A 143,642-nucleotide genomic window follows, 5' to 3' on the forward strand; every position below is an offset into this window, starting at 1 on the left:
CAGGATACTGGTTACAACATTTGAAACATATTTGTAATCATATGGAAAACGGATATTCCACAACGGTCAACAAATTCATGTTACATGATTTCAACTCCACTACTTGGAACTTTTGGTTTAATAGTTTCTTTTAGAGCAGCAACCCTTTTTCAAATAAATGATCAAAATACAAGTCCCCGAATATCTTCTCAACTGGGGGTACATATACAGGGGATGATGGGATGTTGCTACGTAGACTTAGAAAGTTCACAATTGGGAAGCTGGGTTCATCTTTTTTGTCGTAAAGCATTTGTTTATAACCAACCTCATTGTAAATTGATAGATGTAAGTCAAGACATGAGGCTCACCCAACTGTTTCTGTTGTATCCTTTATCTCTAGTTCTATGGGATCGATGCGTTCATCATATAGTCACCAAAATTTGAACTTTTTATTGATAGAACATCTATATAGCAGAAAGATTTTGGCTTTTTATTCAAAAACAATATTGCAAATGCTGTTAACAGATTTCTTCACTGGTACAGCTATTTCAATGGACATCCCAGAATTGAAAGTAAAATAAACCCCACACTATTTTTTTCTTTCTTCCTTATCTTTCCAGATGTTTTTTCATACGCATTTTCAGTTTGGCAGCCTAGTAAAATGATTTTCCATTGGTTTAAGCCTCTCTTCTTGATATTTCAATTTTGCACTTTTTGTCCTGTTCGTCATTCTAGTTTTCAATAAGTTTTTTTGGTTTTCAAATCTTTCAACCTCGAGCATCACTGAAGAGACATGATTCTCGAAATGCGCATTTGGTGCATGATTGTTTTTGTCGTTTTTGAGTTTATAAACACTTTATTCTGTGGATGTTTAATACACGTTTTTTCACATATTTTAACCTCTAGCATCACTGAAGAGACATTATATAATATTTTACATTATTTCCTTGTTTTTGTTAATTTCGCCCTTTTAATTGTACCTCAAAACCCTCAGTCTGATTGCCTGTGAAAACAAAAGAAAAGATTAAAAAAAAAAAATGAAAACTGATACAAAAAAAAATTAAATTAAAAATAACGTGTAAGGTTTTTGTTTAATAAATGCATCTAACATTTTAGTTATATCTTTTATCTTAACGTCAAAATGGTATATAATCAAATATAAAGTGAAGTTTTACTGCCACATTAACCTATCATATCTGTTTGGTTGCTTGCCTAATTTTGTAAATATAATTGAACTATAAATTACTAACATGCATAAATGAGATTTAGCTAGTCATAAACCTATATTTTTACAGTTTTAATTGCAATCATACCATATCTTCTTTTTTTTATATTTACTGCATGGTTTGTTACTCGTGATGTGTGGAATCAGCAAAATGTGCCCGCGTGCCTTTAGTGTATGCCCTTATATTCTTACAGTTTAAGCTTATTTGAGTGTGAGAGAGCTGTCTACTTGTTCTGTCTCTTATGGAGAGTTATCTCATTGGCAATCATACCACATCTTCCTTTTTATATTTACTGCAGGGTTTGTTACTCGTGGTGTGTGGATTCAGTAAAATATGCCCCGTGCCTGTAGTGTATGCCCTTACATATTTACAGTTTGGGGTTTTTTTGCTTGTAAGAGAGCTGTATACTTATTCTGTTTCTCAGGGAGAGTTTTCTCATTGGCAATCATACCACATTTTCTTTTTTTATAGCAACTACCTTCATGCGTTAAAAACATTTGATAGCATAACATAATGTAGGAATACCAAAACTTATGATCAATTTCAAATATTTGCACAATAGGAAATAAAGCGACAAACATACTACGAACGTTATGCCTAGATTGCAACACTTAAATAACGCAGATCAAATAAAAATATGCAGATACCAATACTGAATTTGAAAATGAATCAAATAAATATAAAATTTGAATAACAACACAAAAACTTTTAATCTATCTTTTCAGCAATTACTACTGAGCATCCATCGCAAGACGAAACCAGTGAACATGGAAGCATGGGCAAGTATTTAAGTCAATTTCAAATTAGGGGACGTGATAAGAATAGACAAAAAAAATCTTAATAACACTTATGATGAGCGCTGACGCCAAATATTTCAAAGCAATTGATGTATAAACACCGAAACAGTTGAATAACTATATGACAAAAAGGACTTAAAAATTAGCAAAAGCAATCGAAGATAAAGTTTGTATGTGGGAGTATAAAGTGTAGTTTTACTGTCACATAAACCTATTATAGCTGTTTGGGTTGCTCGCCAAATTTACAAAGACGTTCGGTATTTTTGTTCATTCTTTCATTGTATCATATGCAGATTCCAATACCAATTGGGAAATGAATCAAAGAAATATCAAATTTAAATAACAACACGCAAACTTTAAATATATTTTACAGCAATTACTACTCCATTGCAAGATGAAACCAGTGTACAGGGTAGAATTGGCAAGTATTTCTGTCTTCTGTTTTTTTAAGGATTTACCTTCATCAGGAACGCTCAAGGCCGAAAAATTGAAAGTCAAGAGAGCTCTATGACCAAACCTCTTCTCCCTTAGAAAAAAGCAAAATTTATCAAAAGGCAACCGTGCCTGATAGAGCTGAAACCAAAATTTTCAGGCGGAACATTTTAAAAGGTTTTTTGTAAACCATGTCAGTACCGGAGAATTTACTTAGATTATACCTCTATTTGAGATAAATATAAACTTTGCACAATGTTTATAAAAGTATCAAAGTATCAAAGACTAAAAAGAGAAATACAATCGCGGTATTACTCCTTAAAAATAAAAAAAACCAGATAATTTTAAAAAGTACATTTTATCCATCGATAACGTAATTTTGTGTTAAGCTTACGACATTATCTTTAAAATATTAAAAAATGAATGAATTATATTTTTTTATTTTAAAACTTCAAACATTATTTCGAAATCATCAAGTTCATTTAAAATATATGAATATTTGACAGATAAATTGATTTTTATCCAATTTAAACCCCAGATTATATCCACTATAAGTTCTTTTATCAGTAGAATACAAACAAAAACTAGTTATAAATAATTCGCTATGGATACGATTTTTGGTACAAAAAAGATTTTGTCAAACGTTTATAAAATTCCATAAAGGTTTGAAAAAGGAACGAATAATTTAAAACGTTACCCAAATGAAGAAAACGCATACAACATCGCTGACAAAAGAATCAAAGATCGGCATGTCATGCTTTTGTGACTTGAATTCGTAGGTGAGACAAAACTATATTCATACCTATATTGAAGTAGAGAATATGGCATACATTATTAATTCTTGAATACTAATTTATTGACTTGTACTGTATTTTTTCAGCATTGTCTACTGTCCTACCATTGCAAGAGGAAAGAAGTATAGAAGATAGCATAGGCAAGTATTTATATCAAAATAAATATAGCATACTAAAAACTGAAAATCGGTCTTCGCAAATTTCCTCCGCCTGAAACGGTTTTCTGGTTTTACCTTCATTTGTAACAATCAAAGCCAAATATTTAAAAGCCAGTGATGTATAAAAACGTAACAAGTGTTGAGAGCTATATGAGAAACTGGTCTTACAAAAGCAGTAAAAACAACATAGGGTCAACTTTGCCTGATAATATTAAAACCTTAGTTTCGTTATGATGTATAAACGGAAAATCTAACCTAGAAAGATTAGCAATGAGACAACTATCAATCATAGTTAAAACAATGCTAATATAAAAAGTTCATTTCAACGAATCGAGATCATCCATTGTAAAGTAAAAGTTTTGTACTTTTGTATTGTTCATATCAATGTATCTGTACCGAAATCGTATTGCAGCTGTTTTGACTTGCCTTCTATATCTTACCTATACAGTCAAGCCAATTGAAACTAGAGAATATATTGTAGAGAATATATTATATCACAATAAGATATCAAATAAAAGATATTTTATTACATATTATGTAGGTGTTGCTGTGGGTGTCATTGTTGGACTAATTGTAATTGTTGGAGTCGTGGTACTGTATTTACTCTTTGTTAGAAGGTAAAGTCAAATGTTATTAATCTTCAATGTACTTAAAATTTGTAAGCATTAACAATATCTTAGAGGAGAAAATAGAGACAAACACATTGTAACATTAACAAAGTGGAACAGATTTGGTTAATATGATCGTGATGGGCAAACCTATTCGTTTTTTGATGTACTATTTTCCATTTTTCAAATTTGGTCCAGTTTTCACCAAGTCCAATCCAAATTCTGATTGTTTATCATGATACATTTCGTACTTTCTTTCAGTGGGTAGTATATGATTAGGTTGAATTCTTGTTGCATAACGTCGAGTGGCAAACTATTATATCCTTTTTAACACATACACTAATCAAATAATAAAAGGAGTATTTAGCCCCCAGATTGTTTGTTTTATAATCAAGCAAACATACTAAATATTTTTCATCGATGTATGTGCTATATAAGTAAGGACTGTATTTTTTTCTGTCTTTGATGAAATAACATTACAAATATGGTGCTTACTAAATAACCCGCGTAACTGCTTATTTTTGATGTTATTTCGAACAGTCAGAAAAAATAATACAGTTATTTCTTATATTCCAAATTAAACCTGTGTAAGTCATGAAAAAACGTTAATGGCGTCACGGCCACATGGAAAAAAATATGTCTATGAGCTGATAAACAAAATACTTTCAGCCAATCAGAAGCCACCTCACATTCGAAATTAAATTATTCTTATTATAAAGTTTAAATTCAAGATAATATTCTGCGAAGATTGAACGTTGTAAAAAAATCGAAATATCACACTTATTCTCAAGTACCCACTAGCGCCTTATTTTTTACAAACGACTTGCTAGTTCCAAAAAGTTAATACAGACGGAAAATCAAATAATATTAATTTCTATATTTCTATTTGTGCAGAAAAAATACAGATGACAAACATGATATAGCTAGCAACTACGAAAACGCTGATTATGTTGGAAATCAAAACATAGCTCTTCCTGCTAACTGTAATTCTGAGATTTCCACAAATCTTGAATTGAAAATAAATGATTCTAAACAAACAAATAAAAGCGAAACGATCTTAGAAACCAGATGTATAAATGACACCGACAACCAATATTATAATTCAGCCATATTTTCTACAGCTCTTGAACCTAACAGAACAGATATTCCAGTTCAGCATTCAAACGCCAATGACTATGAAATGGCAAAACCAATAAATGATTCTAAATATGATAAAAATACACCAACATTGGAAAAAGATAATTATACATTTAATGAAGATCAGTATGACGTTTCAGGGAAACATGACGGCTCTGATCATCAGCAGGGCATATATAGTAGAGCTGTAGATACTGTGTATGACAGTGCTTCTCATAGTAGACAGAATAATATAACCGATCAGACGTACGACCATGCATTTGGTCCGACAACAGATGATGATTATGATATAGCAAAACAATGAATATATACAATGCATGGTATTTGAGGATTTTCACACAGTTATTTCTAGGCTTCGAAATTTAAATTAGGTTAAACTGAAGTAAAACCGCCATACACTATCATATCGTTGGTTGTAAGATTTGACCTAGTATCGACGGGAAACTATACAGTAAGACGCCATCATGTGCAAACCCAATTGAAAATTGACAGAATTACAAAAAAGATATCAAACAATTAAGATTTGTTTCAAAATATCAAAAAAAGCGAAAAGATAATTACCTCTTAAAATATATGACACAAATAGTCTACAAAAATATTAGACATCAACAATCTACAAATTTTATTGATAAGCTGGGTTCGAAAATGATTTAGTAGTATAACCTTATCAGGTGTAATCTTTGTATTATCTTTAGGTCAAATCACGCTTCCACAATAACTCACTATATTTGTGTTCTAGACCTTGGTGACAAACTAGTTTACGAAGTTCATTAACAATGATCATTAAAAAGGTAACAGTAATATTCCGGTGTTCAAATGTCATCAATCGATTGAGCAAAAAAAAATCCAAGATTACAAACTAATACCGAGGGAAACACGTACACTCTGAAAAGGAAAACAAAAGGTCAACAAGAACAATATGGTTCTTCTATAATATTATGATAGACAATTCACATATAGAGACATCTAACACAATTCTATATTCATCTAATTCCCAAATAAAGAATGATAGCTAGTGAAAGCTATTGGAAAACATTAACTGTAATAAAGTATGGCGTCATATATTCTGTTATCTGCAGCTTTATTAAGAGAAAGGTGCATTAAGACAATAAAAGAATACACAGTGCAACGTAAAAAGTATGAAATAAACACTGGAATGCTATAATAGAAAAAAAGATTATGGGATATCCATCTTTCACACAAAATCATTACATGCACAACCAAAAAAAAAACACACAAAAAGCAAAGGAACAGTTGGTGAGAATAGTTTATCAAATTTTGATAGTGGTTTATTGGAAATTGCACAAAATATGGATAACATATAAGGCAAAAAAATGCTTTTTAATCTCAATGTTAAATGTACACTTTATACGAGAAAACTACAAAAAAAAAACAGCCGTACAATTGAAAATGAAAAGTTTACTCATTAAACTATACATGGAAATAATCATGACAAAAACTTCCTTAGGCAACGAATTGTGGAGTATTTTTTTCAAATTATGATGGTTTAAGACAAGAACAGTTTGTATACTCAGTCAGGTTGGTATATTCTATCAATTGGCTGACTTGGGTTGCTTTTTACAGGTAAAATAAGGACAAGTGAATCTTAATTTATTTTTTGGCACGTAAAGCTAAACACACATTACCATTTTAAACTACTAAGTATAGGATACATGGTAAATTGTATGCAATATAAATAAGATGTGGTATAAGGGAAAATGTCACAACATCTTATCCAAGTTACAATACATGTATATAATAGTTTAAATTTATAGGTTAAAGAACAGCCTTCAACAATGCTTATCAATAACACACGTTTAATAAATTGTTTGTGCAACCATTAGGTACGAATATTAAAGATAAATAACAAGGACAGAAAACATCGCAATACAGAATACGTCCTACGTTTCTTACACTGAATATTTAAAAAATAAAATCCAGTTCATCTGTATAATTGGCCCCTTAAATTTAATAATTGGCAATAAAAATCAAAATGTGTTCAAAACATGACACCCATTCAAAAAGATATAAAAGAGGAATTATTTCATTTGTTTGTTGCCTGTTTCAACATCAATTAGACGACGCAGCAGATATTTCACATTCTATTGTTAATGATCCATTTTTATATGATGCCTTGTCACAGTCTTATGTTGTTTTTATATCTCAACTTACTAAAACGATTCGCTCGTATTTGTGAAACGTATTTGATTTTAACGAAAGAAATCTCTGTATTACTAAAAAAAATTACACCAGGGACTTTGATAGATAACGTTCGTAAAAATAATTTAACATGCAGACATCTTACACTTTCAGATATTTCAGATTTAATATTTTATGGTAATATTTAGTATAAAAGAACAAAAATGTCGGCATTCTTCTGAAAAGCTAACCAAAGTTTGAATAGATGTATTCAGATATAGGTACGATACTGTTTTCATGTCATTCAAGATGCCATTTTGGTATTAATATTGACTCACTCATAGAGTCTTTGCATTGGAAATCAACACATTTATTTCTAAAACCAGTTGTTGACATGATACGCCTTCTGTGCTTTTCAAATGTTTTATGATGGTGATACTAAACACCTTATAGGACGGATTGTGCTTGATTTTCATATTATTAAGACGTTTTCTTTCAATCAGTTTAATTAAGCTGTGGATCTGGCAGTCCTCTGTTAATATTTATGTATCAATTTCATTTTGCCCTGTTTCTTTTGTTATCTATTATGACATCGGACTCGGACTTTTTTTACTGAGTTTTACTGCGCGTTTTGGTGTGTTAACCTATATTGGCTAGAGGTAAATGGGGAGGGTTGATATCTCAGAAACTTTGTAAACTCCGCTGCATGTTTGCGCCTGTCCCAAGTCAGGAGCCTCTGGCCTTTATTATTCTTGTATGTTTCCGTTTTCAATTTAAGTTCATACATATGCTTTGGAGGTAAGTGTGACGTCCAATTTCAATGTATTGGTAAACAACCGGGCTCGGGATTTTCTCCCTGTGTTGAAGAATCTGTTTTTCTGTCATTTGGTCGGATTTTTATCTTTTTGACACATTCCCCATTTTCATTTTTACATTAGCAGATAGATTCATAAGATATATGAAAAAGTTAATCTTTCTAGGAAATGATATGGTCAATACATTTATTGAAGTTTTCAGAAAGAAGAAAATATTGTAATAATGAATTGGACAGTGTTTAATCGCAAGAACACATGAGTAACCACTCCGAAATGTTCACCGCTTTAAACACATAGCAGCAATCAATCAATGTTTCTATCCTAAAAAAAGAAACCGCCCAGAAAAGGATCAGGGTAATTTGAACTGCCAATGGAATAATAGGGCATATTGGAAAGGGATAACAATTTTGCTGTGCAAAAGCCGGCATATGAACCCACCAAAAAGGGTTCATTACATGCATAGAGCGTGGTACTTTCTTTACACAAGACACATAATGTAACGTCTCTATGACGGACGTGGCTGATTACTTACACATCTTTCACAGCCGTCACACTTTAAAAAAGGTTTACTATCGGTCGGAAGAAGATCAAAGTCAACTATTTGTTAAGGGGCCAGCGGAAGGACGCCTCCGGGTGCGAAGATTCTCGCTATATTGAAGACCCATTGGTGGCTTTCGGCTGTTGTCTGCTCTATGTTTGGGTTGTTGTCGCTTTGACACATTCCCCATTTCCATTCTCAATTTTATAAATTATTAAAATAAAGTTGAATCGACAACAGGTGTAAATTCCTAAGCATAAAAAAACTTAGCACTTTTACCGATTCAAAATGTTATGAACAGTAACTACAGAAAACACCGTTTTTTTATGAAATTGCATGAAAACATAGTAATATTAGCCTATGATTTCCTCGGAAACTATAAGCTTGCAAAAACTCATCTAGATGCATGTCGTATAGAATGGTATAACAGTTTTTACATATTTAATACTATTTGAGAATAATTTGAAATGGAAACATCTCATAAAAGTATAATAAACTCAATTTAGTGGTGTAATAAATAGACAATCCGGGTTTTATTTTCGATATCGAACGTAAAATGTATGAAATCAAACATATCGTTATCTAAAGTTTTCATGTAAGAAAAGTATAAGTAGATCTCTCTCTGTATTCTAGCTACTAAAGTTACCAAGATGGAGTAAGAAAGGGAAATTGATATTTATTTATGATTGTGTTTAGGATGTACTTAGGTGAGGTTTTGGAATTCATGTCAAAAGTTCGGACTCCTTGACGTTTTTCCATACAATACAAGGTAAAATATTTTGCCCCATAACATCCATTTATTTTTTCATATAAGACATAATAGCTCATGAAAGGTCATTTACCAAAATTTAAGACGATTCAGGATTTTTTTTCTTTTGTTTTGAGACTGAAATAATACCAATGCAAATATAAGGTAAAAGTCGGAGTCAGCCTTTTCTCGCCTTATTTTAATCTCAAATATCTGGAAAAGGAGTTCCATGACCTATCAATATTTTTAGCTTATTTTTATCCTTAAAGAATGCTCTATCAGCCCAAAGTATTAATTTCAAATTCTTGAATTATTAATTTTCACCTAACCTCACCTAAGTACATCCTTAAGTTTACTACTGATATAATTATAATATATGTCATAAATAATTAACCATTTACTTCCTTGTAAAGGAAATAGTTCAATATACGCCGTTGAAATGGAGGATATTACATTTAACATTTTAAGACTGTCTCTTGCATTATTATCATTTGCAGAAAAATCACACGGTAAGGACTTATTTTTTCTTATCTGTAATTCATCTGTTAAAAATCTTCGTGGCAACGGAGTGGTATTCAATATATAAATCACTAACATCATGCTCACACAATATTGTTTTACTTCTCCGTACATATCAATTGTGTAATATACTATGCAAATGAGTAATAAAGAGCCTTTAAAATTTAAATACGAGTTGTTGTCATAGAATCCAATCTTTTGTGTAGGGAAAGACATTTTCACAATTATCTGTTAAAACATTCAAAGATCACCAAAGTTACCTTAGTTATTGGTTCAGTAATGCAGCTTATCATTTCCTTGTTTTAATAGTGAAGACATTTCTTTTTTTGTCAATTTTGAGACAGCATAGATAAAATTATACGGTCTAGTAAACTAACTACCTTTAAAAAAAATATTACAAGACTGGGACATATTGATCTTTTAAATAAACGATTCTTATTGAAATCAAGTGTCCACTAATTCAATAATATTCAAATTATCAATTCTGACACAACGGAGGATAGCGTTTCAAAGTATTAAATGGCTGTTTTGATGTTTCTTAAGAAAACATTTGCGACTCATGAGATTAATTAATTTAAGTTATATTTTTTTAGGTGAGGGGTGGGTTGATTACAATTCTAAGTTTAAAATACTTGACTTAACCATTTTACATTTTAATCTCATTTTACATCAGTGGGAAACCTAGTGTTACAATATAACTACCCTGTACACACTTAAAACTAGATCTTTTTAATCAAGGAAGCTATCAATTATAAATTCACGGGAAAACGTTCGAGTAAATTATAAAAATAGAAATAAGTGAAATAGAAATTAAATTAATATATGTTCTACCCTGCACACACAGAATTGTTTTATTCACGAAAAGACAACATTTCTTTTTCAAACGTTCAGATGACAAGAACATCTGTTGTTGTCGAAAACGTAGATGTGACAAACATGTATGTTTTGGAAATTATAACATGCCACAGACTTGTGAAACAGAATTGATGACATGGAATATCTTTAGAGTTTGTATTACATCGATATCATTTTGACAATATATAGTAAAGAAACACGTTTTTCAGATTTCAGATTTCAGTTTCACATGCTTCTAATCCAACTATCTCGATAAATACTGTTCATAAAAGTTCAAGTTTTTGCATGTATATTTCTAATAACACAGTTAAATGAATAGTTCCTTTAAAATGTAAAATTGTTTTTAGAAATAACGTTTGATTAGTATCGTCACCGGCATAGTTTTAATATTGAATTTCTCGACCCAGTCGTAAGTAGAGGGAATTTCCTTTTGTTCTCATTCATTAGATTTCTCACCGAGATCATCTTATAGAAATAAGTCAATACAAATATACAAGACACAAAGTAATAATAATCTAACGACACAATTAACAACTACATATTACGTAGTCTCAAGCTAAAATGTAACATAATATTTTCTGCAGATCATAAGTTCAAACATCGATCAGATCAAAACATAATATGTTGAAATTGGAGTCTAAATGACCGTTTTTAAGTTAATCTGCTTTAGTCATCATGACGGTTCTCTGTTATATAATTTTGCTAATGGATTGATAGCGTCTTGGCGGATTATTTAAATTCGCCCTGCTCTCAACACTGAATTCGGCTACTTTCTAAAGCATTTGCACACGTGAAACCTGCTATTAATAAATGGAAATGAATTGTTTTTAACTTACATAAATTCTCAGTCAATTGTTTAAGATTTACTCTAATATGGTTTTCATATGAGAATTATATGCATTTATATAATATTGAATACCAATTTTAAATCATTCAAGAAAGCTTCTGAATCATAAAGTATGGTTGTGAAGAGACACTCTCTTTTTGACAGTTTAACAGACGCTATCGGAACTCGGTTTTGTGGTTCGTGCTGTCTCTTCTATATGACCGCATAAACTTTGTCTGATTTGTCATAGTCATAATTTTTTTACCCTCCAACTTCGTCGATGATTAGGCCCCAAACGAAAACTACCGATGGATTTTATAAAGACGTAATCTCTCTAAAAAAAAGATTTCCTGTTTGTCAGAGAAATTGTCCGTAAACTTGTTATTTAAAGCCTAACGCTTTGCTTATAATAGCTTACATCCACATCACATACACATTGGTGGATAGTTGTCTTATTGTCAATCTCCTACTTTGTCTAAACAGATAGAGCAAAAAAATGCATTGTAACACCTGCCATTTGTTTACTTTGGTCCTTTACTTTTCTGATTAGATAAATTTGCAAATGTAAGGAATATTTAAAAATATGACAGACATATTCTTGAAGGAAAACCTTTAATTGTGTTAGAAAAAATAAATGATGCAGCTATCTTAAGTTTAATAGATTGGAAATATTAATTGTTCATAACCGGTCAGTGTAAACATGCAAATTGTATGATTCAGAGTAATCTAAACACTTCTCCTGTCAATGAAAAAATCATGAAAATTTATATTAAGCGGTGTGTATTAACAAAAAATCCAGGGTGTGTTTTATTTGGAATGCTTGAAAAGTGTTATATGAAAACTCATAGAAATATCAGGTTAATAATTTGGTATGCCAGATGTGCATTTTGCTTACACTCGAATCAAAACAGTTACATGTAGTATGTCAAAGTCATTACGAAGTTAAAATAAATTTAAAAAAAAGACGTTGTCCGATATACGGTTCAGGCAATCTATGTTTTAACATGTATACTAGGCTTTTAAGACGAACATGGGTCCTTTCAAATGGTCTCGTCGGGTAATAGGCATGTTTGGTTACAACAACACATTCGAATGTAGGTATCACTACAAACCATTAAAAGTCTGAAATGGCCTATATCTGTACTCGACTGTACTGAATTTTACTCGACCAGTCTGAATTCGTCTGAGATTTACTTGATAATACTCGACTGAAGTCTGAACCATACTTAACAGTCTAAATGTGTACTTGACCAGTACTTAACCGTTTTATACGAGTCTGAACCGTACTCGACCTAGTCTGAACCATACTCGACCTAGTCTGAACCGTACTCGACATAGTCTGAACCATACTCGACCTAGTCTGAACCATACTCGACCAAGTCGTAACCAAACTAGACCTATTCTTTGTATCTATCAACTTTTATCAATTTAGGAATTGTTTTTAATAAAAATGATATTTGAACAACAACTTGAAATTAAAAATGTATTCAATACAGTATTGAAATTAAAATTTCACAATAATCAATCATAATATAACTTGACCTCAATATTAATCAGCACTTATATAATAATATACATCAACTTTTAAAATATAAATAAAACAAGCTAATCAAATAATCTAACAAAATGAATTGTGACTAATATTTTCAATATTATTCAAAATTTAATTAATATTTCGAAAGTATTTTATGGTAACTGAACTACTTTCACCATTAACTTAAGCCTAGTATAGATTTATGGTGTCGGTTGAGTTCAGGTAATAATGCACTGTTTTTTATTAAGATATATATAAAATAGTATATAAAACAACTTAATAAATTTAAAAAAATGAGAGCTTAATTGTTTTGTTTTATTAAACCAGAAATTTAATATAATCATTATAATAGAATTTCCATAGCAATCCTTGATAACCTTTTTAAAAAAGGAAATGTTTTCCAAAGTAACAGTAAAAAAAATTTTCAATTAATTTAAGCATTTTTTTGTCAAATTTTAAAACATGGCATACATAAAGCACTTTAATATGTTCTAATTGTCTCAGTACATGTGTGTTTTACAGGTAAAAAGAAAGCCCTATTTTCTTAAATTCGTGTATTACTTATCTAGTACATACATGTATATTCGAAAGGCCTTGTTATTTAATTTAAACAGGATGTTGCAATTTTGAATCAATGTTATTTAGAATTTAATACCTCTGAACAGGTGTGATCTTATTTATGAGTTTGCCCCCAAGCAGAGGTTATACTTTATATTTCACCACTAATCAGAAAAACAATTTCATTTATTTATTTAGTTTTGTCCCTTTTTGATATAAGTTATATATAATATATATTTTTTATCCTTAATATAATCAGAGATATATTTCTTTTATAAGATTAAAATCTTTTATAAATTTTGTTGGCTGTTGTTATATATGTCAGTTAAAAAGAAATTTATTTTAACAGCTAAAAAAGTTAAGTTTTTTTTGGTCTAGTATGGTTCAGACTGGTCGAGTATTGTTCAGACCTTTGGTTAAGTATGGTTTAGACTAGAAAAATAGGTCGAGTACATGTTAAGAATGAGTTAAGACTGTTTCAGACTGGTCGAGTAATAGTTCAGACTATTTTCAACGACAAAGATAAGGGTCAAGTACGATTCAGTACAGTCGAGTAAGGTTCAGACTGGGGTCGAGTAATGTCAAGTAACAGTCAGACCAATTCAGACTGGTCGAGTAAAAATCTGTACAGTCGAGTACAGATATAGGCCATTTCAGACTTTAATGGTTTGTAGTGTATAAACTACAACATTCATTGTTAATTGGGATTGAAATCAAGTATCATGTACGGAATGCTTTCATTTAGATGTCCATGTAGCAAAGCACAATTGTAACAGTTAATTGTTTATTGTTTGGATACATTTCCTTAAATTAAGTCAGTATATGTAGACATCATTTGTTAAAGATATCATGAAGATTAATTCATTTTTTTTTAACAAAACCAACGTTAATATAATTTTTATCATTTCTTTTCTTTTTTTTTTGGTCATCTTATAAACATAAATAAAATTTACCAAAATTGCATAGATCTTCATAGATAAACATATAACTAATATGCAGATTAGTTAAAGTTGTGTTTAATGGACGTCATTATCATATTGTATTAAAATGTTCCAATTTCATGAATTTCAAATATTCAGATCATCTTCATAATTAGTATAACTAACATAAAATTGAAAAATGAAGCATTTAAATTTATTTACTTCTATGAACCTTAATAATAACTGTGTCATACGTTTTAGTCTACCATAATAACCATCTTGCTTTTCTTGTCGAGATAAAAAGGCAAACAATTCAAATACATATCTTGTTTCATTTAAAGGGTTATACTTTGAACACTTGGTATGTGAAAATCGTCAAACAAAACTCAACTGCTCTGTTGGAAACTCAATAGACGATATTAACATTACATTTCATGGCGTACAAGATGCCTGCAGTACCACAGATAACATTCAAAAAGAAAATGTGATAACTCTGAACTCAATTTCTTACCAATTTTGTATTGGTAACAACTCATGTGTATTAGAGGATGAAATGTTTAATGTTTCGCATTCAGCTTTGGACACAACGTTAAAATGGCAACTATTTGTAACATTTGACTGTGTCCGTAAGTAAAATTTTATAGGTTTGTTACCTATGCTTGAATATTTCACAGGCGAATATACAACAACAAAAAAGACTATTTTTGGTCTAGTGATGTCTGTTTATTATGCCTCAACAGCACAAAGAGCTTAGTCGTCAAAAACAAAAAAGGAGTAAGAGTAAATCCTATGTCAAGTTAAAATTCAAATGTAAATAGTTGTAAAGATATAAACTTTAAAAAAAGAATGTATTTGTCTTTCTATGTTTTTTAATGTAAAAATAAACAAATTGTATTCAAAACATATATATAACAATGATCAAGTTATCTTAATGAATTAAGTCATCAATAGAAGAAAACATATTTGATATGCACATTCCATCTGATTTATAATCTTGAAAGTTACATTTTTTTTACAGATATAAGTGCTCATGACCACTATAGGAAGCCCACACTAGCATTATCTCCTTTCAATATGAATGCAGTAAATTGTACTGAAAAGAAAAGAAAAATAGAAATTCAGTCAATAAAAGTAGAACACTATTTATCGTTTTGCAACAAACAAAACTATAATGACAGTTTAACAAAATGTATTCAAAAGAAGGTAAATGAATCCTGCAATGGAAAACAATTGTGTGAACAACCTACTTGGAACGAACCTAAGTTTGTTAATATCTCATTCAGCTGTAAAGGTAAGTCTGTATTATGTTAGTATTTTGTATATTACATAACTTCTATTATTGCTATCAAATACTTTCTCTTTTGCCATTACAGAAACAAATAAAAGGGAATTTAATGCATGTGTGAGCTTTCCCTGTCCCTTTTTAGGTCCTTTTTGTCAATCAATTAACAAAAATTGCACTAAACCTTTTCACAATATTTTTCTATATTTCTTTCATTTTTAATATTGCATATCAAGAACCTTTATTAGCAAGTGTTTTTTTTTTTTTAAATAAACAGAATGTGATACAGTTTAGGATATAATCACAATACAATTTTGCCAGTAGTTAAAAAAGAACTAATAGTTACTAAACAATGATTAAGAATTACATAGTTTCCGTACTTTATTCAAAATGAGATACTTCGAAAGACAAGTGTCTCTGGCTTAACCTTCCTTGTTTACGCCATACTTAAATGTTTAGGAAACACAACCAAAACAGAACATGAACATTACTACGTAACTTCAGCAATTACTTTAATTAAGATGATGATATATTTACTTAAACATGTTTTGCTCTCATAGAACATGCTCTCAGGCATAGATTACCTTAGCTGTATTTGGCAACACTTTTAGGAATTTTGGTCTAATGCTCTTCAACTTCGTACTTTATTTGGCCTTTTTAACTTTTTTGAATTCGAGCGTCACTGATGAGTCTTTTGTAGACGAAACGCGTCTGGCGTATATACTAAATTTAGTCCTGGTATCTATGATGAGTTTATATAGAACTCTTTTTAGCTGAATCTTCTTATTGAGAACATGATAATTATTGTTTGTATCACTTACTTTTGTGCCCCTCTTCTTGCCGACTGGTTTCTTTATTATTATGAAGCTGACTTCATACAGGAACTTCTTAGTTAGAAAGATAAGAAGTTAGCAATATCCGTTAACTCTACTTTCCGCTATATAGATGATGTTCTTTCACAAAATAATTCAAAATTTGGTGACTATGTTGAACGCATCTATCCCATCGAATAAGAGATAAAGGACACTACAGATACAGTTAAGTCGGCCTCATATCTTGACTTACATCTAGAAATTGAAAATAAGGGTCGGTTGAAAACAAAACTTTACGACAAAAGAGATGATTTCAGCTTTCCAATTGTGAACTTTCCATATCTAAGTAGCAACATTCCAGCAGCACCTGCATACGGGGTATATCTCCCAATTGATACGATATTCCCGTGCTAGCATTTCCTATCATGATATTCTTGATAGAGGATTGTTGCTCACAAGGAAGCTATTAGACCAAGAGTTCCAAATAGTAAGTTGAAATCATCCCTTCGTAAATCTTACGGACGCCATCACGAGTTGGTTGACCGTTATGGAATAACCGTTGCACAAATGATATCGGATATGTTCCTTACGTCGTAACAACAATCCCCTTCCCTTTCATGAATGTGACCTACCGAATTAGACTATATACCGGATTGTTTATGACTTACGCAACACGATGGGTGCCACATGTGGAGCAGGATCTGCTTACCCTTCCGGAGCACCTGAGATCTCCCCTAGTATTGGTGAGGTTCGTGTTGCTTATTCTTTAGTTTTCTATGTTGTGTCATGTGTACTATCGTTTGTTTGTTTGTCTTCTCATTTTTAGCCATGGCGTTGTCAGTTTATTTCCGATTTATGAGTTTGACTGTCCCTCTGGTATCTTTCGTCCCTCTTTTACTAATACATTGTCTTACCCGTTGTTAAATCTAGTATTCATTGCTGAAAATATAATACTTTATTTATAAGCAGTAAATAGACATCTATGTATTTCGAAAGAATTAATTAAAATTATACTCCAATTTATAAGCCTAAACTACTTGACCACTCTTGGTCTTTTCACACACAAATACACATTTTAATAAATATTTCCTTTAAAGATAAAAAAAAAAAAAAAAGAAGACCTGTTTTGAATTAAAAAAAAAAAGGAAATACATGTAAATATCTATTTATAATTTTTGGCCTGTTAATTTATTTGTTTAGCAAATTCCAATGTACTACCACTGCAGGCGAAGAATTATGTAGAAGGTATGTATAAGCAACTGTTTCTTTTAAGTTTATTTCAAACGAAACAGCATTATCAACAGTACAATCATATCTGATGCAAGTAGAAATAAAATGGAATAGTGTTAAACTGTTATTGTATAGAGTTGATTTCAATTGAAACTTCATCGTATATTAGATTATTATACTTAGATCTATGTCTTGTCTACTTGATTTGAAGCAACCTGACAAATACTATCCATTAACATAAGATAATACTGGGATTTGTTTAGAATATCATACATGTATTTTCTGTTATGTAGGTGTTGCTGTCGGTGTCGCAGTTGGACTAATTATTATTGTTGGAGGCGTCGTAGTGTTTATATGGTTTGTTAGAAGGTAAATGCTTTATATACTCAAGCGTTACCATTGAGAGAAGAGAAAAATAGAGATTAATTATTTCAAGTATTGACAACCTCCAGATTTACTTCATTAAGGTTACAGAAGTATACAAATCTATATACATGTATCTCACAAATTGAAGAGACAAATTAAAGCCAAAATGTGATAAACTAGGTGAATCGAATGTACCACAGAAATGAGGCCGCATAAGTGGGTGTACAAAGATCACACAATCACAATTGTTTGGCAAATATAATCACACATTCATTTGTTAATGTTTTCAACTAGATAATTAAATAATAAGAAGTACAGTCCTAGATTATCAAATAATCATGAAATATTTGGTCTGATAATCAAATAATCCCTATACAAACGGCCATGTAAAAACCCATGATGTGGTTCAGAAATAGCAAGACCAGGTACACAAACACGGCGAGTATCTCCTGCTATGAATGTACATGTATCAACCATCATCGAAATCCAAATTAGTTCAAATTGTGACCACCGAGACTTGAACACAACGGGTTAAGTTACAGTTCAGACGAACTCATTTTAAAACCTACTGTTTGAACAATGTATCATGGAACTAGCTTGTAGTAGTAACCTATGATTGATTTATGGTTTCGTAACGTCAATTGACAAATTATTCAACCATATTTAGAACAAGAACAAATAAAGCAATTTGGAATTAATATAAGTGTTTTTCTCGAAAATGTGGATACACAGAGATGATGGTAAGAAAGTTAGACTAGGGGTTGCAGATTTTAGTGTTGACATTTCAAAGTTCGATATAAAATAGAACAAGAACGCACAATTTCATTAAAGATATCAAACTAATTAGTATGGACGCGAACGAGCATGTAGTGTAGAAAATATTTACCAAATGCGTTAAAATCAAGTAAGTCGAAAGATTAGTTCATAATTCATACATTTTTTTTATTACAGAAAAAAAACAGATGACAAACAATATATGGCTCATCATAACGAAAACACCGACATGTCTGATAACATTGGAAATCAAAATATAGCACTTTCTGCTAACTGCAATTCTGAGATTCTCTCAAACCTTGAATTAAGCAATGTTAATTCTAAACAAAATAACTACGAAATGGCAAAACCTATGAACGAGTCTGAAAAAGACAATTATGTATTTCATGAAAACCAGTATGACGTTTCAAAGGGAAATAACTGCTCTGAACCTCAGCAGGGCATATATAGTAGAGCTGTAGACACTGTTTATGACAGTGCTTCTCATAGTAGACAGAATAATGTTAGCGATCAGACTTATGACCATGCCTTTGGTCCGACAACAGAGGACAATTACGATATAGCAAACAACTGATACAATTCATAGTTACATTGCAAATGCATTTTTCAATAATTATCATTATATCCCATACACGAAAACGACTGATTGTAATATGTTGCAATTTTATTTATTTTCATAGATATCTTTTGTGCAAAATGTTGTTACCATACTACAAGTTCTTTACTAGAGAGAGATATAATATTTAAAAATAAGAACACTAACATAATATAGTAATAATCAGTTTTTGGTGGGTTTCGTGTTTCATAGTCTTTAGTTTTCTATGTTGTGTCTTGTGTACTATTGTTTGTCTGTTTGTCTTTTTCTTTGTTTAGCCTTGGTGTTGTCACTTTATTTTTGATCGATGAGTTTGACTGTCCCTTTGGTATCTTTCACCCCTCTTTGATAAGATGTAGTATCCTTGTTGAAATCAAAGCTATCATTGTCAACACGTGCATGCTTACCCATCCGGATCACCCGAGATCACTCCCAGTTTTGTGGGGATCTTGTTGCTTAGTCTTCAGTTTTCTATGTTGTGTCTTGTGTATTATTATTTGTCTGCTTGTCTTTTTTTTTTTAGCCATGGCGTTGTTAGTTTATTTTCGATCTATGAGTTTAAAAAACATTGAAAACAACACTTTTAATAATTTCTTGCGTCCGAAGCGCTTTTCTGGATTTACCTTCATCAGGAACGCTCAAAGCCAAACATTTGAAAGCCGAAGATATAACAAAGTTTATTTTCGTCCATCTCAATACCACTATAAATATATAATTTGGTTGATTATTTAAAAAAATCGAAGTTAGTTTATTGTAGTGAAACGTGAGTGAGCTTTTTCTCCAGACGGTTGTGCTGTTGAATGAAGAAGAGCAATTATGTCACAGAACGGGTTTAAAGAAAAAAGATTTTAAGTTACGGATCCGCATTGTCGCGGGTGTGTTCAAGTACTATTTGAACATCAAGTTTGAAAAGGATTAGACAATTTTAGATTTTGAGCCTGTGATCGAAATGTCTCTTTTGTAGTGCTTCGTTTTTTTCAAAGGACATTCATTTCAAACGTGTTGCATACAATCGTAGTCCTAAGCCATCAAACAATCAATCGATAAGTCCTTAGTTCAGTCAACCATCAGATAGTATTTAGCAATTCTTTTTGTTGTGTATACCTATAAAAAGAGTGTGACAAGGCCATCTTAAACTTACATAAACTACTCTTAGTTGAACCATTAACCGTCCTAACACTTATAAATCAACTTCCTTTACGGAAACAAACATGGACGATAGTAAAGTAATACTTTTCTTAGTTGTGATGTTAATATTTATCCGTTTATATAGTTCTGAAGGTAGGAATACTTCACTTTTCTTGCATGCTTGAAATGAATGCATTCATGAGATACATTAAATTTAATTAGATTGAGAACATAATGTATGTGTTCCCGACCATATGAGAATTTGGACCATACGCGTATGGTCATGACCATATGGGTATATACTCATATGGTCCGGGTAATTAACACTCTGTTATAGTTTACTTTGAATACTTCTCAACTCTTCATATGGTATGACCGTTTCATAAAAATACGCTATCATATAGGCATTTTATTATTATATTATAATAAAGAGATTAACTGTCAGAATAAAATAATCAATCACATTTTATACCGATGTCCATTACCGATTTTTTATTACGAATGAATAGCAATATGTCAACTTGAAAAGATAACTTTCAAAAATTTCGCAATAAATTGTTACACAAGAAGTCAATGGCAAGGAACACATCTTATCTAAGTTGTTATTGTGAATATGGTGTACTGTAGTCATATCACGATATTTAAAATCTAGAGCTCCATAAACACCGTAGACACATTGGAATAACCCAAAACCTTGGCATCACTGCACGCAGCTGCAAAGAAGGCTATCTGTTCACTTGCAAACAAAGGGTATAACTGAAAAGGATCGTGCACAACCATGACGTTCAAATGCGAAAACAGTTATGTTACCGCGTGGATGTAAATGTGACCATAAATGAGCCTACATGCAAGAATGTAATAAGCGATAAAAATTAACTTTAGTATCAATATTTAATTTTAACGTAACTTTAAATTAATATATTGTCATGTCACCATCGTTGTTTTTTTTTAGATAAAGTTTATTGTATTATTGAAACGTTTTTATCATATACTTAGCATTGATATGATAGCTTTTGCATATGTGTAATAAGCGGAATTACACCCATATCAGGTGCATCTCCTGCACAAAACCCATAATAGTGCCTCTCATGCAAGTTACTTCCTGTGTTTCCGGTATCGGTTGTTAACTTTTCCATTGTGACGTCAGACATTTTTTATGACGACGTCAAATTTTTAAAAGGGAACTTTTGTTGGGTTGAGTACTTGCTAGCAAATGACATTGACAATTATTAATCATTTAATAGTACAACAAACATGGAGTAATAATGATCATAAAACTCTTCCAAATTTTCAATGTTTCAAAATGCCTCTTAAGGAAATGTTGCCATACATATACATGTATATGGAGGTAGTGATGCTGTTGTTGGGACAATTATACTATATTTGATTCATAATTTAACTTCTTTATAAAGTTTTTGACTGTTTTAGTCATTGCATTTGTTTATTTGCCTTACATAAAACTATTGTCGGAAGTATATGATAAAGCGATAAATACATGGCCTTTTCCATATCAGCCTGGATATCATCCCTCGACCCATAGCAGCACCTCGACTCCGGCTGATATGGAAAAGGCCATGTATTAATCTCTATGTAATGCATATTTGAAAAAAAAATACCTATATGGTCAAAATACTCATTTGGTCCGGCCCGTTAATAACCATAGAAGTATATACTGGTATGGTTGGACCATATGAGTATAGTAATTACGCAAAAAGCCATATGGTTATGACCATACGCGCATGGTCCAAATACTCATAAGGTCTGAAACATATGCATAAATGTATTGTTTTTTAAAAAATAGATAAAAATAGATAAAAAAAGTAAATTGTATTTATATAAAAGTTTAAAGCAAAATTTAGAAATGGAAAACTACTTAAACTGTAAATCTTTTGAAAAGAGAAGTAACATTAGCGATCATAATTTAATGATAGAAAAAGGAAGACATTTAAAAATACCTAGAGAAAAAAAACTATGCACACCCTGTAATACAATGGAGGATGAAGCCCATTTTATTTTATACTGCAAAAAAATTGCTAAACTAAGAGATAACTTTATAGGAAATGTAATTAAACATATGCCAGATTTTATGTCCTGGCAAGAAAATGAAAAATTAAATATCTTCTTTGTCCATCAACCTCAAAAGAAGTAGAAAGCTTAGGGTCCTATTTTAAACAGGCATTAGAACTGAGGACAGGGGACTCTTGATTTATTTATAAAATATATTTATATATCATATAGATAGATCATTGTAGATTGTTTTGCTTTTTTGCTTTTTTTGTTTTCATGGTTTTGTTTGTTAAATGTATTTTGTGTATGTTTATATTATTTGTCACAAACTTATTGTTCAGAGTTTATATGACAATAAATATTTGAATTTGAATTTGAATTTGAATAAAGATATTGTTTTTTAAACATCGGCGTCATAGTTTTTTTTTATTTTAACAAATGACTTGCTCAACTTAGAATATATATTTCGATAGGTTTCTAATTTTCTAAATTTACTAGCTAGTATGTTACAAAATGATGATATGAATAAAAGTAACTTCGATAACCTGTCGTACAATGTACATGTATATACAATTAACAAGACCTAATCTGTTCGGTCATAGCAACCCGTTTACAAAATCTGTTATCCACACCTGCTTGCCGTTTAAATGTTCTTCGTATATTCTTAATCGGTTCTTTGTCTCTGTTATTTTCAAGTTATTTGTCCCAGGCTAGAAAAGATTTCCTAAATCAGTCGTTGCTATCTGTCATGTTTGTTTTCTGTTAATTGTGTTGTCATACAGTTTGGACTCATGGTATGCTATGCTGTTTGCTTAACGTAGACTGGCAAATATTGTATGCATTGATCAGGACGAGAACAAATTACAAACTAATACAATAAGTTAAGGGCCTGTAATAGGGGGTCAGCCAGGATGAAGGACAGCATTTGGAATTCCAGCAGAAAAGAAGAGTATATTAGTTATGAACAAAAATTAAGCCAAGCAAGAACCCCCACAAAGTTAATGCAATATTAGTGTTGTATTTTCTCTTCACGTGGCAATGGGTTTATTATCCCCATTCTGATCGGATGCAGCTTCATATTAATATACATACCGCACAGCCTAACGAACACACCAATACGACCAGTGTTCAATAGCCGGTTGGAAGTTGACCAATGCAAAGGATGACCATATTTCTATACTCCCGTCAACATTTGGGATTGCTCATTGTGAAAGGTTGAGCTGTGGCCGTTAGTTGCTAACATAAGCTTCATTTTGACTATGGTGGAGAGTTGTCCCATTTTCTGTCTCCTGTCTATACAGCTAGGTACTGATTTTTCTTTCATTCATTCAACAAAGTTTGAATATTTTGTTAAAATGTAAAAAAAAAAAATACGTAAAAATGATGCCTATCTTCTTATCTGTAGAGTGTCTATATTTGTTTTTAACTGATGACGTTTAATAGTTGTGTGTGTTTCGTGTTAATTGGTTTTAGTTTCTCTAATGTTTGCAGAAACATTCATAATTTCTAATGTTTTTTTTTGTGGCAATATAAGTTATGTTAAGAACGGATGAGCCCAGGAAAATATAAAAATTGTGTGGTTTGAAACTTTTCATAATTTATACATGTAAACAACTAAGATATGTTGTACAAAGCGATACAACTCTGGCCTAAATGTTAATATTTTAAAATCTTATAGACTAGCCGGTGTGCTCTTATGTCATAACCTAAGATTGATCGAACAAACAATTATTGCAGATTTAATTATATGTATTCCAATTCACAAAATGGGAAGCGAATAATGCCGATAGCTATTTAAATTTCATTTTCCTCTCACTTTCGTATTTGTGTAACAGGTCTCTGTGAAAATCCATATTTATTCAAAAGTTTTTTTTAAATTTTAATTTCCAATTACCAACTCCTTTCTTTCCCCTTCAATGTAGATGCATGGATAGTTTTACTAGCAATAAACATTGTTGCCCTTTAATATCTTTCTTTTTATTCTAGAAATTTTATCACTGGTAATTTCTTAAATCTGATTTATTAACAAGCCGTTTCGGAACAAAATTTAACTACTTTTGACACTTTTCAAAACCATAAACCCATAAGGACCTGGTACAACTCTGGTGTTTCTTCATGGTTGATGACAAGTTTTGTAATAATTAAACGTAATATTCAGTCTGTTAAAGATATTTGACTGCTTTAAGCCAGTGATATTTATAAAGACAAGGTTTTTGCTTAGCCTCTTATGTTTAAATAAGGAAATTGGTTATGCTTATTTTCACTGATATTTTTTTTTGTTATAGTCCAATGTTAACCGAAAATCAACGTGAGAGACTTTGAGTTTGGAAGTATCGACATAGATTTTCTTGAACAGAGAAACATCAGCATGCAAACACTTGGTTTTCCCGTTTGAATGGTTTTACACTAGTAATTTTGGGGCCAATTATAGCTTGTTGTTCGGTGTGAGCCATTGCTCCGTGTTCAAGGCCGTACATAGACCTGTAATGGTTTACTTTTATAAATTGTTATTTGGATGGAGAGTTGTCTCATTGGCACTTATACCACATCTTCCTATATCTACTTATTTGTCATTAGTGCCTTAGTTCTTGTGGACGTCTTACAACAATAGCCTCATCAAAAGCAACAATAAATAATGTGAAAAGAAGTAATTCTCCCTTCGATAACAATCATATTCACTTAGGAATACATTATTTCGATTTTATTTCTTCCGCCACATTTTGTTCTTGCTCAGTATTGGGGTTTCGGTTTTTATACCTTCAACTTCCTATTTGACTTGGCCTTTAAGCTTCTAGTATTTTGATTCTAGCGTCACTGATGAGACTCATGTAAATGAAACGCGTATCTGAAGTACCACAGCTGGCATTTTTATGAATTCTTTCACGATGGTTTTAGTTTTCAATTGCCCTTTGTATTGCACATGAAATTTAATATAATTAACAGTACCTTCTAAAAAATTGAAATATTTTCCACTGGACGTTAAGCAACCAACAATCAATCAATCTAAAAATATGATTATGCTTTTGTGTCTTTACAGAAAACGTAATATATGAAAGACTGTTATGCGAAAATTCAACGGTAAAACTACAATGCCCTGGGGATACACTAGTAGAAGATATCAATATAACTGCCTTTTCTGATGTAGACGAAGATAGCTGTATCCTACCTAAAGAAACAACAGAAGAAACCAATTCATTGAACCAGGAACCTACATTATCTTGTATTGGTCAAAACTCGTGTCAATTAACAGACAAAATGATAAACACGTCAAAATATGCTGATTTGGAAAGAACTCGGAAGTTACATGTTAAATACAACTGTGTTCGTAAGTTATACAATTTAACATAACATTGGACAGTCCAACTTAATGTTATAAAAACAATCACACAGAGACGATACCAAAATTAGACCGCAACTAATTAATATAACAAATAGAGGTTGCTGAATAAGTATGGTAAAGTAGAAATGCTGGTCTTTACTCCCAAAAAGAAGCCACACTTTTCATTCACAAATACTTCAAAGACTAAAATGACCCCCCCCCCCCCCCCGCCCCCAAAAAAAGTAACAGAATTATTATGCTTCAAATTGGACAATATCCTACAAATCTGCATAATGCTTTTGTGTTACGAAATCAATTGAACACATCGAACGAATGAATAATAACTGTCATATTCCCGACATATTCTAGACATTTTATGACGTAGAAAGTTGTAGTTTAAATCTGGTTAACCCATCACTTGTATGATTTTGGCAATCCAATAAAACAACGTTTTTTTTCCAGTTGAAAACCGTGTAAATGTTTCCAGACCTGATCAGACTGTGTGCCCATCTGATATGTCCTCTGTATTATGTAATCTTCGGACTAGACAAGTTTTAGTTCTAGCTGTTAATCTTACACACGAGACATTTGTTTGTTCAACACCAGACCTGTATAATACTTGCAGAAGGCGAATAAAAGAAAGTGTTAAAATATCCTGTAATAAAAAACGAAGATGCGAATCCGTTTGGAACACTTCTTTATCCACTTTAGATGAATGTATAAAGATACCGAAGCGTTTTAAAATTGTGTTTACTTGCAAAGGTAACTATAAATCTCACTAAGGACTGCACAATTAAAATTTACCATAACGGCTTCTTCCACAAATGTGCATCTTGCATATACAGTACATTGTATATCAGTTCATTGACAATTAATTGATTTAACATAATTTACAGTGAAATCAACACTAAGTCGTACGAGTATCGCATTTTGTGGGCAAATATCGAGTTTTTACGATTGAGTTGCGATTATCTGTAGAAATTTTTATCTATGAGTTGAACTGGGTTAAAAATATTGAATAGACTATACATGGAAGATCGCGTTTAAACAACTCTTTACACAAAAACAAATAGCGTAGAAATTATCAACTATTGGTCACTGTACGACCTCCAACAATGAGCAAAACTTAAAAGGCCCAGAAATGACAAATGTAAATTAATTCAAACGAAAAAATAACAGCCTGATTTTTCATGTTCAAAACAATAAATGAAAACAATTATGATGTGTTTTATGATGTTAAGCCATACACTGTGATTTATTAGAATTTACTTTGCAAGTTAAACAATAATGTAGTTTGGATTTTAATTCTTAAATTTAAATTTAAAATGAATACAACCGAAAAAGCTGCAGTTTAATTTGTTAATACCATATATTCTCCAAAAAATGTGTGTATCATAGAATTATTCTTAGTATAGAGAACAGGAAAAGAAAAAAATGTACCAATAAGGGAGCGAATCACATGTAAGCTCAATAAATTTTCCGCTTATTTCGTTCGTTATGAATTATGTGGAGTTCTTGACACCTTTATAGCAAGTATAAAAAATTACCATATCATTTTTTGATATAATATGTATTTATGTTAAGTGTATAAAATTCAGTTAAGTCACATGTACTAATTATTCAGTTACTGTATTTACAGAGAGTCGAAATGCCAATTCAATGGAAAGTGAATATAATGTTGCAGGTACTGTAATTGTTTTTTTAATTATCCAGTCAAACGAGTCCTTTAGTATTCAATCCTCTTTTTCTATTTAAGTTAAAAATTCCAAACCTAACTAATCTAAAATAACTAATTACTGATTATTTTTCTGCTGTAGTTCTTCCTCTTCTTTAGGAGTATGGAAATCGCTGTTTGAAAGCCAATGATACAACTAAGATGGGAAAAATGACAGGTTACCGCATAACATTTATGATGTGTTGGAACTTGGCATATTTGTAAAAGAAAGTTAGTTGACGTCTAATGTTGCGATAGGCCGTGGGTTGCAATCCCTGCTCATGTCAATGTCTTTAGAACTGATATCAACGTCACTTTAGATAAGGAGCAAAAATAATCGGTGAAGTGTCGGAAAATGTCCTGTTAGAGTGAGATCTCTTTCTGGAGAAAGAGTAAGCTACACTAGTACTATACGTTCAGGTAAAGACTTGACGATTGGGTCTTGAACTAAGTTGGTATATGAAGTTTGTATTACTTTGATCTGAAAGTCAGCCGGTAACTGCTAGTAGTCATGTGTTTGTCTATGTATCATTGTAATTTTGCTTAGTTTCTCATCTTACCTTTTTAAACTTCGGACCAGAGCTATTTCTGAACTAAGCGTTCTTGCTGTGTGTTTGTGACTTCTACATTGGGTGTAGGGTTGGGATGAGATCTAACAAAACATGTTTAAATCCACCGCATTTGTGCGCGTGTCCCAATGCAGGAGACTCTTGCCTTTGCTAGTCTTGTATGTGTTTTTCTTTTAATTTACCTTGTTCATTTATATGTTTCCGTCTTTGTATAACGTTTATTTTTGCTGATCTAGTAAACGTTTTAATCAAGTGGCCAGCTAAAACTCCCCTCCTGGTGTGTGATTTTCTTGCTGTATTGAAGACTCATTGGTGGCCTTGGGTAGCTTTCTGCTCTATGTGGTTGGATTGTCTTTAACACATTCCCCGTTTTCGTTCTCAATTCTATCGTGCTAAACATGCATGTCTTAATTTGAGGATCATAATAAAGAAGATGGCAATCATTTAAATCATTAACATTACAAATGCATTTTTTATTCCAAAAAGGCGTTTCTGTTGGAGTCACGACAGGAGTTGTCGTAATTCTTGGTGCTGTCGTAGTAATGTTCTGGTTTGCCAAAAGGTAATTATATATTTTCCAGTTATTTTGAGTGTATAAATAAAATGACTTGAGTGGCATATTTCATTGAGATTTGAGATTTCAACAAAACGCATCATGTCACATACACCTGCTTACTCAATTTGACAACTTTCTACATGTCTTCAATTTCAATTTAAATAGACTACGATAAGATATGTTTCTTGAAAGATATGGTACGATATTGCCAATGAGAAAAGTCTCCACCATATACCACATGAATTGATGTTATCTTCAATAGGTCACCATGCCTTCAACCGTTGACAATAGCCTACCACATCGCAAGATAATCAAGGTCCCATATGCCTAATGATTTAAACAAGAGAATGATCTATATACAAAACAAAAACCCAGAAGCAAATATGATATACAGGAATGACCGACAACTACTGAACTACGCGAGGATCGATTTGGAACAGGCATATACAGAATGTGTCATGTTAAACATGTTTGGACGCGCCGAACCCTCCCTTTCTTCGAGTAAAAACATTACTGCCGTGGCTTATCATTTTTAAATGACACTGCTCGGGATACGAAGGTCAAATTGTCATATTGATTTTCGAAGATTGTCGACGTGACTCACAAATACTTTTGTTATTAACCATTTCGAGCATTAAATCTGTCACAAATATAAAATCAAATATGAATTTTATCATAATGATTGTAAGTGGTAAAGTAATTAGTAATTATGGTTATTTCAGAAAAGCCCGTGACAATATCCTAAGTCGGTCACTCTATACGGATGCAGACGCTTCACATCCTCGAACGCCATACGACAAGTTGAATTGCAAAACTGTGACAAATAAAACATACGAGAATCCCGATGCTGTCATTCCATGTGTATCACATCGACAAGATACTCCACAGAAGCACAATGGTAGTACTCCTGGTCATTCAGTTTTCGGAACAGCGGATAAAAATACAGAGCTATCTCCGGATCCATATTCCTATGTGAATAACTGTAATACTTCTCCGACTGCTTTGATGGAATATGATACTGTCAATCACTATGAGATACCTATAGCAAAAGAGGATTCCGACACAGCTTCACATGTTACTGATGATGACGAGTACTCATATGATATTTCAAGACATGCGGATCTTCCCGATCAACATCAAGGCTTATACAATAGAAATGCTGATTCTATGTATGATAAAACTTTTACCAACAGTCAAGAAAACATCACCAATCAAACATATGACCACTGTCGTAGTGATACAAACACGTGATACAAACACATGACTCCGTTACATCAATGGAACCTTAATTTAGCAAAAAAACTAACTGTCCGTTATAGTAGTTTTACTAACAAAAAGGCGTGATATTATTAATTACTGCGTGATAGATTTCTATGTCAGTTATATAATACTACTTATAAAATACTTATTTAATCTTAATTTTCAACTTACATAAACATCAGCACTAACAGTGCATGTTATCTGGCCATGCTTAGAAATGGTTGTCTGACTTTATCATGTTGGTAGTTAGATGTAGATGTTTTGTCGACGAATTTAACATAAAACAGTGGGTTGCTTGGTGTGTGAACCAAAATGAGAAGAAAAAATTCATTTAACCCAAAGAGAATGCAAACAAACTAATAGAAATAAGGCAACAGTTTCCATTATCATACAGTGTAGTACAAAATGTTAAAATGACCACTTAAAATGTTCAAATATTTGTTTCGTCTTGTAGATTGGTACTATAAGTACCTAGTGACATACATAAAAAACAAACATAAAAGTCGTTTTATGATCGTCGACTTCAAATAAAATACATATGCAGCTATTGAAATTAGAAACTTGTGTATAAGATATATAAGATAAGAAATTTTATTTCAAGTCGGGTTACATTAAATACAAACATAAGCTCTGTAGAGCTTTTTGCCGACATTAATAACAATAACAACACACATATTAAGATACATAAAACACACATATGAGACATACAAATTATGATAGCTATATTGCAAGTAAAAAGTTCATAAATAAAAAGCATAGCACATGCAAGCAAAGCACTAAAAACTGAAACATAAGCACATGCAAAGCAGAATGAAATAAATAAAGCAAACTAATTTCTATAAGCTACATGGAACAAACATTTAACACAATAAAATAAAGGTATTAAGATCTGCAGGAGCCACACCTGCATGAGTTGCCATTCCAGTTGTTGATCATACTTTTAAACTGGTTTAGGTTTGTCTGTGCACGGATCGTGTCAGGCAACTCATTCCATAAGGTAGCTCCAGCATATCTTAATGAATGAAGGCCAAAATGTGTGGTTCTCACCTGTGGAATTTCAACAGTTTGTTGTTTTCTAAAAGTATAAGATACATTTTTAAAATTAATGATATCATGGAGATACACCGGTGATTCTTTATGTAATATTTTAAAAGTTTCTATTGCCATCATTCTTAGGCGTCTTATTTTTAAAGATGGTAAACCAGATTTTAACAACAGAGTTTCATAATCACTATCAAAATCTTCATATATGAACCTCAAGGCACGTTCTTGTATTTTTTCCATCTTTTTAGTATTACCCTCCCCACAAAAATGCCAAACCACAGGACAATAATTGAAATTAGACATGATATATGAATGATAAATAGTTAATCTTCCCAATTTAGATAGATGTTTTCCAATTCTTTTAAGAACATTTAACTGCCTTGATGCTTTTTTACAAATATCAGAGATATGAGTTTTAAACTTGAGTTGATAATCTATTGTCACCCCCAGGAGCTTTACCTCAGTGTCACATTAAATTTAATTCCCATCCAAATTGAATTTAATATTCCCACTTTTTGATTTATTCCCAACAGCAATAGCCTGAAATTTATCTGGATTAGCTTTCATTTTGTTATTAGCAAACCAATCAATTAAAACAGCACTTTCCTTTTCCAAAGATTTAACTAATCCATTTAGGTCTGGTCCTGAGTGTGACAATGTATTATCGTCTGCATAATTATACAGTTCATTTTCTTTCACAAAATTGAAAATGTCGTTTAGAAAAATATTAAAAAGCACAGGACCCAAAATCGAGCCCTGCGGTACACCTTTATAGATATTTTGCCAGGTACTAAAATATGCACCGACTTTTAACCAGGCAGAAGCTAGCGAACAATAGCTAGCGAACAATAAGCCAGCGAACAATAAGGCGATATATCGAGAAACCAAAAAACAGAATAAGACAACAACGGCCGTTAAATAAAAAAATATTTAAAAAGGCAGAAAATCAGTTAAAATATAGCAATTTAAACTCAATTTTGAAATGGTTTTTATCCAATCTATTGATTTAACAAGTCGCATAACTTTTTAGGCTAATATTCAGTACCACAATAACTATGCATCTATCAACGGATTATTTGTAGGTGTAGGGCCACCTATGCACCCTCTTCAATTTAGAACGTATGTAAAAGTAGTCCTACCCTGTAAAATATAGCACCTTTTATGTCATTGTTTAATCTAGAGCTCAAAATTTGAAAAAAATGTAAAAAAATAAGAAGGGTCGGCCTATTCCAGGGCTTCTAGAGAAAAATAATGAGGGGTGTCACGGGGAATGACTATATGGGTCTTGTAGAGGAGAAACGGGCGCTTCTTTTGCGCTAGGTATCGAAGGGCGCTATGTTCAAAAATCTGAAACTAGAGCTCAAAATTTGAAAAAAATGTCAAAAAATTAGGGGGGTCGGCCTATTCTAGGACTTCTAGAGAAAAATAATGAGGGGTGTCACGGGGAATGACTATATAGGTCTTGTAGAGGAGAAACAGGCGCTTCTTTTGCGCTAGGTATCGAAGGGCGCTATGTTCAAAAATCTGAAACTAGAGCTCAAAATTTGAAAAAAATGTCAAAAAATAAGAAGGGTCGGCCTATTCCAGGGCTTCTAGAGAAAAATAATGAGGGGTGTCACGGGGAATGACTATATAGGTCTTGTAGAGGAGAAACAGGCGCTTCATTTGCGCTAGGTATCGAAGGGCGCTATGTTCAAAAATCTGAAACTAGAGCTCAAAATTTGAAAAAAATGTCAAAAAATTAGGGGGGTCGGCCTATTCTAGGACTTCTAGAGAAAAATAATGAGGGGTGTCACGGGGAATGACTATATAGGTCTTGTAGAGGAGAAACAGGCGCTTCATTTGCGCTAGGTATCGAAGGGCGCTATGTTAAAAAATCTGAAACTAGAGCTCAAAATTTGAAAAAAATGTCAAAAAATAAGAAGGGTCGGCCTATTCCAGGCTTCTAGAGAAAAATAATGAGGGGTGTCACGGGGAATGACTATATAGGTCTTGTAGAGGAGAAACAGGCGCTTCATTTGCGCTAGGTATCGAAGGGCGCTATGTTCAAAAATCAGAAACTAGAGCTCAAAATTTGAAAAAAATGTCAAAAAATTAGGGGGGTCGGCCTATTCTAGGACTTCTAGAGAAAAATAATGAGGGGTGTCACGGGGAATGACTATATAGGTCTTGTAGAGGAGAAACAGGCGCTTCATTTGCACTAGGTATCGAAGGGCGTTATGTTCAAAAATCTGAAACTAGAGCTCAAAATTTGAAAAAAATGTCAAAAAATTAGGGGGGTCGGCCTATTCTAGGACTTCTAGAGAAAAATAATGAGGGGTGTCACGGGGAATGACTACATAGGTCTTGTAGAGGAGAAACAGGCGCTTCTTTTGCGCAAAGTATCGAAGGGCGCTATGTTCAAAAATCTGAAACTAGAGCTCAAAATTTGAAAACAATGTCAAAAAATTAGGGAGGTCGGCCTATTCCAGGGCTTCTAGAGAAAAATAATGAGGGGTGTCACGGGGTATGACTATATAGGTCTTGTAGAGGAGAAACAGGCGCTTCTTTTGCGCTAGGTATCGAAGGGCGCTATGTTCAAAAATCTGAAACTAGAGCTCAAAATTTGAAAAAATGTCAAAATATTAGGGGGGTCGGCCTATTCTAGGACTTCTAGAGAAGAATAATGAGGGGTGTCACGGGGTATGACAATATAGGTCTTGTAGAAGAAAAACAGGCGCTTCTTTTGCACTAGGTATCGAAGGGCGCTATGTTCAAAAATCTGAAACTAGAGCTCAAAATTCGAAAAAAATGTCCAAAAAATGGGGGTAGGGTCGGCCTATTCCAGGAGTTCTAGAGAAAAATAATGAGGGGTGTCACGGGGTATGACTATATAGGTCTTGTAGAAAAGAAACAGGCGCTTCTTTTGCGCTAGGTATCGAAGGGCGCTATGTTCAAAAATCTGAAACTAGAGCTCAAAATTTGAAAACAATGTAAAAAAATTAGGAGGGTCGGCCTATTCCAGGGCTTCTAGAGAAAAATAATGAGGCGTGTCACGGGGAATGACTTTATAGGTCTTGTAGAGGAGAAACAGGCGCTTCTTTTGCGCTAGATATCGAAGGGCGCTATGTTCAAAAATCAGAAACTAGAGCTCAAAATTTGAAAAAAATGTCAAAAAATTAGGGGGGTCGGCCTATTCTAGGGCTTCTAGAGAAAAATAATGAGGCGTGTCACGGGGAATGACTTTATAGGTCTTGTAGAGGAGAAACAGGCGCTTCTTTTGCGCTAGATATCGAAGGGCGCTATGTTCAAAAATCTGAAACTGGAGCTCAAAATTTGAAAAAAATGTCAAAAAATTAGGGGGGTCGGCCTATTCTAGGACTTCTAGAGAAAAATAATGAGGGGTGTCACGGGGAATGACTACATAGGTCTTGTAGAGGAGAAACAGGCGCTTCTTTTGCGCAAAGTATCGAAGGGCGCTATGTTCAAAAATCTGAAACTAGAGCTCAAAATTTGAAAACAATGTCAAAAAATTAGGGAGGTCGGCCTATTCCAGGGCTTCTAGAGAAAAATAATGAGGGGTGTCACGGGGTATGACTATATAGGTCTTGTAGAGGAGAAACAGGCGCTTCTTTTGCGCTAGGTATCGAAGGGCGCTATGTTCAAAAATCTGAAACTAGAGCTCAAAATTTGAAAAAATGTCAAAATATTAGGGGGGTCGGCCTATTCTAGGACTTCTAGAGAAGAATAATGAGGGGTGTCACGGGGTATGACAATATAGGTCTTGTAGAAGAAAAACAGGCGCTTCTTTTGCACTAGGTATCGAAGGGCGCTATGTTCAAAAATCTGAAACTAGAGCTCAAAATTCGAAAAAAATGTCCAAAAAATGGGGGTAGGGTCGGCCTATTCCAGGAGTTCTAGAGAAAAATAATGAGGGGTGTCACGGGGTATGACTATATAGGTCTTGTAGAAAAGAAACAGGCGCTTCTTTTGCGCTAGGTATCGAAGGGCGCTATGTTCAAAAATCTGAAACTAGAGCTCAAAATTTGAAAACAATGTAAAAAAATTAGGAGGGTCGGCCTATTCCAGGGCTTCTAGAGAAAAATAATGAGGCGTGTCACGGGGAATGACTTTATAGGTCTTGTAGAGGAGAAACAGGCGCTTCTTTTGCGCTAGATATCGAAGGGCGCTATGTTCAAAAATCTGAAACTGGAGCTCAAAATTTGAAAAAAATGTCAAAAAATTAGGGGGGTCGGCCTATTCTAGGACTTCTAGAGAAAAATAATGAGGGGTGTCACGGGGAATAACTATATAGGTCTTGTAGAGGAGAAACAGGCGCTTCTTTTGTGCTAGGTATCGAAGGGCGCTATGTTCAAAAATCTGAAACTAGAGCTCAAAATTTGAAAAAAAATGTCAAAAAATTAGGGGGTCGGCCTATTATAGGACTTCTAGAGAAAAATAATGAGGGGTGTCACGGGGTATGACTATATAGGTCTTGTAGAGGAGAAACAGGCGCTTCTTTTGCACTAGGTATCGAAGGGCGCTATGTTCAAAAATCTGAAACTAGAGCTCAAAATTCAAAAAAAATGTCCAAAAAATGGGGGTAGGGACGGCCTATTCCAGGGCTTCTAGAGAAAAATAATGAGGGGTGTCACGGGGTATGACTATATAGGTCTTGTAGAAGAGAAACAGGCGCTTCTTTTGCGCTAGGTATCGAAGGGCGCTATGTTCAAAAATCTGAAACTAGAGCTCAAAATTTGAAAACAATGTCAAAAAATTAGGGGGGTCGGCCTATTCTAGGACTTCTAGAGAAAAATAATGAGGGGTGTCACGGGGAATGACTATATAGGTCTTGCAGAGGAGAAACAGGCGCTTCTTTTGCGTTAGGTATCGAAGGGCGCTATGTTCAAAAATCTGAAACTGGAGCTCAAAATTTGAAAACAATGTCCAAAAATTAGGGGGGTCGGCCTATTCCAGGGCTTCTAGAGAAAAGTAATGAGGGGTGTCACGGGGTATGACTATATAGGTCTTGTAGAGGAGAAACAGTTGCTTCTTTTGCGCTAGGTATTGAAGGGCGCTATGTTCAAAAATCTGAAACTAGAGCTCAAAATTTGAAAACAATGTCAAAAAATTAGGGGGGTCGGCCTATTCCAGGGCTTCTAGAGAAAAATAATGAGGGGTGTCACGGGGAATGACTATATAGGTCTTATAGAGGAGAAACAGGCGCTTCTTTTGCGCTAGGTATCAAAGGGCGCTATGTTCAAAAATCTGAAACTAGAGCTCAAAATTTGAAAAAAATGTGAAAAAATTAAGGGGGTCGGTCTATTCTAGGACTTCTAGAGAAAAATAATGAGGGGTGTCACGGGGAATGACTATATAGGTCTTGTAGAAGAGAAACAGGCGCTTCTTTTGCGCTAGGTATCGAAGGGCGCTATGTTCAAAAATCTGAAACTAGAGCTCAAAATTTGAAAACAATGTCAAAAAATTAGGGGGGTCGGCCTTTTCCAGGGCTTCTAGAGAAAAGTAATGAGGGGTGTCACGGGGTATGACTATATAGGTCTTGTAGAGGAGAAACAGGCGCTTCTTTTGCGCTAGGTATCGAAGGGCGCTATGTTCAAAAATCTGAAACTAGAGCTCAAAATTTGAAAACAATGTCAAAAAATTAGGGGGGGTCGACCTATTCCAGGGCTTCTAGAGAAAAATAATGAGGGGTGTCACGGAGTATGACTATATAGGTCTTGTAGAGGAGAAACAGGCGCTTCTTTTGCGCTAGGTATCGAAGGGCGCGATGTTCAAAAATCTGAAACTAGAGCTCAAAATTTGAAAAAATGTCAAAATATTAGGGGGGTCGGCCTATTCTAGGACTTCTAGAGAAGAATAATGAGGGGTGTCACGGGGTATGACAATAGAGGTCTTGTAGAGGAAAAACAGGCGCTTCTTTTGCACTAGGTATCGAAGGGCGCTATGTTCAAAAATCTGAAACTAGAGCTCAAAATTCGAAAAAAATGTCCAAAAAATGGGGGTAGGGTCGGCCTATTCCAGGAGTTCTAGAGAAAAATAATGAGGGGTGTCACGGGGTATGACTATATAGGTCTTGTAGAAAAGAAACAGGCGCTTCTTTTGCGCTAGGTATCGAAGGGCGCTATGTTCAAAAATCTGAAACTAGAGCTCAAAATTTGAAAACAATGTAAAAAAATTAGGGGGGTCGGCCTATTCCAGGGCTTCTAGAGAAAAATAATGAGGAGTGTCACGGGGTATGACTATATAAGTCTTGTAGAGAAGAAACAGGCGCTTCTTTTGCACTAGGTATCGAAGGGCGCTATGTTCAAAAATCTGAAACTAGAGCTCAAAATTAAAAAAAAATGTCCAAAAAATGGGGGTAGGGTCGGCCTATTCCAGGAGTTCTAGAGAAAAATAATGAGGGGTGTCACGGGGTATTACTGTATAGGTCTTGTAGAAGAGAAACAGGCGCTTCTTTTGCGCTAGGTATCGAAGGGCGCTATGTTCAAAAATCTGAAACTAGAGCTCAAAATTTGAAAACAATGTCAAAAAATTAGGGGGGTCGGCCTATTCTAGGACTTCTAGAGAAAAATAATGAGGGGTGTCACGGGGAATGACTATATAGGTCTTGTAGAGGAGAAACAGGCGCTTCTTTTGCGCTAGGTATCGAAGGGTGCTATGTTCAAAAATCTGAAACTAGAGCTCAAAATTTGGAAAAAATGTCAAAAAATTAGGGGGGTCGGCCTATTCTAGGACTTCTAGAGAAAAATAATGAGGGGTGTCACGGGGAATGACTATATAGGTCTTGTAGAGGAGAAACAGGCGCTTCTTTTGCGCTAGATATCGAAGGGCGCTATGTTCAAAAATCTGAAACTGGAGCTCAAAATTTGAAAACAATGTCAAAAAATTAGGGGGGTCGGCCTATTCTAGGACTTCTAGAGAAAAATAATGAGGGGTGTCACGGGGAATGACTATATAGGTCTTGTAGAGGAGAAACAGGCGCTTCTTTTGCGTTAGGTATCGAAGGGCGCTATGTTCAAAAATCTGAAACTGGAGCTCAAAATTTGAAAACAATGTCCAAAAATTAGGGGGGTCGGCCTATTCCAGGGCTTCTAGAGAAAAGTAATGAGGGGTGTCACGGGGTATGACTATATAGGTCTTGTAGAGGAGAAACAGTTGCTTCTTTTGCGCTAGGTATTGAAGGGCGCTATGTTCAAAAATCTGAAACTAGAGCTCAAAATTTGAAAACAATGTCAAAAAATTAGGGGGGTCGGCCTATTCCAGGGCTTCTAGAGAAAAATAATGAGGGGTGTCACGGAGAATGACTATATAGGTCTTATAGAGGAGAAACAGGCGCTTCTTTTGCGCTAGGTATCGAAGGGCGCTATGTTCAAAAATCTGAAACTAGAGCTCAAAATTTGAAAAAAATGTGAAAAAATTAAGGGGGTCGGTCTATTCTAGGACTTCTAGAGAAAAATAATGAGGGGTGTCACGGGGAATGACTATATAGGTCTTATAGAGGAGAAACAGGCGCTTCTTTTGCGCTAGGTATCAAAGGGCGCTATGTTCAAAAATCTGAAACTAGAGCTCAAAATTTGAAAAAAATGTGAAAAAATTAAGGGGGTCGGTCTATTCTAGGACTTCTAGAGAAAAATAATGAGGGGTGTCACGGGGAATGACTATATAGGTCTTGTAGAAGAGAAACAGGCGCTTCTTTTGCGCTAGGTATCGAAGGGCGCTATGTTCAAAAATCTGAAACTAGAGCTCAAAATTTGAAAACAATGTCAAAAAATTAGGGGGGTCGGCCTTTTCCAGGGCTTCTAGAGAAAAGTAATGAGGGGTGTCACGGGGTATGACTATATAGGTCTTGTAGAGGAGAAACAGGCGCTTCTTTTGCGCTAGGTATCGAAGGGCGCTATGTTCAAAAATCTGAAACTAGAGCTCAAAATTTGAAAACAATGTCAAAAAATTAGGGGGGGTCGGCCTATTCCAGGGCTTCTAGAGAAAAATAATGAGGGGTGTCACGGAGTATGAATATATAGGTCTTGTAGAGGAGAAACAGGCGCTTCTTTTGCGCTAGGTATCGAAGGGCGCGATGTTCAAAAATCTGAAACTAGAGCTCAAAATTTGAAAAAATGTCAAAATATTAGGGGGGTCGGCCTATTCTAGGACTTCTAGAGAAGAATAATGAGGGGTGTCACGGGATATGACAATAGAGGTCTTGTAGAGGAAAAACAGGCGCTTCTTTTGCACTAGGTATCGAAGGGCGCTATGTTCAAAAATCTGAAACTAGAGCTCAAAATTCGAAAAAAATGTCCAAAAAATGGGGGTAGGGTCGGCCTATTCCAGGAGTTCTAGAGAAAAATAATGAGGGGTGTCACGGGGTATGACTATATAGGTCTTGTAGAAAAGAAACAGGCGCTTCTTTTGCGCTAGGTATCGAAGGGCGCTATGTTCAAAAATCTGAAACTAGAGCTCAAAATTTGAAAACAATGTAAAAAAATTAGGGGGGTCGGCCTATTCCAGGGCTTCTAGAGAAAAATAATGAGGAGTGTCACGGGGTATGACTATATAAGTCTTGTAGAGAAGAAACAGGCGCTTCTTTTGCACTAGGTATCGAAGGGCGCTATGTTCAAAAATCTGAAACTAGAGCTCAAAATTAAAAAAAAATGTCCAAAAAATGGGGGTAGGGTCGGCCTATTCCAGGAGTTCTAGAGAAAAATAATGAGGGGTGTCATGGGGTATTACTGTATAGGTCTTGTAGAAGAGAAACAGGCGCTTCTTTTGCGCTAGGTATCGAAGGGCGCTATGTTCAAAAATCTGAAACTAGAGCTCAAAATTTGAAAACAATGTCAAAAAATTAGGGGGGTCGGCCTATTCTAGGACTTCTAGAGAAAAATAATGAGGGGTGTCACGGGGAATGACTATATAGGTCTTGTAGAGGAGAAACAGGCGCTTCTTTTGCGCTAGGTATCGAAGGGTGCTATGTTCAAAAATCTGAAACTAGAGCTCAAAATTTGGAAAAAATGTCAAAAAATTAGGGGGGTCAGCCTATTCTAGGACTTCTAGAGAAAAATAATGAGGGGTGTCACGGGGAATGACTATATAGGTCTTGTAGAGGAGAAACAGGCGCTTCTTTTGCGCTAGGTATCGAAGGGCGCTATGTTCAAAAATCTGAAACTAGAGCTCAAAATTTGAAAAAAATGTCAAAAAATTAGGGGGGTCGGCCTATTCTAGGACTTCTAGAGAAAAATAATGAGGGGTGTCACGGGGAATGACTATATAGGTCTTGTAGAGGAGAAACAGGCGCTTCTTTTGCGCTAGGTATCGAAGGGCGCTATGTTCAAAAATCTGAAAGTAGAGCTCAAAATTTGAAAACAATGTCAAAAAATTAGGGGGGTCGGCCTATTCTAGGACTTCTAGAGAAAAATAATGAGGGGTGTCACGGGGAATGACTATATAGGTCTTGTAGAGGAGAAACAGGCGCTTCTTTTGCGCTAGGTATCGAAGGGCGCTATGTTCAAAAATCTGAAACTAGAGCTCAAAATTTGAAAACAATGTCAAAAAATTAGGGGGGGTCGGCCTATTCCAGGACTTCTAGAGAAAAATAATGAGGGGTGTCATGGCAAATGACTATATAGGTCTTGTAGAGGAGAAACAGGCGCTTCTTTTGCGCTAGGTATCGAAGGGCGCTATGTTCAAAAATCTGAAACTGGAGCTCAAAATTAAAAAAAAATGTCCAAAAAATGGGGGTAGGGTCGGCCTATTCCAGGAGTTCTAGAGAAAAATAATGAGGGGTGTCACGGGGTATGACTGTATAGGTCTTGTAGAAGAGAAACAGGCGCTTCTTTTGCGCTAGGTATCGAAGGGCGCTATGTTCAAAAATCTGAAACTAGAGCTCAAAATTTGAAAACAATGTCAAAAAATTAGGGGGGTCGGCCTATTCTAGGACTTCTAGAGAAAAATAATGAGGGGTGTCACGGGGAATGACTATATAGGTCTTGTAGAGGAGAAACAGGCGCTTCTTTTGCGCTAGGTATCGAAGGGCGCTATGTTCAAAAATCTGAAACTAGAGCTCAAAATTTGAAAACAATGTCAAAAAATTAGGGGGGGTCGGCCTATTCCAGGGCTTCTAGAGAAAAATAATGAGGGGTGTCATGGCAAATGACTATATAGGTCTTGTAGAGGAGAAACAGGCGCTTCTTTTGCACTAGGTATCGAAGGGCGCTATGTTCAAAAATCTGAAACTGGAGCTCAAAATTTGAAAACAATGTCCAAAAAATGGGGGTATGGTCGGTCTATTCCAGGGCTTCTAGAGAAAATTAATGAGGGGTGTCACGGGGAATGACTATATAGGTCTTGTAGAAGAGAAACAGGCGCTTCTTTTGCGCTAGGTATCGAAGGGCGCTATGTTCAAAAATCTGAAACTAGAGCTCAAAATTTGAAAACAATGTAAAAAAATTAGGGGGGTCGGCCTATTCCAGGGCTTCTAGAGAAAATTAATGAGGAGTGTCACTAAGAATGACTATATAGGTCTTGTAGAGGAGAAACAGGCGCTTCTTTTGCGCTAGATATCGAAGGGCGCTCTGTTCAAAAATCTGAAACTGGAGCTCAAAATTTGAAAACAATGTCCAAAAAATGGGGGTAGGGTCGGCCTATTCCAGGAGTTCTAGAGAAAAATAATGAGGGGTGTCACGGGGTATGACTATATAGGTCTTGTAGAAGAGAAACAGGCGCTTCTTTTGCGCTAGGTATCGAAGGGCGCTATGTTCAAAAATCTGAAACTAGAGCTCAAAATTTGAAAACAATGTCAAAAAATTAGGGGGGTCGGCCTATTCTAGGACTTCTAGAGAAAAATAATGAGGGGTGTCACGGGAAATGACTATATAGGTCTTGTAGAGGAAAAACAGGCGCTTCTTTTGCGCTAGGTATCGAAGGGCGCTATGTTCAAAAATCTGAAACTAGAGCTCAAAATTTGAAAAAAATGTCAAAAAATTAGGGGGGTCAGCCTATTCTAGGACTTCTAGAGAAAAATAATGAGGGGTGTCACGGGGTATGACTATATAGGTCTTGCAGAAGAGAAACAGGCGCTTCTTTTGCGCTAGGTATCGAAGGGCGCTATGTTCAAAAATCTGAAACTAGAGCTCAAAATTTGAAGAAAATGTCAAAAATTTAGGGGGGTCGGCCTATTCAAGGGCTTCTAGAGAAAAATAATGAGGAGTGTCACGGGGTATGACTATAAAGGTCTTGTAGAGGAGAAACATGCGCTTCTTTCCCGCTAGGTATCGAAGGGCACTATGTTCATAAATCTGAAACTAGACCTCAAAATTTGAACAAAATGTCAAAAAATTAGGGGGGTCACCCAGCAGCGGCATAACAAAAAAAAACTCATCATAAATACCAGACGCGCGTTTCGTCTACAAAAGACTAATTAGTGACGCTCGAATCAAAATAATGGTTGAAAGGCCAAAATAAAGGACGAAGTTGAACATCATTGAGAACCAAACATTCCTAGCAGTTTTGCCAAATACAGGTAAGACAGTTTATTCCTGCTGTAGAAAAACCTTAGTTTTTTTTCAAAAATTCAAAGCGGTGTTAATTTATAAGATTATATTAATGATAAGCCAAGTCAACACACAAGTGCTAACTACTGGGATGGTGATACCCTCGGGGAAATAAATCTTTACCAGCAGTGGCATCGACTCAGAGGTTGCATTTTAAGTTTTAACTCGTCATAGATACCAGTATTTCAATTTTATATTTACGCCAGACGCGCGTTTCGTCTACAATATATCAGCGAATGTCCTGTGAAGGGAAAACAGGCGCATCGTTTGCGTAAGACTTCAAAAGGTGCTATGTTCAATTTTGTCGAAAGGAACTAAAAAAAATAAAAACTCAACTGTCAGACAAGAACGCGAAAACCAAAAAACAAATCAACATATCAGAGTCAGTAAAAACTAATTTTCAAAATCTTGTCATATAAAGTCATAATTTCCCCATCCGAATAACATGATAAAAGAGTTTGTAAAATGTGTTATGTAAATACTGATAAAAAGAATGCTGATTACTGGCTGATTTTCTTTTTCAAGGGTATGTCGAAAAGAAAACGACGAAGATGAAAGAACTTTAGTGCGAATACCAGCTGGTATATAACCTAAAGTTCTATATACACTTACATACTTAATAGACAGTCTACTTTTTATTCTTTCAAAAGTTTTTTTTATATCAGAGGTTTTGTACCAGATAACCAAAATCAGCAAAGAATACTGCATTGTTAAAAAAGTATGATAGTAAAACTACATACAGACCAGTTAACTTTATCAATGACAATACAAGCGCCACAACCTTAAAGACGGTATAAGTACCCTCGTCCACGTGCGGGTGTTGTCTGATAAAAATAGATGTACATGTATACACATGGAAAAAAGTATTTTGTAAAATGTGTTATGTAAATACTGATAAAAAAATGCTGATTACTGGCTGATTTTCTTTTTCAAGGGTATGTCGAAAAGAAAACGACGAAGATAAAAAAAACTTTAGTGCGATTGCCAACTGGTATATAACCAAATTGGAATTAAAATTAAAAAAACACTCTTTATTTTTTTATGATATAATTTGTTAAAATAGAACTAGTTAAACACTATTTAAATATCACCTGAGTTTGATCAATAATTATCGACTCGATAAGTTCTTATCTGCACATGCAGCTACTGTACCCGTACACAGCAAAACATGTGTTTTTATCCTCATTGTTTTCAACACTTTAAATAACCAAGTTTATAAAGTTATGTGATTGACACCTTGAAATAGGTCCTCCACAACTCTTAACCGCAGCAAGATGGTAGATTATCAGCATGAGAGAGGCAGGAATGTCGCTGTGACAACTGTACGTATTGTCGGTCATCACTTTTCCACTATTAGTCGTTTAGAGAATAAAAATTAGGCAATACACGATATAAAAGACTATCCGAGACCAAAAAGACCCCCTATGCCACCTGCTAGGAAAAATCAAGCATGATGAAGCTTAGTCAGAAAGAAACCCATTGCATACAATACAATCCTGAAAAGAGAGGGGTGGGCATACAGGAGCCTTTTAACAATAATTGTTCGAGATTGAATCATCCCTTCTGGTTATTGTGCGATAAGACCATTTCAGAGACGTTTGCTTACGAACAGACACACAGTTATCCGTATTCAATGTAGTGCAGAGCTCGCCAAAATTGGAAATAAGCATCGTGGAGGAAGATCCATTGTTCAAATGGAATTCTGTTTATCTTCCTTGGTCCAATCATAGCCCGGATTTGAACCATATCAAGGATGTATGGGACACTATTGGGCGTAATTTGCACAAAAGGACACCCCAGTCCAAACACGTGATGAAATAAACAATGCCCTTCATCAGAAATGGTTGCTGCTACCTAAGCAACAACTTAGTCGATTTATGACAGAAATCATAAGACGTTAAGTGGCGGTTGACCGTTTAAATGGAGACTGCGCACAAAGTGCTATTTCTTTGGCGTATAACGATTAACCATGATGTGAACAATCATCTTAAGATTAATTTTGAAATGTCTGACATTGTAAAGTTCGACTACAGTAAAAGTTGTAAAATGCAGTTTTTTGTACAAAAAAACACCTCATTTTGTTTTTAGAATTGTGGTTAGATAAAATTTTTTTTTTTCAAACATTTTTTGTTCGTTAAAATGCCAATGTTTTCATAAACTATGTTTCAATATTATTTTACAAATATTTTATCATATTCCATCCAAAATAAAGGCTGATTATTCAAGTTTTAAAAAATCAATATTTTGCAATACTTTTTTCCATGTGTATATATAAAAAAAGAAACATTACTTTGCTTTTTAAGTAAAATATATTTAATATATTAGTTTGTAATATTTTCACGATTAAAACTAATGACCTGAATAATCTATTCATGATCATTTAGTATTTTCTTTTAAATTCGAAGATAACTTTACGCCATTTTCCGATTTCAAACAAATACGCATTTTTTCAACCATTTACCTTTAGAGAGATGGAAGTGAGTTGCCCTTTTGATCATTAAATGTATCGAGCACTATTCAATGTCTCTAGAATGACTTTGAAAAGCGCTAAAGACTCGTCTTAGAGATACTGGTACAACATTTTAACGTCCCCGAGGTTGCAACTCACGTGAAACGAAGTTATTTGAAGATTGGCAAATCCGCATTATTTATCTCCTTAATCGATTTGGAGAAACTCATGGAAGAAACAAAAATAGGCTATATGCGCAAACAGTTTGTAACCGACTTCATCTGGGCAGCCTAAGAGCTCTTCGTTCGTTGAAGTGATCTATCCTTACGCAGAATCGAAGGATGTCGCGAGTTGAATGGAGAGGGTACGGATTCGATGACATAGACTAACATGGAGACTAATCCTTTTTACCGCTGAATCGAAATTTAACTTGACATTTATCGATGGCAGAGACATGGTCTGCCGCAGGTACAAGGCATGCTTTTTGATGCGTGCGTACAGGAAACAAATTGGCTTTAGGGTGGCGAATTAATGGTATGGGATGGATAACCTACCAGGAACGCCCCGATTTGACAATTAGTGAAGGAAACCTAAATGCAAAAGGGTATAGGAACGAAATTCTGGCTCCACTAGTTCTCCCGTTTCTCCGAAGGCATCGTTAAACTACATTTTAAACAGAAAACGCCCGTTGTAAACACATTTTAATGAATTTTGGAGAATAATCGCATTCGAGTGTTGCCGTGGCCAGTATTGTCTTCAGATTATCGCCAATGGGACATCTTTGGGACGAACTTGGACGACTCACCAAAAAGAGCTCAAATCCATAGGTCATCCAACTTGAATAATACTTTTCAGGGAAAGTAACAACAGAAAGGGTCATTGATAAAAAGGACGATCAAGAATAGTTTCTTCAGATACTGGAACATGAATTACCACAATATCACCATCCTGAAACCTCTGAGGGCCATTTCGGATTCTGTAATGAAATGTTGGTTCATTCAAAAGCACGTATGAAACGGATATAAAATGGATGCAAATAAAATATGATGCAGCAATAAAAGAACGTGAAAATAAAATAATGAACAAGCTGGACAAGTATGACCACAAATTCAAACATGCAGAACCATTGATTTGTTAACTTCACGAAAATAAAACGGCAGCTGAGATCCAGGTGATGAATGTTTGGTAAGCAAAACAAGAAGAACAAGAAAGAGAAATTGAATAGATTCACGGAGTGAGATGTGTTGAGACAAACTAGAGTAGATATTGAAACCTTAAAAATTGAGGGTAATACGTTGCATCATACTCATACCTCTCGTAAATACCACACACATGGCGTTTACTATGTGCCGCACTCAATGTAATGTCACGTCACTTTGACATCTTTCTATGATTAATACATCTCTCACATAGATAAGAAGTCCTTTTTTTCTATTTTAAGAAAGGAAAAGTAATACAAAGCTAAAAGCCATTTGTTCCGGAAATGAACGAGCACTTACAAGACTTTAGAAGAATTTTGGATACATCATGTAAATAACTGGATAGTTTCGATATAAAAAATTGAGAAATTTTAGATTCATACTCACAAAAAATGACATTTATATAGGTCATTATGATAAAATTGCAGAAGATTCCTCTTATAAAAAGGTGGTGGAAGAGATTTAGCAAACAAATCCGTAAATGTTCGTTAAGATTAAGAAATCCGTCAAATTATATTTTTTTTATTCAATCCTCACAATCATCTAGTTATAACTTACCCGTCAATACTATCGTTTTTTTAAGATAGCCATGTTACTGCCTCTATATATTTGATATTTATTACGAAATCATAAAGTCCCAGTTTTTAATGATTTTTCGCTAAAATACTAACATTTTCACCCAAAATTTTTACTTCCTATACTTTAAAATTTGTCATAGTTTAAAAAAATTCATTACTGTTATAAGATCTATTGACTTGATCAAAAATTATGTACGTTGCTATTTTCGTTTATTAGTCACAACAAATTTCCAGTTTTCAGCGATTTCTTTCATCAAAATCCAAGTCTTTCACCCAAAATTTTCGATTTCCAGAACTTTGCAGTTCATCAAACTTTAAAAAAAAAGATAACTGTTACAAGATCTATTGACTTGCTTAAAAATTGTGTACATTGCTGTTTTAATGTTTTAGTCACGGCAAATCTCCAGTTTTCGGCGATTTTTCATCAAAATCCAAGGTTTTCACCCAAAATTTTCAACTTCCTGTACTTTGAAGTTCATCATAGTTTTAAAAATGCATTACTGTTTTAAGATCTATCGACTTGATTAAAAATTATGCAAATTGCTATTTTTGCTTTTGAGTCACGGCAAATTACCAGTTTTGAGCGATTTTTCACCAAAAATCCAGGTTTTCACCCAAAATTAACAATTTCCCTTTATCAAACCATTTTCGATTTTTTTTATGTTCAACAGTAGACCTAAAGCAGCTAGAAAAACTAGAAGAACATTCTGTTGCAATTAGTTTGAGGTTTGGTCATATTTTGGCTAGAATGACTGGACTATAATACACCAATACATATCATAATTTCACCTACAGACAATGCGTACCCGCAAGTCACTCAATAGCACCGGCACGCAAATTAAATTGATGCACGTCGACATCTCTTGTTTAATAGAATGCAGCATATATTCATAGTAGTTACTCTGATTTATCAGAGAAAACCGCTGAATCATTGGTTACAAGTAGTAACCTTTACATTCTCATAACCTTTACAGTCTTGGAGAATCATCAAGAATATAGACCTTCTAGAGATGTTAGTTTAATCATAGTTATTCCGGAAACAAGTTATTATGAGTTAAATTACTAGTAATCATACCCCTTTCTACTTTTATTGTGCGAGTGCTGCTCTTTTTTTGAAGCTAACAAGTTGTCTTTTATGTGCAAGTGGTATGGCTCTCTTTTAACACGTGATCAGTGGCGTATCCTTCCGACAGACTATCGTTGTTCCAGAAGATAATACTCGCAAATGGTGTGAATGAAGAGCCGAAAATTTGGTCCCTGAAATTGTCTCCCAGAAACGGAGATGGAACCACGAACCTTTGTGTTTGAAAATAGAGGTTGTGACTCCATGTCTTATTGTTTGAACCAAGAAATAAATGACTGAGAATACCTTTCCATTCCTCCAAGAGATCATTTACATCACCCCAATTATACGATTATAGATGCGATACGCGGTATTCAGAAGTTCGGGAACCCTGTTTTTCCTCATTGTTAAAATTCTGGAATTGGTAATCACGCGGAACTGACCCTGCTGTATAATTAGTATGTCTGCATACAAGTTACACTTCACCTTATTATCTTTCATATTTCTTATAAGTTGCGGCCACATGTCCTAAGTCGGTCTCTGTTTGGTGGTGTTTTTGTTGGTTATGAGATCATCTAAAGTACCAATCACGCAAGTGCGAATATATTTGGCTTTAAAGTATTAGTTCATCTTCCCCATCATGGTATGATCTCAGTGATCGAGAAAAACTCGAGTTTCCTCAAATCTTACGGGATCGATAGAGTAGACATCAACGCAGTGTATTATACATAGTACTTTGATCTCTTTGTTGTTGAATTCGGTAATCTTTTCCGTCCATAGTTTTATGAAAATGCTTGACTTGAATATGGAATGAAAAGCAACCTGGATCATCACAGCTTCTTGGTCTTGGGCGGCACTTAGTCATATTGGCAAGTAAAACATAAATGATGCGAAGAATAAACGTGAATTCTTTATTCTGTTGAAACAGAACTGTAATCCAAGTTTCACTCAAACGAACAACGATCAAGCATCGTTTCTCGAATTTACGTCGAAATATTTTATCCGTTTAACAAACTTTTCTATAGAGACACCTAGACCGATTTGTACTTTTGTGAAGATGAGGTTTGTTAAACGGCTGACTAGATGAAGTCGGTTATATAGTGCATAGTTAACAACCTATGTTCTTTAACTCACATAGTTGCGAGTCGTTGTATTCTTATGTTGATCATCGACTGCTTATTTGCAATAGGCGAGTGACTTATTTCAAAAAGACGCTTAGTTAACAACCCTAATGGACCCATCTTACGCACGGCTGTATTATATATACACATGGAAAAAAGTACTGCAGCACCTTGATTTTTTAAAACTTGAAAAATCAGCCTCTTTTTTTGGATGAAATATAATAAAATATGTGTAGGATATTATTGAAACATAGTTTATGATAACATTGGCAACCACAATTTTAATAACAAAATGTAGTGTTTTTTGTACAAAAAATGCATTTTTCAACTTTTACTGTAGTCGAACTTTACAATGTCAGGTATTTCAAAATTAATCTTCAGATGACTGTTCGCATCATGGTTGGTCGTTATACGCCAAAGAATTAGTACTTTGTGCGCAGCCTCCAATCAAACGAATTACCGCATCTCAACGTCTTTTGATTCCTGCCATGAATCGGATAATATGTTGTTAAGGTAGCAGCAACCATTTCTGATGAAGGGCATTGTTTATTTCATGATGTGTTTGAACTGGTGTGTCCTTTTGTGCACTTTCCGCCCAATAGTGTCCCAAATATGCTCGATATGGTTCAAATCCGGCTACGATCTGGCCAAGGAAGATGAACCGAATTCCATTTGAACATTGGATCTTCCTCCACGATGCTAATTTCCAATTTTGGCGAGCTCTGCACTACATTTGATACGGATAACTGTGTGTCTGTTCGTAAGCAAACGTCCCTGAAATGGTCTTATCGCACAATAACCAGTAGAGATGATTCAATCTCGAACAATTATTGTTAAAAGGCTCCTGTATGCCCACCTCTCTCTTTTCAGGATTGTATTGTATGCAATGGGTTTCTTTCTGACTAAGCTTCATCATGCTTGATTTTCCCTAGCAGGTGGCATAGGGGGTCTTTTTGATCTCGGATAGTCTTTTATATCGTGTATTGCCTAATTTTTATTCTCTAAACGACTTATAGTGGAAAAGTGATGAACGACAATACGTGCAATTGTTACAGCGACATTCCTGCCTCTCTCATGCTGATAATCGGCCATCTTGCTGCTGTTATGAGTTGTGGAGGACCTATTTCAAGGTGTCAATCACATAACTTTATAAACTTGGTTATTTAAAGTGTTGAAAACAATGAGGATGAAACACATGTTTTGCTGTGTACGGGTACAGGAGCTGCATGTGCAGATAAGAACTTATCGAGTCGATAATTATTGATCAAACTCAGGTGATATTTAAATAGTGTTTAACTAGTTCTATTTTAACAAATTATATCATAAAAAAATAAAGAGTGTGTTTTAATTTCAATTCCAATTTGGTTATATACCAGCTGCCATTCGCACTAAAGTTCTTTTTATCTTCGTCTTTTTCTTTTCGACATACCCTTGAAAAAGAAAATCAGCCAGTAATCAGCATTTTTTTTATCAGTATTTACATAACACATTTTACAAACTCTTTTATCATGTTATTCGGATGGGGAAATTATGACTTTATATGACAAGAAATTGCAAATTAGTCTTTGCTGCCTATGATATATTTTTTTTTGGTTTTCGCGTTCTTGTCTGACAGTTGAGTTTTTCATTAAAAGTTTTTAGTTCCTTTCGACAAAATTGAACATAGCATTATTCTTACTACAATTGTATAAACTTCAAGATTATAATTTTTTTTTTAAAACCGGTTTTTTTCTAAAGTGAATATTGATCAATATTTTCGAAGGGTTAAATATTTGTCAGTGATGTCCTGCCATGGCTTTGTTTAAATTTGTTTGTTAGCTTTTTGTTCATGAATTTTTGTCTCTAATATTTAATTAACTATGCATTTGTATTCAGATATTGCAGATCAAATATATTCGTTCATTGTGTTATCATACGTTTTTTTATTGAGTTAAGTCTACCAATTGATATTTTATCGTGTGTTTTTCTATGTTGTGATGTTATGCTATTGTTTCAGAAAAAGGGAGAAGGTTTGGATCCATTAAAATGTTTAATCCCGCTGCAAATGTTTGCATCTGTCCTAAGTCAGGAATCTGATGTACAGTAGTTGTCGTTTGTTTATGTAATATATACGTGTTTCTCGTTTCTCGTTTTGCTTATATAGATTAGACCGTTGGTTTTCCCGTTTGAATGGTTTTACACTAGTAATGATGGGGCTCTTTATAGTTTGTTGTTCGGTGTGAGCCAAGGCTCCGTGTTGAAGGCCGTACTTTAACCTATAATGGTTTACTTTTTAAATTGTTATTTGGATGGAGAGTTGTCTCATTGGCACTTACACCACATCTTCCTTTTTCTATAGCACCCTTTAAAGTCTTACGCAAACGATGCGCCTGTTTTCCCTTCACAGGACATTCACTGATATATTGTAGACGAAATGCGCGTCTGGCGTAAATATAAAATTTAAATACTGGTATCTATGATGAGTTAAAACTTAAAATGCAACCACTGAGTCGACGCCATTGCTGGTAGAGATTTATTTCCCCGAGGGTATCACCAGCCCAGTACTCAGCACTTGTGTTGATTTGGCTTATCATTGATATAATCTTATAAATTAACACCGTTTTGAATTTTTGAAAAAACTAAGGTTTTTCTACACCAGGAATAGACTGCCTTACCTGTATTTTGCAAAACTACTAGGAATGTTATGTATTCAATGTTCTTCAACTTCGTTCTTTATTTTGGCCTTTCAATCAATATATTTATTCGAGCGTCACTAATGAGTCTTTGTAGATGAAACGCGCGTCTGGTATTTATGATGAGTTTTTTTGTGTTATGCCGCTACTGGATGACCCCCCTAATTTTTTGCCTTTTTTTTTTTTTTTTTTAATTTTGAGCTCTAGTTTCAGATTTTTGAAAATAGCGCCCTTCGATACCTAGTGCAAAAGAAGCGCCTGCTTCATCTCTACAAGACCTATATAGTCATACCCCATGACACCCCTCATTATTTTTCTCTAGAAGTCCTGGAATAGGCCGACCCCCCTAATTTTTTGACATTTTTTTCAAATTTTGAGCTCTAGTTTCAGATTTTTGAACATAGCGCCCTTCGATACCTAGCGCAAAAGAAGCGCCTGTTTCTCTTCTACAAGACCTATATAGTCATACCCCGTGACACTCCTCATTATTTTTCTCTAGAACTCCTGGAATAGGCCGACCCTACCCCCATTTTTTGGACATTTTTTTCGAATTTTTAGCTCTAGTTTCAGATTTTTGAACATAGCGCCCTTCGATGCCTAGTACAAAAGAAGGGCCTGTTTCTCTTCTACAAGACCTATATAGTCATACCCCGTGACACCCCTCATTATTTTTCTCTAGAAGTCCTAGAATAGGCCGACCCCCCTAATTTTTTGACATTTTTTTCAAATTTTGAGCTCTAGTTTCAGATTTTTGAACATAGCGCCCTTCAATACCTAGCGCAAATGAAGCGCCTGTTTCTCCTCTACAAGACCTATATAGTCATTCTCCGTGACACCCCTCATTATTTTTCTCTAGAAGCCCTGGAATAGGCCGACCCCCCTAATTTTTTGACATTTTTTTCAAATTTTGAGCTCTAGTTTCAGATTTTTGAACATAGCGCCCTTCGATACCTAGCGCAAAAGAAGCGCCTGTTTCTCTTCTACAAGACCTATATAGTCATACCCCGTGACACTCCTCATTATTTTTCTCTAGAACTCCTGGAATAGGCCGACCCTACCCCCATTTTTTGGACATTTTTTTCGAATTTTTAGCTCTAGTTTCAGATTTTTGAACATAGCGCCCTTCGATGCCTAGTGCAAAAGAAGTGCCTGTTTCTCTTCTACAAGACCTATATAGTCATACCCCGTGACACCCCTCATTATTTTTCTCTAGAAGTCCTAGAATAGGCCGACCCCCCTAATTTTTTGACATTTTTTTCAAATTTTGAGCTCTAGTTTCAGATTTTTGAACATAGCGCCCTTCGATACCTAGCGCAAAAGAAGCGCCTGTTTCTCCTCTACAAGACCTATATAGTCATACCCCGTGACACCCCTCATTATTTTTCTCTAGAAGCCCTGGAATAGGCCGACCTCCGTAATTTTTTGACATTGTTTTCAAATTTTGAGCTCTAGTTTCAGATTTTTGAACATAGCGCCCTTCGATACCTAGCGCAAAAGAAGCGCCTGTTTCTCTTCTACAAGACCTATATAGTCATACCCCGTGACACTCCTCATTATTTTTCTCTAGAACTCCTGGAATAGGCCGACCCTACCCCCATTTTTTGGACATTTTTTTCGAATTTTTAGCTCTAGTTTCAGATTTTTGAACACAGCGCCCTTTGATGCCTAGTGCAAAAGAAGCGCCTGTTTCTCTTCTACAAGACCTATATAGTCATACCCCGTGACACCCCTCATTATTTTTCTCTAGAAGTCCTAGAATAGGCCGACCCCCTAATTTTTTGACATTTTTTTCAAATTTTGAGCTCTAGTTTCAGATTTTTGAACATAGCGCCCTTCAATACCTAGCGCAAATGAAGCGCCTGTTTCTCCTCTACAAGACCTATATAGTCATTCCCCGTGACACCCCTCATTATTTTTCTCTAGAAGTCCTAGAATAGGCCGACCCCCCTAATTTTTTGACATTTTTTTCAAATTTTGAGCTCTAGTTTCAGATTTTTGAACATAGCGCCCTTCAATACCTAGCGCAAATGAAGCGCCTGTTTCTCCTCTACAAGACCTATATAGTCATTCTCCGTGACACCCCTCATTATTTTTCTCTAGAAGTCCTAGAATAGGCCGACCCCCCTAATTTTTTGACATTTTTTTCAAATTTTGAGCTCTAGTTTCAGATTTTTGAACATAGCGCCCTTCGATACCTAGCGCAAAAGAAGCGCCTGTTTCTCTTCTACAAGACCTATATAGTCATTCTCCGTGACACCCCTCATTATTTTTCTCTAGAAGCCCTGGAATAGGCCGACCCCCCTAATTTTTTGACATTTTTTTCAAATTTTGAGCTCTAGTTTCAGATTTTTGAACATAGCGCCCTTCGATACCTAGCGCAAAAGAAGCGCCTGTTTCTCTTCTACAAGACCTATATAGTCATACCCCGTGACACTCCTCATTATTTTTCTCTAGAACTCCTAGAATAGGCCGACCCTACCCCCATTTTTTGGACATTTTTTTCGAATTTTTAGCTCTAGTTTCAGATTTTTGAACATAGCGCCCTTCGATACCTAGCGCAAAAGAAGCGCCTGTTTCTCCTCTACAAGACCTATATAGTCATACCCCGTGACACCCCTCATTATTTTTCTCTAGAAGCCCTGGAATAGGCCGACCTCCGTAATTTTTTGACATTGTTTTCAAATTTTGAGCTCTAGTTTCAGATTTTTGAACATAGCGCCCTTCGATACCTAGCGCAAAAGAAGCGCCTGTTTCTCTTCTACAAGACCTATATAGTCATACCCCGTGACACTCCTCATTATTTTTCTCTAGAACTCCTGGAATAGGCCGACCCTACCCCCATTTTTTGGACATTTTTTTCGAATTTTTAGCTCTAGTTTCAGATTTTTGAACACAGCGCCCTTTGATGCCTAGTGCAAAAGAAGCGCCTGTTTCTCTTCTACAAGACCTATATAGTCATACCCCGTGACACCCCTCATTATTTTTCTCTAGAAGTCCTAGAATAGGCCGACCCCCTAATTTTTTGACATTTTTTTCAAATTTTGAGCTCTAGTTTCAGATTTTTGAACATAGCGCCCTTCAATACCTAGCGCAAATGAAGCGCCTGTTTCTCCTCTACAAGACCTATATAGTCATTCCCCGTGACACCCCTCATTATTTTTCTCTAGAAGTCCTAGAATAGGCCGACCCCCCTAATTTTTTGACATTTTTTTCAAATTTTGAGCTCTAGTTTCAGATTTTTGAACATAGCGCCCTTCAATACCTAGCGCAAATGAAGCGCCTGTTTCTCCTCTACAAGACCTATATAGTCATTCTCCGTGACACCCCTCATTATTTTTCTCTAGAAGCCCTGGAATAGGCCGACCCCCCTAATTTTTTGACATTTTTTTCAAATTTTGAGCTCTAGTTTCAGATTTTTGAACATAGCGCCCTTCGATACCTAGCGCAAAAAAAAGCGCCTGTTTCTCTTCTACAAGACCTATATAGTCATTCTCCGTGACACCCCTCATTATTTTTCTCTAGAAGCCCTGGAATAGGCCGACCCTTCTTATTTTTTGACATTTTTTTCAAATTTTGAGCTCTATTTTCAGATTTTTGAACATAGCGCCCTTCGATACCTAGCGCAAAAGAAGCGCCTGTTTCTCCTCTACAAGACCTATAGAGTCATTCCCCGTGACACCCCTCATTATTTTTCTCTAGAAGTCCTAGAATAGGCCGACCCCCCTAATTTTTTGACATTTTTTTCAAATTTTGAGCTCTAGTTTCAGATTTTTGAACATAGCGCCCTTCAATACCTAGCGCAAATGAAGCGCCTGTTTCTCCTCTACAAGACCTATATAGTCATTCCCCGTGACACCCCTCATTATTTTTCTCTAGAAGCCCTGGAATAGGCCGACCCTTCTTATTTTTTGACATTTTTTTCAAATTTTGAGCTCTAGATTAAACAATGACATAAAAGGTGCTATATTTTACAGGGTAGGACTACTTTTACATACGTTCTAAATTGAAGAGGGTGCATAGGTGGCCCTACACCTACAAATAATCCGTTGATAGATGCATAGTTATTGTGGTACTGAATATTAGCCTAAAAAGTTATGCGACTTGTTAAATCAATAGGTTGGATAAAAACCATTTCAAAATTGAGTTTAAATTGCTATATTTTAACTGATTTTCTGCCTTTTTAAATATTTTTTTATTTAACGGCCGTTGTTGTCTTATTCTGTTTTTTGGTTTCTCGATATATCGCCTTATTGTTCGCTGGCTTATTGTTCGCTAGCTATTGTTCGCTAGCTTCTGCCTGGTCCACATGGGTCGAGATGATACCCGGGCCGATATGGAAAAGGCCATGTATTAATCTCTTTATCATATACTTCCGACAATTGTTTTATGTAAGGCAAATAAACAAATGAAATAATTTAAACAGAAAAAAAACGTTACAAAGAAGTCATATTATATATAGATTAGACCGTTGGTTTTCCCGTTGAATGGTTTTACACTAGTAATTTTGGGGCCCTTTATAGCTTGTTGTTCGGTGTGAGCCAAGGCTCCGTGTTGAAGGCCGTACTTTAACCTATAATGGTTTACTTTTTAAATTGTTATTTGTATGGAGAGTTGTCTCATTGGCACTCACACCACATCTTCCTATATCTATATATTATGTATCCAACATAATATACACTATATTTGTCTAACTATAACATCACTACCTCCATATATATATATATGGTAACATAGATCCTGTAAATTACGGAGCCCCGCTAGGGACATGCAAAGAAAAAAAAATATATTGTGCGCACATTATAAATATATTGTGCGCACAACTTAAACATATTGTGCGCACAATTAAATATATTGTGCGCACAACATAATATAGTGTGCGTTAAATTCTTTGACCTTACACATGGTACGGGGCTTCAATGTCTCCTTTTTTAAAGTGACAGAATGGAGAAATGCATAAGGTTTTCTATTGAAAGAGGGCTAGATTACATGGAAATACTTTAGCAAAAAATCATCAGTGCATTTGTATCGACTCCTGACATGAATACTGAAAAAATTACGTTTATTTCGTCTGAAACAGATGCGTCGGGAGCCTCCACTTTATATCAGAGTTTATTGGAACTGTTTGAAACAGACTTGGCAATAGAGCGAGAACACTATCGAACATATTTAGACTTTCTTGTAACAAATATGCAACTACTATTTGCACTTATTCATTATACTTTATTTATGAAAATCTCAAGATTTTGTTTTGATTGACACAAGACTGACATGTTTCTCATTCACGACTTTGTTATGCTCCGTGGACGATAGAGATGGCCATTATATTTAAAAGTCTTTACGTACGTTCATCCGTCCGTCTCTGTTTATGGTAAATGATTTGGTTATAGTTTATGATGACGTTTTAGTGTCATCAACTTAAATGAATAATGCGGTTTCTCTAAACATATCACATTGTAAAAGTGTAGAGTAAGCCAAATCCACTGAAAACTGAATACACGTACACTAGTCTTTTTTTATCATTAAAGATGACTATGTTTATTTAGGTTTTGACCCAAAATGTACTGCTCGTTATTGAAATGTGACGGTGTGTTCAGTCTAAGAAATTCACCACGAAGTTGTGATCAAATAGAGATAAAACTGAGTACATATATAAATCAAAAGATGCAATATGAGTGCCACTGAGACAGCTCTCCATCCAAATCATAATTTATTAAAAGTTAACAATTATTGGTTATAGTACGGTCTTCATTACGGCGCGTTGGCTCACACCTAACAGCAAACTATAAAAGGCCCAAAGTGACTGTAACAAAACGATAAACATATATGAACCACACCAATAAACGACTACCGCTGAATAAAAAGTTTCCGACATAGAACAGTATGCTAATTATGATTTAGAATTTTTTTTTAGAGTTGTGTACAAATGTTTCAGGTCAAGTTATTACGGAAGCCGATAAGGGCCATTCAAAAAAAAAAATTATGTCGTAATTACGACATAGCATGTCGTAATTTCGACATAACATGTCGTTATAACGACATCGCTATGTCGTAATTTCGACATAACATGTCGTTATAACGACATCGCTATGTCGTAATTTCGACATAATATGTCGTTACAACGACATCGCTATGTCGTAATTTCGACATAACATGTCGTAATAACGACATAGCTATGTCGTAATAACGACATCACTATATATATTAAAGAATATGTATTATGATTGCCAAGACACTAAATGACACAGAAATTAACAACTATAGGTCATATCATAATGCCCCCAATAACTAGAAAAGCCCCGCATAATCAGCTATAAAAGAGGGACGAAAGATACCAGAGGGAGAGCCCCCGAAATGCTGTGTGGCAGACAGTGTTATAAATTAATTATTAGCTCCCTTGGTAAAACTCCAAATTTCATATTTAATGTATTTCATTGTTAAATAATTTACATGAATCTGAATAAGTATATATCTGTTAATTGCATAGCTTTTGCTATTTGAATTCATTGATTAAAGATATTTATTTATATTGTAAAGTTTAATATTTGTATCGTCGCAAAATCTTTGGTCACCTTCTTTGGTTACCTTCTGTGAGAAACTTATATATTTTATAGATCCTGATTGGACGTATTAAGTAACCAACCTGGGACTATGAGGACTGACCTCAAGTCCTATCAAGGCAAACAAAGCTTTTAAAGAAGTGTAGAACTCCATGGTTTGTTGTCATGAGGTTGAATGGACGTATCGATTGCTCTGTATTTACTGTCGAACGATGGGCACGATGTTCCTAAAACACGACATTACACATAAAAAGCGGCGTCGAAGAGGGTTTTTGATTAATTTTTGCAAGTTTTATTTGTTTTTTTTTTTTTTATATGTTGGTTGATTTATTTATTATATTACAAAATTCTGGTTCTGTTCGTTTTGTGATGTCATTTTATCATAAATTACCTCAAGTTGTGGAAATCTATTTAATAATGTTTACCCTTTAAGTTATTTCAACTAAAAATGCATTACTGTCGCAAGTAATGTGGGAAAGAAAGATGGGACGGAAGTAGATATAGAAAGATGTGGTACAGTTTTCCATAAGAAAGATATTTTTTTTTAGATGTACGAAACTTTTATCATATGATGTTTAACTTTCAAGGTGCATATCATCTAGCTATCTGTCATTGTAAAATTTAACTCAACCCCAATACAAATATATCTGACACTCTGCAAGTAAATCGAACAATTTTACCCTTGGTTAAATTTGAATAGAATTGTATTTTCCCTGGTACATAAGTTGTCGAAATACACCCCTTCAATTACTTGAACCTTGGCTTGAGAATTATTTCCGCGCAAGTCATCTATAGTGTTTAATTTCTGATATACATTTTAAAATATAGTAATCTACTCCTGGATCGTCCGCGAAAACGGCTTAAATAATCCCGGGTTTTTAAAATTCGATGAAACGGTTTTCGTCGCTGTTTGGGATTTGTCTTTCAATTACTAGTACCTCCATTTCATGCACAAGTTTATATTGACGAAAAGTTCCGGTTTCGCTAGTACAGGAATTAATTTCATCACGACAGTTATAACATGAATAGCAGGACAAATCGCGAAGTAAAACACTCCGTGAACTAGTATAAGTCTTTTAATATTGGTGATTGCACCTTACTGAAGTGACGACTTTAAATGATCTATGGAGTACTTCCACAATATAAATTTCAATTCGAATTTTACATTTAGAGGACTGTCTTGTTGTCTAAAATTTGTCTTTGCAAAAGTTGGACGAAGTGTTTTTCCCCATTTCACCATTCTTTTAAATAAATCGTTAAAAGCTATAAACGATTAATAAAAATTACAAAATTTAACCTGTGTCGAACCTATGTCCCCGGGTGGAGTCTATAGCAACATGCGCTATTCTTTTTTTTCGGCAGCAATCATCAACCTGTTTTTCCAAATTTCATAACACGATTTGTTTTAATTATCATAAACATTTAATTGAAACTTTAGCACATGTAACGACGGAAATAAGCGTCTTTCGAACTTTCGACGTTTGGACAAATTGGCTACTGTTTTGTAATGTGTGGAAGCATTTTATTCCTTTAAGACCCAAACATGTAGTTAATAAGAAAAGAATCTTGGCATTTTTTACTCTTCGTGTATCTAACTTTTGTTTTGATTAATTATAAAAAATACGCGTTAACTGCTTTGAAAAATGAAATATCAACTTGGACGAAATGGCTACCGTTTGAAAAACGACTGTGTAGAGAAGATTTTATTGAATCAGCAATATTTGAACTCACGAACAATAAGGCAAATATTTGTACTTTTGTTAGATATTATTATTGTCTTACTCTTTTTATTCATTTTCTGCTACTTACAAAATTCACTTTCAGTCGTTGAGATAACGAAAAACGTCGTTGGACATTTTTCTTATTCCCGCTTAATATGAAACCACCGAGTCAAATAAAATTTGGCAAAAATAACGGCTTTAACGCCACAAAGAACCGACACCTGTCGTTGTTCCTGTCAAGTATCAAGAAGATCAGAGAATAAGAAATAGGATCACTATACATAAGATTTAAAACAGTTTTTCATAAATGTAACGTTGGACATCCGGTTTTTTTCACATAGCTTTGCTAATCTAATCATCAAATATACTAGATATTACTTAGTATATGGTCAAGAGCTGTAAAAACATAATTTGAAACATATATTGAATTTGTTTTAATATTGGTTCGTGTTTTCTAACATTTTTATTTTGTTTTGCGGATGAAATTTCGAAGATTCTGTTTTAAATCCTAAAGGTTGTAGGAACATCGTGTCCAACGTTTGAAAGTCGAAAGAGAGCAATCAATATTTCAATTCACCCTTATTACACGAAGGCATGTAGTAAGAGCTTGTTTATAGGTAGGACTATATGTCAGTCCTCATATAATTCCACACATATTTGTTCGAACAAGTAGAAGGTTTATAAGACCTTGACTGACTCTGCATCACTTCCACAATAGGATCTATAAATTATATAAGTTTCTCACAGAAGGTAACCAAAGAAGTTGACCAACGATACAAATATTAAACTTTACAATATGAATAAATATCTTTAACCAATGAACTCAAATAGCAAAAGATATGCAATTAACAAATATATACTTATTAAGCATCATGTAAATTAATCAACAATGAAATACTTTAAATATGAAATTTGGAGTTTTACCAAGGGAGCTAATAATTAATTAAGGTTAACACTGTATGCCACACAGCATTCCGGGGCCTCTCCCTCTGGTATCTTTCGTCCCTCTTTTATAGCTGACTATGCGGGGGCTTTTCTAACTATTGGGGGCATTATGATAACATATAGTTGTTAATTTCTGTGTCATTTAGTGTCTTGGCAATCATAATACACATTCTTTTATATACATAGCGATGTCGTTATTACGACATAGCTATGTCGTTAAAACGACATGTTATGTCGAAATAACGACATAGCGATGTCGTTATAACGACATGTTATGTCGAAATTACGACATAGCGATGTCGTAATAACGACATGTTATGTCGAAATTACGACATGCTATGTCGTAATTACGACGTATTTTTTTTTTTTTTGAATGGCCCTTATCGGCTTCCGTAAGTTATAGATTCATTCTGATTAAAAAAAGAGAGAGCAAGAGGTCACTGATAGTATCTATTTTTGATCGATTTTATTATACAATTTTACAGAATATTGTTCGTATTCATTATGAAACTGAAATGTTACGAAGCAATTTAGGAATAGTCAATGAAAAAGTATTCCTCAGTGGTATATTTTGAAAACAAACGAAACAATTATGATTCAACTAGTAGTCCTTTGTTAATATATGTATCATTGTCATTTTGTTAAGTTTCATTTGTTACCTATTCTGACATCGGACACGGACTTCTTTTAAACTGAGTTTTACTGCTGTTTTTTTTTATCTGCATTGGCTAGAGGTACAAAAGGAGGGTTGAGATCTCACAAAACATGTTTAACTCCGCCGCATTTTTGTGTCCGTCCAAGGTCAGGAGCCTCTGGCCTTTGTGTTGGTCTTCTATGAATTTTAATTTTAGTTTCTTTTATATATTTTGGATAGATAAAGGAAGATATGGTATGATTGCCAATAAGACAACTCTCCATCCAAGTCCCAATTTATTAGAGTAAACCATTATAGGTCAAGGTACGGTCTTTAACATGTAGCTTAGGCTCACAATAAACAGCAAGCTATAAAGGTTCCCAAAAATTACTAGTGTAAAACCATTCAAACCGGAAAACCAACGGCCTAATCTATATAAAAAACGAGAAACGAGAAACACTTAAGGAGTTTAGTATGACGTCCATTATCGCTGAACTAGTACATATTTTTGTTTATGGGCCAGCTGAAGCGCACATTTGGGTGGGAGATTTTCTTGCTGTATTGAAGAACCAAATGTATCTGAGAAACAAACCTTATAAAACATGCGCGCCTTATAATTATGTTGTACATTAAATCAAGTTAAATTATACCTTTATTATCGTATCTAAAAAATATACCAATTCTGAGATATTTAAAATTGACCAATTAACTATGAAAATAAAGTCAAGGTCAGACAAATATATATACATTACAATCATTCCATTAAACAAATAAAGTTTACTTATTCCTTATAGTATCTGAAAAACAGACAAAACAAGAATCAAATAACACGAACCATGAATATAAAACCAAGGTCAGATCAATATTACTGCAAGATAGACTATTACACCATAATTCCGTACATCAAATATATCTAGCTAAATGCTTACAGTATCCGAGAAATACACCAAAAAACACAAAAAATACTTTGCCGGACCACTTATCCCTGAAAATGGGGTCAAGGTCAGATGACACCTGTCAAGTTGACATTTAGACACTAAAATCGTTTCATACAACCAAATATAGAAGAACTCTAATTGCATTTGGTATCTGAGATTTCGTCTAAATCACGAACATTTAACCTTGTTGAATGATCAATAAAATGAGTTCATGGTCAAGTGAAAACTGTTTTCCTAATTTTGGGCGTACACCATATCATATTGTGCGCACAATATGTTTAAGTTGTGCGCACAATATATTTAAATTGTGCGGACAATATATTATTTTGTGCGCACAATATATTATTTTGTGCGCACAATATATTATTTTGTGCACACAATATAATTAAGTTGTGCGCACAATATATTATTTTGTGCGCACAATATATTTTTTTTTCTTTGCATGTCCCTAGCGGGGCTCCGTAGTAAATACATGATAAACAATCATCATTTTAAAAATCTATATCATTGGATTTTAATAGCCATGTTTACATCTGGTTTTTTTTAATAACAGCTGGTTCTGTACAAGCAGATTTACCACTGGATCCAATACACCTTATCGCTATTTGTCCGCCATTAATGGACTTCACAAAAGTTCCCGTAAAACGTTGACGTCATAATAAAACAAACGGTACCGGAAATACCGGAATAACTTGCACGAGAGGCACTGTTATGAGTTTTGTGCACGAGATGCCCCTGATATGGGTTATCAGACCGGGTGGGAAATTATGGCTTGTGTACTTCCACTCATTACACATATGCATATAAGCTATCATATCAATGCTAAGTATATGATAAATGTTGATATAAGATGGCCACATAAAACTGGATCCCTTTACCACAATTACAAGGTGTTTTTTTTTTCTCACTGGTACTGCTGGCCTTGGTTGATGCTGACTACGAGGTTGTTTTTATTGATGTTGGCGGATACAGTTCTAAATATACAATGCATCCGAGCTGAAGGAATATTTAGAAGATGGGACAATTGGATTTCCAGAACCGGATCCATTGTCTAGTGATGATCAGAAAATGCCACACTTTCTATTAGGATCCGAAGCATTTGGGTTGAGGACGTATTTCATAAAGCCCTATTTCATACATGAAATGTCAAAAGAACAAGAACAAGCGATAACAAACTACATAATTTCCAGAGGGAGACGAGTAGAGGATAATGAATTCGATGTTTTGGCACACAGATGGCAAATATTTCTTTCCACTATAATGTAAGTACGTGTGCCGTTAGATTTTAGTGGCATGACTTGTTTCTGAGAAATCTACGCATTAATGAAAAATAGAATGAATGGAACAGTAACTATATGGAACACGATATTGACGTTATTGCTGAGAGCGTAATAAGATCGTGATATGAACGTGGTATGATCGTAGTATGATCGTGGTAGTTATTTGGTTTTTAATGACTTTTTTTTCTCATGTCTTCAATCTAATAGGAACCTAATTTAAACCAATGGAATTCTTAATTTTAAAATGAAAGACATCCCTTTTCTAATTATGGAGTTTTTTTTTGTTTAACGAATAGATAGAAACTTTAAAAAGCTAAAATGATCAGCAAGATCTGCTGTATGTTATAAGTCTAATGGCATAATTCTTCAAGTTACTCTTATAAAAGTAATACTCTTTATAAATGACTAATTTTACCGATTTTTAGTGTTTTGTCTATTATCTTGAAAACTATAAGGGTATAAACAAATCGACAGCTCGACAAGATCTACAAATAAGTCAACATGGCCAAAATTATCAGTTGACTCCTTATTATTCGTCTTGACCCTTAGTGTCAATTTTTACATTTCTTCATATGTGTGCCTATTTTCTTGAAACTATAAAAGACAAAAAAAAAATTATGAGCTGAGTTTTATTCTAGTCTACGATTGGTAAGAGTGACCCTTGTCGAAGATGCACAAAGTTGATCGAAACAGGCTCTTAAGAACCTAATGTTTTAAGTTGGTATTTTTTCTTTTCTTGGACTGATGGTTTTTATTGCGAGCGTTGTGTCTTTTTCTCTAAATTTATAATATTATTAACGCTATGTTTGATTATCCTGACTGCAATCAGTACTCCAGCAGTATGTGGTATCCTTCTTCTGTGTTAACGTCATTTGAATAGATATAAAATGTTTTAAACTTATAAATATATATATTCTACTTTTTACATATTACACAATCAACCATGTATTTTAGTTTATAATACAATAACCAAATCTACTTTATTTCCACAACTATTTTTCCAAGACTCTTCCCAGTGTATAAATACTGAAATTAAAAAACAATAGAAACTTAGTAAACAGTAGGCAAATACAGACTGCATATACGTCAGTTGTATAATTTTAATTCTTGTTCCTAATAGGTTTATCTGTGATCTGGAATCACAGCCACAATAAAAGAAATATGTAAATAAGAAAGATATTAACACAATATTAACCCCGCTGCGTGTATATGTGGTAGTTCAAAGTTATTATTTTGAAAGTTTTATTTATGATTTTGTGAAGATTGTAGAATGATTTGTTTACAGTCTCTGTTTAAATTATTTCAATTTTCACTCGCGGCTAAATAGAGATAAACAGATTGTACAGACACGCATCTTTTTTGAAATCCGTTTTAGATTTCTTTTTGGTTAAATGTTTCGCAAAGTAGCTGTCTTGGTGACAGATCTGTTATTTCCATATAATTATGCTAAACTATTTAAACCAAGGATTTTTAATTGTTAAGTTGTAAGTCGTCTCTTTTTCTTACTCTCACTGACATATAACTCTGGATATCCTAATTACATTGTTATACGTTCTGATAATTTTAAAAAGTATAAACCAGAATTCCAATTTCTACTACTAGATATTAAAATTCTGATTTAGAGGTTTCTATACTAGTATTCTACTCAATTTTCATTTGCACTGTTTCCTATATTTTAAAATTGCTAAATTAGTGAGTTGGTTTACAGTAATTATAAACTATTAATAAACTTCTAATATAACATTTGTTATACCTCAACAGCATCGGCTACTTTATCAATACCAACAAAGGGTCCATTTGGTAATTTTTTACCGGTGTCCACCAAACTTTTTATTTGACCATTGTTGTACATCTCAGCAATTTTTCCCGGAAACGTGAACATTTCAACAGGATAATGAGGAAGGAAAAATCCTAGAATACTTAAAGACTTTGTCAGCACCTTCAAATTGAATATTTAGAATATGATATTATTTCAAATCGAAAATACAAGTTGTCAAAACTATTTAATATAATACTAATACATGAAACCAACTTTTTACTTTCTATTTTTTCACTTTTCATAAAACAAATGTTCCTTAAATTTACGCACTGTATATTGTTCCGGCTAGCCGGAAGAAAGAAAGAAATCTCTATTTTCCCAGCCATCCGTTTTCGCACGCACAAACAACTGTGTCATGTGACGTGGAAAATGTGACTTGGATGAGATTTCGGATTGCAAACGCGCGAATGCAATGGACGCTAGAGCCCGTTTTATATCAATAGATTTGCTAAAGATAACAGAGAATGTGATTGCTTTAAAAAATAATTCAATAAGACAGGCTCCAGAACAACTGCATGTGCACATAAAAGGGCTGAAATTGCTGAATTACATCATAACCTTTGCTTGTATCACTGGAGTCAAAACGTATAAGAACAATTCGCTTGAAAAAGACGAAATCAAATATACTTGGTTCCATGATTTGTAAGTTCTGCCAAGGAAATATATATATAGTATACTATATTAATCATTGGTTCACTTACGGATATCTATGAACATACACTGATATTGTTTAGGTATAAACCCCTTTTCAACTAGTTTATTGTATTTATTTCTCAATAAAAAGATAATGTGTTTTAGACAATCTTGCTTTAGAGGGCAGTTTATATTTCCGTACCATTTTTCTCTAATTTAAAAAAAAAAATTATCTCTTTTTGTTAACCTGTTTAATTTTTCGGAAAATCGGCACAATCCAACAAACAGCCAGTTGAAAATAGCATAATATAAAGAAAAGCTACTCCTGATGGTCGGAAGAAAAGACATTTTTTTACTACTTTGGGGCTAGCCGGAAAAATATCAACTACCTTAAATATATACATTTATATAATTCTAATTTCAATAATAGTTACATCTATTACTATTAAACGAGAAGACCTCATTTTGTGTGTCGCTTCTCTTCCTTCCACAATAAATTAATCATCATGCCTCTATGTTCTTTAGGTAACATGCATAGTCGCATTTGTCATCCATTCTTATGATTATTCAGATTGAGTTATTTTGGGAGAAAAACGACAAAATAGGTGTCCGGATATTGTTTCCGTTATCAGACTGACTTTTAGTCATAGATAAGACTTCCGGTTTGAAACATGCACAAGAACAACAAATCGTATTATCGTATGATAGATTACAAAAATAAATAAGCCAATCAGAGCGTTCTCCATATCATGGTTTTTAGATCGCAAGAACCACAACTATTATACCTCCTTAATTAGAGACAATTATGTTTTCACGTTTATCCACCTGTAAACTACGAGTATACAACTATAATATACCAGCAGAGTATTTAATGACAATGAACTGAAAATGCTTAAACGGGGTTTAAAATGTCAACTTTGTTTTGAAATATTCACTATCTAAGGGGTCATACCAGTTGCATATATATTGAAATAAGTAAAACATGTGGAAACAAGAATGTGTCCATAGTATACGGATGCCACATCGGCACTATCGTTTACTATGTTTAGTGGACCGTGAAATGGGGTAAAATCTCTAATTTGGTTTTAAATTAATAGAAGGATCATATCATAGGGAACATATTTACTAAGTTTCGAGTTGGTTGGACTTCAACTTCATCAAAAACTACCTCGACAAAAACTTTAACACGAAGCGGGACAGACGGACGGACGAACGAACGAACAGACGAACAGACTAGAAAACATAATTCCCATAAATGGGACATAAAAATTTATTTTTGAATTTGAAAGTAGCGATTTGGCCAAAATGAAAGTGGGGTAGACATTAGAGGAAGGCAGGACTTATTCGGGACGTCGGGATCGGGTGTTTTTAAGCTCGGGATTTCGGGATATGAATTTCGTTAAAATACGCACCTCGGGATTTCATGTTTTTAAGCCCGGGATTTCGGGATCAGGGCCCTTCAGACCTACCCTCAAATAAGCCTTAGCCATTTATGCGAGATTCAAATCCTACCATTGGCATGTTAATAGGGCTCTCAAAAGGAAAAGAACTGATGGATTGTCCTAGAAGCACATTTTATTAAAATAATAATGGTCTATAAGCAGTTTCATTTATTTCATGTTTGAAGCGATGCAAATTTTTAATTTAATTTGACTTTTACCAAAAAAATGCATTGTAGCAAAGGGGAAAAATAATTGTGGTATAAGGGCAAAACACGAAAAATAATTGAATTTAACAGTAAGGAAACACATATAACGGACTTTGGGAAGAAAGGGAGAGGGCTTTTGATACCTTATATGAAATTCTCCAGTCATAATATCTTTTACAACAGTTTACAAGCTGTATATGCCCGCGGGTGTGTTCTAGTTTAGTTATTAAAAGAAGAAAACAATTCACTATTCCAAAGTTCAAATGACATGGATACCAGCAGAGATACACCTTCGTCAATGGACAAATCCCATACCGTATAGCAAGTTATGGCCCTTACATGACACAGTTTGAAACAATTCAAATGACAAAACAATAACGGAAACAAATATGACATACAACAGAATAACATATATATGTGTTGGTCCTAAACATGTTTGTAAGCGTCCTTTTTAAGCTATCTATACATCCATTATGTATTCGTTCGTACCGACAAATCTAGAGGTAATGTTCTACATGGAATATTTTCAAAGCTTCAAAACTGTTATTATTACATAATACTTAAAATTTCCAAAGTCCAATATGAATTATTAATTTGAATATACGATCATGATAAAAAGAAGGAAAAGTTTTTGGTACAAATAGCATAATGAAAGGCAAGTTAATTCCCCTTAAACATATAGAGCCTACTAAAGAAACTGATAGTCATGGTACATTTTGAGCGACAAACAATACACCTTAGACAACTGTAAACATTTACTTTTCGATGAGTAAAAGATGTACAATGTATTAAACGTATCAATGTCTATGGTGATGCCTACCTTTTGTGGTAATGATGCCAAGAAAGGCATAACTTGTGACGATGTGTCTGTTCCATACTTGCTTATGTAACCAATAATCACCAACCGACCTCTCACTTTCAAACTTAAATAAAAATCAATAAATGTATCTACTGTATGTGTATCCAACATATTTACCTCTCTATTATTGTATCATGCTAAAATAATATGTTTCGTATATGTAGAAAATAAACGTGTCGGTTTCAATTCAGGAGCAGCTGCAGTCAGACCAAATAAATGCATACATTGATTTCAATATCACGTTAGATGCATTCTTACGATAGGTGAATTCTAAAATTCATTCTGGTGTATTAGCAATTTAATTCATGTTAAAATGACTTTTAAATCCCGCCACATGCTGTATGTATGTGCCGGTCTCAAGTCAGGAGACTGTAATTCAGTAGTACTAGTTGTCGTTTTTTGCTGTGATACATATTTGTTATTATGCCCCATTTATGGGCATTATGTTTTCTGGTCTGTGCGTCCGTCCGTCCGTTCGTCTATTCGTCCGTCCGTTCGTTCGTCCGTTCGTCTGGTCGTCCGTCTGTCCCGCTTTAGGTTAAAGTTTTTGGTCGAGGTAGTTTTTTGATGAAGTTGATGTCCAATCAACTTGAAACTTAGTAAACATGTTTCCTATGATATGATCTTTCTAATTTTAATGCCAAATTAGAGATTTTTAGACCCATTTTCACGGTCCACTAAACATGGAAAATGATAGTGCGGATTGGGCATCCGTGTACTTGGGACACATTCTTGTTTGTTCATGTTTTGTATATAATAAGGCCGTTAGTTTTTCAGTTGTCATTTCTGGGCCTTTTATAGCTGACTACTAATATACAGTATGGGCTTAGTTCATTGTTGAAGGCCGTACAGTGACCCATTGTTGTTAATTTCTGTTTCATTTGGTCTCTTATGAATAGTATCTCATTGGTAATCCCACCACATCTTTTTTATATATTTATACCGGGCATTTTTATGAACAATTAAAAGAAACTAGCATTATTCTTTAACTTCACATGACCTTTCGCTAAATAATTTAAGGTATAGTGACTTTGTTGGACGCATCTCTGCATCTAACTTGAAATGAAGGATACGACAGATAAATCTAAGTCCCTTACATCATTTAATAATGAGGGTCGGTTGAGAATAAAACTTAACAACGAAAAAGAGACGATTTCAGCTTTCTAATTGTAAATTAACCATTCATATGTAAATACATTTCAGCATCGCCTGTATTTCGAATATTATAATAAAAATAGTATATTTTCAAGTTGATACGATATTACATTGCTTGCATTTACTATCACAATTTTCGTGATAGTATGTTGCTGCTAATAAGGAAGATATTCAACCAAGAGTTCCAAGTGGTTAAGTTAAAATAATCCCTTCCATATGTTTACGGACGCCATCACGCGTTGGTTAAACGTTATGGAATATCTGTTTCACAGATGACGACAGATATGATACAATTGTCGTTTCCATAGGTAAAGTTAGACTTATCACTGGGTTTGTACTTATATGAGCAACACTACGGGTGTCACATATAGAAAATAACCTGCTTACCGGGTTTGTGATGTTCGGTCTTTAGTTTGTAATGTTGTGGTTTGTGTATACTATTGTTTTTTTTATTTTCGTCGGTTTTCATGACACTGTAAGTTTTTTTTCCTGCGTTTTGATTGGATTTCCCTTCGGTATCTTTTCCCTTTCATTTCTGACATCTCAGATAAATACCACAAATATATTAAATGATGTATTTTTTAAATTGTTCTCAAACTATATACCAATGGAATATATGGATTTCACTGGAGTAAGCAAACAACAATTATAATTAAACCAATCTACCTGTCTTTACTATTAATTTTCAACTGAATAATGTGTATTTCACAGTGGGTATTTCCCAAATTTAACATATTTTTTAATAAGTTTATTTGCTAGTAATCCTTTTATGTTAGAAATCATTTTCAAATGTATCTCGTCTTCTTATTTATATGTTACATGATTTCATGTGAGCGCAAAGATATTTTAAAATAATCAGTACTTATTAAAACAGGTTTCAAACATTTCTCCCCCAACTGATTCGTATACAACGTCCAAACCATTCTACAAAACATAAAATACAATACATTATGTTGCGTTTTTCTTTTTTTTCAATTAGAGACCTGCACTTGCAGGTACAAAAATGTATAATACATTTTCAATAATAAATTTCAAAACAATCTATGTACAAGGGTTCATTGTTTTAGTTCTTCATGTTGTGTGGTATAACATGTATTTATTCCTAAATCATATAGTTCCACATTGTTATGGTTTTGGTGTATCTGAATGAAATCATGTAACTCCCACATTATTATGGTTTTAGTAAAGGGCGTCCTTGTGATATGTATTAATGCTAAAAATTTGTAAATACCTGTCCAAATTGCAGTTTTGGGTCATCTTAGGCATCCATAATTCGATCACTTGCACAAAATACAGCTACATGTTGTAATAACCATAAAATCCAAATTTTAATGTACTAACTGTTTTCTAGAAAAGATTGGAGAACTTTTGAAAATAGTCCTGGTGTGAAATAAACTCCGGGAAAATTGGCCTATAAGTTACCTCTTTTCTTTACTCTTCGCTGAGGGCCTTATGGGTACTTTAAGGAGTGATCATCTTCGTTTGCTGTTCTTACTTATTATCATTATTATCATCATTAACATAACTTTAATATTGGGCTCTTTATCACTTTTCTAAATGACAAAAAGTAATAAAATACATACCGGATACTCAGCTTTCAGAACTTCGTTTATATTTTCTGTTTTGTAGTTAATTGTTCTATCACATCCTAGAGTCTAAAAGAGGAAAGAAACGAGTGTATACCTTACAATTGTATTAAGGATGTTCCCTATCAAAATAACATGATTAATAAAAGACTGTTATAAATTGAAAGATCACGAATAAAGGAACTAAAAAAGAAGAAAAAATAAAGAGTGCGTGAGCTTGTGTTTAAGATATATGCCTTTACACATTTGACAGGAAGTGATTCTCTCTAGATATGTATTTAAACAAAAATAACATTGGCTCATTTTTTCTTTCAAAAACTATGAAAAAAGTACAAGGATTACATAACATTTTCAAATATGGCTTTTAAACTATCATATGTAATAACAAGAGGAGCGAACATTCTTAAGAAAATTGTGCTTGTTGTAAAATCATACCGAATTTTTATTATGCATAATTTGAATATTACATCTGCCTTATTATCTAACACTTTGCGTTTCCATTTAGATTTTTTGGATTTAGTTAAAATCATTCACACGGGAACTTGTTAGCCGATAAGAAACAGTTTTTCGCTCAAGTAAGACTGTATTTTTGGTCCGTATACATTTGTTTACTCGAAATAAATGACAGAATCGTATCAGTCAAATTTGCTTTACTGTTTGTTTATATCAATTAATGTTGGTATTGCAATAATTTTTCTATTGGAGATGTTTAGAGGGTCAACTAACTTTTAAAAAATTCGCCTTTTCTGGTGAGGAACAAGTACCTATAACGTGACAACCAGCTTTTTTGGCCCACTGTACCTACAAATAAAACGAATTTCTTTTATTTTACTAATAAATATAACTGTTAAACATAGCAATATGCATGTGTTGAAGCGTGAAATACCTTTCAGAATTATACCTACCTTCAAGAAAAAAATGGTCTTCTAAACTCCAACCTATGCATTTCATATCAAGTTCTTATGTAATCTGATGTAATCAGTGAATGAATCTGAAAATGGCACCTGATCCGAATTTTCATAAAGAAGTAACAAAAGAAATTGAAATAAAATAAAATTTGAAAATAAAGTGTCGGTATAAAACGAATGTTGATGTTAGATTATAATTGGAAGTCACAGTAAACTCCAATGATCTTATAAACAATAAACGTTACCACCATCATTCCAAAACTATAAAAATACGTCATAAACTTAGTTTGCTACGGAAGCGTATTAGCGCCACACATTTTATTTTTTTATTTTTCTTCCTATGTTTGCGTTATAACGCTAACGCAAACCTTTGCGAAATAACGCAAACCTTTGCGATATAACGCAAACCTTTGCGTTATAACGCAAACATTTGTTTTATCTTATTTCTTATTTAAGATTCAAAGGAAACAGTAGTTATTAATGGAGGAGGCTGTATATATTAAAATTTATCACCTTTGTAGTCATTGCAAAGTAAAATGCTTGAATAATTAGATCATATCAATGATAATCAATATAATAATGAGCAGAATTATTTAAGAAGATGTGGTATGAGTGCCAATAAGAAAACTCTCCATCTAAGTCACTATTCGTAAAAGTAAACCTTATAGGCCGAATTACGGTCTTCAACACGGAGCATTGGCTCACACTGAACAACAAACTACAAAGGTCCCCAGAAACGATATCCATATTACTATACTAGTATATATATTACAAAGAAAATTGAGTAAATTGAGGTTATACCTAAGAAAAAAATCAACCCTGCTAATATAGCTATAACCGAATATAAATATACTTCCAAAGTAAGCTCTCGTTTGAGAACTGTGTAAAGTAGGTTAGATCCAAACAAGCTACCCTTTGGCAATAAATGTATAGAATGAAGATGTTTTATTAATAAAATTATGTTCTCTCTATTCAAATTGCTATACCCAAGCATCTTAAAAATACTTCATTATATTGAAAGGAAAATTCAATGACTTTCTATCGAAGAATCTTGATCATATTCTGAGATTTAAAAAAAATGTTTCCTTATTAATAATTCATTTTAAAGCAGAAAGATCATTTTGTCTATTTGACTTGGAGGTTTCACAATTGTATGACATTATTTTTAATCTTTCAATTTAAATATGACTATATACTAAACTATATCTATTTTCTTGTTAAATTATATACTTTTCTGATGCACAAATCAGTCTTAATTTATGTATAATTGCCATTATTCCTATGCATATTTATCACTGGGGTAAAGCTGATGACCGTAACTGCATTCACGGTCATCCCAAGATGTCGGATGAAAAAATAGGTCAGTATCTGTATTGTCTGTTACAGTGTTTCTATATCATTTTCTTTACAAAGGAGACATTGACACGATGTAAATTTATAAAAGATTCACACAGAAATCACAAATTACTTCCGAGAAATGTGCTTGAAACAGGAAATTCGATTTAAAAAAATCGCTAAGATGACCGTAAATCACAATCGAGATGACCGTAACAAAATCAGCAATTCATAACAAGGGTGACCGTATTGGTTAAAAGATGACCGTGATTTGTAAAGGGTGACCGTAATTTGTAAAGGATGACCGTAATTTCTAAATGATGACCGTAACTTTTAAAGGATGATCGTCAATTCTAAGAAATATCCGTATTTGTACGATCAATTCTAAGAAATATCCGTATTTGTATAACTACCTTTTTTTGTATCAAATGATTAATGGTGTTGCTATAAAACGTATTTATATGAGAGTATTATCCTATAGGTATAGTGCCTAACAAGATTTTGTGAGGTAGACGAAATTGACTTTAAAACGATCGTATTGACTTTTGATGTGCAGAAATAGGCAGATCGGACATATTTTGACTTTAGTTACTTACTTCTTAAGTTTGGGATTACTTGTAATCAACATATTCCAATGAGACTGAAAAATGCTTTTTTTTATTATGATAAATAATAATTTTACCTGCCGTAGTCGTGCGTAAAATATATTTCGGTATTTCTCTTACGAAAATGACTTGTTTAATGGAACAAAACGTATTATTTGTAAACTTTCTCTTTACTCTTCACAATAGGCTTTTAAAAAATAACCTTTCAACTGTATATTACGAAAATTTTGTGAAAATCGAATAAGTGGCAATACTTACCTTTCATACCTTAACTTTCATTGATAAAACATAATATTGACTCGTCCAGTGTCCAGTTTGAAGGTCATTTTAGTTACCGTACACATTCATGCACGTTCTAATTAATCAATTGTCATGTATGAAAAGCATAAACAAGTTTAAAGGTAAACAAATAACAACTTAATCCAATCAAATTGCCTACGATTCAATAACAATGACCAGTCCACATCATAAAAATGTATAGGGGTAAACTGGGTAGGGAGAAAATGTCAGATATATTAAGTTCATTATTTTGCAATAACGAGTAAAAATTTGTTAACCAATAGATTTGTTATAATTTCATAAACATGTCGTTATGTATTGGTATAGTTTTTGGATCTTTCATTAGCGTATTTAAGGCTGTAGAAAGTTTGGCCTTCAAAAGTCAACATAATCATTGACTTTATAAAGAAAATTCGCCTTTTTAAAACATTGAATGTTTCACAAATAATACGCGACAACAAAGCAAAATCATTTCTTAAAACACTGCAAAAAAATTAATTCTGATTGATGCAGTGGTATTGTCATAAATTGCACTGGAGTGAACAGTGGTACATCAAACGTCGAATTCCCTCACACAATGTTATCACACACTTTATAGGAGAAAATAATACGTGCTTTAAATACATAGTTCACCATATTTATATCTTTTTTTACGGAAGAGGGTATAATTTTTAAAATGAACATACAACAAGACATGCACATGAAAAAGTGGGGACGTGCTTTAAATACATAGTTCACCATATATATCTTTTTTTACGGTGTAATTTTTAAAATGAACATACAACAAGACATGCACATGAAAAAGTGGGGGAAACATGCAACAAAAGCGCGATTAAATGACACCTTACAAGTAAATAAAAAAAAATTGTGCTGCACAGCCTCCAACTAAAAGCCAAAAGATTTTTTTTAATTTCTGGAATTCCTTGTAATGACATATAATAAATGCACTTTTTTAAAAATGCCAATGTATGTACACCCATTGATATTATATCGTCTTTAATTTGTCTTCTATTTTGTCTTGCAAGTAAAATAACAGAACCTGTTTTTAAAATACTACGATCAAACTAGTGAAGTCTTGTGCGTATACTGTGCGTATCACAAGGGGCAGGGGCGGATTAAGCAATTTAAAAAAAGGGGTCCCAACCCAGGGTAAAGGGGGTTCAAACTATATGTCCCCATTCAAATGCACTGATCGGTAAGTAAAAAGGAGGTTCCAACCCCCGGACCCCCCTTGGATCCACCACTGAGGGAACCTTGTCAATTTGTATATACAGCATTATTATTAATATATAAAGACAACCTCTGATTTTAATCTGCTTCCTCTGGAACCATATACACAGGCTCGATTACCGGATATTCATATGTTTGATTAGTGTTATTTATGTTCCGTTCATGGGCATTATGTTTCCTGGTCTGTGCGTCCGTTCGTCTGTCCCACCTCAGGTTAAAGTTTTTGGACGAGGAGGTTTTTGATGACGTTGAAGTCCATTCAACTTGAAACTTAGTACACATGTTTTCTATGATATGATCTTTCTAATCATAATGCCAAATTACAGTTTTTTTTCCATTTTAACGGTCCACTGAACATAGAAAATTATAGTGTAGATGAGGCATGTACTAGAGACACATTCTTGTTTCTTCAACTTTTCGTCGTATCTCTGTCAATTTGTATTAAAATTTTAAAGTCGTAATCAATAAATATTTCATTGTTTACGAGAAATTTGCAATTTACTATAATTGTCATGAACTCAAAATACGGCAAATAGTTAAAAATAAATGATGAAACATGTTTGTATTCGCTAACTGAGCCCCTATTGAGACAAACAAAACAAAAAGCTATGAATAGAAATACGGATATTCTTAGAATTGAGGGTCGTCATTTAAAAGTTACGATCATCCTTTATTAACTACAGTCATTTTTTACAAATAACGGTCATCTTTTACAAGTTACGGTCATCTGTTTACCAATCACGGTCATCCTTGTTTTATGTTACGGTCATCTTGAAAATATTTTGATAATGATTTACGGACATCTTAGCGGTTTTTTCAAATTGAATTTCCCGTTTGCTGAACATTTATCGGTAGTAATTTGTAATTACTGTGTGAATCTTTTATAAATTTACATCGTGTCAATGTCTCCTTTGTAAAGAAAATGATATAGAAACACTGTAACAGACAATACAGATACTGACCTAATTTTTCATCCGACATCTTGGGATGACCGTGAATGCAGTTACGGTCATCAGCTTTACCCCAGTGATTTATTATAATGATTTGGCTTTGTATGTATGTTTCTTTTTTTATCTACTAGTACACGGCCGACACTCGGCTAACCGAGAGATTGGTCGGTTAATCTATATTGAGTATGCGGCTATATCGGCGGCTGGTCTGTTAATCGGGTTGGCTAAAGTCTGTTAATCAGGTGTTATCGAGAAAATCATTGAAAGTTCAGCATGTTTCATTGTATAACTTTCTAAATATATTTTCATCATAAAAAGTATTCATGTCTAACAAAACAATTCAATGTACTGAATTCAGTGGTGTAATTATTATTTGTCTAGCTTCGTTGCACGATCTAAAAATGAAAAGGCGGGTTACTCATCAATAAATTTATACACATTTTACACACATAAAATGTACACAAAATGACACATTGGTTAAATTAACTTGCATTCAATATTTTGAACATCGAAAAAAGAAAGGCATTATGTTTATTAACCATATTGATATCATTGTGTGAAAAATCTACACGAAAATCTGTATTTTGGGGACATAAATCAATCTTTATTTAAAACCTGGTCTGTTAATGGGTCGGATGTATAAAACCCGGTCTGTTAATTGGTCTGTTAAGAGTAATGAATGGCATTTTATTGCTATATGGGGTGTTATCGGATCAATTGAGTAGGCTCAAGACGAGCGGCTAAAATATACGAAAACAACACATGAGCAATGAAACATAACATATACGGAAACAACACATGAAATTGAAAATTGATAAAAATGGTTTCAAAAAGTGTAATATTAAAGTAATATTAATTTCATTCAAGAATGATTGCAAATATCATGTTGATTCTGTTTAATTGTCATGAATGACACATGCAAATTTGTCATCTACATTGGTACAAAATGTAACAGTATATAAATCAGAGATAAACGTCGTAATGTAACTTAACTTAAAATAAAGACAGAATAATGAGTAAGATAAATAAAATGTAGATAAAAATGACATAACAATTTAAAGAATACAGAAATAAACAATACCCCCAATCCGGACCCTCATGGTATACACGAGAATATGGATGGAAACCGAATATAGAATAATATATAAGGACAATAGAGAGTGATAAATTGCTAAAAACGAAAGAAAAATAATACTTGTTTAAGAATACAACAGTCTCACATGAATCACCGATGGCTGTTGAAACAGTAACGGACTGCGATGTACTTATATTGGTGACAAATTCTAGAAGTTTACATGCGGACAACTATAGTGGCAGGTTAATGCCATTTTGCGTTTTAGCGCTAAAGCGTTTTCGCCTTACATATTCTATAGGGCGAAAACGCGAAATTGCGAAGTCGAAAACGCGAAACTGCGAAACCGATTTCTCGTTTTCGACTTCGCGGTTTCGCCTTTTCGCGATTTCGCGTTTTCGCCCTATAGAATATGAAAGGCGAAATCGCGAAAACGCGAAATGGACTTCACCGACCACCATAGACAGCTGTAGTTCACCTCTGCACTTATGTAGAAAGGAACTAAACGGAATAAAATGAATTGAAACTTTAAGTAACCAAATGTAGCTGCATTCGCTCCTTTCCGTTTACTTCTTTAGAGTGATTTAATTTGTAAACAACATATGATTAAGTAATAGAAGAAAAGAACCAATTGGATGATGCTGACGAATTAGGGTTTAACGTCCAGTGACAAATATCATGTTCATATGTGAACGAGAACACGTTATGTGTACCCTGTGTTGTATTAGAAAGACACTCTCAGTCGGAATTGAGAACGTGCTACTTCGAACAGACACAAAAATTAAGGCTGATTGAAAACGTCAGTAAAAAATTCATGTATATTCCAGAGGCCAATCCATATCACGCTATATTGAAGTGACACGCACTTCAATAAAATGCAAAGAAAGTCAAAATAAAAATGCTCTTTCTAGGATACTGTGGCACCGTCTTGTCATTTTTGTTTACTCAAGAACATCTCATTCTTAAATTTTTCAAGGGGAAAATATAAAGGTAGCAAAATTATTGTCGTGGCTAAATAACTCTTAACTGACACAATTTCAATTGTCCAACCCATTAACAGACTTTGTTCCCAAAATTTTCACTAAAACGTGGTATTACTCACGTTATTTTAAAATTATGAAATATTTACTAATGTCAATTTATTTTTTAGAACCACAGTACTATTTTTTTGTCCTTTAAATGATATCTAAATTTGTATGTTTCGCCTTTTATTAAACAAATTGCTATGCGTAAAGGCATAAATACTACATACTTGCGCGACGCCTTTTAGTTTTACTGAAAACTGCGCAGACTAAGAAATGTTTTTTCAAGTGCAAAATGTTCTATGATAGATATCATTTTGTCAGACACTTTTATTTTTTTTATTTGGTTCATTTAACATGCCAAAAATCTGTATATCTAATAGAATTTAACATTAAATTAAGCGTTTTACTCTTAACAGACGTATAACCAACCCGATTAACAGACCAATAGCCCATATAGCCGCATACTCAATATAGATTAACGGACCAATCTCTCGGTTAGCCGAGTGTCGGCCGTGTAGTAAATCACATCCGAAATGAATGACAGACGGACATATATAAAAAAACTTAATGAATAATTGAAATCAAGATATTTGCGTTATAACGCAAAGGTTTGCGTTTTAACGCAAACATAGGAAGAAAAATTTAAAAAAAAAATGTGTGGCGCTAATACGCTTCCGTAGTTTGCTACAAGCCCTACTAATTTTAAGTTACCATTTGAAAATACGGATTTGTTAACTCATTGCATTAATTTTCTAAGCAAAGTTTCTTAAATAAAATCGATGTGTGTAAATCTATTTGTTTAAAGTAATACGAAAAGGAGATGAAGCATTCATGTTCATATTGATTATATATCACAAGAACAAATGTGCTGATGAATAATATTTATAAATCTAGATTTTAGAGGAAAATGAAATGTATGAGTTTCAATGTTTAAACCCATCAGTTATATCATTGTATTCATTTGAAAAAAAGTAACCACAATGTATCGTCCAGCAGTTGAACCATAATTGTTAAAGAGTAAGGTCTGTTGGTTGTGCTCACGTAACTCTTTAACAATGGTTCAACTTCACCCTTAACAGAAACTACCATAATATTTTTATTCAATTTTATATATTTCAACTAAATAAGAATGTTTTTAGGCATACATAATGCTGTTAGAGTCAATATTTAACTACGGTACCTTAATTTGTTGTCGTCCTTTTTTCTGCCGAAAGTCGGCGTTTTTTCTCCGGGAATACAATACATCAATATAAGCTGCACGCCATGATATAACCAATAAGTTTGTTAAAAGTGGGATAACATACCAACTATCTATCAATCATTGCATAGGGTAGCTGGTTAATTGTTTAATGCATAGCCAACTAAAAATCCAGAAAGTGTACAAAATATTCAGGCAGAGTCGAAAACGTGAGTAGCAAGAATTATTCTTGCATGCACGAAAATTGCAGAAAAAAGTCACAGGGAAAGAAATAGAAGCATATGGTATATATGATAGCATAATACATACAGCAAATTGTCCAGTTCCACCTGCCGCAGCTGTAAGTCGGGGAAATTGTAGGATTAAAATTCATCAGCTCTATATACCTTACAGGAATTTCAAAAGAAATAAATATTCTTCTTGTTCATTTTTCTTTGAAATAAAAAAATGTGTTTATATTTAATTTATATGACACGCTTTTTAGTTAAACAGCCGATGACACTTTGCTCTACCCATGGAAGTATTATATTGACATAATACTTCCATGCTCTACCAAAGATAGTATGTGTTTGATCTTCACACTGTCCGAAATGTTATTTAATTTGCTCATATTAAAGTCAGGTACTTATGATTCGTTAGTTCATAATGCACGAAGTCTTACAGAACAGACTGAGAAATGGAACCAACCCTTAGAAGTTGCTATCCCTTAATATTGACGTTGGTTGTTGCTAAAGAAAGCACTCCTTATTATTGTTGCAGCTCGCTATTTTTCCGAATGACAATTTCTTGGTTATATAGCAACATATGAATAAAACACGCCGCGTGTTTCGTTTTTACATGATAAGAATTTTATATTAACTAATTATCGATATTTAGAAAAATATACTTACCAGAAACAAACACAGTTTCTCCACTCTTTAAATCAGCCAGCTGTAATGATATGTGTGTAGGTTAAATGCTTTTTTATAATAACAAATAATGAAATATAATATTATGAAACAAACAAGTTTTACACACCTGTATGTAGCCATTTCGATAAACTTGTTTGTGTATCAGATTTTGGTAAATTTGTTGGTTGAAAAGTAACCTATCCTGTTCATCACAATTAAGGAGGTAGACCTAGGTTAAGGGAAATAACTCTTAAAATCATCAATATAGTACTGTGGAGATGGATTACTTATTTGAAAATAATACTGTGGAGATGGATTACTTATTTGAAAATGCAGTTCAAGTTATAAATTAAGTCTTTTTAATCATCAATTAGGCCAACCATGAACTCAGAGTTTATGTTGTATATTCTTATTTTACATGTGAAAAAAATTGAAGAGAAGTTCCAGGTATTATTCATTACAAACCAGCAATTACTGCTCGTTCATGAAATTGTATACAAATACAAGTGCACAAAAATAATAAGAATTGTTGAGTGGAATACAGCATATATGATATATAATATAAAAGCATGAAGATATGGTATGATTACCAACTGACCATAAGAGACCAAATAATAAGACTAGTATTGACAAGAAATTCTTTACAGTCTAGTCAACCATGAGACAACCATCCACGATATTTTAAATGATTTGGACGTAAACAATTATAATTAATAAATTTCTAAAGGCCTTTATTAATGAGAAAAATCAATATTTAAAGTGAGCTATAAAACATGAAAATGTGAATTAATACAAATGAGACAAAATAACGGCATAATTTAATATAACAGTTCAGTTTGCGAAAATGACAATAGGACAGATATGGAATTTCAAATACGACAACAACTGAATTAAAGGTTCCTGACGAAGGCATAAATAAAAAGAATGTACCGGGGTCGACATAGTTGTGAGCGCTCAAACCTCACATAACCTGGGACAGTGGTTTAACAGCATGACATCAGAACAAACTGTTAAAACCAATGGAAATGTATGGAACGCCATCACTGCTTTGTAAGAAGAAACTACTATGACATGATGCAAATGTGGCTTACATGATGTGAATTCTTCTTTATATGATGTGAATTATTCATTACATGATGTGAATTCTTCTTTACATGATGTGAACTCTTCTTTACACGATGTGAACTCTTCATTACATGATGTGACTTCTACTTTACATGATGTGACTTCTTCATTACATGATGTGACTTCTTCATTACATGATGTGAATTCTTCTTTACATGATGTGAACTCTTCATTACATGATGTGAACTCTTCATTACATGATGTGAATTCTTCATTACATGATGTGAACTCTTCATTACATGATGTGAAAACTTCATTACATTACATGATGTGAAAACTTTTTTACATTATGTAACAGATTCATTACATGATGTGAAAACGTCTTTACGTGATGTGGTTGTTTCATTACATGATGCGAAACTTTCCTTATGTGCTGTTAAAATAAAAACCCTTGTAAATGATGCGAATACTTTAGTGTATGATGTGAATATTGCAGTACATGATGCTAGAACTGCATTACCTGATGTGAACGTCACCTTATAAGTATACGTCATGTAAAATGTTTAATGAGACCATTTAAGGGTTCAAAACTTGATAGAAGCGTGCTTTGTGGGTTTTTTTTATTATTAGGTTTGGCCGTTTTCGGTATTCTGGTGCTCCATAACTCCTTAACCCAAATCTGTGACTCTATATTCACTATAAACGTGTTGTTGGACAATCCATAGGCTTGTTCAGGATATATAGGATTTAATTGTAATTAGGCCATGCAAGGGTTCAAAACTTTATAGAATCGTTCTTGGTGGTGTATTTTTATGGTAGTGCTATTGTAACGGAGGGGGTCGGTGACGGCACCTCTAGGGAAGTGTAGTTGCCAGTATTGTGTCCCTATTCGACCATCGGGACACCTGATATCAGATTATGGCTGAACAACAGACAATTAATCAAATGAAACTGTTTATTAACAAATGTACAATAATTGCGGACAAACGAGAGTCAAAAAACTTTCTTAAATGAAGTTCAAAAATAGAGTAATTTCAAATGTAAAATGAAAAATAAAGTGTTCCAAGAGTTAGTCTTTAGTAAAGTAAATTGGCTTCACGTTGTGTTTTAAGTAGTAAACTTGCACCAAGAAGAGGTGACTAACTCTACCGAAGTGGTGAATAACTCTAAACTCAAGTGGACAGTCCGGCGAGTATTTGGAGGCCTGTAAAAGGCCGACTCCGACTGAAAAAACAATTAAAATACTTATATTGTCATTAAACCGGATAACTTGAACAGAAAAGGTACTGAAGACAAATTGAATAAATTAATATTCATAAAACATTACAGAAACATCAAAAGTTAAATACTAAAACAGCTAAATTAACAATCCTTACTTTTATCTCACTTTGGAGTTTAAATCAAATTAAACTTAAAATAAACATTTAATCAACAAATAATTAATCTATCCAAAAGTAAGGGGAATTAACTAGGGCCTAGTTATTATACTATTATAAGGTTTATATTTTAGGAAACCTCAGTAGTATATACTAAACTGTTATGAGTCCCTTACCAACGAAGTTGAAGGGGACTTTAGGTTTGCACTTTGTCCGTCTGTCAGAATGTCCTTCCGGAAAATTAGCTTTCCGTATTTTTTAGTTTTAAAAATATTTATTTATAGTGGATTGGAAAACACATTTTGCAACATGTATAAATCCCTTTCCACTTTGCGAATGCGAGTGCTGCCTTGTAGCAGCATTAGCCTACTCGTTTTCAAAATCTACAAGGATGTCTTTTACGTGCAAGAGATACGGCACTGTTGTTGGCCATGCTTGAAGATATTGATTTGATATTTAGTATATACATGTACTGAACGACTTTAGAAACGCAACACTAGATTATATTTGTGTTATTTTTGAATGAATGTGTCAACGTCAAAAGCGATGCCTGCCTGTTACTAACGCCAAAATGATTGTCAGAAAGGTCAACAAATTCTGTCTTACATTTTTTGGGTTCTGTTTTACACCTTCTGATTTTGCATTTGTCCAACCCATTAATTGGTTTTGGCAATTATGCGGTTGGAACTTGAGGGCTTTACAGGTTTTCCTTCATTCAATTCATTGGCAATGCAGTTCATGGGAAACATTTATGGCATGAATCTGTACTCAATGGCACTCGTCAATTTGGTTAGCAGTTGACGTTGCGGCCGTAAACATGATTGGCAAATGACGTTGCATAATCAAATTCTGTTGATGTTTCATTGTCACTACACGTTGATCTGTTCATTGATGGCCAGCAACAAATCTTGTCTACTTGTATCGTTGTCGGAAGGACAGTAGAACGAGTTTCTGAAGTCATACGGTATGGTTGCAGCACATTTATGTTTTCATGTTTGCAGTATTCTTAAGGGTTAATTCAGTTCTTTGTTTTTTTTATTTCTCAGACTTGGCAAAATGGAGATGCAACATTTAAAAAAAAAGTAAGTAAGGCAAAGGATTGAAAGAAATGTTTCACAAAGCAAAAAAACTGAAACAATCTTTCATGGGACCAAAATTTCGCTTTAAGAAATTCGTGCGACTTCAAAAAAACGGTATGTTCAATAACCACAGGTAAGTCTGATTTTGATTTTTTGTAAGGAGAAAGAAGCATGATAAGCATGAAAAGTAGTTGTAAGAGAATCAAAAAAGATTTGGTAAAAAAAATCAACAAAATGAGTGTTGCGTTTCTAAAGTCGTTCAGTATATAATATAACCATGACAAGTTATAGTTCATGTTCTTATTTTGTTCCGGTTGAGAATTTTTTATGGCCCTTGGACATAGAAAATTCACTCAGATAATTGGTTTCCACATTTTGTTTTTTAAAGATATTGACTTAAAATTTGGCATAAAAATTATTAGTAAAACCATGAAAAGTTACATATCAAGTGCGAATTGAGTTTACTCAATAGATAGATACGAAAAAAACTTATTTAACAATAATACCGATGTAAGAGTAATTGCAACTGAAAGTTCACAGCCAATTAAAACTATTAAAGAATCATGTTCTCCCAGATTAAAGTGTCAATAAAACATCCAACAGATTTCGCGTAAAGACTTCATTTTTAGAAACGCAATGACGTAACGTACGGTATTGCGTCGCAAAACGTAACATGCATAATTATTGACAATTTTGACGCTGTATATACTTTGACATTTTCTTATCTAAGGCGAATTTGTGCTATTATTCAAAATATATTGCGGAGTACCTACTCGACCGATTTTTATCAAATAAATACAATAAGCTGAATAGACTATTAAAAATTTATTATTTATAAGGCAATAAATTTCGAAAGGGTCGTTCTTATTTTCTGATCTGTGATGAGGTAAAACCAAATGCAAATTTTTCCACTTTTATTTTGGAAAGAATGCATATACATAGCAAATTTTGCCAAAAAAAATAATCTTGCTGCTTGAGGGACACATAGGAAGATAAGAATTAGCCTGAAAAAAAATTGACAAATCAAACATAAACATTTATGGTATTTATTTCATAAAAAAAATTCGGTAATAAATAACAATTTAGGAATATTTCTTTGTTTCTAATGATTTTAGTTGAAATGATTTTTTTTTTTGTGTGTAGATTAAACTCACTTGTGTTCGACTATTTAAACGGCTCTTTCTCTATCTTGTTAGCACTGATGGTTTTATTACAAATATGTATTTATATAATTTACTAAAATGTATAAGACTATTGTATCTCGTATTCTAATCTATGAAAGTGTTTTAGATTTGCGTAAAAACTTTTGTTCACAAGAAATAATCCCTTGCTCATCCACCCTTCTTCACGGTCTCTATAAAGAGTCTTTAAATATGTGTGTGTGTGTGTTTTAATCTGAGTGTTATTTTGATTCAGCAGACCTTTTTGGAACGAACATTTTCCGGAATCATTTAACTGCATAGACGGAATAGTGTATTCATATAAAAGACGCAACTGTGCAGAAACGTCTAAGTGACGCCATTGGACATAATGGCTAGACATGGGGAATGTTTTCCGAAAACAAATGTACGGTCATGATGTTTGTGAAAACACCCGACTCATTTTGCGATTTGTATGAACTGGTATTTTGTATCTTTTAAATATGTAAATTTTGTATTTATATAAATGCACATTCTCCATTTATATTACATATTTCACCTAAGGGATGGACAAAAATAACGTTTGGACATAGTGGCTAGACATGCGATTTATTCAATTCTGCTTCATGAAAAAGTTTTTATTTACATTTGAAACTTTAAAAATGGTAACCGTTTTCAGAACTTTCTATCGAGTATAGTTTTGGTATGATTTGATCATATTATAGTGACAATAATAAAATTCGAAATTTGATTATGTTTCCTCATAACACATAAAGACAGGTTCCTCTGCTGAATTCTTCGTTGAAAACTTTCTTCAAATTTCGGTCAATGCCAAAAAAAACGGGTATGACGCTATGATATAAACCTAGGAAGTTGGTGTACCAAATTTCGCAGATTTTATGTGCATAATTACACAGGAACATAGGCAAATGCATTTTATTCAATCTGAAATGTTACGCCGGACATGCAATTATTAACGTAAAAGTAAGATTTATTTGATCAATAAAATAAATGTAAGGTGCAAAATTATCATAGAATTAACTTAAAATAAGAAAAACTTGTCAAGGCCTTTCTGTAGATATATGCATGTTGGTGGATTTATTTTGTATAGCCGAATGGTTGCTGTTCTAAAGTCATATCATAACGTAATTTTAATACAAACGCATCATACAATTGTTTGATCAAACAAATTACTTATTTTACATAACACAGAGATGCCGTGTCAGGAAATAAAGGCATCTGCACATATACATAAAGAAGAAATGACAGGACGTAAAGGCAAATCGACAAAACACATTAAATATTTACACTATAAGACAGTTCCGGCGTTCCATACAAACGCATTACCGTGCGTAACGTCATAACCTTGTGCAATGCTAATATAATATCGATAGAACTTAGATGTTTGTATTGATTCAATGGGATCAATGGCTAGGATTTTCTTAACCCTTCTTTGAGAAATTTTTCGTAAAACTCAGTTTAAAACGCATGGGCACTTGTTTTTGTAAAAAAAAACATACCCAATATCTTTTATTGTAAACTATTTGGTATTTTTACAAAGACAAGGGCTAGTGTCCTACAGTCGATTATCTCGTTTATAACTTGAAAATTACAATCAATTAATAGAGTGGTTGATTGATTGATTAACTGACCTTATCCAATGAGATGGCAGCCGTTCCTGCACTAACTTGACAAGGAAGATACTCAGGAGCTATTTTCTTTACTTTTGTTAATCTGTTAGTCGGCACTACCTGAAAAAATATAAACCACTTTCTATTGTTTGGTAATAAAACAAATCACTATGCGTTATAGTTAGAAACGAAACACGTTAACTAGAAATGATGAGTTGCATGTATCACACGAATATACTACCTATATTTTTGGAATCATGCTCCCAGTATTAAAGTTTCCGCAATTTATGGTATCCATATTCATAATGCAAAAAACTTTTATAAATGAAAATAGATTTTGTTCATTAAAATCTAGAAACGACGTGGTGCATGGTTCACATAACCAATTACATAAAATAATGTCCAATTTTGTTTCCATAAAAAAAATCTAGATATTACAATAAACAGTAAAATGTTTTCGCACTTTATGGTATCGATCATCTCAATTTGTTTTTTTAATGAAAATAGTTGTCATTAACTGAAATCTGAGAACATAACAGCTAATTAAGGCCCCGATTGAAAACAAGAAAACTAACGGCCTAATTTTTGTACAACAAATATGTATTTCTATTTGTAACCATCTGATGAGTTAAGATGGGTTTAAAGATGTTAGCGGGATCCCAACCTTCATCCTAACCTGGGACAGTGGTGTAACAGTACAACATAAGAAAGAACTATAAAAATCAGTTGTAAAAGGCTTAACTCATCAGATGGATAAAAATACAAATAAATGTGCCTGTCCCAAGTCCACTGGGGTAAAGCTGATGACCGTAACTGCATTCACGGTCATCCCAAGATGTCGGAAGAAAAATTAGGTCAGCTTCTGTATTGTATGTTAAAGTGTTTCTATATCATTTTCTTTACAAATCATACATTTCAACGATGTAAATTTATATAAGATTCACACGGAAATCACTAATTACTACCGAGAAATGTGCATGAAACAGGAATTTCGATTTGAAAAAATCGCTCAGATGACCGTAAATCAGAATCGATATGACCGTAACAGAATCAGCGATTCATAACATTGGTTTAAAGATGACCGTAACTTGTAAATGATGACCGTAACTTTTAAAGGATGACCGTCATTTATAAGAAATATTCGTATTTATATAACTAACTTTTTGTATCCAATGAAGTTAATCGTGTAGGTATAAACGTATTAATATGAGAGTATTATCCTATAAGTAGAAGAAACAAAGACGTGCTTCAAATACATAGTTCGCCATATGTATCTTTTTTACAGTAGAGGGCTTAATTTTTGAAATGAATTTGCAACAAGACATGCACATAAACAAGTGGGGAAACCATGTAACAAAAGCGTGATAAAATGACACCTTACAAGTATAATGAACAAAAATGCGGTGCACAGCCTCCAACTACAAGACAAAAGATTTTTTTTTATTTCTGGGATTCCTTTTAATGACGTATAATAAATACACATTTTTAAAAATTCCAATGTATGTACACCCATTGATATTATATCGTCTTCCATTTTGTCGTGCAAATAAAATAACAGAAAATATTTTGAAAATATCATACAACTAAACTAGTGATGGTGAGCGCCAGCAAAGTAGATCCTTAAAATAGTCTTGTACGATTAGCGTATCACAAGGGGGAACGTTGTCAATTTGTATATATACAGAAATGTTATTCATACGGTCAGGATTCTACTTCGTCAAAATTATCTCCCCATTACGCAGGCAGTTCATTTTCACAATCGAAGAAATGGAAGCCATTGTAGGGATGACGCGCTGCCAATTTTGCTCCTGAAAACCGATAAATTTATCCACATAGCACCATTACGATCCTTATAATAACCCGAATAATCCAGTCGTTATATTCCGATTCACTATCGATCGCTACATTGGACACTGACCGATAGAGGGCGCTGAATCATTCGAGTTAGATTTTAATCTGCTTCCTCTGGAACTATACACATGGGCTCGATTACCGAATATTCATATGTATTATTAATGTTTTTTAAGCTCCATTTATGAACATTATGTTTTTTTTCTGGTCTGTGCGTGCGATCGTCCGTTCGTCTGTTCGTTTGTCCTTTTGTCCAGCTTCAGGTTAAATCAACTTGAAACTTAGTACACATTTTCCCTATGGTATGATCTTTTTAATTCTAATGCCAAATTACAGTTTTATCCTTTTTCCCGGTCCATTAAACATAGAAAATGATAGTGTAGATGAGGCATCCGTGTACTAGGGACACATTCATGTTTCTTCAAATTTTCGTCGTATCGCTGTCAATTTGTATTAAAATTTTAACGTCGTTATCAATAAATATTTCATTGTTTACGAGAAATATGCAATTTACTATCATATTGGCATGAACCCAAAATACGGCCAATAGTTTAAAAAAAAATATATGAAACATATTTATATCCGCTAACCGAGCCCCTGTTGAGATCGACAAACTCAACAAAAAGCTTTGAATACAAGTACGGATATTTCTTAGAATTGACGGTCGTCCTTTATAAATTACAGTCAGCCTTTACAAATAACGGTCATCCTTCACAAGCTACGGTCATCTTTTTACCAATCACGGTCATCCTTGTTATATGTTACGGTCATCTTGAAAATATTTTGATTATGATTTACGGTCATCTTAACGATTTTTTCAAATCGAATTTCCCATTTCATGCACATTTCTCGGTAGTCATTTGTGATTTCCGAGTGATTCTTTTATAAATTTACGTCTTTTCAATGTATGATTTGTAAACAAAATGATATAGAAACACTTTAACGGACGATACAGAAACTGACCTAATTTTTCATCCGACATCTTGGGATGACCGTGAATGCAGTTACGATCGTCAGCTTTACCCCAGTGAAGTCAGGAGCCTGTAATTCAGTGGTTGTGGTTTGTACATACCTTGGGCGGTAAGTTTTCTCGTTTATATTGTTTCACATTTGTAATTTCGGGGCCTTTTATAGCTGACTATACGTAATGGGATTTTCTCATTGTTGAAGTCCGTGCGTGTGATACGTCATTTACGGCGTAAAATAATCAAAGAATACGTAAGAAAGTTTTGACATTTGTACCTTGTATTCACTGAAAGCTCCATAGACCATATACATAACTGGTGTGCCAACAGCAATCGATGTGCCCGGTCCAACAGCAACAACTTCTCCAAGTCCCTGGTAATAAAGTAAGATAAACTCAATACGAGAAATTAAAAAAATATGTACTTCTAAAGGCCAGTATGGAACACATTAAAGGTATAACAGTTTGCTTTGTATATACATGTACAACCGTTTAAAGGCTTTTCATCTGATATAGATTGCCCAATATCAAAATAGGGAGATGAGACACATCCATCGAAGATCAAAGGACGTGCCGTAAACACTGAATATGATTAATAGTGTCCTGAACAATATAAACTAGACGCTCACCTTGGTCTATGAAGGATACAGATGGATTCATGACAAAATTGTGTTTGTAGATCTTACTTTACTGAACATTCTTGCTACTTACAATTTTCTCCATCTATAATAAACTTGGCCCTTTAGATACAGAGGAAAATATTTTGTAAAAATTTACAAAAATTTACCAAATTAATGAAAATTGTAAAAAATTGACTATAAAGGGCAATTACTCCTTAAGGGATCAACTGACTATTTTGGTCCTGTTGACCTCTTTGTAGATCTTAAGTTACTTTGCTGAACACTATTGCCGTTTACAGTTTATCTCTATCTATAACAGTATTCAAGATAATAACCAAAAACGGCACAATTTCTTTAAAAATTACCAATTGGGCTGGCAGCAACCCAACAACCATTTGTCCAATTCATCTGAAAATTTAACGGCAGATAGATATTGACTTAATAAACAATTTAACCCATTGTCAGATTTGCTCTAATGCTTTTGTTTGAGAGTTATAAGCCAAAATCTACATTTTACCCCTATGTTATATTTTTAAGCATGGCAGCCATCTTGATAGGGTTGGCTGGGTCACCGCACTAATTTTATAAACTCGATACCCTTATAACGATTGTGGCTATGTTTGGTTAAATTTGACCCAGTAGTTTCAGAGAAGATTTTTGTAAAAGATTACAAAAATTTACGAAAAAGTGGTAAAAAATTACTATAAAGGGCAATAACTCCTTAAGGGGTCAACTGACCATTTTGGTCCTGTTGACTTCTTTGTACATATATCTTACTTTGCTGAACAATATTGATGTTTACAGTTTATCTCCATCTATAATAATATTCAAGATAATAACCAAAAACGGCAAAATTTCCTTAAAATTTCCAATTCAGGGGCAGCAACCCAACAACCGGTTGTAGGATTCTTCTGAAAATTTCAGGGCAGATAGATCTTGACTTGATAAACAATTTTATCCCTGTCAGATTTGCTCTAAATGCTTTGGTTTCATCGTTATAGGCAAAATCTACATTTTACCCCTATGTTCTATTTTTAGCCATGGCGGCCATCTTGGTTGGTTGGCCGGGTCATCGGACACAAATTTTAAACTAGATACTCCAATGATGATTGTGGCCAAGTTTGGTTAAATTTGGCCAAGTAGTTCCAGAGGAGAAGATTTTTGTAAAAGTTAACGACGACGACGACGACGACGGGCGACGGACGCCAAGTGATGAGAAAAGCTCACTTGGCCCTTTGGGCCAGGTGAGTTAAAAAGATGATATACGATTGCTAATTAGATAACTATACACTGTAGATCAATCTGAGGACAGTATATATAATATCTTATATGTTCTTGGAGTAGTAGGAAACGAGAGTGGCCTCCACAATTGAGAGTGTGGATAATGTGGATTTGTCTAATCCCCTCTAATCTTCTTAATCCAGCTTATGGTACGATTTAAAGCACTCTAATCTGCTCAAACCAGCTTATGATGCAACTTTAAGCACATTATTATGCAATCACTCGGATTAAGATCATCCTTATCGTTTAATCTAGATTATTGATCCTCAATGTTTTGTTCCCCCTTTTAATCCTGATTAGAGTAAACAATTGCTAATTATAATCTATTTGTTTTCGGATTAGAGAAACAACTCTTAATTGATATCCTAGATTAACACATGACATGGGTAAAATCTCTTTGTTCTTACTGTGCTATAATCTGGATAATGCACAGCAAAGGTGTGCATTAACTACCTCAGATATACTGCACAGTTCAAATCTATTTTTACCTTTAGGGGCGATTCCTTGATTTTGACAGGGGCGTTTTCTATCAAATTAAAAAAAATATCACCGAGTGTAGCGAGACTAAACCCCAGTTGACGACTTTAAGGCAAAACACGATACTTTGTCCAATCCTAGGGTTAACGACATGTTCGTCCCCATCCCCGAGTCCGCCATCTGCCTTAAATTTACGAAAAAATTGAACTTTGTACAAACATCGTAAACGTTTCAAAATAGGAAAAAAGACAGGTTTTTTTTTCCATCTCAGCTTAAAATGTTTTACTATATTTTGCGAACAACATAAATCTTAAATCAGTGTTTTAAAGTCAGAAAGATAGTTAAAACATTTTTTGGTAATTTCCGCCAAAAAAGAAATGTATCTAAGAATATCCGAATAAAAGAAATCTTATTTGGATTAGTTTTAAACTTAATGGAATTTATAACGACTTTTTGAATATCTATTCCCCATATTTTTGGATCGAATTTAAAGGGGGTCATATTTAATTTTGTTTTAAAACAGGAAGATTAGCTGGAGATCAATCAGACTTCATTTAGATGGACGTGTCTTAAACATTATTACAGTAGGTAACAAAGAAACTAATGGGGAGGGGGGAGTAAAAGATTATTTTTTGTTCACAGTTATTCAACATTTAAAGTTTAGGTAGTATAACATCTTCCTCGGTTTATCTTTCTCTATTAAAGCATATCATTGATGGAAAGAAATTCAAAAGCAATTAATCCAAGCTCAAAAACCCTTTCAGTTATGATTTTTTTTTCATACAACGATTTGAAGTACTCAATTTGTCAAAGTCTCAATCGTCACTTATTAAATAAAAAATGGGAATAGATTCAACAGAAACATTGAAAAAAAGTCTACCATTTAATCGCAATTTTACAATAAGTCTAAACCCCCAAAAAAGTTATCAATTTAAAACTTACCAATGAAGTCGTATTTCCCCCTTTCTTTACCCTACAATAAACTTTCCTAGGTTCCGTGGATTGCGGAATATCGTCCACATCTAAAACGTTCACTTAAATTAATGACGTCATGTGTTAAAACAGTTATTGGCCAATCAAATCGGTATATATATAATTTAATCTGCACGAGCTCAGGGTGACCCTTTAACCCGAACTCCTACGTCGTTCGGGTTAATAAGGGTCACCTGAGCTGTGCAGATTAAATTCTATATACCGACTTGCTTGGTCAATAACTATAACTTAGAGGAATAATCTTTTAATAATTGACCAATTGTTTGCAGATAATTATAATCCATTTGTTTTCGGACTTAATTAGCGGATCCTTTGTTTGAATAAAGGGAATTAATTGTAACGGAAGGAGACAGACTATTTTTTTTACAGGAAATACTCTACACCACAGATTGCAAGAAAGAAGAACTAATAACGAACCGCTAACTTTATTTTCTTACAAACTAGTCGAGATAAGGATAGTTAAAATGAAAAAAGTTTTTCTTTCTTTTCTTTGTAAATTCTTGATATTATTTGCTTTCCTTTCTCGATTAGTTTGTTTAAAAATAAAACACCTCGTTGTCTCATCTATATATAGTTTCTTTAAACACAAATAATAACACATTTCATTTGTTAAACATTTATTTAAAATATTCTAGATTGTATTTGTTTTTAGTTAAAACATTTAAATTGCAACCATTTTTTTCTCTTCTTTTTTATTGTGAATATATTGTTTATGTCTCGTTGCACATACATTTTCTTTTGGGTTTCCAAATTAGTTTCTGTCTTTTTTGTCTTTTTGTTCCGTTTGATGTATTCATTGTCACTATCTTCACTGTATTCATCTGTTTCTTCTTTCTCCTTATTTTCTTCTTCTGTCTTCTTTTCTTTATAAGGGGTAGACTCGAATCGGTCTTTCTTTGTTCGACATTTCTAAACAAACAATTTGGAATGTTAGTAGACTTCAGAAATTGAAAGAATTGATGTATACCAGCTGTTAGTTTTCTACGACCAATTGGAACTGTTGAATCACGTATCAAGTCAACGATATGAGTGTTTGAAATAACTTTTCCGTCAATGCAAACTTAACCTTGTTTGTCCCACTTAATAGATGGTTGTTTTTGCAAGTAAAGCAAAAGTCGCAAGGCTTTGTCTTTATATCTAGATGGTATAGTGATATTGATTAACGATTGTAAATCATCATGTAGCGATTTCTGGTTATAAGACAGATTGTGTTGGTGATCGTCTCGAGATGGAATGTCATTCAACACCACTTCCGCTTTCGGTTGATTTTCGTTTTGTTTTTGTAAGACAGCCTCGAATTTATGTTTAGGAATAAGAATCATTTCCTTCGTCATTTTAAGTGAGCAAGCACAATCTTTACTACTATAGGAATGAGATTTGAACGCTACTTTAAAAGAAGTCTTTTTCGATGTAAACGCTGGGTGTCCTCGGCAGTGATTAAATTTTTACGAATAACAGTTTTGTACTCCAACAGTTTCTTTTTATATAGCGGAGATAGTGTAACACCTCCATGTAAAATGCTGTATATACATTCTAGTAGGATATTAAATTGTTCGTTATTCATCGTTTTTATCATTGCTAGTCTTTGCTGATCCTCAGCTGAAGCCAATAAGGAAAGAAAATTAACGTGTCTCATCACTTGCTTACTCATAGCTTTTTAAGTATTATTTCGGAAGAAAAACCACACAGTTCTCTCCAATGAATATATTTGTTCTAAGTAAATAAAGTTGGTCTGTGTGAGCGCTCACATCAATCGTCAAATATCCGTACTTATTTTTTGTCGCGAGTTCGTAAGCCGACATGAAATTTTTCACCTGACCTGGTAAAATTTGTTTAGCAAGTACGGTTAACTGGTGTTGATCACGATGATTTTTCAGACAAATAATGTAAGATGCATGCATTCAGGGAAATGGTGCGCATGAATTTACCCGGAGAATGATATAAATTCTGAGTAAGCATTAAAAGACTTATGTTTTGATGATGAGATTTTACCGTGAATAAATTTAAAACTTCCACATCGTTCACTGCTGCGAGCAAATCGTCTAAAACCAGAAGCATATGTTCCCTTTTTTCTGACCATGCATCCACTTGATCACTGCTTGGTAAACCTTCATGAAAAGTTATATTGTTTATTTCTTTTTCAATACTTGCGAATAATTCTTGATAAACAGAATAGCAATATACAATTTTTAGAGGAGGGGTTGAAAACACACCTCCAGCTTGTTTAATTATGCGAAAAGTTAACATAGTTTTTCCACTTTATGTCGGTCCCACAATTAAAATAGAACATGGTGCTTGGAAAGGTAAAAGGGTACAATCTCCACTTGACGTTGTCTGAGTTTTTTCAGTTTTTATTTCCCCACAAATGATTGAAATAAAGTTTAAGTTCGAGTTTTTATATGTTTGATACATAAGTAGTTTTTGTTGGGTTTTTTTTCCATGTTTTTTCCATGTGTTTAGCTTCTATTTTATATTTTGGTATGGTTCTTTTTTTTACGTGTTTAGCTTCGGTTTTCCTTTTTGACGTGTTTAGCTTCGGTTCTCAACCAACAATGCAAAAACTGTCGAAAATCAATTGACCATAGAATAATAAAAACCAATATTGTAAAACCAAATCGTGAAAGAAAAGTCTCAGTTCTAGCAACAAATTTTAAAAAGAAAACAAGTTATGAAATATTTATTGAACGCACAAAATTTCAAACACGAATACAAGAATATAAATAATATATAAAATTACAAACAATGTACAATATACTAGTATATGAAAAAAAAAGAAAAAAATGTCCTATTAAGTGTTCACGTGATTTGATTCTTTTTTTTTTCCATTAAACGGTAAACACTGTCTTTTATTGGTTGACTACGTAGTCTGTCCAATACAATCACGTTAAGTAGAATTGCACACAAATTCTGAAGACCTGTTCAGTTTTTTTACGTCTTGTCTGAATTTAATCAACACATCTAAAAGTAAAAACGAACGACATGCTGTTTCAAAATGTCTTTCCAAGTGCTCCTGCTCTCCATTCATCAAACATTCGTGGTTATGTTGACTGGGGTGTTCAACTTGGCAACCAGAACACGTTTCTTTCGTTTTCTTTGTAATCAATTCCTGTAACACCTCGGCAAAAGAATAGATCAAGACTGTAGTTAGAAGCTTTTTCTCCATGCTCGACATGACGATTGTTCTCAAAACAAATGAAGTTTAGTGATCTTCAGTAAAAGAATGTAGAAACACTATACTCTCTTTCAAATTAAACAATTTTAACCACACGTCTCTGTTGATTTTGATTTTTTTACCATTTACAACGATATGAATGAATGTCTTTTGTTGTAGTCGTCTTCCTGTTTTATTAATGATTACTTTAGTTCCGTCGTCAATGGTAAACACAGCTTCTCTCTTCAATAAATTTGTGTCGAGCTGTTCGTAATCATATTTGGTTGCTTCTGTCACCATATCAATTTGACACTGAGTCATGGTGACTGTGGTGTTTTTATATACGGTGATTTAAATACAGGTATAATTGAGCATGCGTTGACGTAACATTATTATCCATATATGATTGAGGATGCGTTGACGTAATAATATTCATGCGTAGAGTTATACCATATTCGTGCATGCATAGCCATTTTTTTTAATTAAACTTTTCGGATGGATGGATTTGGTAAAATATACCCAGTACACCCACTCAATAAACTTATCCATAATTCAGTGTTTCCATTTTGCATTGTGATATTAACAAGTGATGCTATTACAATTGTTATTACAATAATTATTTGACAGAAATACACGATTTCTGCTTTGTGTATATTTTCTCCCATGAAGCGCCAAGTCGTTTGTGTGCTCTCCGTATTACTTCTTGTCTCATCCATGTTTTTAAGTATAATAAAGAAACCACGTCGCTTATCACTCATACCTTTAAATACGTTTTCAAAAAATTAAAAAAAAAAGCTTTTTTCTCTTTCAATTATTGATACGTAAAGAACACATGGGAAAGAAGATCCTTCTTCCACTGTTCAATTTCCTTCTTTTCCACACACAAATGATATAGTTTAATCAATGTTTGTTTTTTTAACTTACAAATATATATATACATTCAAGGCCTTGAGGCAAGCCTCACTAAAATTTCGACACTGATTTTTTTTTTATACATACTATATATCAATATAATAGTCATTTGTTGTTCTGTCTCAACCTTAATTTCTATATAACTTGTCATCATTCCTTTTAAACTATTCTTCCTGGATATAACTCGGCATCTCAACGGGTGATGTTTCTCGATAACATTAACCTAGTAATGATAATCATCATGGATCTCTAGTTAAAAACAGGCTCTTGCAGAAAAGGAAAAGCGACACTGAAGGTAAAGAAGGAATAATTCTAGTAAACTAGTTTTTTTGTGAACAGAGTCTGAGTATTGTATATATTAACTTCATTAGAACAATCCAAAAACGATAAGTAGACTGACAAATCAAGTACTGGTATTTGGAAGGGGGCAGTTCTGTCTGCGTATTCATTTCTCCGTTTAACCAACTTTTGACAAATCAAGTCATCGCAAGGGGACAGTCCTGTCTGCGTATTGATTTCACGAACTTTAATCTTTCTCTTTACAGATAAATAAAATATAAATAATATGAAACATGCATGGATTAGTTTCTATCCATGTTTCTTTAACCTTAAAAATTGAAAGAATATCCCATATTCCAATTTGATATTATTGAGAAATGGTAGAAACTTTAACACAGGATTTTGTCTTTACTTATACGGAATTTCGTTTCTTTATATTCGGGGTTTCGGAATCGGACACCCCATCCCCTAACCCCTAGATTTATAGATTCTGGAACTAAAATACCACCAACTATTTCCAGAAATAATTTGAAATTATGGACCTGCATGTAAACGTCAAAAACTCCATTCCAATTCCCCTGTACCCATATCATATATACTCTATAGATAGAATCATATGCATTTATCTTATCGCATTCTATCCCTATTTTGTCTACTCTTTGTCAGCATAAAAGCGAGTTTAATATTTTGTAACTGCAACTTTATGATGGTGCTTACAGGAAAGCTGAATTCCCTTTTGCAAACAAAACTGTTACTACCGATGCTGCTTCCAAATTGCTGATGGAAAAGGAATTGGAAGAAGACATTTATCATTGTGTTGATGATAATGTGCTTCCTTTAGAAACACAGACTGCCCTGAAACGACTGAAAACTTGGAAAAGAGCATGCATGAGTGGCGAGAGATTGTGCGGGCTTGCCATGTTCATCGCGATAAGGATATCAGCAGACCAAATTATGATTCTGAAACGAGTTGACTGAACCGGCCATAGAAAAATTTGGCAAACTCTACTGAATCGATGTTTGTTCTATGTTCTGGCAGCAGACTCAAATCAGTGATATTTGGATGATTATCTTACATATAAATTTAAATAAAGTTGTTAAAAATTTGGTGTTAGTAAAAGTCTTAAAATATAAAAAAAAATATATATAAAAAGTGTCCAAATTCAAAACATTATCAAACTCTCTAAAAATGCCTAGAATGCAGGATTTTGCACCATTCATTTCATACCCTCCAAAAAATATTTTCGACTCGCTTCGCTCGGCTCAATTATTTTGCCTCACTAAAATAAGATGCCTAGCTACGGCCTTGACATTCTCCCTTTTCGCTCCTCGAACACGAAAGCGTTATAAATCATCTCTATCTCATTCATTATTTGTATTAAATGGAATTAATGAAAAAAGTCTTAAAAGAGGGACTAAAGATACAAAAATGACATTCAAATTCATAAATTGAAAAAAAATTATCTGACAACATCGAGGATAAAAAGACGAAAAGACGACGTTTGTTAAGCGTACAGAGACGAATATTACATACATATTCATTGGCACATGATTTACTAGAATACAGTTTCGCACCTCACGTGTGTAAAACGTACAGTGACAAATATTACATATAGCACATACATATTCATCTGTATCATTAACGTTTGTTAAAAGTACAGTGACAAATATTGCATATTGAACATACATATTCATTGGTAAATGAGTAACTAGTATGAACTAAAAAAAACCGTATTATTAAAAAACACCCAATAATTTTAATCAATTCAAACAACAACAAGCATACCAACAAATTATAGACTCTTTTATTTTTAATAAATTGGGTGGTCTTTAAATGGACCTTACACAATTGTGTAAATCTTTTCTTCATTTTTAAGCGGTGTGTAAATATTACTGCGTTAAAATCACGACTGTAAAAAAAACAAAAACAAATATTCTATAAATTATTCGTGGTCTTCATAGAAGAATTAAACATTTGTGCTATGTTACCCAATACATATTCTCAACTTGTTATAGTTTAGAAGAAGAAAATAAATACAAGCATTAAAAAAACTCTCCAACTCTAACCAGTGGTTCTTTTGTTAAATAATAGTAACAAGTGTTTATTGGTGATACATGTACTCTAGTGGAATAAAGACAATGAGACGTAAACATACATGCATAGTGATCAAAGGTATACACTTATTTATCATGGTAAAATCAGGACAACAAATAGAATTTTATTGGACATTTTCACTGGTTTTAAAATTTCATTTTTATGTATGTTTCTCAAGAGTTTGTTTGGTTATAAGTTCAGTATAACATGTATAACACGATGGATGAAGAAGTGAACAATCTTTTGACACCAATTTATTACAATATAGAAAATCCGAGTTCTTTTTCCTCAGCTATATAGAAAACTTTATCACATTGTTAATGCGGATGGGAAAAAAATTGGTTACCACAAAATAAAGAGATGGTTAAATGAACAAGACAATTATTCCTTACAAAAAACTCCCAGGCGTTCTTTTAGGAGATTACGTGTGTATACAACAGGAATTGGTAACTTAATGGACGTCGACCTAATGCAAGTAAGTAATTTATCACAATGTAACTCTGGATATAATTTTATACTAGTTGCCATCGATTGCTTTAGTCGACGTCTTTGGATGCAACCATCAAAGAGTAAAAAAGGTGTTGACATAGCCAAAGCTTTGGAAAAAATTCTGCAAACAGCAAAGGTAGACAAGATCCGCTCGGACGTTGATGGATATTTCAAGTCAAAGGTTGTTCAAAAACTTATCAAAGAAAGGGGAGTGCGACATTTTGTAACTAAGAACGAGATAAGAGCAAACTATGCAGAGCGTGTGATACAAACCATAAAAATAAATTTTATCGTTACTTTACTAAAAAGAGAACGTATTGGTACATTGACAATTCGCAAAAATTTGTAAAGAACTACAATGCAACACCACACAGGTCCCTAAACTATATTGCACCAAACGACGTTACACCGGAAAACGAAGCGGATGTATGGGTTCAACAATACTTGAATAAAAAAAAATATCTCATGATAAGACGAGTCGAGCAAATACCAAAAACCCAAAACAACTTAAAACTGAAGCAGGTTTGAAGAGAAAAAGAAGATTGCAACGGCGGAAGAGTTACAAATTTAAAATCGGTTCTCTTGTTAGAATTGCTTATACGCGACACATCTTTGACAGAAGTTATAGTCAAAAATGGACGGATGAGATATTCAAAGTTGTACCGTGACGGAGATTTAAAAAGCAGAACATCAAGCTTTATAAATTGAGTTCTTTTTATAACGATGAGGTGATTTCAGGTGAACTTCAGGCTGTTGATAAATCAGATGGATCACTCTGGGTTGTAGAGAAAGTTCTTTAAAAGCGTAAAAGGCGAGGAAAGACCGAGTTTTTATGTAAGTTTCAAGGTTGGCCTGATAAATATAACCAATACATTCCCGAGGAAGACATTCAAACATTATGACAAACGATGATATTGAGGAGGATCACATTATTTTCTTATTCAATGATCAATCAAATAAGTATTATCCTGAAAATATACCTTCAAATTTCAAGGTTCACCTAAGTGACACTTTGTATTTAGAAGGAAAGTGGGAAATAGCTGTTTTGGATTTTTATTCCAAGGAGAAAATTTCAACTGTTAAAAAAAACCCACGAACTATACATTTTTTGTGACGCGTGTATGGGTGTAAGTCTGTTTCAAAATGAGTTTTCACTTTTACGACGTGTATTTCCTACACCAAACAATACATGGAATTACGTTTGTTCTAACCTTATTTTCGTACCTGTGAAAAAAACTGAAATCCGCGACATAGAAATACATATTTTCGACGAAAGCGGAGAACAAGCGTCATTTTTAAATCAATGTTTGTCCTGTACACTACATATTAGAAACAGAAAGGGGAAGTGTAAACGATGAATGCAGACAAAATGTACATTCCAAGGATGGAGAAGTGGTCGAAATATTATTAAAATGTTGTGCAGGGGAACAACAAAACGTATATAACGCACATTAAAAATACCGGACGTAATGGGTCTTTTATGATACCTATTGAAAATCAAAAATCGCCGTCAACCTCGTCGAAATCTAATGAAAAGTACAATATTCATCTAGTTAGTCCAAGTGCGCAAATGGTCGAAATGGCTAAAGAGTCTTTAGAAGATTAGGGTTTGCATATAAAAGAAAAAAACGTAAACGAAAGACCAGTGATAAGGCAATCAGCAGTGGAGTTGGTGTATGCAAAAAGAAAAGAGAACCAAAACGAGACGGTTTTTTTTTCAGAGTACATGAATTAAAAATGGCTATTCCTTCACAATTAGAAGTTTTCGAGAAACCTCCATACCAGTTAGGAGTTGAGTCAATTTCGTATGAAGAATGTCGCCCTACATCACAAGTAACAGCCTACAACCCAATATAATTTAATTTGTGTGCACAGAACGGACTAGAATACATCGATCTCAAACGGTCAAAACTGTATGTTAAGTTGCGTGTAAAACATAGCAATGGAGACCATATTGCTATAGATTCAAAGGTGGCACCAGTAAATGGATTTTTCTAGGCACTTTTTTCTCAGGTCGACTGTTACCTAAAAGGTTCACTGGTATCATCCAGTAATACCAACTACTCGTACAAATGCATGATGAAAACGCTACTCGATTATGAACAAGATGCAAAAGCATCACAACTAACGAGTGCGTTGTTTTATAAGGACAGAAGTGGACACATGGACTCTTTTGATACTAACACGGGTCTTTACGAAAGGAAAAAACTGATAGGTAATTCTAAGAGCCTTGATATGGAAGGAATGTTGTTTCACGATCTTTTTGAAATGGATCGTTACTTATTAAATATGGTTGACGTAAAATTGAAACTTTTCAGAAGTAGACCGAGTTTCTGTCTGATTTCAAGTGAAGACGATGCTGACTATGATGTTGTCATTGAAGATATTGTCGTTAAAGTGTGCAAAATTAAGGTCAATTCAGCAATCATTTTTGCTCATTCGGAAGCATTGAAATCAACGAATGCTAAATGTCCCTATACAAAAACAGTAATGAAACATATTACTCTTATGATGGGTAGTACGAATGCAGTGTTGGAGAACGTTTTCCAAGACGTGTAACCAAAACGAATCATCATGGGTCTAACTTCGACAAACGCCGTGAACGGTGATTATCAACTTAATCCGTGGAATTTTCAACATTTTGACTTGCAACAAATAACTTTGTACTGTGATGGAGTTAGTTCCTGTAGATGGAGTTAGTTCCTGTAGATGGAATTCCTTTCAAACTACAATCCAACGAAGACAGGGGTGCAACAAATGTTGCAGCATACGTTAAAATGTTTGAAAACTGTGGAAAGTGGGGCGAAGATGCGGGGAATGAAATAACTAGATCGGACTTCAACAATGGATATGCTTTATTCTGTTTTGATTTACAACCTAATTTTTCAGATGGCAACTATCTGTCAAAGCAAGGAAAAGTAAGACTTGAATGTCATTTTGCATCACCCTCACCAGAAACTGTCTCTTTACTCATTGTAGCCGAAAACTCTGGCTATTTTGAAATAACGGAAAATCGTCAGATCAAAGTAGAACACTAAATTCATACCTAATACTGTTTGTTGTATTTTGTCCTATTTAGATTATGTTATTACACAACCACTTTATATGACATTTATTTTTCTGTGTTTGATATTTCTATTTGTCTAATAAATATTCAAATATATATATTGTCTTTTAAAATTTCTTCGCTATAGAACTGCTGTATTTCTTAAAGTTTTTTTACATTGTTGGTGGTCATTTACCTGCTTTCAGGTAATTCATTAAGTTTGAAAACTTATTCGGAAATTTTGTGCAAGAGTGGTAATCATCATGGATTTGACAAAATTGTTTTCATCAAAACTTAAACACAACCAAAAACAAACCAAATAAAAAAAATATACGTCTGTATCAAACATATAAAACTCGAACTAAAACTTTGATTTCAACAATATGTGAAAAAAAGAAGAACTCAATACATGTCAGAGGAAGATCATTCACTTTTACCTTTCCAAACACCCTGATTTGAGCGCTCACACAGACCAACTTTATTTACTTAGAACAAATATATTCATTGGAGAGAACTGTGTGGTTTTTCTTCCGAAATAATACGTAAAAAGCTATGAGTAAGCAAGTGATGAGACACGTTAATTTTCTTTCCTTATTGGCTTCCGCTGAGGATAAGCAAAGACTAGCAATGATAAAAACGATGAATAACGAACAATTTAAGATCCTACTAGAATGTATATACAACATTTTAGATGGAGGTGTTACACTCTCTCCGCTATATAAAAAGAAACTGTTGGAGTACAAAACGGGTATTCGTAAAATCACTGCCGAGGACACCCAACGTTTACACCGAAAAAGACTTCTTTTAAAGAATCGTTCAAATCTCATTCCTATAGAACATTTTGTAGAAGTAAAGATTGTGCTTGCTCACTGAAAATGACAAAGGAAATGATTCTTATTCCTAAACATAAATTCGAGGCTGTCTGTGTGACAAACAAGGTGAAGTTTGCATTGACGGAAAATTTAGTGCAAACACTCATATCGTTGACTTGATACGTGATTTAACTGTTCCAATTGGTCGTAGAAAACTAACAGCTGGTATACATCAATTATATCAATTTCTGAAGTCTACTAACATTCCAAATTATTTGTTTAGAAATGTCGAACAAACAAACAAATGACCGATTTGAGTCTACCCCTTATAAAGAAAAGAAAACAGAAGAAAATAAGGAGAAAGAAGAAACAGATGAATACAGTGAAGATAGTGACAATGAATACACCCAACGGAACAAAAAGACAAAAAAAACAGAAACTAATTAGGAAACCCAAACGAAAATGTATGTGCAACTAGACATAAACAGTATATTTACAATAAAAAAGAAGAAAAAAAAAATGGTTGCAATTTAAATGTTTTAACTAAAAACAAATACAACTTATAATATACTAGATTATGGAGTGTGTGTCTGAGCGAGAACTGCTCTAGTTCATTACTTTAGGAATATTTATCAAAAAGTAGTATTTCAATATTCAGCCCCATTCTACTATTTAGTCAGCCATCAGTCCTACCCTGATATACCCTATCTTTTTTTTGGGTAATTAATACTGATAGCGTTTGACATTTTTAGCCGAACAAATTTATCCATTTTATATAACTTAAATTATTGTATGCTGGTTCATATTCTGGACGCCAATCTTCGTTCTTGTATTATATAATTCACTAACAAAACAATTATGAAGCTTAGAAATGGAAAATTACTAAATACTAAACTTGTTCAAAGGGTATCTACACGTCTCAATCTTCAAAATCGGTTATCTAAAAATACTACCATCGCTAACATTTTTAACAATAAAAATCGTGGTTACCCTTCTATCGATAAGTGTCATGCCAAAAAATGACTTACATGTCCCCGTCTTTCCACGAACAATACGGTAAGGTCCACGTTTAATGGTCGCACATTTTCTTTAAATTTTGAAACTGATATAACTTGAAAAACAAACAGTATTATTTATTTACTCACATGAAACAAACTGGAGTGTGGTATTCAGTACGTAGGAGAAACTGGACGATATTTATCTAAACGCACTCAAGAACATCTGTATCGTTTTAAAAGACCCAATAAATTCAAAAGTATCATTTACCAACACCTTAAGAAGCACAACCGTCCTTTTAAATATTTAGCAGTTCAACCTTTAGAAGTAGTAAATAAGCAGCCTGGTGAATCGCATTCAAAGTTTGTACGATCACGGAAAATAATTGAATTAAATTGGATTAAAAAATTACAGACAGTTTACCCTCTCGGTCTAAATGATAATATCATGGGAATTGGTAATATATCTAGAACCAATTCCGTTAACATTTTGGATATAGTTTCTAAAACTGTTCGTAAAAAACTTTCTCATGGTCGTAGAACAAATCGCAATCAAAGAAAATTTCGGGCCAATCATACCAATATTTCGGACCTAATTTCTATTTCAAAAAACAACGGCAGACATTATCTGTTAACAAAACTCTGTTCGTTACCGGTTAATAAGTTAAATAAAATTTTGGAGGATTGCAACACAATTTCATATAGCAGTCCTAAGTATGAAATTGTTCAAATTATTATGGCATATTGTTATTCTAAATTATTTCCCAAAATTGATCGCCCTGAAGATCATAAAAAACATTTTATTTAAATTAAGTATGTCAATAAAGGCTTTGATTTTGTAAATATTGCCGGTATATTTAACGACCATTCTGTTAAAGAACAAATTCCTGGATATTTTGACAATACTGAGCTACCTCTTATTTGTTATAGTTACAAGAAATCTACCCGGAAATTTGTGTTTAATTATAGTCAACTGTGTAAAGATGTTAATATCAGTGAAAATACACCTACTTCATGTAATTGCAGTAATTCCGAATATATTTATGGACCCATTTCCCATGTTATAACAGGAGATCTTAACATCGTTCAAGACCGAGAGTTGAAATCATTCCTCAGTAAAGGACCTAAGTCAGTTTAATTGAAGTCTGGAGCTGGCATGTCAGTTAACTGCTAGTAGTCTGTTGTTATTTATGTATTATTGTCATTTTGTTTATTTTCTTTGGTTACATCTTCTGACATCAGACTCGGACTTCTCTTGAACTGAATTTTAATGTGCGTATTGTTATGCGTTTACTTTTCTACATTGGTTAGAGGTATAGGGGGAGGGTTGAGATCTCACAAACATGTTTAACCCCGCCGCATTGTTGCGCCTGTCCCAAGTCAGGAGCCTCTAGCCTTTGTTAGTCTTGTATTATTTTAATTTTAGTTTCTTATGTACAATTTGGAAATTAGTATGGCGTTCATTATCACTGAACTAGTATATATTTGTTTAGGGGCCAGCTGAGGGACGCCTCCGGGTGCGGGAGTTTCTTGCTACATTGAAGACCTGTTGGTGACCCTCTGCTGTTGTTTTTTATTTGGTCGGGTTGTTGTCTCTTTGACACATTCCCCATTTCCATTCTCAATTTTACAATCTAGAATATTTTAAATAAATGTTTAACAAATGAAATGTGTTATTATTTTGTGTTTAAAGAAACTATATATAGATGAGACAACGAGGTGTTTTATTTTTAAACAAACTAATCGAGAAAGGAAAGAAAATAATATCAAGAATTTACAAAGAAAAAGAAAGAAAAACTTTTTTTCATTTTAGCTATCCTTATCTCGACTAGTTTGTAAGAAAATAAAGTTAGCGGTTCGTTAATATTTCTTCTATCTTGCAATCTGTGGTGTAAAGTATTTCCTGTAAAAAAAAATAGTCTGTCTCTCCTTCCGTTACAATTAATTCCCTTTATTCAAACAAAGGATCCGCTAATTAAGTCCGAAAACAAATGAATTTTAATTATCTGCAAACATTTGGTCAATTATTAAAAGGGATTCCTTTAATCTAGGATATCAATTAAGAGTTGAAACAAATCCGAAAACAAATAGATTATAATTAAAAACTAATTGTTCAGAAAACAATTGAAGGTCTTTCCACATCAAGGAAATTTTGAAAAGAAGCTAGTTTCTTCGGACTGATGCGATAAATAATGGTTTTGTTATGCTTGAAAGTGAACTAAAGGAGATCATATGATACTTCCGGTTAAGTAAATGTTACTCATATGATAGCTTCTTTTACACCGATTCCAAAAATATATAGTTTCTATATACTTTTGCCTGTAAACCGGGATATAATTGACCACTTCCGGTTTACAGAAAATCACTACTAGTCTTTAGTGATAAGTAAATGTATTTAAATTACAAAATATATGGATTATGAGTACTTTGATATGAAAAAAGTGCAAAAATAGCTACTTCCAGTTTTCTCAAGGTCCCTTCCGGGTGTCACTTTTCAAGGTCATATGTCACCTAACCTTTTGTACAAGGTCATATGGCTTTATACTGAACTTAGTTGAAGTCATAATCAAACTAATATTAAGACATGTCAGGGGCACTAACTCCTTTAAGATGCCATTTAATTGTAGCAGACCAAATGTGACATATCTTCATTACAATAAAGCACACATTTTGCACTTGTTCTTTAATGTGTATCTTTAAAAGGGTCGGAGAAAATCTCAAAACAAGGAATAGTCCAAATTTAGAACTTGACCTTGACCTTTGACCTTGACCTCATTTTCTTAGTTAGAACGTAGGGGTCTCAAATAAAAGCATTCCAGGGTTATATGGTTAATAGTTGATGAGTTGAAAACACATAACCGACAAATTTATTTTGTAAAAGTAGATAACTGCTATAAAATTTCATCGAATAGCTTCAATCCAAATAAGCTAAAAATTTCTGAGGATGTAACGAACAATTTGTAAAAAGAATTTTGTCGATATCTTTTTTTGTTACAAAGGAGATGCACACTGATGATAAACAGTGAATAGGGAGATAACTCTTCCAAAGAAAATGGTTTGGCTTAGCAGGGTGAAATTTAAAAGCGCATGAACTATACGATACAATATGACAAATATGTTAGTGACATATTGCGAAACAAAATTTGGCGCAAAAAATTAAAAAAAAAAAATTAAAAACCAATTGTTCATAGAACAATTGAAAGTCTTTTCACATCAAAAAAATTTGATAAGAAGATAGTTTCTTCATACTGATGTGATAAATAATGGTTTTATTATTTTTGAGTGATATAAGGGAGATAATATGCTACTTCAGGTGAAATGAATGTCACTTCCAGTCTCATATGATAGCTTCTTTCACACTGATTCCAAAAATATATAGTTTCTATATACTTTTGTATGTAGAATCGGAGATCAAATTTGTCATTCATATGTGATAATTTTGAACCAAATGTAAAGGAAAACAGTTCATCATTTTGTGCATATAGAATTATACATCCGAAAATCGAAAATTCTCAAAAAAATTGAAATGTTCAGTGGGTATATCATAAGAAGTCGTACAAAAGATTTAGACAACTTTCAAAGAAAATTTGTCGGTTTAATTTTTTGATAGAAAAGAGAGAAAAAATATGTAGAGAATGTGTTTATGTGATCACTCAGTATATCATAATAATTGGACATACAAATGTACTTGTCTACAAATAATCGTACTTAAACTGTATGCAAAGGTAATGCTGATAATGATATTTACAAAAGACATTTTTACGTCGAGATGTATACATGTATTTGTATTATGACCCTATTCATCCCTTTAAATCCTGTTTTAATCAATAAAATATATGTGAATGTTTGTTTTTCTGGCTGAAAAATTCCCTTTTATCTCTTATATGGTCTTCTGTCATACAAAACTCTGCTTTTAAAAATGTTTATGTCTCAATTATTTACCTCAAATCCACAATCAAAAGGTAGCTTAGCATTGGAATCATACTTTCCAGCGGTAAAATTAACGTCTGACGCATTTATACCAACAAATCTACAAAAAGAATTACATGTACAGCACATCTATATTTTATCGCATTCTTTAGAAATAGAAAGACAGAAATATAATTGAGGTTATCAAACTTTTTGTTAACATGTACATTTTGTTTTTTGTTCTTTTAGGGCCGAATTAAAACTGTATATAATAGAAGTATATTACACGCCAAATAGATTTGTTTAGTCTATTCAAATTCGTATTGTAATGTCTTCGATCTTAGAAATTAGTAACCATGGTCTTGGAATATATCTTTGAAAAAATGCTACATATTTTGCGAGAAAAAAAAATATAAAATAAATTAAACGACTAACTTAATAACATAAACAAAACTGGCAAACCTCGTAACAAATGGTCTATTATAGACTCCTGACTTTGAAAATGCATTTTATATCCCACGTAGAACAAGAAAATGATAATTGAAAATGGACAGAAGGTAACAAAAATATGAATAAAAAAATCGACACAAATTTAGATAACAAAACATCACAAAAAGACAAACAGCAGTCTTCAAGACCCTTCATCAATTACCGTGTGAGAGTGTTGATGCGGTATGTTTAACCTCTTCAAAAAGACAGAACTATTCAAACTTAATAATGGCATGACATGTAACAAGATAACTAAAATGTTAGATATTTTGACACATGTAATTAACATTTTATACAGTATGGATATAAACTCTGTATTTGTAATTAGTGTTGTTGTGCAAGTTCAAAGTTTGAAATATTAATTTGAGTTAAAGTGTGAGCTACCATTTGTGTTATTGGTCGTGTTCAAGAAACAGATCCAATCAGACGATGGTTGCAAGTTGACCGATTCTCTAGTGAACGATAGAAAATAATAAGACTTACATAATGATGCCAAAAATTGGTACCCATATCCGGATTTTAATTTTCGGCAATAATGTCTCTTCGCTGATGTTAGGAATTGAAACGGTATTTTGAAGGCCATATAATTGACCTCAATTTAGGATTGACTCTTGAATTTTGAAGAGTCGAAACAGGATAAACGCATTATGTTAACCCGAAGGCAAATATAATACGAAGTCCAAACGAAAATATATACCAGTAAACAAGTCTAAATTGAAAACAAGGTTTAAAGAGTTAAAAAACGAAATTTTTATACAATTGCATACAAAACACATTTTTTGGTAGAGGGTCTAAATACAGCCCAAAGAACATTTTCCAAAAGACCAACAAAGGTGATGGTGAAAAGGTATATTTTAACAAAACGCATTTGACTAAAATTGAGAATGGAAATGGGGAATGTGTCAAAGAGACAACAACCCGACCATAGAGAAGACAACAACACAAGGTCACTAACAGGTCTTCAATGCAGTGAGAAATTCCCGCACCCGGAGGTGTCTTTCAGCTGGCCCCTAAACAAATATATATACTAGTTCAGTGATAATGAACGCCATACTAAACTCCAAATTGTACACAAGAAACTAGAATTAAAAATAATATAAGACTAACAAAGGCCAGAGGCTCCTGACTTGGGACAGGCGCAAAAATGCGGCGGGGTTAAACATGTTTATGAGATCTCAACCCTCCCTCTATACATCTAGCCAATGCAGAAAAGAACAAGCATAACAATACGCACATTAAAATTCAGTTCGAGAGAAGTCCGAGTCTGATGTCAGAAGATGTAACAAAAGAAAATAAACAAAATGACAATAATACATAACATCAGACTACTGGCAGTTAACTGACATGCAGGTCGAACAACAGATGTTCTGAAAACCCTGCTGACTGCCATATAGCGATTAATTTGATATGCATTTATTTAGTAGCGCGAATGAAATACAACCCTCGGGCGCAAATGAAACACTGCGGGTTTTTTCTTCAAAAATAGGCACAAATGCAATACGCCCAATTAGAGTGATTGTTATAATTGCTGATGATTTTAAATGTCTTTTTGTTTAATTACAAACCGAGTACACACACAACTATCATTTGCAAGTATTGTAAATGATATTAAGTCAAATAAGTGATGTTCGTGATTATATCATTTACCGACAAATAGCAACGAAAGGTATACATGAAATATTCCATACCATCAGTTTGAAATATCATTTGACAATGCGACAAGTAGAGCAAATACAGAAATTATAATATTTACTCTTTTCGTACATCATTTAAAAATATATCTATATATTAGTTAAGTCGAGTACACAAATAATTTAAGCAGAAAAGAGATAATTCAATTTGAAAAAATCGTAACTTCACCCACACACCTGAATCTAGAACTAAGATGTAAAAGTTTAACAGTTTTTATAGATTTTGAATACTGTGGATTTATTTATTTTCGTGGGTATCAATTTTCGTGGATTGAGGAAAACTTGCATTTTCGTGGATATTTGATTTCGTGGTTTGCCAACCTCTGCATACAAAGCCTATTATAAATTTGTAATTCGTTGAACATTTAAATTCGTGGTTCACATGAACCCATGTACCCAAGAAACCCACGAAAATTGGTATCCAACGAATAATAATGAATCCACAGATAAATATAAATTCAGTGCAATATTCTTTTACATTTCTTACCTATTTTTAACCAGGACTTGACCTTCTTCTGGAACTGGCATTGGCGCATCAACTACCTTAGTCACATCTCGGAAATTTGTCCCAAACTTGACAGCAACAATCTTTTTGTAAGTACTTGGTAAGTCCGCCATGCTACCTACAAAATGCGATTTTCAAAATGTGGTTAACTATTGAAGTTTTAAAATTCGATTAGAAAAATGATATGACGGTGTTTTTGTCAATTCATCGACCTTTTAGAAGAAGGTGAATTACTTGGTTGTCTGATAACGTAAGCATGTGTATATATTTAAACCTTGATAGTAAATGAGACAAGATAACCGCGTTATGTCGACTCATCTAAAAAATATCACTACGTTTATCAACTATTCAATATTATTCAAGTTAGTTGGCATTAGTTTAAAAGGGCATAAACACGGCCGACACTCGGCTAACCGAGAGATTGGTCGGTTAATCTATATTGAGTATGCGGCTATATCGGCGGTTGGTCTGTTAATCGGGTTGGCTAAAGTCTGTTAATCAGGTGTTACAGAGAAAATCATTGAAAGTTCAGCATGTTTCATTGTATAACTTTCTAAATATATTTTCATCATAAAAAGTATTCATGTCTAACAAAACAATTCAATGTACTGAATTCAGTGGTGTCATTATTATTTTTCTAGCTTCGATGTACGATCTATAAAATGAAAAGGCGGGTTACTCATTAATAAATTTATACACATTTTACACACATAAAATATACACAAAATGACACATTGGTTAAATGTACTTGCATTCAATATTTTGAACATCGAAAAAAGAAAGGCATTATGTTTGTTAACCATATTGATATCATTGTGTGAAAAATCTACACGAAAATCTGTATTTTGGTGACATAAATCAATCTTTATTTAAAACCTGGTCTGTTAATGGGTCGGATGTATAAAACCTGGTCTGTTAATTGGTCTGTTAAGAGTTATGAATGGCATATTAAAAGTTAATGAAAGTATAATTTTATTGCTATATGGGGTGTTATCGGACCAAATGGGTAGGCTCAAGACAAGCGGCTAAAATATACGAAAACAACACATGAGCGACGAAACATAACATATACGGAAACAACACATGACATTGATTATTGATAAAAATGGTTTCAAAAAGTGTAATATTAAAGTACTACTAATTTCATCCAAGAATGATGGCATATATCATGTTGATTCTGTTTAACTGTCATGAATGACACACATTTGTAACCTACATTGGTAACCAGTATATAAATCAGAGATAAACGTCGTAATGTGAATAAACATAAGTAAGTAAAATATATTGGGATGACAAAATATGTAAAATAAAGAAAGAATAATGAGTAAGATAAATAAAATGTAGAAAAACATGACATAACAATTTAAAGAATACAGAAATAAACAATACCCCCAATCCGGACCCTCTTGGTATACACGAGAATCTGGATGGAAACGCAAAATATAGAATAATAGATGAGGACAGTAGAGAGTGATACATTGCTAAAAACGAGAGAAAAATAATACTTGTTTAAGAATACTCACATTAAACACCGATGACTGTTGATACAGTAACGGATTGCGATGTACTTATATTAGTGACAAATTCTAGAAGTTTACATGCGGACAACTATTTGCGTTTTCGCGCTTTAGCGTTTTCGCCTTTCATATTCTATATGGCGAAAACGCGAAACCGATTTTGCCTTTTTGCGATTTCGCATTTTCGCGTTTTCGCCTTTTCCACTTCGCGATGTCGTGTTTTCGTGTTTTCGCCCTATAGAATATGAAAAGTGAAAACGCGAAAACGTGAATGGAATTCACCGGCCACCATAGACAACTGTAGTTCTCCTCTGCACTTATGAAAAAAGCAACTAAACGTAATAAAATGAATTGAAACTTAAAATAACCAAATGTAGCTGCATTCGCTCCTTTACGTTTACTTCTTTAGAATGATTTGTAAACAACATATGATTAAGTAATAGAAGAAAAGAACCAATTGGATGATACTGACGTATTAGGGTTTAACGTCCAGTGACAAATATCATGTTCATATGAGAACGAGAACACGTTATATGTACCCTGTGTTGTATTAGAAAGACACTTTCAGTCGGAATTGAGAACGTGCTACTTCAAACAGACACAAAAACTAAGGCTGATTGAAAACGTCAATAAAAAATTCATGCATATTCCAGAGGCCAATCCATATCACGCTGTATTGAAGTGACACACCCTTCAATAAAATGCAAAGAAAGTCAAAATAAAAACGCTCTTTCTAGGATACTGTGGCACCGTATTAATTGTCATTTTTGTTTACTCAGGAACATCTCATTCTTAAATTTTTCAAGGGGAAAATATAAAAGTAGCAAAATTATTGTCTTGGCTAAATAACTCTTAACTGACACAAATTCAATTGTCCAACCCATTAACAGACTTTATTCCCATAATTTTCACTAAAACGTGGTATTATTCATTTATTTTACAATTATGAAATATTTACTAATGTCAATTAACATATGATTAAGTAATAGAAGAAAAGAACCAATTGGATGATACTGACGTATTAGGGTTTAACGTCCAGTGACAAATATCATGTTCATATGAGAACGAGAACACGTTATATGTACCCTGTGTTGTATTAGAAAGACACTTTCAGTCGGAATTGAGAACGTGCTACTTCGAACAGACACAAAAATTAAGGCTGATTGAAAACGTCAATAAAAAATTCATGCATATTCCAGAGGCCAATCCATTTCACGCTGTATTGAAGTGACACACCCTTCAATAAAATGCAAAGAAAGTCAAAATAAAAATGCTCTTTCTAGGATACTGTGGCACCGTATTAATTGTCTTTTTTGTTTATTCAGGAACATCTCATTCTTTAATTTTTCAAGGGGAAAATATAAAGGTAGCAAAATTATTGTCGTGGCTAAATAACTCTTAACTGACACAAATTCAATTTTCCAACCCATTAACAGACTATTCCCATAATTTTCACTAAAACGTGGTATTATTCACTTATTTTACAATTATGAAATATTTACTAATGTCAATTTATTTTTTAGAACCACAGTACTATTTTTTGTCCTTTAAATGATATCTAAATTTGTTTGTTTCGCCTTTTATTAAAAAATTGCTATGCGTATAAGCATTAATACTACATACTTGCGCGACGCCTTTTAGTTTTACTGAAAACTGCGCAGACTAAGAAATGTTTTTACAAGTGCAAAAGGTTCTTTGATAGATATCATTTTGTCAGACACTTTTCTTTTTTTTTTTTTGATTTGGTTCTTATAACATGCCAAAAATCTGTATATTAATAGAGTTTAACATTAAATTAAGCGTTTTAATCTTAACAGACGTATAACCAACCCGATTAACAGACCAATCGCCCATATTGCCGCATACTCAATATAGATTAACCGACCAATCCCTCGGTTAGCCGAGTGTCGGCCGTGATAAACTTTAATTAAAATGTGTTCATACTTTTTCTTTGCCAAAGCGTAGTTCATATTGTGATATGTTCAAAAATATAATAAACAATGATAGGTCACCGAGTATTTTCTCAAGTTGTGACAAAATGACACATTTTGCATAGATTATACAGTAAAAAACATCATTCGAAATTAAAGGATAGAATTATGAAAGATAAAATGCGATATGATAGCTTTTAGAAAATGCTTTTCTAGATACACTGGTTTGTCTGTATTCAGAGTGAGATTTGTAGTGTAAATACGGCCATATTTGCGAAAAAGTTATGATGCACGTTTAGTCAAAACAAATAATAAGTCAAATGTGAGTCATGTCTTATAAAAATATAACCCAAAGTCCTGAAAATTATTATTTGTATTTAATATAATGAATATAAAGTCAAAATGTAAATATTAATTTGACATCAATTTAAGAGATCAAAATATCCACATCATTTTTAACACAATTCAGCGTCGTCACCACGAAAGAAAACAAACAAACATAGAACGTCATATAATAATGCGTTACAGTTTCTGAATTCGAATTCTTGTAATACTTACTTACCATGAAATGACCGCTATTTGACAATCCACTAGGATCATTGTACTATAAACGTTACATACTTTATCGTTTACCCGGAAACAAATTATCTTCTTTGTCAAGCACTTGAATGTCGGTGTGGTATCCTTCCTTGTTCTAAATATTTTGAATAGTATAACCAAGGAGGTTATATGAAAAGGAGAGAGGACGAAAGACGATAATTATACATAAAATGTTACCGCCTTTTCTGTAAGTGTGCGTTGATTAGTTGAGATCGACTTGGTCGTAGCAAGGAGGTTATATGAGAAAAAGAGTGAACTCTGCTCGATATAAAATAAGCCTTCTCAGGATAGCAATTCGATCTGAGGAAAATTATCAATGTATAAAGAAACCAACATGTTTATCCCTCACTTGATATGGCCCTCTGGTGTACCAGGTTGATATCGCGAACAGTCCATGTGATATGCAGAATCTCTAATGTCACGTGATTGTAATCGGTGACTCGGTCATTAAAATACAGCTGTAATTATTGTTACGAATCAGTTACATGTTCTAATCAATACCGACCGTTCAAGGGCTGTATAGCCAGTCAAGATCGTGAAAAACTTCCATAGAAAAAAAATAATCAGTTAAAATATGGTTTTATTGTACAATATCATTTGACTCGAAATTTGAAAGCATATCGTCGTCAATAACTACGATGAAAAACGACAAAGAAATGACAAACATATGAGGGCTGAAAGAAAGAGGTAGGGCCATTTCCCCCGGAGTTCTTTTCATTTGATTAGGTAGGTAAATCATGTTTTAAATAGGCCGATAGATGTTACATATATATATTTAGTAAATGAAAATACGTCACATCATCAATTTTCATACCTTGAACAGGTATTCCTACAAAAAAAAGGCCAAGATTATTGATTTTTTGATTTATCAAAACTAATATTGATTTTTACAGCGGATGACCGTGAGTGCATTCCGGAGTATTGCTATCGCCTAGATTTCCATTTAAGGAATGACTGTAATATTTTTTCTGTCTATGAAGAAATAACATAAAAAATGTGGTGCACACTGAATAACGCGCGTAGCGGGTTATTTAACAGTGTGCACCACATTTTTTATGTTATTTCGAATAGACAGAAAAAATAATACAGTCATTTTTTATAATGTAATTCTAAATTCCATTTTAAACCGTAGAAAACCATGAAAAAACGTTGATGACGTCACGGTCACATGACTAAATTATGTCTATGTGCTCATAACAAAATAACGTCAGCCAATCAGAAGATGCGTTACATCCAAAATTAAATTATTACGTAATATTAGTTTTGGGTTTGTAGCCGATCTATAAACACGATGAATACACAGACATCATCAAGTGCAAAGTAACATTCCTTATCGCTTGTTATAAATACATTTCTTCAATGAATATTCATCAAATACTTTTTAAAGAAGATAAATTAATAATATCAAAATGTTTTGTTGTATGTATATACATATAAGTAAAAACTCATTAATATCTATGCACACGCACGCGGAGGAATATCTTAAGAACGTTTGCAATCTCGAGGAACAATAACTCTGCATGGATGATTAAACGTTTTTGCGGGAAAATACGAATGCCTACTCAAATCTATTCTAATAGAAAAATCGAATTATTACAGAAGAGTGTCAAACATGCACTTGCACTGCACTATCATTGATGTAGTAGAATAGAATGATATACAAATGCATGAAAATTGTATATACATGCAACTGTAATATACAAGTATGAATATAATATATAACAAGAAACAAGAGTATACTGATTTGTATCACTTCAATATATAATAGTCGTTACAGAGAGGTTAAATTCCCTGCCATTAATTTATAATCCACGCACGAACTTGTCCCAGAAAAAATGTATATCTGTACATTAACTTCACTGTCGGGTATAGAGATGTGATTTTTTTCTGAGACAAGCTGCTTGTCGGACCATCCATAAGAACTTGCGGTCATCCGATGTTCAGTACTTCAGTACTTTGATGTTTAACCTTTACCTACACTGAGTCACGATTTGTAGTGTTATTGATTTGTTCTGTGGTGTTGTTTTATTTGCTGATGTCTTATGTACCTTTTGCAGTGACGTAGGTAACAATGTCAGTACAAGTACCTACTCAGTTTGTGGATTGGCGACAAAATTGCTGTCTGCAATTGTTACATAATATAATACCATCTTCAACTTTAAACTTTCTTGTTCAAGGTTTCCAAAAGTTGTTTGTGTTGTTCTGAAATTTTTCTACAATGGCTTTTTTCGTTATGTGTATATTACACACGCAACATTTGGGCTTCATTTAAAAACTGAATGCTTCTTTTTGTAAATTCATTGGGGTGTCAAAGCGTTGACCGAAGTACATTTTTTATAAGGTGCGGAAGCGTTTCATTCTAAAGTGTGCGTCAACGCTTTTACAACCCTATGAAATTACTAAAAGAAGCATTCAATACTTATAATTACATTTTTTCGCTATAATCATGAAAAATCGATCCGTAATGACTCTATGAATTAAAAAAAATATGATAGAAATTTTAAAATTTAATATTTCAACACAAGAAATGTAAGACATCTGTGTGAGAATTAACCCTGAGGCTCTCTTCAAAACAATCTTTCATTATCAGTTCTCTTAAGTTCTATACACTACCGATGGAGCCATCTGTTATTAAGCAGCTATTTATAGTTACAATTTAGCGATGTTCTCCATATTTTCCCCACCTAAAAACACCCTGAATTCCGCATATTTGACTTTCATCCTATATGGGGGGGGGGGGGGGGGGGGGGTTAAAATAACTATTTTCCATACATATCATGAGATATGAAAATCGAGATATTGATCAAAAAGCATTTTTATTTTTGTTTTTTTAGTAAATTACGGTGACGGTTGCGACCGGAGCGAATATTTGTGATTGAAATGAAGACCACTTTATCGAAAAGTTTGAATACGATGGTGTTAGGGTGTAGATATACACATAACGATTATTTTTTTCACCTCTCATGTTGGTTCCTGGAAATGGGAAATGGTAGGCTATATACGCATAAGGACTATGCGAGGTACATTTGTGAAAGTGACCGTTCCAGTTGCGACCGGTGCGATATTTTTTTTTTTTTTTTTTTTATAGAAAACCACCAAAAAGTCACAGTCTACCGTATCTTCGAGTGGACTGCTGTAGACATAAGGACATGTCATTTTCTTTTTCTCATTTAAATCGTTTCTATGCAAAATTAAATATTTTTGCATCGGTTCATCTTATTTTTTAATATCTTAAAGCTGGTTTCCTTTACATTTACGGGCTCTCAGAGTAATCTCGGACTATCATTACAACTGAAAGGACGTGCCGGGTTTTCGGGGTCCGGGATTCGGTGACTGGGTCATTAAATACACGTGCAATTGTCGGTACTAATCAGTTTAGATATGTTTATATTGAGCAATATCATTTGCTCTCACTGAAATCAAACAGAAAAAAATCAAATATGATAAGAAAAATTCTCACTGTCACCATGCCAAAAAAATACCTTGTCATATTCTAAGTTTTTCTTTTTTTGTTGAAACCAGTAGTTCTTTGGCTTAATAAAACAGTAAAACGTTAGAAAGTAAACACATACATATTGCATATAAGAACTATGACATATTTTCAAATTTCGCGACAAATGATATTGCCAGGGGCGTAGCTGCCGTTAGGCACTTTAGGCACGTGCCTACACATAATTTTTTCACAAATATTTTTTTTTTCTTGTTAAAAGAAATAATAAACAACGTTATATGTAGATGAACTCCAGTGAAGTTGTCACAATTCTAATTATCGAATGTCATGTGTACACTAGTCTCTCGTCCTTAGTTAATGGAATATTGGATAGAATCGAATGGTTTTTTTTTTAATGTACCTTATATAGAAACTATAAACATGATAAACTAGAACTTTGGTTCAGATCATTTCAATTCTATCAACAAAAACTTAAATGAACCTAAACTTAGACTCATGAGTTTTTTAATTAGTTGTTGTTAGTTTTGAACTAGCAGCTTTCCACTTTGTCTTGACCCGACTTGCCAATGTTGGTCGTTCGTTTGGCTGTACAGGATGTATAATACGTAGTCACGTCTGGTCAGAATGGGGACATTTAATCTTATGCCTAGTTGTAGAGAGAATGCCACTCTTTGAGGAGTTCGTAGTTGGTCTACTGAAAGGCAAAGTTTCTGATCCTATCGGCAATAATCCCTCATTTTCCAATGCATGGCATTTTCAAATTTCCAGACCTTCGTCCTGTACAACACCTATTACAGGACTAAGTTCCCTGTTGTGTTTATTGTAAATAATCAGTTTTTTTGTTTTTTTTTTGTTTTAAACTTGCATAAATATTTTACACTGGATGTTTAAAAATTAATCTATCAACTGGCTTCCAGTAGTTTTGAGTACTCTCAGATCTACATGTAATAATGACCACAATTATTCAAATTCCTAAGCCGGTAGGGATTTTACAGTAGAGCGGGATATAAAGAAATACGAATTTCTTGAATTTTGGTTACGTTAGTAAGAACAGAACAGAACTTTTGCATTAGACATCGACTATGTGTGTATGTGTTTGTGTGGCTAGGGTGAAGGTTTAAGAATCAAAAGATTGATGGTTGATGTCTTTCTAGCCGCAAAAGGATAGTACGTGTAATTATATAGTAATATCAGTGTTTGCGTGCACGTGCCTATTTTTTTTAATGAAGGATCGTCAATATGTACTATCAATTAAGTTAAACGTATATATCGATCATAACGGAATAGATTTGAAAATACCAAACAGGGTGTACCACTGTAAATAAATTTTTTTAACGATTTGATTTTCCAATTGTACTGCGTTATTCAATTCACCATTCAGATGTTATGGTAAATTATTCATAATCCTTCGAACTTTTCATCATGTATATTATAATTATCATGATTAAATAACCAGAAAATTTTGCAGCCCAAAAGCTGAAATTCGTTTTCCGTCCGGGGGGGGGGCTTCGCCCCCCTGAACCCCCTACCAGGACTATGCCCTGGACCTGCTGGGGGCCTTGAGCGGCCCGCAGACCCCCTGCCGATTTGTGCCTACAGTTGAATGAATACCTAGCTACGCCCCTGATTGCTCAATATAAACATATCTAAACTGATTAGTACCGACAATTGCACGTGTATTTAATGACCCAGTCACCGAATCTCGGATCCCGAAAACCCGGCACGTCCTTTCAGTTGTAATGATAATGATAGTTCGAGATTACTCTGACGTCCAACGGCTGTTTAACAGACAAGCTGGGGCTGTTTTGCCAGACAAGCTGGGGGCCCCAGCTTGTCTGGCAAAACAGCCGTTGGACGTCAGAGTAATCTCGGACTATTGTAATGATTGAGACGTGGATAGATAATGATAATGAAAATGTCTTGTGGAGAGTTGTCCCATGGGCATTTATACCACACCTTCTTATTTTGATACTACAAAAATGTCTGAACCTACGATAAGTACGGACAGACAAACAGTGGGTAAAATACAATGGGTAAAAAATAAGCTTGATGTTCTTATCAACCAGCATTGAAGGCTAAATCAGTCATCAACTTTCTTAAAATGAATAATTTATCGTACAATAGTCTTTTTGCCAATTCCCGTAATTGATCCTATAATTAGAGACCCTTTTTTGGTTGTCTCCCTTAGGAGGGACATTAATTTTTATTGACAATGGAGAACTAACGGAAAGAGCAAATGTAATGTGCGTTACCTTGAAGTTTTTCAAATCATTTTATAACATTTAATTTTCTGTTAAGGTGTCAGAAACCAGTTATTTTACAATAAATCTTTAGAATTTCATGGATTTATGATTTTATTTTCTTGAAAATTCATTCAAGCTTATATACAAATAAAATATATGGTTTCAAGGAACTAAGATGTGTGCGTGCTTATGTAAATATATAGAAAACCTTTAAATTTGGGTGTCTGTCCAGCATGGAGATTTTAAAATTTATAAATGCATTGCAAATAAGGCAAAAAATGTGATGCTCGGATACCAATCTAATCCTAACCTGCGGAATCCTGAATAAAAGCCGACAAGAATTTTAGGCAAAATTCAAGAGATAAAGGATATTCAGTGAATTAGAGCCTTGTCCGAACCTATCCTTACCATCAAAATCTCAAGACATTTTTGTTTACATAAAACTGAATTTTTCCCCCACTTTGATTGGATGCCGTCAAGTGAGGAGACCACAATTTTGACATCTGATTGGACCCATATGTAAAGGAAATCCCCAACCTGTGTATGCAACTACTTACTTGTGTAGTACAATAGCCTAGAATTTACATTCATTTATTTTTTTCAGTCCACATGATGCAATTATATACCTCAATGCTTAACTATAAAAAAAAAATTCTGCGTGTGACACATGTTCTGGTACACCAAAACTGGTACCTGCCACCTTAGCTAAATACTTTTGATACCAGGAGTTATTTTTCTATAAAAATTTGTCACAGTTAAACGCTGATATCTTATCACTTTCAACTTATCACACTTTGAGTGGGTAAACGCCAATTTTGTCCGGCATAGAACCAGTCTACGATTTACAAAGGGAAGTAAAAGGTGTGTAATAACATAATCAAATCGATAATTGGCTAATAGACTATTACTTTCAAAATAGTATTTGAAGAATCCTCAATGGCCAAAATGCAGGATACTGTCCTTCCAGAGCACCTGAGATCATCCCGTTTTTTTTGTTGTGTTTCGTGTTGCTAAGTTTTTAGTTTTCTATGTTGTGTTAGTAGAGTGCTGTTTGTCTTATCGTAGGTTTTCGTTTTTCGACATGGCTGTGTCGGTTTGTTTTCGACCTTTGAGTTTGATTGTTCCTTTGCTATCTTTTGATTCTCTTTTAAAATTTTAAACCTCCTTGCAAAAGAACAAACATGGAGGAATTTTTGCGGAGTTAATCTTTTGTACAGTTAAAAATAAACAGTGACAATATTATTTTTCGGACGCAAAGCCTTTAAGGTATGAGAAGATCTGCACACCGTTTAAGAATCGTATAGCAATCATGTGTTCTCGTATATGACCGAGTAGAGATCGAAGACAGATCTAATGTGGTCATGATGAGGTTGGGTACATTGCCGAGTTGGTCTTGGATAAATTAAAAATAATAATAATAATAGAAGTCGCCGTGATCTGGATGCGATAGGCATTGTTCGAGTTCATGTGGACCACAGATCAAACAGGTTAGCCTTGATCGGGAAATGATCGGATATTACTCGAGCAAAGGTCCAGATGATCGAGTACTGATCGGTAAAATATTCCGACCAACTTCGATCTGTACACGATCTCGACCGCTACTCTTCGAATTCCATATCTCTTCTCGTATAACTGGGTTCTTGATCCTTACTCGAATTATTTTGACATGTCAAAAATTCTCGGGTAGATAGTCAGATCGATGACGAGCACGGTCGACAACCCCGAACATTCTTGTCGGTTGATTAAGGCCCGTCTCTTGATCACTTAATCTGTCTTTATCGGGTTTGATCGACATGATCTGATCGGCAGTGTGTACCTATCTTAACTGTCGGGAGTGCCAATTGCTTGGCCTATCTCTCCGGGACATCCCCGATCCGTACGAATCTATTACGAACGTAAACGACTGCGTTCAGACAATGATTAGACATTACAGATCATTGAGGATAGTAATCCGACTTTTTCACTAACGATATAGGCACTGTGTGAACGCCGCATTACCTTTTCGAATGAACGTGCAAATTGATGTCTGGTTCTTGTGTAATGTGACGAAAAAGTGTTTAAGTTTGAGGACTTAAACTAGAGTGTGTATTCTTGTGTTTGTGCTTTGTTGTTTGGTGTCTACGTTTCACACGTCCACGGACGACAAATGCCAAGTATACTCTTTAACAGGGTAACCCTAAAAATCTCTGGTAGCGTGATTAAGGGAATCCTGGTCACATAAATAAATAAATGGATCCTGGTGTAGTCTGAACGAAGTCTTGTAAGTTAACATAAACACAAAGTCGATTAAAAGTTCAATACTGTATTATTAAAAATCCAAAGTACATGTAACAGTAATACAAGTTTACAACATCTTAACTGCAGGCTCAACAATACGGTGACATAATCCTAAATCTCCTCGTATATCGTATATCGTATCTACAACTATTTCTCTCTTTTATACTACTCTAATAACCTGATTACAATATGGTTAAATGACTCTGAACAAATAAATATTCTACAGGAGCTAAATTACAGGAGCCCGGAGCCCGGAGCCCGGAGCCCGGAGCCCGGAGCTAAGGTCAATCGAAACTGAGGTCAACTGAGACACCTGCATCAACATCGTAACGGGGCACCAGTTGATTAACATGATTGATTTGACATTTAACAAGTACAATCTGATTGAAAGCGATAAAAATATATTGTAAGGAATCGTGTTTGTTTGTCAGTTTTGGTAAAGTTCTATACATTCCACTGTGTGTGTTGTTCTATAGAAAAGGGGCACAGACGTTTTCAATATGATATTGCTCTTGTGCTAATTGACCAATTAACAATTAAAAAAAAAAAGTATACTATCGCGTTAATGCTGACAATTTTTCATCAAGACTATATTTATGTTTCCAACTTTCGTTTGGGTATACATGTAGATAATTAATAATGAAATTCATTATGTTGTCATTGAATCATGGACCGGGTGTTAACTTAATAGTACTTATTTCTCATTGGTTCTTTATGGAATGTTATCTAAACTTTCCAAAATATTTATAAACGTGTTGTCATATATTATTACACAGCTTATTATTGAATGTAAATATTTTTGTCCATACTTTCCGTAGATTTTGGTAATTCTCTTATATGTTATAAACGTCACTAATCTCTGTCAAACAATCAGCCATAAATATGGCAAGCTGAATTGGCCACATTCCCAGAGCAGGATGCCATACAATTGTATTTACAGTTATCATGAGAAACCACCGAGAAATTGTCCAAAACTTCCAAAGTTTATGATTTTTCAAAATCTCTCTTTTGACCTTGACGACAGCTTACAAAAATCTGCAACACTTTGGTTCTGTGCGAAATGCCTAAATCAGAGAGTATTTTATTTATTTTTCAAGTTTTAAAAGACCAAAATTAGCCGTGAGGTGTTCGGTCATAAAATTTCTAAGTTTACCTTTCATCGTACTCTTTCTTTGACAAATTGTATACCAACTTTAATTTTTTACAACAAGAATAACATTTTCTGAAAGAGATCTGTTTGCAATGTAGTAAATTTAATGCACTTGAAATTTGTATTCAAATACGATTTTGGAGATTTTTAAGCACCAATAAAATAGATTAATTTTGTGTTTTATAAACTAGTACGTTCGATAATAAAGAGGGGGGCAAGGAGGGTCACAATAACAGCAAAACAGCAAATTGATTTGGCTCATAACAGATAACAAGGAATTAAAATGGACAAAAACAGATAACAGTAAATGAAATATTAAAATAATTCGGTCTTTTACAAATCAGTATTTCTTATTACGGATATAATCCTTTGTAATGCATTCCATTTTTTATGACTATGTTTTTAGTATTAATTTTTAATTCAATAAAATTGGTGTTTTTTTCAGTTTTCTGATAATATCTCAAAAATGCTTTCACAAAGCAAGGAATTTTGGTGAATTGTTTATATCTATTAACATGAGGTAGCTTTCAATTTTTATAATTTTAGATTTTATGTTTCCGAGTTAACGGGTTTTATTAATTAAAAAGGGGTGATTTTCCAGTTTTCAGACATTAACACAAAAATGTTTTCAGCAGTTCTCATTAAACGTTGGTGTATTGTTTATATATATTGACTGAAGCTCCCTTTGTTGCTATTCAAAAAAGTGACCTAAAAGAGTTTGAATATTCTGACTTTTTCTAAATGACCATTTAATGAGGTGTGTGAATTTTTCTTAATAAAACTATGAGGCAAAGTGGTATATAGGGTAGCAAAATCAAAAGCACAAATTATAAGCATGCAATTTATCAAGTACTTCGAACGAATTTTGACACTCTAAAAGCAATTTATTCCACTATTTTCAAAGGCCTTATTTGAACAATTTTTTATCAGCTGAGGTTTTTGATTGTACCAAGTGTACTAGTAAGTAGAATACATAGTTTAGTAGGGAAACAATGGCTTGAAACGAAATAAATCTTTGTTTTTAATGAGTTATGTGCAGCTTCGGTCCCAAGTACATGGTTGGAACTTTCATTGTACAATGCATTTGGTTCTGCTTTGAAAAGAATTGCAGAGCTGAGTCTATGTACCATATTATATAAAAGGTTCTGTGGTTGTTAGGACCTAGTCCTTAATTGAGATCCTTGTCAGATATTACTGGCCATATGTTTTCCTTTTTGTCATATTAGGAATTGTTTTAATTTTCGTACGAAAAACAAGGAACATTGTTCTCATACAAAAAAATTAAGATAATTCTAAATACACATTCATAAAAAATGGAATTTATTACAAAGAATAATCATAAGATATACTTGAATTGTCCTGGACCTCACTTCTGTGATGGGTATATGTTAATGGAATCCTTCTCTGAATACGGGACAAACATATAGGTAGTGGTAGACCCCAATGGCCAATGATCTTCAATTTATACCGAATATTGACTGTCAAAAAAAATGCTAACATTCAAATTTTCAATAACAGTTAACAGCAAATACATTATCACAATAACAGATAACAAAAAAACTAAAAGCCCAATAACAGCTAACAAAGAATAAGACAATAACAGCTAACAGCAAATATATTTTCAAAATAACAGATAACAAAGAATTAAATTGCCCCATAACAGCATAACAGTTAAACCCCTTGCCCCCCCCTCAATAAAGGTCGTCATAGTGGACTGCTTAGAGTTTATGTATTCCAGACGATTTGAAAGAAATTATTCACTTAGATACACAAATAATAAAGAGTCGTCATAGAATAGTCGCATTATGCTGACATTCAAAAAGACTCGTTTCGTTTTTATCACAACAAATAGGTTATTATATTTTAACATGACAAAGTGTTTTGGTTCAGTATGTTCTAGATAATTATGCAAAACGCTAATTTAAGACAAAGTACCCCATACGCCTAGAAATCTCGTGGCTAGTCACCTATCACATTCGATGATGAACTGTCACATATTTTAGCAAATAGATAAATCACAACCTTCTGTATATGGATTTCCCTGATATGGTTTTTATTACATAAAATTTATCAATGCTTACAAATTACATACGAATGCATGAATAAATTATTTTATCTCTTTTGTTTTTACATTATCTCAAATTTTCATAAAATAGTTGACAAAAACCAAAGACAATTCACACATGCAGATATAATTAATAACTTTCTTTTCCTTATCGTAAATTTAATTGAATTTTTTAACGGTCTTTACTTTTTGTAAACGCATCCTCTGTAACAATATATGCCACAATAGGATCGTATTACTGACTTGATAATATTTCATAAAAAAACAATGATTTCTTTTAAATGATTCTTTCACCTCCTTTGTTTTATCGATTACAATAACAAATAAAGTGTGGACATTATATTCTTTATTTTAGCAACAATATACAAAGTAAACAAAGCAAAAGTATTAAAGATAATAATAACAATGACCTCAGAACTGCACATACTGGTTCGAAAATTTGAATTATAAAGGTATTTCTTTTTAGTCTTATTTTAAAAGTTAATTACATACATATATGTTTGATTATATGTTGTGGTTATACCTTACCAATTTTGGTATCTCAAACTAAATGTTCACAACTTTCACCATACGTCCTTCAACAACGAGAAAATCCATATATAAACCGTATACCAGGCTGTAATAGGCACCGACATGAAATATGTGAAACCATTCAAACAAGAAAACTAACGGCATTATTTATAACAAAACAATTTACTAAAAAAAAGTCACAGATATGAGCCAACAACATACGCATAACGAATTTGACGGCGATAAACATGTTTGTGAAATAAAGGCAAAAGACACTAAAGGTATATTTCAACCCAGTAGTCGAAAATAAACTACAAACGTCATGTAGGCGGGGACAGCGGTGTAACAGCACAACACAAGAACAAGTATATTCAAATAAGGCTTAACTCAAAAGATCGGCACGAAGCATAAAAACAATAAATTTGAAAATTAGCACCGATATAAGAGTACTCGGTGTTACTGAAAGTTAGTTTGCCCTTGTTGACTTATTTGTAAAGATCTTGTTTTAAAAGAGAAAAATATGTATGTACAAAATGTATTAATATGCCTGGAAAATATAAGAGTGCATATGCTAAATTTAGATGTGGTGTTGCACCTCTGAAAATAGAAACTGATCGATATGAAGGCATTATGGTTAACAATAAATTATGTTTTAATGAGCAATGTAAGAAAAATAACATTATTGAAGATGAGAAACATGTGTTAATTAACTGCCCGGTATATGCAGATTTACGAGCTATTTTATTTAGACATGCTAGCCTTTTTAATTGTGATTTTGTTAATTTGTCTGATGATGATAAATTCAAATTTTTATTCACTGATGAAAATGTGTGTTACTTTTTAGCCAAAATTTGCTATGATGTATTATTTTAAAAAAGAAAAGGTATTTTATATAATTGTAGATAATAATGTGTTTTGTAGAAATGTTTTTTTTTATAGTCTCTCATAACTCTTTTTAGAGTAGCTCATGTTGTTTTAAATATTATTGTTATTTTATTAATGTATAAATGTATGTCAATTTTGAGGTGAGACTCTAATAAAGTATTTGTCTTGTCTTTGTCTTGCTGGTAATTTTTGCTCTTAAATTTTTTCTAAATCTTTTCTAGTTTTCAAGATAAGTTGTGTCTTACTGACTAATTTTGCTAATAAAGTTTATATCGATCTTTTATGCTTGTTAAGATAATAGAATAGATGAAGAAAAATTTAAAAATCGTCATTTAAGGACAGTCAATATCTCCTACAAGGAATCGTCTGCTGATTACAGCAATTTGAATTAATTATTTTTCATTGTTGGCGTTGTCTTACTGATCATTTATGCTATCAGAGTTTTCCTGATCTATTATGATTTTTAAGAAAATAGGTAAAAATGGACAAAATGATTAAAATCATTGACGAACAATAACTCCTGTACGACGAATTCAGATTTCAAGTCCACAATTTGCATTTTACTCTTTTGTTCTAATTTTAGCATGTCAGCCATTTCGGTGACAGATGGGATCATCGGGCATATCTTTTACACTAGATATCAGAAAGAAGATTATTGCCAAATTAGTTCGTACTAGTCTAGTAGTTTCAAAGGATAGGATTTCTGTAAGTTAACGGACGACGGACACCAAATGATGAGAATACATTAGTACTTAGTTTCAGGTGAGCTAAAAAGCATATTTCACGAATCTCAAAAATAATTATGTTAATGTCGACATGTCATAAAAAAAGATATATAATAAATAAATTTCCACACAACGGTAGCTGTCATGTCATTAATATTTATCAATAGTACCAGGCTTATAATTTGATACGCCAGACGCGATTTTCGTCTACACAAGACTCAACAGTGACGCTCAGAACAAGAAAGTCATCCAAACAAGTATAAATTTGAGGAGCATTGGGGATCCAAAATTCAAAAAAGTTGTGCCAAATACGACTAAGGTAATCTATATCTGGGATAAGAAAATCCTTAGTAATTCGAATAATTCATACTTTCGTAAACGGTAAATTTACATGACTACTGTGCTAGTGATATCCTCGGGGAAGAAACATTCAACAGCAGTGGAATCGACCCAGTGGTGTAAATTGTTATCAAAGGTATTATACTTTGATAAGCCATACGCGCGTTTTGTCTACATAAGACTCAGTGACGCTCAGACCACAGAAAGCCAAACAAGTATAAAGTTGAAGATCATTGACGACCCAAAATTCCAAAAAGTTGTGCCAGTTATGGCTAAGGTAATCTATGCCAGGGATATGAAAATCCTTAGTATTTCGAATAAATCATACTTTGCAAACAGTAAATTCAAACATGGCTCTTGAATTACATTATGTCACCCAACATCGATTTTTTAAAGGTAAAATTATTTTATAGTTAAAACTGTTTAAATACAAAAGAAAAAACACAAAAAAAACAAGACGCACATTATATTCTAGGTATTCTACTATGTAATAGTTCATTTTCAGTAAAAACATAAAAGAATATGTTTATACTTCCATTCTTTTATTGTGACATTTCATTTATTATTTGGAATGCTTTTCTTTTGGTAGGCTGTGTCTTTTAAAACATGACAACTATACTTCATAAATTGCATGCGTAAATTATGTTTTCATGAAAAGAAAATCTATCTCATGAATGTTACATTATTAAATTCATTTACAATAAAAACGTGCTGTTGACAGGTAGTCTTGGTTTTTAATGACAACAGACTCAGTTTACCCTATACTATCATCATGTATGAATCCGAACACAATGTAATAGCTACAACCATTAGACAGATATGTATCCAAGAAAGTTTTCATAGCTCTTATCGAGTTTTATTTAAAGCAGCATGAAACGAGACGAGATGGCGAGGTCCATTTCATCCTCTTTTATCAAGTGTTGTGATCAATATATTGTAATCAAAAGTAATTTAATTAGCAATGTTTGACATCTAATAAAAAATTATTTGGTGGTTGAATCCAAATTGTCAATTTCCGCACGAAAACCAATTAAATAAAATGTTATATCTTTATATATGTTTTATTCATATTTCAACCATGTTGTTCCGCGATACGAGCTTGCTTTTAATTTTGTTACAAAGCAAATTACATTCGGAAGCAACGATTTCGTAGAACCATTAATTTTGGGTAAATCTGAAATACTAACGAAGTTCTATGACATAAGCATTGCTAGGTAACTAAAAATCTTTATTTTCAGGAAAATAGTAACAGTATTAGATCAAAGAAATTGATCTTAAGTAATGCCATATGTTGTACTTACACCACAACATGAAATAGTTGTAATCGTATGTATGGACGACCAAAAAAATGACTGAAGCGTAGCCACAATAACACTGATAAGTAACAGTACCACTCGACATTTCACGTTTAATTTATTTTTTTAAAGTGATAATTATAAAAAAAAGAGAGGCGAAGGATATCAAATGTATATTCAAACTCATAAGTTGAAAAATAAACTGACAACGCCACGGCTAAAAATAGAAAAAAAATACCAACAGACAAACAATAGTACACAAAACACAACCCGATAGAAAAAAAATAACCACTAAGCAAACGAACTCCACAAAAAAAATTGCATTGGGGTGATCACAGGGGCTCCGGAAGGGCTCTTCATGTGGCACCTTTCATGTTGCACATGATAGTACAAAACTGGTTATAATATTGCACATAACGTCAAATTCTGGAAAAAAGGACTGGTTGAAATTTTGCATTTGTTTTAGTGATAATCATGATTGTTTGTGTACCTCGACATTGGCATTAAGTTTTTATCTTCTTAAATTATATATGTGATTCTTTTTGTATATTTCACCGAAAGCCGCTTTGGATATTATGTATCTTAAACATTATGCATTTTTCATTTCATCCAAAATCTTTATCATGACTACCATTAGACCTGTCACATTCAAGAGCCTATAATTATTTGGTCTAATGGTGACTTGTTGTATATTGTACGTGTAACTCAATAATTTTCTGCATTTGACTGTATATAATTGTTTATTGGTAGCAAAACCGGAAAAATCAAGCTTCATGGCATTACAAACCATGTACACTAGTTGATAACATCATATAACATTGTGCGGTCATAAGAAAATAATAACACATCCACAAGTCAGTTCAATTAATTTGTTAAGCATGTCAGTAACTCTAATTTGAAGATTATTATATTTGTTTATGAAAATTCAGGTTAATCTCAAACAATCTTTAAAATACAGATCGTATGAGGGATAATTGTCATAATAAAAACTAGCAAAAATGGCAGTGATCCATAAGTTGACTTTTTATATTACAGTTTAAATATGATTACACGTATAGGTAAATTACATGTTACTAGTTCTAAGATTTTATCTTGATTGGAAAGATTTATAAGTCATCTGTGGCGCAAGTCCTTTGTTGGTTGTTGTTTTTTTTGTCACTAAATTCAGCAATTTAAAAAACAATGAGTTTTTCTGTGTGGTTATTCATACAGACTATAATTATTTAATAATATTTTTGATGTGCGAATACTGTATATGTGTTCGTTTTTTTGTTGTTGTTTATCATGAATCGCCATTTAAGGACTAACATAAAGGATAAAATAAACACAACTTGAAAAATAACAATATCAAAAATCAATTTCTGATATTTTAACGTTAGTATAATTCCATAACTTAGATAATCATGCTGATACCAAATTACAGCCTTTTCAAAGAAATACATTGGTATATACACTGGACCAAGTAACTCTCAAACATAATTATTGTTCGGACAAGCAATTGTATAAACTGGACCAAGTCACTCACAAACATATCATAAAAATCATTCGGACATTCATTCATTTTTTTGCGAGTGACTTGGTCCAGTTTATACAATAATAAATCCCTTAAAAATGCGTTTAATCCTTATTATTCTTTAAAATTTGAGATAATTAATTCAATTTCCCTATCCGTAACCTCTATCACGCGACAATTGTATATGTGCGTCATTGAGTTGGCCTTGCGTATGAAGATATTTTTTGGTTGACGCATAAAAAATGCTTTCTGACAGAAATACATTATAATACGTTATCAAAGTTACCAGTATTATAATTTAATACGCCAGACGCTCGTTTCGTCTACATTAGACTCATCAATGACGCTCAGATCTAAATAGTTATAAAGCCAAACAAGTACAAAGATGAAGAGCATTGAGGACCCAAAATTCCAAAAATGTTGTGCCTAATACGGCTAAGGTAATTTATTCGTGGGATAAGAAAAAATATAACCTTTTTGTTTTAAAAGATAAACACAAACTGTTAAATTTTTCGTAATTTCTGTTTTATAAAAATGTCATATTTTATGAATTTAAATTTTTACAAATAACTCATATTTATCTAATGTCCATGAATTTAGAAAAAAACGTCATTTAATGCTGTATATTTATCATAAAATTTGGTACAATTAATCTTCATACGTAATTAAATCAAATGTCATTTTAAAAGGTTCATGAACTCTTTTTCAAGTTAAATTAGTTTGAATAACAAGAGGCTCTTAAGAGCCTGTGTCGCTTACCTTGGTCTATGTGCATATTAAACAAAGGACACAGATGGATTCATGACAAAATTGTGTTTTGGTGATGGTGATATGTTTGTAGATCTTACGTTACTGAACATTCTTGCTTCTTACAAATATCACTATTTATAATGAATTTGGCCCATTGGTTACAGAGGAAAATATTTTGTTAAAATTTACAAAAATTTACAAAATTTATGAAAATTATTAAAAATTGACTTTAAAGGACAATAACTCCTTCAGACTTATTTGTGGATCTTACTTTGCTGAATATTATTGCTGTTTATAGTTTATCTCTATCTATAATAATATCCAAGATAATAACCAAAAACCGCAAAATCTCCTTAAAAATTACCAATTCAGGGGCAGCAACCCAATACCCGGTTGTCTGATTCATCTGAAAATTTCAGGGCAGATGGATGTTGACTTTCGAAACAATTAAACCGCATGTCTGATTTGCTCTTAATGCTTTGGTTTTAGAGTTATAAGCCAAAATCTACATTTTACCCCCTATGTTCTATTTTTAGCCATGGTGGCCATCTTGGTTGGTTGGCTGGGTCATCGCACACATTTTTTAAACTAGATACCTCAATGATGATTGTTGCCAAGTAAGGTTAAATTTGGCCCAGTAGTTTTAGAAGAGAAGATTTTTGTAAAAGATTACCAAATTATACGAAAAATTGGTAAAAAATGACTATAAAGGGCAATAACTCTTTAAGGGGTCAACTGACCATTTATAATAATATTCAAGATAATAGCCAAAAAACGCAAAATTTCCTTAAAATTGCCAATTCAGGAGCAGCAACCCAACAACCTTTTGTCTGATTCGTCTGAATATTTAAGGGCAGATAGATCTTGAGCTAATAAACAATTTTATCCCACTCAGATTTACTCTAAATGCTTCGGTTTCAGAGTTAAAAGCCAAAATCTACATTTTACCCCATATGTTCTATTTTTAGCCATGGCGGCCATCTTGGTTGGTGGCCAGGTCACCGGACACATTTTTTTTAACTAGATACCCCAATGATGATTATGGCCAAGTTTGGATGAATTTGGCCCAGTAGTTTTAGAGAAGAAGATTTTTGTAAGAGGGAACAGACGACGACGACGACAACGGACGACGGACGCAAAGTGATGGGAAAAGTTCACTTGGCCCTTCAGGCCAGGTGAACTAATAAAATCAGTCGAGCAATGAATCTTTTCTCGATACGTCGCCGTTTGACGTTGCGAAAAAAACATTTTAGGTTAGCAACGTCATTACCTCCCCTGTAAATTTATCGTATGCCCTTATAAGTTATGATAAATGAAGAAATAAATGATAGTTTCAATCCTAAATTCTGTACTGTTGAAAATAAAACAAAGATTAAAAAAATGACCGCAACACAAAACAGCTTGCGCAAAAATAAATACACTATAAAAGCTTTTTTTAATTTCTTGGAAAAACTTTTTTTCTCTTCTTTTTTGCCCAGAGTTATGGAATTATTCAAATCTTGAAATTTAATTAATTCTAAAAGGTTCGTACTATGGACGACAAACAGAAACTTACTAACAAGCGAATTCAAACCTTAGTTTTTCTTTCTAAAGACCATTTCGATTTTTCGAATTACTTTATCTAGCAGTACTTAATAATCAACAATACGGACCCCATATCCCTTATTCTTGAAATCGAAAGAAAGTATGCATGTTTAATTAGCTTATTAATCAAAAATATATGGCACAAACTACTACCATAGCAGATGAATTTTTCAATGTAAAACAAAATGAACGATCTTAAATTCACAAGTATCATATACTCCTCAAATCATCTTAATAAGAAGAAACATGGTGTATACATAATTAATCTACAACATTTAATTTAATTTTCAGCATTAGTGCATGTTTGTGATATTGTTTGATCGTCTATACTGTTATCCCATTCAGAAATCACAGTTAAAAATATAGTAGCTCTGACCTACATGTTTGCTTCCTTTTCAGACGCAGAATGATAATGTAGCGGACAGGCATTTTTCATTACGTCATATCAGTTAATTTTGACGTCATATGAACTTTGACACATGCCATTTACCAAATAAAAAATTGATTTGGAATGTGAAGATACACCATTGGATGGACTAAATTAAGTCCCTCCTAAGCTTTCTCATGAAATTGAGTCCCTCATATGGTGTATCTACTAACACATACCAACACTTTTAATTTGGTAACTATATCTTATTGTCGGACTTGTTGACGTCTGGATCAAATTAATGATGATTTCGCTTTGTAACCGCTGAGAAAAAGTTGAAGTGTAAGACCTTTGGAAATAATTGCAAACCCTGTGTTTGATACGGGTTTCATTCCCATACCGCATAGTAAGCTATAAAAGGCCATCAGATGGATACAAATTCATCTAACAAAAACACAGAGTAGACGTGGACGATTACTTGTGTATCTCAACAACAAAAAGACACATAGAGTACTCACAGTTACTGACAGCCAAAGCCACTAACAACTAATAAAACAAATTCATGCATCTACGACTTAATTATCAATCAGTTCATATCCAACATCCAATGGATTTAGTGTTTTAGACGTCATAAACAGTCAGAGAAAAAAAATGACCTTGTGCCATACCAAGATACAGGTATCGAAAGATTGTAGATCCATGAACGTTTATATATATGTGAACTGTAGTACGACGCTAGATTAAAACTGACGTGGAAAGGTAACACCCGGCCACCGTAAGCTTCATTTTATCAAGCCCAGGTGGTCGTGTGGTCTAGCGCGCCGGTTACAGTGCAGGCGATTTGGTTTCACGATATCTCAGTAGCATGGGTTCGAATCCCGGCGAGGGAAGAACAAAAAAATTTGCAAAAGCAAATTTACAGATTTAACATTGTTGGGTTGTTGTTTAGACGAGTGGTATATTCAGAATGTACACAGCCATGTATCACCATCACTTCTGTTGATCCGATGGATAAATCTGTTGTAGAGATGTCACTGGTTCAGACGTACTTTTATATGATAAGAAAACCAATATTAAAAACAATACAAACAATATTTAATGATCTACTTATAGTATTGAATTTTTAACCATTTAGAAAGAGTTTATTTTGATATATGGTGTTGTGCTTATGACCTTACTGTTAATTCAGAAAAATCTAAAATAGTACATTTAAGAACACAGTCTGTATCTAGATCATTTTTTTTTTCATTTTTGTTTAATAGTAACATTATTGATATTGTTTCCCAATAGACATGTAGGACTCTAAAGTCCGATGGTACTCTAAAGTGCGATGGTCACGCTAAAGTGCGATGGTCTACGCTAAAGTACGATGGTGTCTCACGCTAAAGTGCGATGGTTGTTTCTTTGCTAAAGTACGATGGTATATCACGCTAATGTGCGATGGACCAATATGATAAGGTCGACGGTTTAAAACATTTAAATACATGGATTTAAAAAAAAAAATAGTCTATTTGCAAAAGCTAGAATGCTAAGGTATAACATATGTGATAGGCTTTATGATTTATCGGTAAGCTTATATAGTGATAGTTTCTAAATTTATAAGACCGACCACATTGTCTGAATACATTAAGTAACATTTATTTGTACAAGGTGTTTAGCTTTATTCTTAAATGCGAGAAAACGCGATATTCGTCGAGCTTTCTCTTTTCCGTAAAAAAGACATGTTATATTTTCCTGCACTGTACAAACTATGTTTTAGCCGAAAATTTATAATTTCCGCTGAAAAACATGAACCTTTATTTTCCTGACGTTACTTTTCAATAAAATCGAGAATATTTTAACGGGGACCGCAATGTAAACTGAATTGTAAACAATAATTTAAGTGCATCCGTTCGCTGCCAATAGAAGCAGGATCTACGATACCTATGCGTATATTATTTTCAACCTATTTAGCATCTATAAAGTAAAATGGTCGACTGCAGGACACAAGTCCTTCTTCCAGCATCCAAAATAAATCAACACAGTTGCTTCAGCCGACGAAGCACGGTTAGGTCTGAAATTAAACCATGGACATTTGGTTTAAAAGTTGTGAATCAAATGTTCTTAATTTATGTTCCGGCATATACATTTTTGGTTTGTATAAACGACTGTTAACGTCATAATCCAAGTACAATTCTCTCGCCTATACTTTCGCGGACCATCGCACTTTAGCGTATAGAGGAATCGTACTTTAGCGTAGACCATCCCACTTTAGCGTGACAATCGTACTTTAGCGTCCCCATCGCACTTTAGAGTCCTACAGACATATTTTGGTTTATTGTTTACTGAGCATGTAAGCCATGATAATATGACAAACGCAGTTGCTAAAGCCGCTAGTAGATCATTGGGTCTGTTGATATCTAAATGTAAAGCTAACGGTGGTTTTCAATATCAATTTTTGAAATACTAAGTCTTTTCCACCTCCGGAAGAGATTACCCTAGCTATATTTGGCAACACTTTTATGATGTTTTGATCCTCAATGCTCTTAAACTTTGTTTTTTCATTTGTTTTTTTTTTTCACCTTTTGTTTTATTCGAGCGTCAATGGTGAGTCTTTTGTAGAAGAAACGCGCGCTGGAGCAAATACAAAATTTCAATCCTGGTATCTATGATGAGTTTATCTATATAACCTTGATAACCTACTATTATATTTGTTAAAAGTGCTTTTATTTCTTTTTATTTGTTACTTGTGGTTACCTCGAGCATCAATGAAAAAACATTAATTTAATTCTGGAAATGACCAGTCAAACTTAGTTACACTTAAAAGTTAATTTAATATGTGTTTTTGTGCCCAATTAATACAAGTCGTTTTTATTAAACGAAAAAATAAAGCAATAATACTAAAATGTCAATTCACAGTTTTCATATTTTAGATTATAGGAGATATCCGTTAGACATCAAGCCAAATGTAGACAAATGATCTTTAATGGTTGTCTATTCATACAATTTTGACTTCTGGATCCCAATTATTGTGGCGTTAACCAATTATGTCTTCTTGTGATGTTCGCACAATTCGATATTAGGAAACTAAAACAGCCGTCATACGAGTGGGAGATTTATCTAGCTTTAAAACCAGGTTCAACCCAAAAATGTCTTCGAAAATTCCTATACCAAGTAAAGAATAGGACAATAGTTTTATTATACGTTCCGCTGGTTGATAAAAGTCCAGCGTTTTTACAATTTGTTTGTACTTCTCACTTTGAATTTGACATTGGAGATCGGTATTTTGTTGGTTCCTTTTTTCATTAATTTACTAGCACGTAGAAACAAAATGTATATATTTTGTCAAGAATATAATTATCACTGTTCAAGCTTAGTAAATTTAGGATGCGGTTTCCATAATGAGGGTAGACGTATTTTCATGGAGAATCAACAACGAAATTGTAATTTAAATTTTGATATAGTCAGGATTCTGCTAAGTCCAATTTAACTCCCCATTACTCCACTTTTTTTTTTTACAATTGTGAAAATAGAAGTCAGTGAATGAATGACGCGCTGTCAATTTAGCTCTTGAAAACTAGTAAATTCATCTATATGGCGTCATTTGATCTTCACATGAGGATTGTATTTAGTCTTAGATAAATTAACTTCTAGCTATTATTAAGCATTAATTTATATAGTATACTTCTAGGCCATTTGTCAACATACAAATATTGTCTGATCAAGGGGAATCTTCGAAATAAAAATAAACAAAAAACAATGAAAAGAATCTATTTAAATATTGGTTTTTTTTTTAAAGTTATGCACATTCCAAACAAGACCCAGATAATGAGATCGTTGCCCAATATTACTGGTGACATAAGTGATAGAGACCTAGGATCTTTTGATCTTTTGATTTGAGGTCCTTGGTTCAAAAAAATGAAAATTAGGTTAAGGTCAAAGGTCAAGGTCATATTCTAATTTTTGAATTTGTCTTATTTTCACTCATTTTCATTAACATTATAAGATATCGACAAATTATTTTGTATAAATTGTTATTTGCGACATGTGGTAACTAAATAATTTTAGTTGAAAGGGTGCGTACAAACAATGAATGGGAGTTTTAGCCCCTATCATATTAAAGTGATATCACTTATTAACCATACATATTAGAGACTAGGGTCTTTTGATTTGAAATCCTCAGTTTGTGACCATGAAATTGAGGTCAAGGTCATAGGTTAATTTGACGTTCTAGATTTTGACCTTTGCTTTAAATTCATATCTATACATCATAAAGCCATATGAACTGACATTTTAGACTGATTTTTTATATTTTAATATCAAAATAGATATAAACTGGTGGAAAGGCCTTCAATTGTTCTCTGAACAATTGGTTTTTAATTGTATATATTTTGGTTTGCCTTAGCATGTATTTGTTTCTTACAAATAAAATATTCATTCAGTTATTCATTTTATTCTATAACTACAAATTATTTAGACAATTTCTATAATGTCCGGCCAAATAGCTTAATACATGTATGTACATCAAGCTAATTGCAATAGATATTACGGAGTGGATACAAATAAAAGAAAAAACATATACTTAGTATATGATTTGTGTTAATAAACATAAGTCAAAGAAACAGTTATTGCCGAGAAACCTTCAATTAGGCCTCTAGTTGTTGGTCCTGCAAAATCTTGTATGTGATATTGTGGCTGTTATTATTATCTATCATAGTATAGTGAACTTTGTTTTAATTAGTTCGATATCCGATTACTGAATCCAAAGGTCAAAATCTATAAAACTCTAAAAGATTAAAAATCAAATACGAAACGAGAGATTACCAGAAAGAAAATAATCACAGCGATTCAAAAATGAAACACAGGAAGTTCTCTAGAAACATCAGCGTTAAATCAGGTGCTGGTTTGTCTAAGTTCCTTTTACTTTTATTGATGACGAACGTTAAACTTTATCTCACCATTATCTTATTTTTGTATGACTTCCTTCGTTACAAGGATTCACAGCATGTAATGATATAACATCGGATCAGTTTATGAAAGAAAAACATATTTCTTAGAAAGCTAAAGTATTTATTCCCACGTTGTTTGAACAATAAAATAACCTAATTAGACAACGAATTGATTGATATAGACAGAAAAGAACATGGTACTTTTTATACACACACGAAAACACAACAATTTCCTTGTTTCGATAATAAGACCAGATAGTTAACACAGTTTTCTCGGTTGTGACGTTTTCCGTTGTAAAGAAGCCTTTACAATTGATTAGCATAACCGGTAGTATTTACAGTCTAAATGACAGACAGTTCAAGTGATAATGTCATAAGGCTTTCACCTAAATTGGCGATCATACATAGTGTTAACATTGCATTGTATAAATAACATTGCATTGTATAAAGTTATCATAACAGACAGGTTACGTATCAAATTGTCTTTTTCCGTCAATATTATATAGGATTCTTAGTTGGGTTGACCCGCTAATAAATGTTCGTTCCAATTTACTAGTTTACTAGTAAATAGAAACGCATGGCTCTGTTATGATTATCTACTTAATTACTTTATTTCAGGTAAATATACCTGACTTTTTTCCAACAATTTTTTTTTTTTTTTTTTATATAAGTTGGATTATTTTGACCTGCTGATAACATATAAAACTAAAACTAACCGAAGACACATTGTCTTTTTCAAAGTGTCTTTTGCTATTTTACATTATTTATTGTAAACTTATTTTGTTGATTTATGTAAGCCTTCAATCTTATTGGGGTATAACTGTATTAGCCAATAAACAGTTGGCTAGTATTATTGTTATTATCATAATTATGATAGTATTGTGCCATGCACGTGTACAGAGAAATTTGTATGTGTTTTGTGTATTTCGTAACGAAACGCAGCTGACATTTTGCGTGTGAAATAAACTATAAAACTTCCGGTATATATATATATGGCTGTGTTCATAATGTATATACAACTCGTCTAAACATCAACCCAACAATGTTATCTCTGTAAATTTGCTTTCGCAAAGTTTTGGTTCTTCCCTCGCCGGGATTCGAACCCATGGTACTGTAATATCGTGACACCAAATCGCCTGCACTGCAGCCGTCCCGATAGACCACACGACCACCTGGGCTCTCAAAAAAGAGCTTTCGCTGTCCGTGTGTTACCTTTCCTCGTCAGTTTTAATCTAGCGGCGTACCACAGTACATGATATATAAGGCATGAAGATGTTATTGTTACAGATCAGCTAAATTATCTATAGTAAAGGATCCTACAAATTAATGTAATATACAGTCACAGAAAATAATTATATTTATAAGTACATCTGAGTCAGTGACAACTCTACAACAGATGTATCCATCGGATCGCCATCAATGATGGTGATACATGGCTGTGTACATAATGTATATACAACTCGTCTAAACATCAACCCAACAATGTTAGATCTGTAAATTTGCTTACGCAATTGACATTCATCATAAACCCTAATATTTGAAAGCCAAAAAATGTACAAGAAATTGAAAAGCAAAGAAGAAGCAAACGATCAATAGGAACCTGTACGAATGTCATGAACTCAATTAAGTTCCGTTAAATGGTAGGTTTTAAAGTCACTTGTTATACATATATGTTTTTACTTTATTTTTGAAAAAGAAGTAATGAAATTAATAACCTAAATTTGGGCCCACCAGTTGATGTGTTTGCAAGCATTGAAAGTATTAGTCGTACCGAAACTGTAGTGAATGGTCTAAAAGTTACCTTCATAGTCCTGTTCCTAGGTTCATTTCTTGGCTTTAGGTATACTTTTTGTCCGTTTTTGGTTTAACAATTTTTGCAATTTTAAGAGAGATGATTCCAACGTCATCCCTTTGGAACTCTTGATTGAAAAGATTCCTTATAGACATCAATCATATATCCAGGAAATTATGCTAGGCAATGCAAGCTCTGGAATATTGCATTAACTAGGAGATAATATCCTAGTTATATACTCAATATACAAGGGCTGGTAAAATGTTGCTACATATTATACATGAAAAGTTCATAATTTGGAATTAAAAAAAAGTTTTTTCCAAAGATGTTATATAAAATATTGATATATGTTCTGATTACCGAGAATTATCGATTAAAGACTAAAACACAAACATATAAATATGTTAACAAGTACAGACGACTTGTTGTTTTAAAGACAACCAATGGATTACAAAACATACAGAAGCTTAAGATAACCAATGTATTACAAGACAGACAGAAGCTAAAGACAACCAATGGATTACAGGACAGACAGAAGCTAAGGACAAACAATTGATTACAAGACAGACAGAAGCTAAATTTAAAAGACAATTAATGGATTACAAGACAGACAGAAGCTAAAGACAACCAATGGATTACAGGACAGACAGAAGCTAAAGACAACCAATAGATTACAGGACAGATAGAATCTAAAGACAGCCAATGGATTGCAGGACAGACAGAAGCTAAAGACAACCAATGGATTACAAGACAGACACAAGCTTAAGATAACCAATGGATTACAGAACAGACAGAAGCTAAAGACAACCAATGGATTAAAAGACAGACAGAAGCGAAAGACAACCAATGAATTACAGGACAGACAGAGGCAAAATACAACCAATGGATGACAAAACAGACAGAAGCTAAAGACAACCAATAATGGATTACAGGACAGATAGAATCTAAAGACAGCCAATGGATGACAAAACAGACAGAATCTAAAGAAAACTAATGGATTACAGGACAGACAAAAGCTAAAGACAACCAATGGATTGCAGGACAGACAGGAGATAAAGACAACCAATGGATTACAGGACAAACAAAAGCTAAAGACAATCAATGAATTACAGGACAGACACAAGCTAAAGACAACCAATGGATTACAGGACAGACAGAAGCTACATACAACCAACTCCTGATAAGTAATAAACAATATGACGGAGTTAAGCAAATTTGTGGGCACTCAATCCTTCCCAACCTTTGACATTGGTTAAACAAAACAAAATTTTAAAAAACTACAAATTAATTGAAAAGATCTTGACTCGTTGGATCTGAACTGAGCAGAAAAACAAATAACTAGACAAAAGAAAAAAGCTTTACATTTTAATAAAATAACTAATACGTACAAAATGCAACATAAATTGATTAAAAAAATGAGACAGTTATGACAGGAATATCGTATTTTAGGAGTTGGAAAAATGGTCAGAACGCCGCTGTTATATTTTTCCAACATTTCTACACGTTGCAATTTCTATCCTGTCAATGTATAGATACTTATCCGTATGTTGTCCTCTCATTGTATTTTGGAGTTATGATTGTGATTTCATTTAAACGAACTCCACATCTATGTATCATAATAATTTTCAGCAGTTTATTATTTTGAACTTTCGTCAAAACTAAAAATCATTAGCACAATTTATTTTCCTAGACAAACAAGTGAAATTTTCAGATCTGTCCACAGGCCACATTCTCTTATAA

The 143,642-nt window shown here is 33.4% G+C and overlaps 2 protein-coding genes and 2 long non-coding RNA genes across 8 annotated transcripts in view; 3 read left to right on the plus strand and 1 right to left on the minus strand.

Moving 5' to 3' along the window:
- Positions 1-3,369, plus strand: part of LOC143044666 (uncharacterized) — a 12,452-nt gene extending 9,083 nt beyond the window's left edge. Inside the window, exons 4-5 of the long non-coding RNA XR_012968751.1 lie at positions 1,931-2,423; positions 3,315-3,369. This is a non-coding gene — a long non-coding RNA (uncharacterized LOC143044666). The remainder of the gene's footprint in view (positions 1-1,930; positions 2,424-3,314) is intronic.
- A 552-nt stretch (positions 3,370-3,921) lies between these two features.
- Positions 3,922-5,457, plus strand: LOC143044668 (uncharacterized). The gene is made up of 2 exons (XR_012968752.1): positions 3,922-4,003; positions 4,889-5,457. It is a non-coding gene; the product is annotated as an uncharacterized LOC143044668 (long non-coding RNA).
- Positions 5,458-9,800: 4,343 nt separating this feature from the next.
- On the plus strand, positions 9,801-30,354 carry LOC143044669 (uncharacterized). 4 transcript variants are annotated; one of them, XM_076216728.1, is made up of 11 exons: positions 9,801-9,880; positions 14,925-15,209; positions 15,602-15,874; positions 17,878-17,922; positions 18,201-18,276; positions 19,225-20,923; positions 25,815-26,102; positions 26,559-26,858; positions 27,736-27,780; positions 28,866-28,941; positions 29,658-30,354. In XM_076216728.1, exons 6-11 carry the CDS (start codon positions 20,854-20,856, stop codon positions 30,184-30,186), a joined length of 1,308 nt encoding a protein of 435 aa, XP_076072843.1. In that variant the 5' UTR covers positions 9,801-9,880; positions 14,925-15,209; positions 15,602-15,874; positions 17,878-17,922; positions 18,201-18,276; positions 19,225-20,853; the 3' UTR covers positions 30,187-30,354. The 4 variants fall into 4 exon arrangements, with proteins under 4 accessions (XP_076072843.1, XP_076072844.1, XP_076072845.1 ...); XM_076216730.1 differs by having other exon boundaries at positions 9,807-9,880; XM_076216729.1 differs by lacking the exon at positions 27,736-27,780.
- Positions 30,355-64,554: 34,200 nt separating this feature from the next.
- LOC143044670 (prostaglandin reductase-3-like) lies at positions 64,555-116,118 on the minus strand. 2 transcript variants are annotated; one of them, XM_076216733.1, is made up of 13 exons: positions 115,991-116,118; positions 111,963-112,098; positions 109,329-109,416; positions 90,515-90,610; positions 87,443-87,541; positions 81,132-81,171; positions 80,551-80,579; positions 72,366-72,440; positions 71,637-71,708; positions 70,916-70,977; positions 68,860-68,962; positions 65,693-65,878; positions 64,555-64,965 (listed from the first exon to the last, which is right to left on the minus strand). In XM_076216733.1, the coding sequence occupies exons 2-13, from the start codon at positions 112,091-112,093 to the stop codon at positions 64,915-64,917; spliced, it is 1,032 nt and encodes a 343-aa protein (XP_076072848.1). In that variant the 5' UTR covers positions 112,094-112,098; positions 115,991-116,118; the 3' UTR covers positions 64,555-64,914. The 2 variants fall into 2 exon arrangements, with proteins under 2 accessions (XP_076072848.1, XP_076072847.1); XM_076216732.1 differs by having other exon boundaries at positions 115,987-116,031.
- Between the last annotated feature and the right edge of the window lie 27,524 nt (positions 116,119-143,642).

Source organism: Mytilus galloprovincialis, chromosome 9 (genome assembly GCF_965363235.1).
Source record: "Mytilus galloprovincialis chromosome 9, xbMytGall1.hap1.1, whole genome shotgun sequence".
Taxonomy (NCBI): domain Eukaryota; kingdom Metazoa; phylum Mollusca; class Bivalvia; order Mytilida; family Mytilidae; genus Mytilus; species Mytilus galloprovincialis.

Coding starts and splice junctions, on each gene's coding strand:
- LOC143044669 (XM_076216728.1), top strand. CDS start 20,854: ATGGACGATAGTAAAGTAATACTTTTCTTAGTTGTGATGTTAATATTT. Junction 20,924..25,814: donor CCGTTTATATAGTTCTGAAG/GTAGGAATACTT, acceptor GTGTCTTTACAG/AAAACGTAATATATGAAAGA. Junction 26,859..27,735: donor AATTGTGTTTACTTGCAAAG/GTAACTATAAAT, acceptor CTGTATTTACAG/AGAGTCGAAATGCCAATTCA.
- LOC143044670 (XM_076216732.1), bottom strand. Junction 90,611..109,328: donor CTTTTGATTGTGGATTTGAG/GTAAATAATTGA, acceptor CTTTATTACCAG/GGACTTGGAGAAGTTGTTGC. Junction 87,542..90,514: donor GAGCTTTCAGTGAATACAAG/GTACAAATGTCA, acceptor ATATTTTTTCAG/GTAGTGCCGACTAACAGATT.